The 125,764-nt window shown below is 39.6% G+C and overlaps 17 protein-coding genes and 2 non-coding genes across 36 annotated transcripts; 10 read left to right on the top strand and 9 right to left on the bottom strand.

The window, feature by feature from the left end:
• The first annotated feature begins 12,718 nt into the window (after positions 1–12,718).
• Positions 12,719–17,010, top strand: LOC117209821 (M-phase inducer phosphatase 1-like). Of its 2 annotated transcripts, none has more exons than XM_033452230.1 (3): positions 12,719–12,860; positions 13,742–13,913; positions 14,421–17,010. In XM_033452230.1, exons 1-3 carry the CDS (start codon positions 12,811–12,813, stop codon positions 16,059–16,061), a joined length of 1,863 nt encoding a protein of 620 aa, XP_033308121.1. In that variant the 5' UTR covers positions 12,719–12,810; the 3' UTR covers positions 16,062–17,010. The 2 variants fall into 2 exon arrangements, with proteins under 2 accessions (XP_033308121.1, XP_033308122.1); XM_033452231.1 differs by lacking the exon at positions 12,719–12,860 and adding an exon at positions 13,133–13,554.
• Positions 17,011–17,312: 302 nt separating this feature from the next.
• LOC117209829 (protein D2-like) lies at positions 17,313–18,869 on the top strand. 3 transcript variants are annotated; one of them, XM_033452250.1, is made up of 3 exons: positions 17,313–17,421; positions 17,866–18,117; positions 18,370–18,869. In XM_033452250.1, the coding sequence occupies exons 2-3, from the start codon at positions 17,922–17,924 to the stop codon at positions 18,720–18,722; spliced, it is 549 nt and encodes a 182-aa protein (XP_033308141.1). In that variant the 5' UTR covers positions 17,313–17,421; positions 17,866–17,921; the 3' UTR covers positions 18,723–18,869. The 3 variants fall into 3 exon arrangements, with proteins under 3 accessions (XP_033308141.1, XP_033308142.1, XP_033308140.1); XM_033452251.1 differs by having other exon boundaries at positions 17,350–17,410; XM_033452249.1 differs by having other exon boundaries at positions 17,354–17,521.
• A 155-nt stretch (positions 18,870–19,024) lies between these two features.
• Positions 19,025–21,673, top strand: LOC117209831 (protein D2-like). Its single transcript, XM_033452252.1, has 5 exons — positions 19,025–19,308; positions 19,417–19,529; positions 19,758–19,878; positions 20,171–20,384; positions 21,046–21,673. Exons 1-5 carry the CDS (start codon positions 19,287–19,289, stop codon positions 21,182–21,184), a joined length of 609 nt encoding a protein of 202 aa, XP_033308143.1. The 5' UTR covers positions 19,025–19,286; the 3' UTR covers positions 21,185–21,673.
• On the bottom strand, positions 21,375–32,544 carry LOC117209822 (alpha-1,6-mannosyl-glycoprotein 2-beta-N-acetylglucosaminyltransferase). Of its 8 annotated transcripts, none has more exons than XM_033452237.1 (10): positions 30,135–30,657; positions 29,286–29,498; positions 27,709–27,821; positions 27,436–27,465; positions 26,544–26,727; positions 25,928–26,353; positions 24,563–24,872; positions 23,181–23,540; positions 22,477–22,727; positions 21,375–22,268 (listed from the first exon to the last, which is right to left on the bottom strand). In XM_033452237.1, the coding sequence occupies exons 4-10, from the start codon at positions 27,440–27,442 to the stop codon at positions 22,040–22,042; spliced, it is 1,767 nt and encodes a 588-aa protein (XP_033308128.1). In that variant the 5' UTR covers positions 27,443–27,465; positions 27,709–27,821; positions 29,286–29,498; positions 30,135–30,657; the 3' UTR covers positions 21,375–22,039. The 8 variants fall into 8 exon arrangements, with proteins under 8 accessions (XP_033308128.1, XP_033308123.1, XP_033308129.1 ...); XM_033452232.1 differs by having other exon boundaries at positions 27,773–27,821; XM_033452239.1 differs by having other exon boundaries at positions 22,262–22,367; positions 27,773–27,821; positions 30,135–30,660.
• A 6,282-nt stretch (positions 32,545–38,826) lies between these two features.
• Positions 38,827–46,798, top strand: LOC117209836 (odorant receptor 13a-like). Its single transcript, XM_033452258.1, has 5 exons — positions 38,827–40,456; positions 41,984–42,083; positions 42,199–42,294; positions 46,349–46,504; positions 46,579–46,798. Exons 1-5 carry the CDS (start codon positions 39,543–39,545, stop codon positions 46,627–46,629), a joined length of 1,317 nt encoding a protein of 438 aa, XP_033308149.1. The 5' UTR covers positions 38,827–39,542; the 3' UTR covers positions 46,630–46,798.
• A 7,896-nt stretch (positions 46,799–54,694) lies between these two features.
• Positions 54,695–80,236, top strand: LOC117209824 (synaptic vesicular amine transporter). Of its 4 annotated transcripts, none has more exons than XM_033452243.1 (12): positions 54,695–54,986; positions 68,935–69,089; positions 72,100–72,351; positions 72,603–72,768; positions 73,177–73,319; positions 74,132–74,314; positions 74,411–74,512; positions 74,891–75,065; positions 75,597–75,648; positions 75,778–75,961; positions 76,657–76,790; positions 76,880–80,236. In XM_033452243.1, exons 2-12 carry the CDS (start codon positions 68,975–68,977, stop codon positions 76,946–76,948), a joined length of 1,575 nt encoding a protein of 524 aa, XP_033308134.1. In that variant the 5' UTR covers positions 54,695–54,986; positions 68,935–68,974; the 3' UTR covers positions 76,949–80,236. The 4 variants fall into 4 exon arrangements, with proteins under 4 accessions (XP_033308134.1, XP_033308133.1, XP_033308132.1 ...); XM_033452242.1 differs by lacking the exon at positions 54,695–54,986 and adding an exon at positions 59,188–59,311; XM_033452241.1 differs by lacking the exon at positions 54,695–54,986 and adding an exon at positions 60,348–60,588.
• Trnaa-cgc lies at positions 71,838–71,909 on the bottom strand. The gene has a single exon. It is a non-coding gene; the product is annotated as a tRNA-Ala (tRNA).
• Trnak-uuu lies at positions 75,209–75,281 on the top strand. The gene has a single exon. It is a non-coding gene; the product is annotated as a tRNA-Lys (tRNA).
• Positions 80,237–81,090: 854 nt separating the features above from the next.
• Positions 81,091–83,236, bottom strand: LOC117209826 (E3 ubiquitin-protein ligase RMND5A). The gene is made up of 7 exons (XM_033452244.1): positions 83,044–83,236; positions 82,364–82,647; positions 82,143–82,280; positions 81,762–82,060; positions 81,572–81,674; positions 81,351–81,505; positions 81,091–81,231 (listed from the first exon to the last, which is right to left on the bottom strand). The coding sequence occupies exons 1-7, from the start codon at positions 83,177–83,179 to the stop codon at positions 81,168–81,170; spliced, it is 1,179 nt and encodes a 392-aa protein (XP_033308135.1). The 5' UTR covers positions 83,180–83,236; the 3' UTR covers positions 81,091–81,167.
• Positions 83,237–83,641: 405 nt separating this feature from the next.
• Positions 83,642–84,581, bottom strand: LOC117209834 (V-type proton ATPase subunit e-like). Its single transcript, XM_033452256.1, has 4 exons — positions 84,315–84,581; positions 84,144–84,191; positions 83,976–84,063; positions 83,642–83,868 (listed from the first exon to the last, which is right to left on the bottom strand). The coding sequence occupies exons 1-4, from the start codon at positions 84,410–84,412 to the stop codon at positions 83,845–83,847; spliced, it is 258 nt and encodes an 85-aa protein (XP_033308147.1). The 5' UTR covers positions 84,413–84,581; the 3' UTR covers positions 83,642–83,844.
• Positions 84,582–84,668: 87 nt separating this feature from the next.
• On the bottom strand, positions 84,669–88,772 carry LOC117209817. Its single transcript, XM_033452223.1, has 12 exons — positions 88,335–88,772; positions 88,038–88,247; positions 87,789–87,974; positions 87,534–87,707; positions 87,325–87,449; positions 86,743–87,245; positions 86,457–86,659; positions 86,175–86,376; positions 85,888–86,094; positions 85,723–85,815; positions 85,362–85,649; positions 84,669–85,267 (listed from the first exon to the last, which is right to left on the bottom strand). Exons 1-12 carry the CDS (start codon positions 88,386–88,388, stop codon positions 84,957–84,959), a joined length of 2,556 nt encoding a protein of 851 aa, XP_033308114.1. The 5' UTR covers positions 88,389–88,772; the 3' UTR covers positions 84,669–84,956.
• Positions 88,773–88,859: 87 nt separating this feature from the next.
• On the top strand, positions 88,860–91,517 carry LOC117209827 (PRELI domain-containing protein 1, mitochondrial). Of its 3 annotated transcripts, XM_033452246.1 has the most exons (5): positions 88,860–88,947; positions 89,782–89,897; positions 90,001–90,214; positions 90,300–90,548; positions 90,624–90,839. In XM_033452246.1, exons 2-5 carry the CDS (start codon positions 89,809–89,811, stop codon positions 90,783–90,785), a joined length of 714 nt encoding a protein of 237 aa, XP_033308137.1. In that variant the 5' UTR covers positions 88,860–88,947; positions 89,782–89,808; the 3' UTR covers positions 90,786–90,839. The 3 variants fall into 3 exon arrangements, with proteins under 3 accessions (XP_033308137.1, XP_033308136.1, XP_033308138.1); XM_033452245.1 differs by having other exon boundaries at positions 90,300–91,517; XM_033452247.1 differs by lacking the exon at positions 88,860–88,947 and adding an exon at positions 88,998–89,085 and having other exon boundaries at positions 90,300–91,517.
• A 599-nt stretch (positions 91,518–92,116) lies between these two features.
• LOC117209832 lies at positions 92,117–94,471 on the top strand. The gene is made up of 5 exons (XM_033452253.1): positions 92,117–92,502; positions 92,593–92,630; positions 92,723–92,923; positions 93,630–93,720; positions 94,281–94,471. The coding sequence occupies exons 1-5, from the start codon at positions 92,478–92,480 to the stop codon at positions 94,331–94,333; spliced, it is 408 nt and encodes a 135-aa protein (XP_033308144.1). The 5' UTR covers positions 92,117–92,477; the 3' UTR covers positions 94,334–94,471.
• Positions 93,664–100,108, bottom strand: LOC117209818. The gene is made up of 13 exons (XM_033452225.1): positions 99,272–100,108; positions 99,080–99,203; positions 98,482–98,612; positions 98,282–98,416; positions 98,054–98,221; positions 97,856–97,944; positions 97,361–97,538; positions 97,047–97,269; positions 96,547–96,708; positions 96,319–96,473; positions 95,717–95,952; positions 94,991–95,222; positions 93,664–94,885 (listed from the first exon to the last, which is right to left on the bottom strand). Exons 1-13 carry the CDS (start codon positions 99,330–99,332, stop codon positions 94,629–94,631), a joined length of 2,151 nt encoding a protein of 716 aa, XP_033308116.1. The 5' UTR covers positions 99,333–100,108; the 3' UTR covers positions 93,664–94,628.
• Positions 100,109–101,768: 1,660 nt separating this feature from the next.
• On the bottom strand, positions 101,769–104,646 carry LOC117209828. Its single transcript, XM_033452248.1, has 2 exons — positions 104,346–104,646; positions 101,769–103,112 (listed from the first exon to the last, which is right to left on the bottom strand). The coding sequence occupies exons 1-2, from the start codon at positions 104,431–104,433 to the stop codon at positions 102,529–102,531; spliced, it is 672 nt and encodes a 223-aa protein (XP_033308139.1). The 5' UTR covers positions 104,434–104,646; the 3' UTR covers positions 101,769–102,528.
• An 823-nt stretch (positions 104,647–105,469) lies between these two features.
• LOC117209820 (glutamate receptor U1-like) lies at positions 105,470–114,328 on the top strand. Of its 3 annotated transcripts, none has more exons than XM_033452227.1 (12): positions 105,470–105,530; positions 106,863–107,098; positions 107,169–107,269; positions 107,662–107,745; positions 107,830–108,135; positions 108,539–108,645; positions 110,206–110,376; positions 110,628–110,869; positions 111,205–111,419; positions 111,942–112,198; positions 112,263–112,335; positions 114,151–114,328. In XM_033452227.1, the coding sequence occupies exons 2-12, from the start codon at positions 106,888–106,890 to the stop codon at positions 114,313–114,315; spliced, it is 1,932 nt and encodes a 643-aa protein (XP_033308118.1). In that variant the 5' UTR covers positions 105,470–105,530; positions 106,863–106,887; the 3' UTR covers positions 114,316–114,328. The 3 variants fall into 3 exon arrangements, with proteins under 3 accessions (XP_033308118.1, XP_033308120.1, XP_033308119.1); XM_033452229.1 differs by lacking the exon at positions 105,470–105,530 and adding an exon at positions 106,364–106,465; XM_033452228.1 differs by lacking the exons at positions 105,470–105,530; positions 112,263–112,335 and having other exon boundaries at positions 106,810–107,098; positions 114,151–114,323.
• LOC117209833 lies at positions 108,932–109,493 on the bottom strand. The gene has a single exon (XM_033452255.1). It carries the CDS (start codon positions 109,370–109,372, stop codon positions 109,067–109,069), a length of 306 nt encoding a protein of 101 aa, XP_033308146.1. The 5' UTR covers positions 109,373–109,493; the 3' UTR covers positions 108,932–109,066.
• A 138-nt stretch (positions 114,329–114,466) lies between the features above and the next one.
• On the top strand, positions 114,467–120,159 carry LOC117209835. The gene is made up of 9 exons (XM_033452257.1): positions 114,467–114,863; positions 114,972–115,430; positions 115,515–115,635; positions 116,778–117,029; positions 118,158–118,319; positions 118,386–118,598; positions 118,760–118,932; positions 119,049–119,253; positions 119,940–120,159. Exons 1-8 carry the CDS (start codon positions 114,499–114,501, stop codon positions 119,236–119,238), a joined length of 1,935 nt encoding a protein of 644 aa, XP_033308148.1. The 5' UTR covers positions 114,467–114,498; the 3' UTR covers positions 119,239–119,253; positions 119,940–120,159.
• LOC117209819 (transferrin) lies at positions 119,526–125,456 on the bottom strand. The gene is made up of 9 exons (XM_033452226.1): positions 125,192–125,456; positions 124,422–124,651; positions 123,660–123,963; positions 122,639–122,979; positions 121,703–121,953; positions 121,310–121,545; positions 120,631–120,910; positions 119,998–120,301; positions 119,526–119,705 (listed from the first exon to the last, which is right to left on the bottom strand). Exons 1-9 carry the CDS (start codon positions 125,277–125,279, stop codon positions 119,616–119,618), a joined length of 2,124 nt encoding a protein of 707 aa, XP_033308117.1. The 5' UTR covers positions 125,280–125,456; the 3' UTR covers positions 119,526–119,615.
• Positions 125,457–125,764: the final 308 nt, after the last annotated feature.

Here is a 125,764-nt window from a genome sequence, read left to right as displayed (position 1 = left end):
CCACTCGGTGCCTGTTTGTCTGCATGCCTGCATGTCTACCCATACTCGTTTCCCCATCATCCCGTCACCTCATCCGCCTCATCTTCTACGCTTCTCGCGCCCCTCTCTCAAACACTCCTTTCGCCTCTCTCTTTCCGTATCTCTTTGCTTTCTTTCCTCCTTTTCTTCCTTCTATCATATCTTCCCCACCCACCAATCTTCACTTCGTTCTTTCGTCTTTCTTCTCCCTCCCACCCTTTCTCCCCTCTTTCTTCTTTTCTCGCGCGCCTTTTTTCTCCCACTCCTTTTTCGTTTGTTCTCTTACTATTCTTCTGCCATCTCGGTTCTCCGTTTATCCGTTACTTTTTCGAACCGTTTTTACTCCACTCGTAACGGTGGAGTTCGCCCCCAGCAACAGCGCCCTTCCAACCAATTTTTTCTCTCCCTTCCATTTCCTACATTAAGCCTCCTACCACCCACTCCATTTCTCTCTGTCTGCCCCCACTCTCGTGCTTTCTATCGCGCTCTGTCGTTCGTTCACGCGCCAATCGATCGCGTGCTTACATAAGCACGAGCATTTAAAAAACTAGCTTCGCGCAATATTTCGAACGGTCCGTAACGTCGAACGTTGGAGCCTCGCTGTATGTAATCGGTTATAAAGTGTATTCGTGTACCGAGATCTTAACGTCGTGGTAGAGGTGGCTTTGTGCGATGCGCAAAACGAGCAATTTGAACGAACGACCTTCGAACGCCGTGGTCTTTCACATCCTCACTTAGTAACCGAGCTAGCGTGAGAAAGTCGCCTCGGGGATGAACGACGTTGGTCGCAGATTTTCATCTTTTAAAGAGATTCGTTTGTTCGAGTCGTGGAAAGCTGGTTGGAAAAACAGATCGTGTAGCTCCACAGACTTCTCTGAGCTGAATCCCGAAATTACGCCCGAAATTTCACTCGTAAATTTCTTCCAGATATATTTTTATTTTTCCCGACAAATTTTCCAAACGTTTCACTCAAGAACCAATCGTCTAATGTGAATTTTTTGAGATTTTTTTTAGGAGCCTAGAATGGAAAAAATTAGGTAGTCTAACGAATAATAAAAGGTGATTTTACATCGAAAGGGCTGTTCTTAGACATTTTTTATTCCTCTCGATCAGTACTATAAGTTGTTTAAGCATCCAAGCGCTCTTTTCAACGGCCTGTATTTAAGCGATTAAGAATCGGAACGGCGAGTTAATTCGTCCTTCCCAGGTTAACAGGTTAAGACCGAGACTGAGGAATATCGATTGATGCTTATTGTTTCGTTACTTGATGCAGACGAAACCTGTTGCAACTAGTTTCATCGTGAGTGAAATACTCGAGACTGTACGATACGCGACGAGTATAGAGAAATAGAAAAGAACTGCTTTCTGGGAAGGTCGTTTTATGAGAACGGTACGGAACAGGTCTGAAGGAACGTCGTTGTCGTCTTGAAAGAAACTAAGATTTCACTGTGAAGCGACAAGAGAGACCAGCAAACTCAAAAATAGGAAACTGTGGGAGGTATCAAAGCAAGGTTTTGAGCTTCCGTAGTGCTTGGCTAGCACGGTGCATGGGTGGTAGATCGCTTTGTCTGGGAAGCGAAAAAGAGAAGAAGAGAGAAGTTGAGCCACATTAGAAGCATACCAAAGCGATCGTACTCTTTTCCTCTTCGTCGTTGTTATTGTTGAAAATCAATCAAGCAGATGAGAAAATGAATCGAGTATGACTAGACGACAATTGAGCTGCGTATTTGCCAAATCGTGGCTAATTCCACGAACCGAGAAGTAGAGGAAATTGACGAAATTATATATCGATTATGTGTATCGACGCTAACATTTTTTAAATCTCCAACTTTGATCTGCGAATGGTCCAATTGGACTGGAAGTTTTATGCGTAAATGATACGTGTGTATATATCCGATAGAAAATAGGGCTGTAAAAGATCGAATATTACCATCGACGATATCAATGGTATCGTTTAGACTGGCACAAAATACCAGAGGCGTTCCGCAAGATAAGAGTAACCGGAGCATTTAAACGGGAAGCGGTTGCGTAGGGACTGTAAATACGCTAATTGGGACATGGTCACAGCGACGTGCTTTAACGTCGGTTTAATATCCTCTAGAGCCGAGGGTTTGGATCAAGTGGATATTACTCTTTTTCTGTTTTAAACGAAACACGGGCTAGAATATATCGTGTCAGAGCCAGACCAAAACCACGTTAGCGTCGCTTCCTTCTTTCCCTATGTACTGTCGCTATTATTCAGATTTAAATAATACAAAACAAACGAATATAGAAATTATACGAATAATAAAAATACTTATCTCCAAATACGTTATACAACCGAATGATTTTCAATCGTAGCTCTTCCCGTTTGCTATAGAGGAAGGAAGCATAGAAAGATGCAAGGCATGTATATGCATCGATATACAAGTTACGGCGGGAGTTAGCGGGAGTTGGCGGGAATAGGTAGGCGGGAATTAATACCCGTTACGTGTCGAATAAATCGAAGCTAGTATGCAATTTGTTTTTATTCGAAATGTTCGCCTACATACTGCTATCGGTATTCTTCTTGAAAACAGGAATCTTTTCCTTTTTCCTATTGTACCTTCTCTGTATCTCTATCCCTTATCGTCGTTCCTACCATGTTTACATCGTCGCTTCTTTCCAACACTCTGTTTTCCTTATCCCCTTGTCAGTAGTCTTTCGCTCTTTTAACCGGAATCTTCTCGCCCCTATTCCCTATTCCCGTTTCCAGATCCGTTGATTTCTGTGCCCTCTTCATCGCGGCCTGTTCATGTCTACTTTGTACTGGTTGTTTGGTTCAATGTTGAGTCCCTTTTCCCCAGGGTTGGAACCGAAGTCGTGTCGGGGTCGTCGAAGCCCGAGACCGAGAACGAGACCGAATCCAGAGCCGAGTTCGAGACACGGCAAAACAGTGTGTTCCATGGGTGGTTGCTCTCTTCTCTCTCTCTCTCTCTCTCTCGCTCTCTTTTCCCCTTCTCTTCTCTCCTCTTCGGCCTGCGCTCTCGCTCTTTCTCTCTCCAGCATGTACACACACTTGTACAGGCGAGAACGCTCGCCTTCCCTACCTCCTGGTCTCGGTCTATCTTTTTCTCTTTTCTTCGTTCCCGTCGCACCGTCGCGAACCTCAGCGGTGTCGCCTCTCCCCACTATAAAAGACCACGACCGACCGTTGAGATTTAAATTCCTCTCTGGGTGGACGGAGAAGAGTCTCCAGCCTGGGAACGGCGGCAACCTTCCTGCGCGGGACGAGGAGAAACTCATCGTCTCGCCGCTTTGACCGTCTACGCCGTTCGGTCATCGTCGTTTTTCCCTCCATTCCTTCTTTCGCGTGTTTTTGGGAACCGGCCCGTTTTGCGAATCGTACTTTTATATATAAACGTACTTTCTCGATTGAAAATCCTGTAGAACAGGAACAATCGGATCTTTTTAACTGTCGCACGATACAGGAAATTCGTTACTCCTTCCGTTGTTTCTTTCGCGTGTTTTTGGCAACCGGCCGCCGTTCTGCGAATCGTACGTCAGACGCATTTGTACGAACGTATTTCTTCGATTGAAAATCGAGTAGAACAGGAATGACAGTGCTCTTTAACATGTCGTTGATATATCACAAGTAAACATGCATATTCATGGAGAAATGCTGTTAGTTTCTGTATAGGATAGTCGGTTGCGCAAGTTGATTTTTGCATTAAATAGCCAGTCGACAATGTGTTAACTATCGCATGATACGTAGATGAAATTTGGCTTTTTTTTTTTTTTAATTTACGAGTATCGTCATTCGTGCGTCTTCGAACGGAGTGATTTACGATCTGATTGCGATTGGATCGAATTGGATGAACGGAATTTTCAATACACGAAACGCCTCGACATTTTCAGCGGTTGTGACGTAATAATAATTACAAATTCGATCGTCATTGACGATCTTTACACGTTCCTGCGAAAAGGGTTTGTTACACGTATATTTGCAGCGAGTTTTAATTTCACCGTGGAAATTCTCCTCCAAATTTGTACGCTGCTAGCCTGCCTCTTGTTCCAACAAGAGGAAGTTCCTTAAACGATTAAAATGGAAAAACGTAGTACGAAGCTGAATTGAAAGTTCTTACGTACATCAACAACGACTGTTGGTCTCCTTGAACTTAGTATATTTTCTCGACAACGAAACGCACGATTGGTTCCACGCCACAAGGGGTCCAAGGGACACAAAAAATTAAGAACGTCCTATCTTCTTGTCACATTTTCTCCCGTTATACGTTTCGAAGATATATGGTTTACTGAAAACAGTCGGCGAGAAAGTTTGATCTCAATTGAGCAACCGCTTAAGGTATATCTCCTTGCAGGAAGTAATTTCTGTTAAAGTTATGTGTTAACGTTCGTTCGGTTCGAGCGACCAAGTTCAGTTGGCGCTTACCGAGAGCCACGTGGAACGTACGAAGAGGGAAACGTTACCGAGAAATAAATGCGAGATGCGTACGTACGACGATTTGATCGTTTGGAAGTTCGTTAGATCGTTCGTGTACTGGCTAGTTGGGGAGGTGTACGGTTTACGTGATCGAGTATAGTCGACTTTCGCTTGGGTAGTAGGAAGCGTTACACGCCCCCATATAACACTTTCGGCCTCCCCCATCAGGGCACTGTGTACCGTATTGTCTAACGCTTGGCTCTTGCGATATGCTATACGGGTGCAGCTGTTACACGAGCTTTACTCGCACGTGAATAATCGATGAACGCGAAACGACTTTCTCGCTGGGATAAATCGGCTCGTATCGAACGTCCACCAACGTTCTTATTAGGATATTCCATAAGTCGTATTCGCGGGTAGATCACGGCAGAGAAACGTAATCAGTCATATACTACCGCTCATAAGTCATCCGGATGCTTGATTGACCGGTGGTAACAATATCTTATACACGCAATAATAAATTAAAACAGTGGTGTACAAATACTTTTTGCAGCCACTGCGTAACAATTACGAACGCGAAACATACAACGATATTTATAAACAAATTGTATCCTGCATCTTGGACTTTTTACGCGGAGAATCGCGTGTTTTTCTGGTCGTATGGAAACTTTAAGATCGTTCTGTATATTCCTTTTTCTAATTTTCCAATTGTTATTTTGTCATTTTTTCCCTACTTTATCTCTTCCGTATCATCTGCACTTTCTCTCTCTCCGTTTCTCTCTGTTTCCCCGACACACATACGTGCATATGCGTGTCGGCATCGGTTCAGCATTGGCGAGATTGTTGATAATGCTAAAAAAGATAAACGAGAGAGGAAAGATGTAGCGAATAAACGAGTAATAGAGAAAGGCGAGAAAAGTGCGAAGAAGCGAAAGAGAGATCGCGCGCTGGAGAAGGGGGCGGAAGAGAAGAAGGACGAGGGGAGAGAAAAAGAGATCGAATGATAAAGTTCGGATGAGCGAAACGAGGAAGAAGGAAGGAAGATATCGTCGCGATATTTCGGTTGCGGTTAAGCGTCGATAAGAGTCGGTGGTAATCCCAAGGTCTGGGTTTGCGGGCACCGTTGCATGGCTATTCTCAGAAACCTAGCTGTTTGAAGCGCGCCAAGCCCCCAAGCTGTTCATGTGTTCCTCCGTTTAGCTCGTATGACAAATTCTCTTCGTATGTTAGTTCCATACATTATACTTATTTCCATATATTAGATTGTAGTATACCGTTAATTCTTTAAGCAAGTTATATCTTAAACGGAAATTTCTACAATCACGAGAATAAAAGTTGACAAGAATCGCGATAAAATCGAAATAAAGGAACAAATTCCAGTATAGCCATTTCTACACGGAATTTGATACTGTCGTCTCTTTATATGGAACGTACAATTGCTTCCGAACTCGATACCGGGGTTAACTCATTTTTGCAAAAGTATGACATTGTCGGGTCTTGCACGAGGCCATAAAATATAACATTGATGATAAATTCGTGGACTTTTCATTAGATTGTCTTTGGACATTTGTTATAAATGTTCAGGTTCTATCTAGCGAGAAATACAATCACATTAGCAATTTTTCGATGGAGCAACTCTTCCACGGAGTTGTGAAGCATTCAAGTTGTAATTACTCTGTATCCGTGCAATGATCATCGAGCGCGTTTAGACAAGCTGTTTCTCAACTTTCCGGGAAATTTTTGGAATTTGTACAGGTCGGCAGAAGGTGGGAAGATGATAGTAGATCACAGGTAAAAAATAGCATATGAAGAATAGATAGGTAGTGGTTGAACAGGGGGTTGGAATTTTGTGCTATTTAGCAGGTCGGCGGCGCCGAAAACCGAGTGACCCTCCTTCCTTTGATCGATTCGCTGGGAAATTTAGGTTTACCTTCTTCTATTGTGTAAATAGAAGTAGGAGGCCGAACACGGTAGACAAAATGTAAAGTAAGTGGCAGTGAATTATCAATGTTTTCAAGAAATATTTAAAAACTATTATACATAAAAATATATTTTTTTATTTATTCACTTAATTCTTGCCTTTCGGCTTTCGATGATTTCCAGTTTCCCCCCCTACATCATTTCTACGCCGTATATCAGTATGTACTATTTTTTTTATACTATAATTTATTTTTCTATTTTTTATCCCTAGTTTAATCTATCTTATGCTATATAAAAGAATATAGAATTTTTTTTTAGAAAGATACCGATATTTTCCATCTTTTCGCTATAATCTGTCCTCTACAATAACTTTACAGCTTGTTTTGACAAGTTTTACGACGAATTTAGGATAAGTACCTGAGGTAATTAAACGACCACAGAGATTATTTGCTCCCCGATATTACCTGAGATAAAGCCAATATTTCTTGAAGAATTGTAAACGATAGATATCACAACGATGAGAAATAGTAGCTCCACGCAATTCTAGGATCTTTAAAACCGTCTATGATCGACAAATTTGCCCCAAATGTCGATGAATTGGAACAAAATCTGTGGATTTTCAAATTTTACCTCTCGGTTTACAGCCTCAATGTATTTTTTTTTACCTTTCTTGCTTATTATTATATCGCTTTGTACCTTTGCATACCGTGCAATACCAGTCGACCATAATGTCGAGGTACTGTTTGTTTTTCGACAATATATCTTAAGGCACTTATTTTAATATTTTGTTGTCAAAGCTGTATTTCTTTAAACCGTACTTTTCCATTGTTTCACTATAACCTGTCCTCTACAATAACTTGACAGCTTCTTTTGACAAGTTTTACGACGAATTGAGGATAAGTACCTGAGGCAATTATACGACCCCTAGATTAACAGTACATCACAGAGATTATTTGCTCCCTAATGGACCTGAAATAAAGCTAATATTTCTTGACGGATTGTAAACGATAGATTTCATAACTTATTGTTTTTCGACAATATATCTTAAGGCATCTATTTTAATATCTTGTGGTAAAAGTTGTATTTATTAGAACCATACGCGCCTTATAAAGGATTCAAAATCTTCACAACCGATTTTACAATTAACATCAATTTAATTATCGATGATTAATCAATTATACATAATTAGTATATATCGATAAGTTATTCAATTAGTAGTTAAATTGGTAACTGGAAATTCCTTAACAGTTTCCATTGTTAGAGTTTTCCAATAAATGTAAAGAGTAGATGTGCCGATACTTATGGCCGGAGTGTACCTCTTTCTCCATTTCGTCTTCCATGCTTCTCCTCTTTTCACCTTATCAGTCCTCCTCATTCCTTTTGCTCTTTACGCGTCGCGTTTCTTGTTGTCTATCCCGTTCCTGCTGCTTCTTCATTTCCCAGGGTGATTATTTTTTCTGACTTCCCTTCGTCTTCATCTATCCATCTAAAAGAGGGGACTTTTGATAGCTGTTAGCGAGGGGTTCGAGCAATTTTTATTCTCCTCTCCTCCTCTATATGTCTTCCTTTCTTTCTTTCGACTGCTTCTCGGCATATTGCGAATTTCGATCTCCTGTACAGTGCATCTGCGACGGCTGCATGTATCGGAAGAATAGCAAGAACGACCAGACTGTCTTCTACACCCTTCGGGATACCGAAGGAACAGATGATGATCTCGTTTAGGAAGCTGTAAAGCCGTCTTGTTCTCTAGAATGCTTTACGGTTACGAGGTCGTTATCATCGACACTCTTCTAATACATTCAGCTGTCTAATTTCTCATCAAAATCAGCATAGTCTTTCAACGATCTTTCGCCTTTTTCGTATTTTTACGATTACATTACGATTATATCGGGTTATGAAATCAGTTCGAATCTCTTTACAAGAGTGTCAAAGATCGTTATTTCGAAACCAGGTCTATTTAAGCCTACTACGATTCCCGAACTATATTCGTTTTAAGTTTGTTTTTTTTTAACAAAGAAAGAAGTTTTAATATTTCGAGAAAATCTTCAGGATAAAATTAAAACGAGAAATAACGCATATCGATCATTTTATCATTTTACTAAAGTCAGGAAAATGCTTTAAGAAAATACGACCCACGGATAAAATCGATTAACAGAACGCAGGAAATTCCGAATTCTTCATATGCTTTGAACTGGAGGTTTTCATCTCCCTTATGAGAAATTTTATCTGTAACGTAATAAATCTTTAATTTAATAATCCTTAATTTTTTGCAGTAAGTGAAATCAATAGTTCCACAAATCCTTCGAATTGAAATTAGACTAACGAAACATCTGGTATTAAATTTCAGGTATATTTCGTTGCTTATTACCTTTATATTAACCCTAGAACCTTCTGATATTTGAAACTTTGTATCCTACGATTCATGTACCGTTACACTTTCCTTCCCATAGTAAATTGCTATAAACTATATATTATTCTTATAAGATTTTATACGTCATTTTATACAAATGTAAAAATATTTCTGTTACGTTCTTCAATAATGTTACGTTTATCCAATGTTTATATGTCTATCGATCATGTGCAATCTTCACGAAACATTTCGTGTCTTCTCCTCGTGAAAGGTTCGCGGAATGAACATAAGGTGCATATACGTCGTATACCTGCGTCGGTAGAGTAATGAGGTATCGCTCAAACGCAACTTACGACAGAGTAACTTTTATATCTCCGTACTTATCAAATTATTTTACTTCCTATGTTACGCCTTCATTCGCAAAATCGAATTGATCGATGTATAGTATACCGTACGATGTATAATAATATGTCAACGAATTTGATTAAAAATAAACAATCACAGCGTATACTCGAAAATAGAGAGAATCTTGAAAGTGTAATGTCCTCCCGTCAGGTATTACGTAAATGGCTCCCCACGTTTTCGTGCCGATGTGTGTCGTTAATGGAACATCAATGGGACATCGTCACGATTATACGTTTGTGTAGAAATATACGTTTCACCCACCGTACACGTATCTTCGTGTATCTACACGTACACGATCGTATCTTGTACACGCATGCGTGCATACAGCACACGCTCGTTTGGAAAGTGTCTGTTACATGTACACACGTATATGCACTTAGCGGTGCACCATCAGGGTACCCATGGTTGGCACGTGCCAACCATCACAATGGATACGACCATCTGCACTCTTTCTTATAGAAAAATCAAAGTCGTAGGGAGCCAGGCGTTTGCCCGATTCCAAGTTCCCAGTTCCCTTCCAGTCCGTTATACGTTCGAACCGTTCGTTTCCCGCGGAAGACGGTTTCTGGACCAGTGCCGAGTGTGTACTTACACGCGCACACAGCAAAGGAAAAACGTGATAAGTCTGGTTTTTTGATTTCGATGTTACGTTCAGAAACCATGTTAATCAACTGCATAAATGGAGAGGCGAAGAAAAATGACGATGTCGAAGACGATGCTGCTTTTTTGTAAATTTACCTTGAGGTTACATCGTTATCTAGCTGCGTCATCTTCTCGCGACAAATGAACTTACAGAAGTAGGTCGTTCGTTTGCTTCTTGAGAGCTGGGTGTTAATCGTGTATCTAATGAAACGAAGAAATTAATAAAAAGCGGCGGGTATAGTATGATACAGTGTATGATACGAGCTCGTTCACGGGCCAATGCGGTTAACACCACTTGTTGAAATTTCGGAAACTCTTACGACGAAGCATTTGATCGACGCTTATCTCATATGTAATTTTATCAATCTCTCTCTACTTCTTCATTTGTGGAGTTAGCTGAAAAGCAAATAACTGACTCGTATATAGCACTGGTATATTGATAAGAATTCAGGTTTTCATATCAGGTATGTATACTTTTTAACGATTTTCCGCAAGTAAGCTATCTAAGTTGGATTAGAGATTGTCTCTAAAGCCGGTGTACGGGTATAACGTGTCGCGAGGATGGAGAAGGTGCACAATCAGCCAGCTGTACGCGAGGGGTGCCTTTGCAACCCCCGATATATGGCAAAGTAAGCAGCTGAGCTACCCCCATGGTCGCACTGTGCGTTACGCGCGTTCGATGCCCTATAGCGAATAATCTTCGCATTTATGACTGCTGGGAACAGACCGATGGATCGTTCGTTATATTCCTTCGGTCCCTTATTTGTTCACCCTCTTTTCGACTTCTCTCCTCCGCTTCATTTTTTTTTTCACTTCGTCTGTCTTCTAACTAACCTTCGTTTATTGCTTCAATACGTGATTACCATACCAAAGCGAGAAGTGTAAAGCGGTAACCACAACTTTGCAACCCAGACTTAAAGAAGTTAAAAGATTTATATTTTAGATTTTAAACGATTTTGATAATAAACGAGCAGATAAATAAATACGTAGTAAAAGATAACATAAATAAGTTACCAGGAAATCTTTGTTATTAAAGATATACGTATATCTATATTAAATAGAAAAAAAGACAGCATTGTTAAAAAATGTGCAATAAAATGTGAAGCAGGAAGCACGAGATGGGTAGCAATGGAATTTTATTAACGACAACGAGAGCAATGCATAAATTAGCGTGGCGAAGTTACTACCTGCTGTCCCTATTTATCCCTTTTCCCTATTTATCCCTATGGTTAAACAAGATAAGACATGCATATGTACGCGCAAACATACGTTTCGAACTTATTTGCGCGATTGAATCTTACGAACGCATACCTGGCGTGTCCGTGTGAAAATCTTTAAAGAATGCGAGGGTGGTATCGGAGATCAGGTGAAGCATTGTGATCGGCAGAATGAAAAAACGGACCGAGCTGTACCTGCTGAGAGCTGCATCCTTCGGAATGGTCGGTGCATCAGTCGACGGAAAGAGGAGCGTAGTAACAGACAGAGAGGAGAACAGGCCCTTTCAGTGCGAGCAGCAACTCCTACGGTCGGCAACCTTTTCCGGCCTGGTATCGAAAGTGAGCTAGCCAGTGAATGACCGAGTATACACATAGGCACGAGCGCGAGAAAGAAGGGAACATAAGCAGCGTAGATTTAAATGTTCCTTTTTTTCTTCTCCTTCTTCTTCTTCTTTATTCGTCTTCTCCTCCGTCTTATCCTTTTCCTTCCTCTTTCAATATAATATATATGTCGGTTTGATAACTCTAGATATGTTAAATAATTCCTTCGAGAACGCGGTCTCTTCTATATTAATTAACTTTGATAATCAGTGCCTTAGATACGGTCTTTAAAAGCTTTCGAACTGGAAACAAATATACAATGGATAGGAGAATTTTTACGTACATATTGCACGCGTTATATAAAACATTTTATAATTTCTAACACCGTAACGAGGCACGACCGTCATGGTCATATTGGTTAAATTAAAAATTTAAGATCAATCCGATAATATATATATATATATAGATGTATGTATAGACTTTGCAAATATGTAATTTACTGCAATCATAAGCTTACAATCATTAAAATATTAGGGTGGAACATGAATAATAATTTTAAACATATAATTGTGCTAAAAATAGAATATCATGTATTATTAATATAACGAGCAATTAACTGTTCACGTACGAGATACTCCGATAATCTTTATGGAGCGTATGCCTCTGATGAATATCTTGTAATTTCTATATACATTAACAGACTCGTACCAGATGTTACGAACGTAATCACGATACTCAAGTATCGTATGTATGAGATACAATTGTACCTCATTACAATATTAATGAAATTTCGAAATGTTTTCTGTAACACGCGCGATGTATTCATGGAAGCTTCCTATAAATATTCAGATACTTTCGTCAGCTACCGAAGACATAACATTTTTCAAAGCCAACGAGTAAGCGAACGTACGTGTGCGAAGAAACCTGAAGTTGCTAAGGTTTAAATAGTTAAAGAATTTTCTCAATAGACTTTTATTTCGAAACTAGATCGAAGTTTACAAAGTCGTAAGGGAACATATGCAGACGCAAGTGTGCTTCTATATATATGTACATTTTATATAGATTTAGCGACTGGTAAATATCGGCGAACGATCGAGTAAACGAACAAACGGATGTAACGAAACACGGCGGCAAAGAGGCAGAAAAGGGCCCCCCATAGCGGTTACCCTAAAGAGTGGATTCCGCGTTCCGTTCTCCCTGTACGCCCTGAGAAGATTTAGGCGGGCCCTTTCCCAGTTACCGATTGGTCGGCCCTTTCCCCCCACCACACCAGGCTGCCACATATAAAGACAGACTTCCCGCCAGGCCACTCAGATAGTACGCGACTTTGCGGGTTGCCGTGCGTTGATCCGAGTCGGCAGTCGGTGTAACGAGCGGCGGGTTACCGTTCGAGCTTTTACATACCGTCGTTTCATTCTTTAATTCGATAAATACGGCCATTCTATACTGTGATTTCCTGGCTCGCGCAGTTCCTTTTCTTGTCGTTTGTTATCATCGACTGGTTTTAACTGTGACTTCGTGTTTCGTCATTGATCGCTATGTTCTGGCAAGATGTTAATAATTCGTGTGAAGTGTGGCAATATACAAGGTATATATCGTAATAACGCTAATTTTCTGCTTCCGAGCTATGTCGATTTTTCGTCTCTTTCGTTTCGTACTTTTCGTGTGAACGCGCGTGTGAATATGTGTCTGGAAATTCAGTGCAAATTCAGTGAAGTATATGTACATGGGAGAAATTTGTTTACATTGTATCTACGTGTTTTTGGAATCCAACATGTTCGTAAAGAATTCTTAGTAACATGTCCACAATTTCATCTATTAAAAGTATATTAGGTCTTATCCTATGTCTTTTACGTATTATACGCTCTTATTGTACATGGATCAGTGATTTCTAAACTGCGAGAATAGATATACCGGTGAAATCAGTTTTGCGCGCTGCTAAGTGCATGTGGTGCTCGCGCGCAAGCGCATTCAGTTGGCGCGCTCTCGCTCTACCATATTTCCTCGTGTTATACATATGTAAAGTATTCTGGCAGTAAGTTTTGTTAATGAAACGGCAATGTGCGAACGACAGCGTGTTCTTTTGTATCGCTCAGCCTTGTAAATCGCGTAGAATTCTATTTTGACATTGTGTAACTGTGTTTAGGAAAGAAGAAACGCGATTAATTTCTAGGCAATTTATAGAAGTTAATCATTCATTCACAGTAGAATATTATTGCGTGTAAAACATGTCGATAATATCTGTGGCAATATTCCTAAAGATGTGTTCAATGAAATTCAAGGTGCGTGATTTTCTTCAGTTCGAGAAATCTTTTGTTCTTAATTATAACTTCCAAAATACGTATCTTTATCGGGACCTAATTATAGAGGTTAGGTTTATCATTGAACTGATATTGTATTTTCGTAATTGTATATACAATCGTGTCTGTGTGTAGAAACGTATGTAATAATTATTTCTTTTCTTTACAGCCTCTTCAAGGATGTATTTAACATTAGAGACACTTCGAACGGCTCAGTGAAACCTAAACCAAAAGTCCGCCGGCTAATTGGCATGGCTACGCGACGTCTTTCCAGTCCAGAGCCAGTCTCGCCATCTATAGACAAAGAAAATAACAGTCCGCATGGCACTAGCCCGCAAAAGGTATAGTTATCAATACATATGTTCTTGCATATTTCGACTTCTTTTTTCTTCAATTTTTTTTTTTTTTTATTACCCTTATTAATTCTAACTAGTGCTCTTTCATTAAATTACAAGCGTAAAACATCACCTTTTATATCGTCGCGTTAAGAAAAATATGCACCTGTTCCTACATTATTCGTGGCTATTTATCGCTCACTTTCAACATCTTGAATATATTTAAAATAGTTATCACATACGGGGGCGCGCGTCAAAATGACACTTCCGTTTCTGTTGTATTTTGAATCGAATTAAATCGAATCTAATCTGTCGATTAATCTAGACCCGGACTGAATTAGTTTTCGTTATCTGTATTTTGAACAAGCGGCGTGTCACATTCCGAAGCGCCACACCGGGTCGGTCTTTAAAATTTTTTTACATGGTCAAACGATAAGCGTCAAAAGACAAAATTAATTCGACGAGAGTGTGATAAATACTCGAGTCTAATTAATGTATTTTAATGTGTAATAGATCGTCGGTACAAAAAGGACCCGTCATCCTCTAGAAGATTGCGATCCGAATAGCCAAGACAGCGGATATGGAGCAAGCTTCATTGAGAAAGAGGAAAAATCGAGGCGAGATAGATTTCGATTCGCGGAGCCCCTGGCCGTTGCTCCACGTCGAATGTCTATCGAATCTCGGAGTCCGATGGAGTCGCCGGTACGATCATCGCCACACCGAGCGCGAATCGCACGATGTTCCCTCTTTCGAAGCATCTCATCCGGTTACGAGAGTATGGATGATGGGTTCAACGATCTGGTAGATACCGAGAATTTGGACGATGCGACGCAATTACCGAATGGTATCACCACTTTACTCTGCGGCAATATCGTCGGTGCCGAGATCGCGAATACATCAACGAATCCTGACTTAAGTAATCAGAGCACGCCCGAGTATTCACGTACCTACGGCGCCACAAGCGGAAGCTTCAGACGCTCATTGTCATTGCAATATGAAAAGGAAAGTCAAAAGATCTCGTCGCTTTCGAAAGTACGTTCCTGTTTGTTTCGTTCTCCGAATGCGAACTCATCGACTAAGACTCTAGATTTCGACGATGGTAGCCCACTAGCGACGACTATACCCGTTGCACGACGTCGGCGAATCGATGAAATTACCGACGAAAACACCGACGCAGATACTTTCAATTTGCCGTTTGCTCGAGCTTCGAAGCGGCATGAACCACTGACGAACGAGAGCCCGAGACTAGTCAAGAGATCACGAAGATCCAACAACTTCTTTGAAGCCGTCAAAGATTGTAGCAGTGGTGAAGCCATGATGTTCGAGATGCCAAAGTGTAGGTCGTTACAGAAGAGCTTTTCTACGTCAGGAATAGAGACGGCAGCTGTAATAGAAACGATATCGACGAAAATGGAAATAGAGATGAAAATGGAAACGGACATAGAAATGGAGACAGAAACGGAAACTGGGACAGAGACAGAAGTGTCCTCGGAATTGGAAGCACACGCGCACATCAAATCTGCCATTCATCGCAGCGTCACCGATACCGATCTCACAGGAGATTTCAGCAAACCATGCGTCCTGCCATTAGCTGTTGGTCATCACGAAGATTTAAAATCGATTTCAGTCGATACCTTAGCCGCTTTAATACGCGGAGAATTTAACGATAGAATTAATTCGTTCGAAATCGTAGATTGCCGTTATCCGTACGAGTTCGATGCAGGTCACATTCAAGGTGCTCTAAATCTTTACAGTAAAGATCTCATCGAGCAATTCCTATTAGATCCACTGAAAAATACGCCTGAAATTGAACCAGATACGAGTAAAAGAAATATTCTAGTGTTTCATTGTGAATTTTCGTGGGAACGAGGTCCAAATCTCTCACGATTTCTACGAAGTTTGGATCGTCAACGTAACAAGGAATATTATCCCGCTCTCTATTATCCGGAAGTTTATTTGCTGCATGGCGGATATGAGCAATTCTACAGGGAACAGAAGGAATTGTGTTCGCCACAGGGTTATCGACCGATGAGCCATCCTGATCACCAAGCCGATCTCAGACAATTCCGAAGCAAAAGTAAAAGCTGGCAAGGTGAAAGATTAAGATTTAATGGTTGTGCAACGCGTAGTAATCTGAAACGTCTAGGTTTTTAGATAAATCTCCATTTTCCTCATTATCGTTTCTGTCATTTACCTGACCTCCTCTGTTATCTCTCTCCTCTTTTCACTTTCCTTCTTATCTTTCTTTTACCATCTCTTTTCTTTTCTTTCCTCGTTCCTCTCGTCTCTATTCTGTTTTCCTATAATTAGCAATCGATACGCTCGAGATAGAGAATTTGCAGAAAATTGTATAAAGGTGCAAATTTAAAAGTTAAAATAATGACAAAGTGGAATAGGAAAAAGGAAAAGGTTTTCCTTTTTGTGCGTGAAATTTGTACGATCGTTCCTACATATTACTGTAAATAATAGTAATTCCTTTAATTTGCGAATACGCTTAATTTTTTTTAGTTAATCAGTTATAAAGAGATGATATAAAGAGCACGCGTACGATAAAGGACAACGACAGCAAAAATATCAAGTTAATGCGAAGAAGGTCACATTACCAAAACAGTATTAATACGAAAATTGAAGTAAAACAGTCGTAGAATAAAATTGTATCATAATACTCTCGGATAGGATTCTCATTCATACCCATTCGATATCGTATTTTCATCAGATTTGCACGATCTTGAAATGTTTTCGCATAAAAACTGATTGCAAACATCGTCGTTGTTTCCTGATATTCTTGTTCGCCAAAGTTTAGCGCTTATGTGTACACCAGTGTAAAGAAATTATGTTTAAGTGGGTTACATTGACTAAAGAAGGGTGTAGAGCAATTGTTTATGAAGAAATGAATATATCTTTAAATGTGCAAGCTTGTACGAATGTTGTATATGGATAGTTTATGTTGTATGACGTACGTATGATGTGTATACATGTACATAACGCATGTGCGCGTATGCGTATATGTAGGAAGATATGTAGAAAAATCAAATGTCTCCATTTAGTCTGTGTATAGTGCATTATTTCATTATAATATAGCATTAAAATAATTTTGTTTCTGCATTTATGTTTCTTTATTTGAAATTCGTATTTTATAATGCAAATATCCGAACACCTGATGCAATTCGATCAAAAGGTCGATTCTTTGTTATATTTTTAAAATTATTAAAGATTTTCATTTGAAATATAATGTACATGTTTGCAATAATTCATCAGATACGTTAATATTCTAATAAATATTCAATAATTAAAAAAATGTGTTGTCAATACCTGAATTCCGATAGATGGCGTGTATTACAGCGATGTTTACCAAAATGATTTCGTGCGCGTGATTGGTTAGCGCTACAGGCTTCTGCAATGTACTACATATATAACGCGTATGCCGATCTATATAGAGCAAACGTTGGCAAAAGGAGGGGACGATAAGGACAAGAATCGACTACAGTGTGCCGGTTTCTAAGATTGTTACAAAGTCAGTTGTATTTGTAGCTTCCTTAATATTCTTTCTTTAAAGTTTTTTATCTATGAGTTAAAGTCCGTGTTGGGTGTCATGCTGCTTTCAATTAACGCAAGTAATATCTATTAGAAAAATTGATCAAAGCGTGTCGCATTACTCTCCTCCCAATGTAGCACGTAATAATTAGTGTCGTAGAATACGCGATCCTTTCTTTTTTTCACCTTACTTCGTTTGTGTTTTTCTTTTTTTATTGTATGTTTTGTTTTCTTTGCGAGTTAATAAGAGATTATCGATTATATGCAAAAACGGTTGCTCAGTATCGGTCAAATTGTTTGTACGAATTGCCTATTGACCATTTGCGATAACCTTGCTGTATTTTTGGTTTGGTTACGATTGCGAAGAATGGATTATTTGTTAGTTTCGTAGTCTGTCGTCTGTTATTACTTGGTGTACTTTCAGCTTCATTAATTGCAAGGAAACCTCTCGTTGAAATTGGAACTCGTCTTTTGTCTTCCATGGCTCAAGCGTTGCAAACTCATGGTGTCGTACCCGACGTTATAGACAAGGTCCCACAAAATGTACTACAGGTCACCTATTCAAATAACCTTGCCATTGAAATTGGCAAAGTGTTGACTCCGACACAGGTGAAAGATCCACCTTCTGTTAAGTGGGATGGCGATGCAAGTGTTTTCTATACCCTTTGTATGACTGGTACGTATTGAAAGAATATTGAAATTTTTATAGTAATTACACTGCAGGTTTTAATGTAATGTCATATTTTTGTTAACACAACTAAAGAAATGGTATCTATGTAAAAATTTCTTCCTGCCATTAAATGTTATAATTAGACTGCAGATTTTTATCCAGTCATAGGACATTTGACAACGTAAAATTGCATAGGTTGCACATATAATAGTAGTTTTTAATTAACAGTTAGATTAACTTATTATATTTTCCTTCCAGATCCAGATGCACCAAGCCGCAAAGAACCAAAGTTTCGTGAATGGCACCACTGGTTGGTAGGAAACATTCCTGGTTCTGACGTTTCCAAAGGTGAAGTACTCTCTCAGTACATCGGTTCAGGTCCACCAGAAGGCACCGGACTTCATCGCTATGTGTTCCTTTTGTATAAGCAGCCTCAAAAGCTTACATTCGACGAACCTCGTCTGACTAATCGCAGTGGGGATAATCGAGCAAATTTTTCTATTAAAAAATTTGCTGCAAAATACAAACTGGGAGACCCTATTGCTGGAAACATGTACCAGGCAGAATTTGACGATTATGTTCCACTTTTATATAAACAATTGGGAGGTTAAGTACATAGCATGGATAGAATATGAGGGATATGAAACCTGGTATATAGATATTGGAGATTGGTGCGCAGATATTTTGTATGAAATTTGATATTAAACGCTCATTCATGTAGTACAAGCCCTTTTACATTGTGTAATGTAACACCTGTACACAATGAACAAAAATAAATAAAGTTATAACGTATCGTCGTAATATTCGATCCACCAGCACATTTGTTCCATCAACTATGTAACATATATATATTATATTATCTAATACTTAAGATCATTGATTTAATAGAATGATTAGCGTTTTTCTACTTTCCTCTTTAGAGGATTTTGAAAAGGAAAGAAGTTGTGAGGAAAGGAGCGCCAAGTAGCAAATAAGAGGACGCGAACATTCGCGAAAAGAGGGGGAGAATCATGGTCGTTCGACGCCAAATGAAAAGAAAAGTTAAATGCAATAGGAATTCTTGTCAGGTTATAAGCTAGGAAAGGGGTGGGGGACGTAGTCGGTAGGATAAAACGTTTCTACAGAGTCGAGCGTGTGTAGTCTGTCGAGGCTAAGTGCAACAGAACGAGATAAAGATGAAGTATTCCATGATAATAGGTACGTGTATATCTTTAATTAAAATCGAATCGCAAATACAACTATGTACCTAATTTCACTATTTTCGGATCGTTGTGTGTTAAATATGAGATACAAAATAAATTGCAGGAATTCTTGTCTGCGGTATCCATATTATCACCGGTACAGATACTCGTACAAAATTTGAGGAAGCACAAATCGTACCCGATATACTAGACACGGCACCGACAGAGAAGATCGAGGTGTAGTTTTTTTTGAATAATTGCACTTAACGTTAGTGTGAGTCTGGGAGTGCAAATGCAAGCGTATCGTAAGGAGAAAGCTGAATCTAGTTGGCATAGATGCGTGTGTTTGAATAGTTTAAAAGATGAAAAGTATCAAATAAATTATTTGATATAACTAAATGATATTATTTAGTTATTTCATTTAATATTTATCTTATGGCAATAACGTGTATGGATCTGAGTTAGGTCAAGTACGGAGACAAAGCGATCGATTTTGGAAATGAATTAACTCCCACGGAGACGCAAACGATTCCAGAGATTCATTACAAGCACGAAGGGGGAGTACTTTACACGCTTGTAATGACAGGTAAGTCAGCAGAGTGTAAACTCGTACAGTGCAAATTTGTTTGGAGGCTAGAGACGATTCAAGTTAATTATGGAGAAGAACGCGACCTTATATACATTACCTTATCCTTGTGAAACTTTCGAGGCGTGCAACTCGCGACAACTTTCACCGAGTCGACGCGAACAAACCTGTTTCTTTCGTTCACTGTTTCTTCTTTGCCATGGCTCTTGATCGATCGATGATTCGATGCCTCATAATTTGGTGCTCGTTAAAGCCATTACTAATGAAGATTCCGACGTTCTTTCATGTGCAGATCCTGACGTACCGACTAGGAAGGGATACAATCGAGAATTTCGACATTGGTTGGTCGGAAATATTCCAGAAGAAAATGTCGCGAAAGGAGAGGTACTAGCGGAATATGTTGGTCCAGCGCCGCCAAAAGGTAGCGGTAAACATCGATATGTCTTTCTCGTTTACAAGCAGAATCAAGGATCCATTACATTCGACGAGAGAAGGCTGAGCAACAGGTAAAGTCGAGCGTGCATAGTAAATATGTAATAGCTTGCGTGCTTTTTAATCCTTTGTGGTCGTATTGAGCATCAATATAGACACCATGGTGATCAGAATTAATTTTCGTAGAACGGACGCTAATAGTACGATCAAAGGAATGTCCGAAGACTGAAGTTCGTAATCACCAGTTTCGATTTCACGGTGCACTGACTTAAATTGTGAGATCTTGTTATCTCATTAAGGATCAAAGTTGCGTTAACGTAACGTCCTTATTTTAATCAATTTACGTTATCGAATCTTGTCTTTTTAATTGTATAACTACGAAAGAAAATATCAAGGATTGTAGCAAAATATCGCTTATTATCTTTCTCGGTGCTATTTTTTTGCACTTAAATTCTACAATCTTACATAATTTCAAGAAGTTATAGTACGTATAATAAATTATGTACAATAAAGTACGTGTTATGATAAACTATTGCTTGATCCTGAATGGGTTAAAAATCTTGTATATTTCCAAAGTATGTGGCAGTATAACGTACAGTCTGACTGGTTCTTCGTTTTGATGGCTGAGAGCAGATATACGACCCCAAAGAACTAATTGCTTTCTATTAATTACCAGCTAATAACGCGTTATTGGCAAGCGATAAATCGCGAATTACCGGTTGATACGAATTTCAGGGATGGTCCTCAACGAAGGCGATTCAACATAAAGAAGTTCGCAGAGAAATACAACTTGGAAGGACCAATAGCAGGAAACTTTATGTGGGTGGAGTACGACGATAACGTGCCGACATACGCGAAACTTTTAGGATTATAAGACAGACGATTTTGAGTCGTGCACCCGGCTTACGAAGGATACTCTTTTCATTGATATTTATAGGTGATGGTACAAAACAATTAATTGCCTGTACAAATACGACTGCCGACCAACCGAGGTACGATATACTCGATTTACAATGAGCGAAATAAGATAATAAACGTTTGAAGAAGATAATAGATACGAGAAAATCGGTCGATTCGTTTATTTTCGTTGATTCTCGTTACAAATATAAAACGTATCCTATGTAAATTTCGCGACTCGTGGATGGCTTTGGTTCGCTCTCGGAGTCACTCCAAGTTCAAAAGTCTGGGTCGTCTCGAGCGGGGAGTATCGTCAGTCTAACGTTGTTCGCTACCTTACTGGAAGCAATTTATAGACAGACAAGGACCATTTGTTTTTGTTACCCATTTATCGTTAATCATCATTGGGTACGATGACTAGAATACGTGATAAGCGTGTTTCTCTGGGACTTCGGCGACCGGTCGAGACGCAAATTCGTTAAGGAGCTGAGTCGCTAAGCGCGAAATGTGCTTCCGCCGACTGAATCGGTTGCTAGGTTTAGCACGAATATAAAGATAAGTACGCCGCTAGGGATGCCGCGCGATCTGATAGCAGACCGTGGGATCGATACAATAATTCGTCGACGCGAAGGAACTTGTTAAACGAGCATCTTCCACGAGAGACGAAACTGGATGAGTCAGGACGAGGCGGGAACGAAACGGGCTGAGCGGGATGCGACTTTTTGGACAACGGGACGAAGAACGAGGCAGGTAGAGAAATAGAGAAGGGTTTGCGAAGAAAAAAGAAGAAATTGAAAGGATATTTCGATGTCGTTCGTTCGAGAGTTTGGTCTCAAGGTAAAACGAGATCCGGATAAACGGTAATGTTCCAACAAAGCCGATGATCCCGTGTGTCGCCCCATCCGCCGTTGCCCTTCCTGAGCTTCGTCTTTTTCGCAGTGCCAGCTACAGTAAGCGTCAGTTGAGTAGGAAAAAGATGGTCTCGGGCAGCCTTTAGGACGTTTTGAACCTTTGCTATCACAGCGGTCGATTCGCAATTGGTTTTCTTGTGATGGACTCCGCTGGTATTGGTAACATTCATAGATCATCGATTTAACGATCATAAAAGTATTTCGCTACAGGGAGATACGACGTGTGGAAAGACAGAGGTGGTATATTTCCTATAATCGTTAGGTATCCGTTGGAATACGATAGGAGGCATAAAGGAGGCATAAGTTTAAAGGAGGAGGCAAAAAGGAGAGTAGGAAAGAAAGAATTATTCCGACTCACCATTCTCCGATGTGAAAAACTCTGGGCGCCCGCATCATCATCGTGATTAAACCGGATTCTGTACGAGGCGCGATTCCGGGTCCTTTGCTCGGTGGCATACAGGTTTGCGCGATATGTTGAAGACTCCAGTCCCAATTGTAATCGTCGTACGAGCAGAACTGGGCGGCGCACTTTCTCAATTTGTTCCAAGTGACGCGATTAAACGCCATGCCCATGTTGTGTTTGCTCGAGATCCAAGGAATCACTTCAGCCTGAATGAAATATCACGAGCGCGGTTCTTAAGATGCAACTACAGTATCGTAGCGAGGATAAAACGAAATAGGAAGATCGCGGGACGATCGGTGCGCGTGAGCGCGTGCGCGCACGCGCGTGCATGCTACTGTGTATTACATATACAACAGAAATCTCGTACAACGCCACTTATTGTATACATAGAGCTCGTTAATCGCTGTCCAACAACGTCCAGCATTCTTTTCTCAGATTTACGAGTGTACCCTGAACGATTACTCGAAGCTTGCGTTAGCATCATGCGCAATGGGCGTGTTAAATCGTCGATCGCGAATCTATCGCAGGACGATCAAATTTCGGGAAAATCGGAGAAAATAACGCGTGCGTGCGCACGTGCGCGCCCGACTTCGTAGAGATAGGGGGAAGGATGGAGAGAATTGCACGCATAACGAGGGTCGTCGAAAGATGTCGGCAACCTTTTGATAATGATTGTAGAGTTCGGGTAGGAGTTGGAAAGCCCATGCGGAGGCAGATTGCACGATCTGTGCGTTGCGTGCGATTGGTAGGATGGCGGCAGCGCCAGTGTTGTTAACGCTGCTGTTTTTGCTGTTGCTCGCCCCAGTAGGAGTACTATTGCTGCTACTGCCGGTGCTGCCGCTCCCACTGCCGCTGTTGCTGCTGCTGCTGCTGCTGCTGCTTGGGATTCCGTTGATTCTTCCGTTGTCACTGGTACCGATGACGTCTTCGGCTTTAGCCGACTGTTGCCTCGCCGATGCTTCCCATCTTTTTAATCCACGCAGTAGCTCCTTTTGCAGGGCGCTGTTGACGCCAAGGAACTAACGGACGAGGCGTGCGTGAAACATCGACACACAGATATTCATACTGAAATCGAGCTGATGATTCGATACGACGATAATTCGGTATGCACCCATCGTCCAACGATTCTTACGCGGTCTCGCGACACATTCTTTATTTATTCGGATCGACTCGAATTTGCCTACCTCTCGCGCCCTAACTTTTCGTTCCTTCGTTCCTTTTATCTATCCCTACTCTTAGCTAACTCTCCTTCCCTTCTTTGTCTCTTAATAATAAGCACGACTTGTCGCAAACGCGGCGGTAAGAAGAGGAGAGCGGAGGAAAGAGGAGAGCGAAGAGAGGGAGAGACAGAGAGAGAGAGAGAGAGAGAGAGAGAGAGAGAGTGCAGCTGTTAAGTCAAACAACCAACACAATAGAATGAAACAGAGGCCACACGGGAAAATATTGTACGTTTAATGTTTGTTGATTTTCTGCTTCGTATGTCATCTTGATGACCGAACAAAACTATTTTAAATATGAAACTGTTAAAGAAGGGAATAACCTGATGGATTCGAAGATACGTAAGCGTTCCGAAAGTGGATGATAAGCTCACAATGCCTCGCGAGAAATCTTTCAAATTCTCGAGATAATAGCAGCAACGCGTATCCATCTGATCCTATGATCAAATGCAGAGCTAACTTGCACGTGATATTAGTCGACTGTGAGTTGAATTTTGAAATGATTGCACGAAAAGCAGACAGTGTCGCTTATATGCGTTCATTCACCTGTGGCCTTCGAATCGAGCGAGAAATCAGTTGAAACGAGAGATCACAGCGATCGAGTAGCGAGGAATATGGATGGTCGAAGCAAGTAAGAGATCGCGCAAGCTAACGGTTCGCGAAGCACGATTTTTCGATCGCATGTCTGGTTAGGGAAGGAGGTGTCGAGTTCGCGCACCGAACGAGTAAAGCGATTAGAGTGGTTAGAACGATTTGAGCAATTAGAGCGATCAGAGCGGTTAGAGCGATCGGAGCGATTAGTGCGACGCGTGTGAATCTCTCACCTTTCGACTGAAATCGGCAAAATAATTGTAGGTTTTGAGATAGGTGCCCAGGGACAGGACGTTGCATCTTTTGCAGCTATGTTTACAGGTACGTTCCATCAGTCGGAGAACGTGTAGGAAATCTTCGGCGACGTAGTGATCTTCCTCGAGGAAAAGAACTATGCCGGTGTGATTTCTCGTGATCGATAATTGATCGAACACGCGGTTCGCTTTCCACCACCAGTGATGCTTCGTCTGCGTGAATTTGGCTTCTCTGTAGTGTCCGTAGAGGTCCGGATGCTTTGCGTTGATGCAGCCGAGATTCAGAGCTCTGTGGAGTTGCGAGTTATAGCGGCGAACATGTGCGGAAGAAAACGTACACCATCGCTCAAAGGTCTTGGGACAGTTCCTATTATATTGGCTCAAAATTGGAAAAGATTAAAAATTCATTATGAATAATAATAAATTACGCGTTACTAATATATTAACGATTTTATCAGCAATTTGAAATTCATAATCTGCACCGATTAACGCAAAATTTTGTCAAAAGAAGGAGACGTCCTAACGTCTTTGAGCGAGAGCGTGTAGGTTCGTCGAAGATCGTGTTCGAGGTAGACAAAGACAGGATTTTCTATAAGTGCCAGACCGCGAAATTTTTATTTTAATTCTAATTTTAAATTCTACCCTTTGTATCTATAGTATTACATACTCGAAATATTCGCGAAAACTGGACTTTCGTAATTTTTATTCCCTCGTTGTCTTTGTTCTCCCTCGTTCAGTTTCAAATGATCAGCGATTGTTACAATATAGACAAACTATTACGCTACGTTAAAAAAACTATCTGTAATTATAGAACGAAATTTAATGGATAAGTGAAGTAATCATTTCCTTGTAAAGGAAGATAGAAACTGATCTAAAGAGGCTGACGCACCTGACCTACAAGAACCTGACGCAGGTGCGTGCATAGAGAATGTAGCGACGACAGTTAGTGACTCTTAGCGCTTTATTTTACGACCTCATTGCATTGTTTCCATTTACAATTCTCTCCTTTATTCTAACAGGCGCACGAGCGTTCGAAAATTACTACTAAGAAAACAGAAGCACGTTTCTTCGTTGCATCGGTACAAACGCGTCTACCGCATGCAGCAATAATATGTAAAAGTTTGCAATCAGGTAAACATTTTGCTATACTCTTCAAACTGCTCTAAGTTCTTTTGCAACTCTCTTGGAATATAAAGCGAACGATTTATCCGATCGAAAACTGTTTCAGTCCGTTATATACCAGATAGCGATCGCACAATGGCCCCCCATAATCCAACGCTCGTTAAAAATCCCGCCTTAAGAACACTACGGTCGACGCGTTCGATAAAGAAGAGGATTACTCACTGTTCTTTGCGAATGTTTCGAGGGCAATCGTTCGGATCTTCGCCGGGAAACGTTCGAGGATGAGTCTGTATGCTGTGAGGGTAAAATATTTGCACGACACGACAGAAGTCGACACTTTGCACGAGATAGTTGATGTCCGGATGCCAAACGTCGTGGCTAAAGACCAGAAGGGTTTGCTCGATCCCTTTCGCTTGAGCCAACGACACGATCAGGTGTCTGAGGTAGGTGAGCCGTGTGTGCACTTGAATCACTATTATGGGAGCGTCGTTAGCCAAAGGACCGAAAGACTCTTCGTTGTACACTCTTTGCTCGGCGTTCGCCCTTTCTATGTTTCGACGAATCTCCGCTATTTCGAACTCGGTTAACGTTTCCGTGCTCGCGTTCGTTAACGTCGAGGAAGAACCATTTCGACGATCTTTCAGAAACCTGGAAGAACAACTCTTTTTCTTTCTTTCTTTATCCCTCTTTGCCAAACAACGTCTTACTTATCTTTGTTTTTCTCTCGTTTGTCTTTTTGTTTTTTTTTTTATTATTTTCGCACGTATTATCGTACGTACTGGCGACGAGGATTTTTCTTGAAAATGGTGAAAAGGCGTATTTGCACGGCCTGATTTACCTATGTAATTCTTGCGGTACGAGGGAGAACAGCGTCTCGTTCGACGAGGCCTGTCCAGAGGAATCTCGGCCGGTCAGGCTGATCACGTGAAATTGAAGCCAGAGGAACGTCGCCAGGAAGACGAAGACGAGCATCCTCAGGAAAGTTCCGCGTGCCGATCTCACCGTCCCCAGAAACGCCACTCCTGCAAGTACCGTGTTATTCCGCAGTCTCGCTAATCAACGGCGTTAACGAAGCAGCATGCGTGTACTATCGTTTAAAAATATGTGAAAATTCGCTTATCCTTGACAACACGTTTAATCGCAAAGTTACGAATATACGTTAAATTGCAAAGGTTTTACTCGTTGGAATCATCGTGGCTACGTGCAATGGCATATAACGTTTTCTTCTTATTTTTATCATTAAAAATGTAAAACGGATATTAGATTGATTTTTAAATGTCAGATTTCCGAGTTCGTTGCAAAGGTATGCGATGATAAATTTGACATTTGCGATCGTTAAATCTCGTGCAATTACACTTTGTGTAATAAGCTCTTCGGCTTCCATATCCTTAGTATCCGAATGATAAATCACGGTAAACAAGATCCAGTGCAAGCAGTTTAATGTAAATCGTATGCAAATAGTAATTGTAAGATCGATGTAATAAGCGACAAATGTAGTAAATAGCAGTTTATATCGATAAATATTATTATTAGACGTCCAACGAACCGTCGATCTGTTGATCGCATAAAAAGCTAATAAATTCTAATTCGAATCATTAATACGACGTTACTTCGAACAAATTTAAATGCTCTTATCACTAATCGATCAGAGCGGCAGGATAATCTTCGAACCGGCGATGGTACTCATATTTTTTCTCGTATTCGACGAAGAATAGGATAGTCTCTCTTACCTCTCATTCTGGCATTTCTACGCGTCCGTTCTGCAACAGTATAACACAGTTAATAGACTAAATCGTCGTTTCTCACGTTTGTTGTATCGTTTAACGAGCGAAATAAATTTGTATGCGAGTTTCATTTCTTTAGTTACTCTAACAGAGAATAAGAGAAATTGCATAAAAATCGGCGACAATCGTGCAAGAACATCGTTAAACGATACGACGAATGTAAGAATTTCGACCTAATTAATTAGCATTGAAAATAAAGTAAAGTTAATCAGTGCGTACATAAATAGGGTTCGAATACTTTTCGTAGCCACTGTATTTGATAGGAGGTAAATCACCGTCTTACCTCGTATCAGAGAAAAGGCGCGACGGATGGTCCCTCATTTCGACGAAATCTGCGAAAAAAGAAACGAATACGAGCGCTGATAAAAACGAGTAGCATCTCTTGCATATATTTATACTTGTATCTCTTCTCGTATTTCGCCGAGATCGCGATTTCGACCGCGGCTACGACCGCGACAACAATCACGACTACGATCGCGAGAACCACGATACGAAGGGATGAATTTGTCCGTTTGTCCGTTCGAGCTGTCGGTAGGCGTATGTCGGCCCGCCCAAAAGAAAAAAAAAGAAATCGTGTCAGGGGGCGTGAACGATTAGCATTGGAATCTCAGTTGCTATCGGTCACTGGAAATTACGGTTTAACAGATCTTCTTTCACACGGAGATACGTGTATCGCGATACACGAGGAGATACGCGTCCGAGATTAAAACGTAGAACACGCGATGCGCACTTATTTGGTATAATAGCTGGATGTCGATCGTTCGTTTCTTCGTTAAAAATATCTTCTCGCGTGAAATACGCGTTCTCGAACGAAGATCCTCTTTGGAGAATCGAACGAGATCGAGGCTTCGCTTTCTTCTTCGTACGCCGAGTCCCTCGCAAGCCGAACCGTTCGACTTTGTTTCTCATCGATATTCGGTATTCGACGCTGAGAACAGGAAAAGATTTACTTGGGCCAGCTCGTTTATCGAAAAATGACGGAAACGATAGGAAAGTAAACTTAAAAAACAGCGTGCGTTTGCAACATCATCGACTTCTCTCCGACGTTTTCGAATTCACGTGAGTCGATCGATACAGCTTCTGAATAGTTCATACGCCTATCGTGGTATGACGCGTATAATGGATATTTAATGACGCATAGAAACCTTTATGCAGCGACTCCCGTGAGATAAGGTATCGTGATACTAATTTTGTGCATCCAGTCGTCGGACTGGCGACTCTTCCTACGAAGACAAAACATAGGAAAGAGTGGTTTTATTCGCGCCACAGTTGTAACATCGCTCAGTCCGTACGGTTCTCTCTTATCGTTCTGTCAGCCGCTGTCTTGATATATCGTTACGCGTATTTCTATCACTCTTCAATATTATATCGTGCGCTGTATCGGCCAGAAATTCTTGGAACGAGAGGCAATAAGGTGGAAACAACCGAAGAATTTCCCGAAGTCGTTCGCGATTTCCTTAAATAATACGGGGAAGGCATCGCTCTCTCCTCGCGCGTTCGGTATTGTTCTTCTATTCTCGTATCATATACCGTCGTGTACGAGCCCAAAACTTTCCTCGTCCCTCTTTCAGCTCCTTTATCCGATAACGAAAGAAGAGGAGGCTTCGATCTCATCCGCTTTTCCAAAGAGGGTGTTGGTCCGAAAATGTGTATTTGCCGCAGCGACCTCGCTCAGTTTCCATTCGTTCGTTTCACGGTCGAGAATATCTATTCAAACGTCTATTAGAATGCTAACTCTAATACCTATTAGAATGGAATATCTATTTTTGACGAAGAAACAAATAACATCCACCTACCCTATTACATATTTATAGGAGCGTGCCGTGTCGCGTATCTTCCTGTCTTTCTTCCTGCATTTTAATCCTGTTCGCTTATTTCATACACCACGTATTCCCGATACACGCGTCTCTGCGTGGAAAAGCTATAATTCGCAGAGATATCGAGCACACTTGGACCAATCTGGCGGTATCGTATCGTCAACTTGGTTGTTCGTCGCTTGACAGCTATACCTGTTGTCAATTCCAATTATTATCAATTGCTATGTAATAATAACAATAATAATAATAATAATAATAATAATAAGAGTAATAATAGCAATAACAGTAATAACAAGAGGAAAAAAAACTAATGGCGTTTCGAACGCACGAATCTCTTAATCGAGTTACTCGAGTATCCCTATTCGACCTTCTGTCTTTTTTCTCTTCCTTCGCTTCTCTTCCCTCTTCTTCTTCTTCTTCCTTCGCTTCGAATGTTCGCGTATCGGTTGCTTCCGGCGATCGACACCGGTTCGCGATCCGTTTCACCGAACGTCATGGAAGTAACAGAGGAGAACGCGTTTTCTCGTGTTCGACCGACCCGTCGACAATTTCTTTCTGCCGCTTTTTCTTCTTTTCGTGGCGGCGCATACGAAAGACGATGCTTCGGCATTAACTTTATTTTTAGTACGGCACGCGGACTTATAGAAAGTTGGAAGGGGAGTGCGAAGGAGGAAGTGGAGAAGGAGAAGGAACACAGAGAAGGAAGGAGGCTCGATGGAGAAGGAGATGGAAAACGAGGAAGAGAAGAAAGAGAAGTGGAAGGTGCGAGAGGGGCAGGGGCAGCGAGTTAGTTGCATTAACAGTGAATGATGCCAATCAAAAACGTACCGAATGTCTGGGCAGCTTATGCGATCGGCCTTGATCGACGATTACCATAGATTATCGTCTAATCGGCGTGCCTTGTGATTTAGTTACGCGACTGAAACGATTCCAACTATTAAAGCGCAACGTTATAACGCGACGTAAAGCAACAACACGCACTTTCCATTGTATTTGGCTGCGCTCTTCTATGCCCTCGGACACTGTCGTCGTGTTATTCCGATAACTTTGATCGTGCTCGGCGTCAGATCGAATATATTTAACGCGATCGAAGGAGGAGAAAGAGGAGGTGCACCCAAGTGCCTTCGTAAATGCAATGACGAATCGCATTGCTCGACTGTTAATCAGTTGCATGGATCGTCGATCGTAGATCGAAGTTCTCTAGAGCTGCGCGCGTCTCTAGCGATACATAAATATCAAGTTCGTCCTCGAATATGCCGCTACGGCAGGCGAGACACGAGCTCGGCCGAGTCAATTTTCTCTTTTTGAATCCGAGTTCGATCCACGTGTGCCAACAAGAAATATAGGAAAACGAGCGAGAAGTTCCGTCGTAGCGTGGACGTTGGCGTCGAATATCGAACCGTGTTAGGACGAAAGAGTACTTTCAAGCACGACTACGACCACGACAGTGACGACGAGCGAACACGAATACGACGCTAGGCACCTGGGTCTCCCTGTAGGGAAAGCGAGTAGTTTTCCGTAGATGAGCATCGAGTGGCTCGATATCCCATTTTGCCTGGTGCCTGGCCAATGTAGGTCAGCTGAGTTGGCTGGTTGACGCGAAACAATGCGGATATCCGTGAGGTAAGTTAACAGCGATATCCTCTTCTTGCGAAGCAGCGAAATGACGCAAAGGGGGAAAGAGGAAAGCGGTAGGACACTCGACACAGAAGCAGCGCAGCGATAAAACGCTCGAACCTTGCCGTTTTCTTTTCGCCCCTTCGCGTTTGCTTCCATCGCGTCTCTGTTTTCGTCCCTGCCTATCGTCTCGGACGTCTCACCTCTGCACCGCGGTCTCTCCCCTTTGCTGCCGCGTTTCGCCTCTCCATCCCATTCCGTCTCTCGCGCTTCTCTTTCTCCCTTTCGCGTTCCTCCTGTATTCGTCTTTTCAGATTGGAATCTCGAAACGAAGGTCGAAGCCTCGTGCACGTCCGACAGCTCGACGCTCCAGCCACCGTCGAGATTCTGCCACTTTCCGCCACTTTTTACCCTCGGCGAGATCGAGAGTTCCCGTGGTCGCTGGCTCATCCGCCAGACGACTATCGTCGTCTCGTTCACTGTCGCGTGGTTGGCAGAAAAATCACGATACGCGAACGCTCGCGTGCAGGGTATATACGCGCGCGAGAGAACGAAGATACGCGAGCCGCTAACGAACACGCCCGCAACGCTCCGTTACGTTTCCTGCTACGGTTAATTCGCTCGACGCGCAAATGCAAACGACTGAACTCGAGACGGTCACGCGTCGCTTTCAAGGTAAACCGGAAAACTCTGTTTCTCGCGCTGCCGTGCAGTTTCTTAACTGCCGTCGTTTTTCTTGTTACACGGACGGGGGGAGGCGCACATGCGGAGAAGAAGAATACAGGTAATGGTAGGAAAGGAGGATGAAAAGGCGCGAAGTATGGAAAAGCGTGAAACGGAACGGCGAAAACGACATAGCGGCTCGTGAAACGACGGTGTTACAGGGCGGATAGGGAGTAAGTAGAGTAGGCAATTGGCCGGATAGAAGGTCGGCAAAGCCAGAAAGGGTGGCGAATGACGCGAAACCTCGTGCAGAAACAAAGAGAATGGAAGGGGTTTTATGCGCGCTTACGCGCATATACACGTAGAAAAGGAAAGCGAGAAGGAGAGAGAGGGGTGGAGGAGAAACCAAGGGAGAGAGAGAAAAGCAGCGGGGTTGGCGAAATATCGATCAGAGTGGCAGGTCCGGGACAAAAGCTCGGGCTCGGGCACGAGCTTGAGGTCGGCAGCCATCGTCCGCAAAGGGGAATGTCGCTTTCTTGCGCGTATTAGCACGTTTGCCGGCATCCTACGTTGCCTCCTATTTTCTTCTACTTACGTAGGTCCACCGTCTGGAGAAGTTGCCCCAGGATCGGCGTATAAATCTCACGACCGCACGAGACTCGCGTGCCAACCGATCACGTATCGACGAGCCTGTCAGGATAGATCGCGAGAAAAGCGAGGCGGGAGAACCAGCGGCGAGTCATCGCGATCTGTCGCAGTATTCGGTTTGTTTCCACGCACCACTCTAATTTCCCTTTTCCTCGCCTCTTCCTTCCTTCCTTTCGTCCTTCCTTTCTTTCCTTCGCGTAGATTCCCGTCACCGTTCGCGCGACTTTCGCTCGAAACTGCGATCGCATCGACTTCCTAGAAGAGGAGAGCGAGCGCGCGGCCGCGCGATCGCGACCCCACCCACCCTACGCTTTGCCTTTCCTTCCCGTCTGCACCACCGCTTTACACCGTCGCCCTCGTTCCACGCGGCCACGTCCACACGGGGTTGCGATTTCTAGCCACAGCCGATCGATCTTTTCCGTCCTGCCATCCCTCGACGACAACGGACGTCGTCGCTCCGGCGCCACTGCTCTCTTGCGCATAGACGCCTACGTCGATAAACTACGACCCACGTTTATCCTTTCTCCACGGGTAAAACGCTCTTGCTCGCTTTTCTCGCCGCGGAGCCACTCGCATCTACGATCTCTGCTTTCTCTTCCTTCCGATTTCCACGAGCTTCTTGGTATTCCTTCCTGGCCACGTCGCTACCTGTTACCGTGTCCTTCCATCCTCGATCGTCGAGTCGCACGACTTACTCCAGGCTCTGTACGACAAATATTTGGCGGATTCGATAAATTACGTTAACAGCGATTGGATCGTTTAGTCGAAGATAGCGTCGCGAGTATCTGATGGACACAGCGTAGAGCGTCAAAGTCGACGCGCGTCGTGACGGAATATCAAGAAGGCGATCGATCCTCGACGATATCCGGAATGTCGATTAAGTAGAGAATCGTCCGAGGAATTTGCGAATGCGCGTGTGCCTGAATCGCGCCTCTATGTCGCGCATTCTAAATAAATAATAATTATGGAAGATCGGCAGAGCTTGCGTAACAGTAGCCTCGACTTTCGTCATTCCTATAAACTGTTTTGTATTACACGATAGCAGCTGGTTTATCCGAGCAGGCTGAGGGACGATCGACTAGTTTTAGTAACAAAGATTCGTTGGATGGATATTCTCTTCGGTTCTTTTTATTAGTTTAAACATTAGGACTGAAGCGTCACGATTTTAATTGCTCTTCTTCTTGAACACGTAGAATTTCTTTTGAATCAATATAAATATTGTATAAATAAATAAATATCGTAACATTGTATAAAGATTTTTTAGATAGATATTCTCTTCAGTGCTTTTCATTAGTTCGAACATTAGGATCCAAACGTGACGATTTTAATTGTTCTCTTTTTGAACACGTAGAATTTCTTTTGAATCAATACAAATATTGTATAAATAAATAAATATCGTAATATTGTATAAAGATTTTTTAGATAGATATTCTCTTCAGTGCTTTTTATTAGTTTAAACATTAGGACTGAAGCGTCACGATTTTAATTGCTCTTCTTCTTGAACACGTAGAATTTCCTTTGAATCAATATAAATATTGTATAAATAAATAAATATCGTAACATTGTATAAAGATTTTTTAGATAGATATTCTCTTCAGTGCTTTTTATTAGTTTAAACATTAGGACTGAAGCGTCACGATTTTAATTGCTCTTCTTCTTGAACACGTAGAATTTCCTTTGAATCAAAATAAATATTGCGTAAATAAATAAATATCGTAATATTGTATAAAGATTTTTTAGATAGATATTCTCTTCAGTGCTTTTTATTAGTTCGAACATTAGGATCCAAACGTGACGATTTTAATTGTTCTCTTTTTGAACACGTAGAATTTCTTTTGAACTAATATAAATATTGTATAAATAAATAAATATCGTAACATTGTATAAAGATTTTTTAGATAGATATTCTCTTCAGTGCTTTTTATTAGTTTAAACATTAGGACTGTAGCGTCACGATTTTAATTGCTCTTCTTCTTGAACACGTAGAATTTCCTTTGAATCAAAATAAATATTGTATAAATAAATAAATATCGTAATATTGTATAAAGATTTTTTAGATAGATATTCTCTTCAGTGCTTTTTATTAGTTCGAACATTAGGATCCAAACGTGACGATTTTAATTGTTCTCTTTTTGAACACGTAGAATTTCTTTTGAATCAATACAAATATTGTATAAATAAATAAATATCGTAATATTGTATAAAGATTTTTTAGATAGATATTCTCTTCAGTGCTTTTTATTAGTTTAAACATTAGGACTGAAGCGTCACGATTTTAATTGCTCTTCTTCTTGAACACGTAGAATTTCCTTTGAATCAAAATAAATATTGCGTAAATAAATAAATATCGTAATATTGTATAAAGATTTTTTAGATAGATATTCTCTTCAGTGCTTTTTATTAGTTCGAACATTAGGATCCAAACGTGACGATTTTAATTGTTCTCTTTTTGAACACGTAGAATTTCTTTTGAACTAATATAAATATTGTATAAATAAATAAATATCGTAACATTGTATAAAGATTTTTTAGATAGATATTCTCTTCAGTGCTTTTTATTAGTTTAAACATTAGGACTGTAGCGTCACGATTTTAATTGCTCTTCTTCTTGAACACGTAGAATTTCCTTTGAATCAAAATAAATATTGTATAAATAAATAAATATCGTAATATTGTATAAAGATTTTTTAGATAGATATTCTCTTCAGTGCTTTTTATTAGTTCGAACATTAGGATCCAAACGTGACGATTTTAATTGTTCTCTTTTTGAACACGTAGAATTTCTTTTGAATCAATATAAATATTGTATAAATAAATAAATATCGTAACACTGTATAAAGATTCGTTAGATGGATATTCTCTTCGGTTCTTTTTATTAGTTTAAACATTAGGACTGAAGCGTCACGATTTTAATTGCTCTCTTTTTGAACACGTAGAATTTCCTTTGAATCAAAATAAATATTGTATAAATAAATAAATATCGTAATATTGTATAAAGATTTTTTAGATAGATATTCTCTTCAGTGCTTTTTATTAGTTTAAACATTAGGACTGAAGCGTCACGATTTTAATTGCTCTTCTTCTTGAACACGTAGAATTTCCTTTGAATCAAAATAAATATTGCGTAAATAAATAAATATCGTAACACTGTATAAAGATTCGTTAGATGGATATTCTCTTCGGTTCTTTTTATTAGTTTAAACATTAGGACTGAAGCGTCACGATTTTAATTGCTCTTCTTCTTGAACACGTAGAATTTCCTTTGAATCAATATAAATATTGTATAAATAAATAAATATCGTAACATTGTATAAAGATTTTTTAGATAGATATTCTCTTCAGTGCTTTTTATTAGTTTAAACATTAGGACTGAAGCGTCACGATTTTAATTGCTCTTCTTCTTGAACACGTAGAATTTCCTTTGAATCAAAATAAATATTGCGTAAATAAATAAATATCGTAATATTGTATAAAGATTTTTTAGATAGATATTCTCTTCAGTGCTTTTTATTAGTTCGAACATTAGGATCCAAACGTGACGATTTTAATTGTTCTCTTTTTGAACACGTAGAATTTCTTTTGAACTAATATAAATATTGTATAAATAAATAAATATCGTAACATTGTATAAAGATTTTTTAGATAGATATTCTCTTCAGTGCTTTTTATTAGTTTAAACATTAGGACTGTAGCGTCACGATTTTAATTGCTCTTCTTCTTGAACACGTAGAATTTCCTTTGAATCAAAATAAATATTGTATAAATAAATAAATATCGTAATATTGTATAAAGATTTTTTAGATAGATATTCTCTTCAGTGCTTTTTATTAGTTCGAACATTAGGATCCAAACGTGACGATTTTAATTGTTCTCTTTTTGAACACGTAGAATTTCTTTTGAACCAATATAAATATTGTATAAATAAATAAATATCGTAACATTGTATAAAGATTTTTTAGATAGATATTCTCTTCAGTGCTTTTTATTAGTTTAAACATTAGGACTGAAGCGTCACGATTTTAATTGCTCTTCTTCTTGAACACGTAGAATTTCCTTTGAATCAAAATAAATATTGAGTAAATAAATAAATATCGTAATATTGTATAAAGATTTTTAGATAGATATTCTTCAGTGCTTTTTATTAGTTCGAACATTAGATCCAAACGTGACGATTTTAATTGTTCTTTGAACACGTAGACTTCTTTTGAATCAATACAAATATTGTATAAATAAATAAATATCGTAATATTGTATAAAGATTTTTTAGATAGATATTCTCTTCAGTGCTTTTATTAGTTTAAACATTAGGACTGAAGCGTCACGATTTTAATTGCTCTTCTTCTTGAACACGTAGAATTTCCTTTTGAATCAAAATAAATATTGCGTAAATAAATAAATATCGTAATATTGTATAAAGATTTTTTAGATAGATATTCTCTTCAGTGCTTTTTATTAGTTCGAACATTAGACACGTGACGATTTTAATTGTTCTCTTTTTGAACACGTAGAATTTCTTTGAACAAAATAAATATTGTATAAATAAATAAATATCGTAATATTGTATAAAGATTTTTTAGATAGATATTCTCTTCAGTGCTTTTTATTAGTTCGAACATTAGGATCCAAACGTGACGATTTTAATTGTTCTCTTTTTGAACACGTAGAATTTCTTTTGAACCAATATAAATATTGTATAAATAAATAAATATCGTAACATTGTATAAAGATTTTTTAGATAGATATTCTCTTCAGTGCTTTTTATTAGTTCGAACATTAGGATCCAAACGTGACGATTTTAATTGTTCTCTTTTTGGACACGTAGAATTTCTTTTGAATCAATATAAATATTGTATAAATAAATAAATATCGTAACACTGTATAAAGATTCGTTGGATGGATATTCTCTTCGGTTCTTTTTATTAGGTCGAACATTAGGATCCAAACGTGACGATTTTAATTGTTCTCTTTTTGAACACGTAGAATTTCCTTTGAATCAAAATAAATATTGTATAAATAAATAAATATCGTAATATTGTATAAAGATTTTTTAGATAGATATTCTCTTCAGTGCTTTTTATTAGTTTAAACATTAGGACTGAAGCGTCACGATTTTAATTGCTCTTCTTCTTGAACACGTAGAATTTCCTTTGAATCAAAATAAATATTGCGTAAATAAATAAATATCGTAACATTGTATAAAGATTCGTTAGATGGATATTCTCTTCGGTTCCTTTTATTAGTTTAAACATTAGGACCGAAGCGTCACGATTTTAATTGCTCTTCTTCTTGAACACGTAGAATTTCCTTTGAATCAAAATAAATATTGCGTAAATAAATAAATATCGTAACACTGTATAAAGATTCGTTAGATGGATATTCTCTTCGGTTCTTTTTATTAGTTTAAACATTAGGACTGAAGCGTCACGATTTTAATTGCTCTTCTTCTTGAACACGTAGAATTTCCTTTGAATCAAAATAAATATTGCGTAAATAAATAAATATCGTAACATTGTATAAAGATTCGTTAGATGGATATTCTCTTCGGTTCCTTTTATTAGTTTAAACATTAGGACCGAAGCGTCACGATTTTAATTGCTCTTCTTCTTGAACACGTAGAATTTCCTTTGAATCAAAATAAATATTGCGTAAATAAATAAATATCGTAACACTGTATAAAGATTCGTTAGATGGATATTCTCTTCGGTTCTTTTTATTAGTTTAAACATTAGGACTGAAGCGTCACGATTTTAATTGCTCTTCTTCTTGAACACGTAGAATTTCCTTTGAATCAAAATAAATATTGCGTAAATAAATAAATATCGTAACATTGTATAAAGATTCGTTAGATGGATATTCTCTTCGGTTCCTTTTATTAGTTTAAACATTAGGACCGAAGCGTCACGATTTTAATTGCTCTTCTTCTTGAACACGTAGAATTTCCTTTGAATCAAAATAAATATTGCGTAAATAAATAAATATCGTAACACTGTATAAAGATTCGTTAGATGGATATTCTCTTCGGTTCTTTTTATTAGTTTAAACATTAGGACTGAAGCGTCACGATTTTAATTGCTCTTCTTCTTGAACACGTAGAATTTCTTTTGAAACAAAATAAATGTTGTACGTATTACATATTGGGAAATTACGCTGAATCGCAGTTGGAATAATAGAGGCACGGCGTTAATTTGTATGTATAAACGGAGTGCGGGTAAATGAGGTTCTATTGTATTCGCACTACACAGTTGAATCTCGTTTATCGATGAACGACTGATGGACAAGACAGCTCGGACAACCGAGCAGTTCCGATAATCGAGGTTTATTGGCTATCAACTCTAGCGCTTCTTATTAGTTCGGCTAATAAGATTTAACTGCTAAGATTTCAACCGCTCCTTCGTTGAAATTTATTTTGGACGCGAATAAACGATTCTATGTATATGTTGATACGTATGTATATTCGTTATATAACTAGACTGCGGATATTTATGCAAACTTGTATTTTTATGAACGCAATTAAAAGAGCAGAATCTTATCGGTAGACACACGTACACAATAAGATATGCAAGAAGACAAAATCTTTTTGCGATTTCACGATCTCGAATTAATTAATGCTCATCTGGCAAACGTATTAATCTTTTTCCTTGGTTCTACCAATGCATTCGGGATGTTCGTTTGCGAACGTTTGCAAGACTTACGTAAAACTAACAAGTACGTACCATATTCTTCTATAAAATGATACAAATCTTGCTTTATGTTCGTTCGGTTTGGAATCGATGCCATTTTCTGCTCACAGCGGGAGAACACAAGTTCCGCGATCTTCCTATATCCACGAAATCCCGCAATGTCACGATTCTCAGTGAACGTTATTTTTCTCTTGTAAGGATGAAAAAACATAAATCGTCCGTCATGTTCACGCGATGTCGCGTGTTTTACGTGAAATTTCGCGCAGTCGGAAAACTTCGACTTTAACTTTCCTCTCTCGCCGATAATGATAGGTGTCCGAGGAGAGATACTTCTGCACGCGTTGAAACATTGATCATCGAGCTTGCGGACACAACGCGCGGATTCTCACGCGTTGCATTAACTTTAATAAAAGCAAAGACGGGAAAAAAGAGGGTGGGGAAGAAAGACGGAAAAACGAATCGCCAAATATAGACAGACCGAGCCGACACGACGAAAACTCGCGAGACTCGCGGTAAAGCGAACCATTCTTCGGGGAGTTTACATCTCTACCAATAAGAAATTCGAGCTGAACTTCGGTTAAGTCGAACGTTCATATTTAAAAGCCGGGACAAACGAAGCTATATAGACATGAGCGACGACAAGACGAAACGTGAATTCGAAAAAACGATCGATCTAAATTTGGCTCTGCTGAGATTGGCCGGTGTAGTTTCGAGCGAAAGAGCGAGCAGAGATACGTTGGCGAGCTTGGCGTTCGTTTGCATGACGATTAACACCGTTTCATACGTGTACGAATTTGCAACGAGTTCGTACACTCTGGCCACCGTTTTGGAATCATTCGCGATGATCATCTCACTCGTAGCAGGACAAACGCGACTCGTGATTCTTTTGTGGTTGCGCGATTCTTGTCAAACGATGTTGAACATTTGCGAGTCTTTCTGGTCGACTTTAAGTTTACGCGAAAAGAAGATCGTTCAAAGTTACACGAACAAAGCGAAACTATTGAGTCGCTGCTACTTGTTTAGCTGCGTTTCAACTATATTCTTCTACGTGCTGTTGATACAATTTGGCTCTTTGATATTTAGCGAACCGAAGCATTTTGCGAATGTTACGCTTTATGGAAACAATAGCAGCTTTGTTCCGTCGGAAGCTGCGAAATCTCTGCAAGCGACGGACGATAAGCGACGACGTTTACCGTACGCGTTTTTTATCGACGTACAAGAAACACCGTGGTACGAGATCGCGTACGTTGTTCAACTTGGGTCCATGATCAGCGTCGGTTTGACCTGTGTCGGCGTGGACACGACTGGTCCTTTGCTTATTCTGATCGCGTGTGGGTATTTCGACACGGTACGATCTAGAATTGAAAATTCCTATTCGTTCGAATCACCGTCATCGCTACCGGTTTTGGCGTCGTTATCAATTCCAACAAAGACGAAGATCGCAACGGAAACCACGTCGGTTACCAGAACAGAATCGTCGTCAAGGAACGTAGGCATGAAAAATTTGCGAACATGCCTGAACCATCATCAACTGTTACTAAAGTGAGTGCGATTCGTATAACTAGGTGCTTTGACATTTTTTTTTTTTAATCGTATCCGTTATCCTAAATGGATACAACGTTTCACATTTCCGTCGCATACTTTGTATTTCCTACTCCTAAGCTCAAACGCTATATTCCCTAACTATTACCTTAATCCATATCTTTCACCTTACTTCCCACGTTTAATTTCTCCGTTCCATATTCCATATTTCATATTCCATTTCTCGTATTCTGTATCCATCACATACAGCATCGTTAATCCCACGTTTACCGTTTCACGCACACCATTTCCCCTCGTGTATCCCACATTCGGTATCCCTAGCCCATATCTGTATTCCATCTGTTATATCGAATATTCCCATGTCCTTCACCCACAAAATGAAATTAGTTTCCTAGAAATTTCCCACAAAAGCCACGGAAAATCGACGCCTCCGAGAAACAAAAATTGCCATCCCACGAAACAAAATTCGTTGCCTGCGAATTTCCCATAAAACCCACAAGAAATCAACGCTTCCCACAAACCAAAGACACTAACCCACAAAATGAAATTCGTTTCTTACAATTTTCCCACAAGACCCGCAAGAAATCGACACTACCCACGAGAGAAATTCGCTATCCCACAAAATGTACTTTGTTTCTTATAATCTCTCCACAAGACCCACAAGAAATCGACGCTTCCCACGAGAGAAATTCGCTATCCCACAAAATGTACTTTGTTTCTTATAATCTCTCCACAAGACCCACAAGAAATCGACACTTCCCACGAGAGAAATTCGCTATCCCACAAAATGTACCTCGTTTCTTACAATTTTCCCACAAGACCCGCAAGAAATCGACGCTTCCCACGAGAGAAATTCGCTAGCCCACAAAATGTACTTCGTTTCCCACAGAATTCCCAGAAGATCGACAAAAACGACAGTTTTATGAGCGACGAAGTTCGTTTTGTGGGATACTGGTTTTTGTTTGTGGGAAGCGTCGAACTCTTCCGAGTTTTGTGGAAAACGAATTTCATTTTGCGCGATTCCGATTTTGGTCCGTGAGATACGTCGATTTCTTGTGGATTTTGTGCGCGACGAATTTTGTTTCGTCCTACTTTGTGGGATAAATAAAAGCAACGAAATATCTAGCTATATTGGCTATACCAAACAGATTACGGCTACTTGAGTGCATGCGTACTCAACGAGTGTTGAAACTCAACATGAAAAAATTGTATTCTATAGTTTTGGCTTACCTTTGTACGAGGAATATCCATCTTCCTGGTTGTGCCACGATTTCTGAAACACCTTGTATATTAGACGATTTCACTCTATACTATTCTTTCGCTATAAAATTCACCGAATTCGCTCGAATTGTATAATTATTACTTCGACCACCAGTTTATCCCTGTGCGACCATGACGATGTAGTTGCATTAAAATAAGTGCCAAGTCTTTAATTAAAAATAACTATGCCGCTCCCCAAATGGTATACGTATACGTATAATTCTTTCTCGACATTACGTCTTTAACTGCCGTTTTTTATGCTGCCAGATTGTGCGAGGATATCGAAAACTTGACAAATATAATGTTTCTGATACAACTGATCACCAGCACGTACAATATCTCATTGATTGGCTTCAAAATAGTCGAGGCAAGTATTCAGCTAGTTAGCCAAAGATTCTTTCCCCTTTTCTTTCTTCTCCTCCTCTCTTTCGATAGCGTGATAACCTTGCATGACATACACTTGGCTGATACTTGACGAACAGGACAATCCCGGCAAGGTCAAGTTCGTCACGCAACTTGGGATCTTTATTATTCAGCTCTTTCTCTGCAATTGGCCACCGGATCTTCTTCGATCGAAGGTAAATTATTCAGGATAATTGTGCATAATCTGCTACAGCCGCACGAATCGTCGTATCGTCGATATTTCAAAGATAAAGAAGAGAAACGATCGTTTTTCTACTTGCAAGTAGTAGAAGCAAATATGTAAATACGTTTGCTGTCGTTTCTTTGCGTCGATCGCGTTATTCTCGAGGATTTTCTAATTTTTCCAGGTAGCCTGCGATCGATCAAACGAGTCTACGTACGTACGTTTACAAAATTTTAAACGTTACGACAGGGATATCGAGCCGCACAATTATCTTGCCACGATTTTACCGTTACATGGAATATATTATCTTCGATATAGCACATAGAAATAGGAATACGCAGCTCATGGACATTTGACCGCAATAAATGCAGCCGCACACTCTTAATCGCGATAGACGTAACGTACGAGTTACTTCGACAATATCCGATTCGTCTGGAACGGTGTTCTTAACGTTGCATGAAACGCAGACAGGATATTTAAGAATTTGGCGAGGCAATACGGTGTTCCTCTCTGAAACATATATACCTTTTCTCATTCACGTAGAACGCGGACGATTTTAACAGAAAATTATTCGCGAACGAACGTAGGTGGAGCAGGTGACGAGTGTCTCGTGCCGCGACCCGCACGATCCGTAGCGCGAAAGTAAAATTGATAATTTCTTCAGATCAAGGTAGTCTAAAACGTTTATTCGAAACCACGTTTGCGGTATTTGAAGCGAAAGGCAGTTAAAGCCGCTGTATCTTGCGAACACTTATCCGACCCATGTCTTTATATTTACCTAATTATGTTTCTATAACGATATTAAGACAATTTAAATTGTAAACAAAGTCGGCAGTTGAACAAACGTTGAGGAAACGGCGAAACATTTTCGAAAGGAAGACCCCGACGTTTTTTCATCTTCGTCGGATATAAATGTAGCGACTCGAATCGAATGAGAATATTTTTCCGCTCGTTTATCGAGCATATTAATTAATCACCGTTCGTCAACCGAATAATTACCATTGTCCATCGAAGAGTTAGTTACCGTTTTGTCCATCGAAGAGTTAGTGATCATTTAGTCAACGGAAGAATTTTATATCCTTCAGTCTGTCAGTCAATTGTCAATATCGAGATCGAGTAAGATTCGAATAAATCATTACGTATTATTATTATTTATACTTGGTCCATACCTTTCTTCTTTGGACGACTTTCGGTTTACATCTCTTAGCTCTTCTATAACTATATACAACTGTTTATACTTAACTATTGCACCTTACTTGATCTATCTCTATATACTAACTTATAACCAACACTCATAACTAAGTGCTCTTTCCGTCTTTGGCTTTTATTTCCTTGCTGTGCTCCCTTCCTGTCGTTCTTCCCCCTCATCTGCTACTTTTCTCTTCTCTATTATCGCTTTCAATTCTGCCAGTCCTTCTCCAGTCTCATTCAGTGTTTCTACCATGTTCCTTGCTCCTCCTGTTATCTCGCATTCCTCTAATACGCGTTTCAGGTCCTCCTCTCCTTTTTTGCATAATCTGCATCCTCTTTCTCCCTCCTCTTTCCAGTGTTCCCTTCTAGATACTTTGGTAGCCCTTCTTTCGCTATGTTTCTGTAATATCTATTGTACTTAGATTCCCTCATCCTTTTCTCCCCTCTCCTCTAAATCATTACATATCGTAAATTTACTTTCCAACAACTTTAATCCTCTCCTTGTACCAGTATTCCCGCATATAGCAGATTAGCCGAAAGTGGAGCTTATTGCCAGTTGCATTAAACGTCAGTTAACGTTTCTATCTTCTCGTCGGCAACTAAATAGAACGTAACAACGAGCAGCTTGGACGAAGAACGCATCCGAGAGCAAGAACTCGACAGTGAACAGGACGAATTCGGAGAACGACGTTTACAGGCTGAGACGCGTTTGAGAGGAAAGTTGGACGATGCGTAGAGGTTGCGAGGCATCGAGTCGCTACGGCAGAAAGTAGGAGAACTGCGGGAACAGCTGCTGAAAACTGTCGTTCAGCGGTGTAAAAACGAGCTGCTCGAGAAGGAAAGGCTCAAATGAGGAAAAACGCAGAACTGGAACAGAAGCGTTGGGCATACAGAGGTCGGAACGCCGTTTCAGAGAAAATGAAGAAGCAAGTCGATGAGTTAAAGGGATGTCTGTACAGACCAAGGACGAATAATAATGATCACTCTCTCAGGTGATTATCAGATTTTTTGTTTTTTTTTATTTAAAATTTCACATTCACAATTTGTCCAATTTGGACATTTGGTAGAATTTTTTAGCTGTTTGATTATCATGTGGGTGGCAACCCCCAATGGGGTACCATCTTCGTGTTTGTTAGGATATATCCTTTGTGAGATCTGCTGGGTGTTTCCTTTTTAGTCTTCTCTCTATGGTTGTGTCGATCGTTTCCGCATTATCAGATTTGAATTTCATTTATATTTATTGGAAATTTAGCGCGACAGAGTATTTATACTTTGCGTTTAGCGAGAGACGCGGTTACTAATTCTTGTCATTTACGTGTTAGGAAAATACATCACATCCTTGTGTCACAAAAGTGACATAATTTGGAAGACACATTGCAAGAAATTTCCAACTTGTTTTCGAAAAAAAATTGGACGATTCATCCCTTAGAATTTTTTCTGATTAAGAACCGAGGATAAGAGAAACAATCTTTTTATCATTCTCATAATAAGGATATATCGCACGTACTAAAGTGTCGAGTTTTTAAGGCGGATGCGTTCCTCATCCAAGCTACTCGACACCTGATCCACCTACGTTCGGTTGCGAATAATTTCACCTTAAAGTAACTCGTGTTCTACACGTGAAACACGGTATAACTGAACAGAAAAGTATCTTTGCTGTATGTACACGTACACGGAAAATCTAATTTATTTACTATTAAAAAATAGTGGCAGACGACGAAATTTTTAGAAATTTTTTAGAAAATCTTTAGCGGCGATCTTAGGAAAATTTTTCTTTATTTCGTACAGTTTCGACGCAGTATCGTCTCGCTCGCGATTACTCTAATTTCCTATAAATCTCAGACGCGTATAACTTCGATGTATCGATACATATTTGCCTCATAATAAATCTCAGACAATCAATAATATTATCAAATGTTTTAAGATTCTCAACGAAAATCCAGTTTGCCGATAAATATTAACGATATTGTATTGACACTATATATATATGTAGTATCGGAGAAAAGAGCCTAAGAAACATCGAGTTAACTATAGACAATGTCGCGAGAACCGAGGCGCTGTCGGCTCCATCAATGCGTTATCGGTCTTTCAAATAAATAATTTCGCCGAAAAGGCCTACGCGACCTTGGCTACGAGCGTCCGCGGAACACGTGTGCGGTAGGCCTAGCAAAAGACAAAAGAGATGCTGCAACGGCCAGAGAGGCAGTTGAGAAGCAGAGTGTGAGTCGAGGGGACATAGAGTGTGAATCGACGCGCGACGATATTATAGTCGGTCCTTTTGTTATTGAATATCGCTTATTAAACTACACTAAACTTTAAATCTACCGTCATTACTTGTCCTTACTCTAAGAATCCATGCGTTACTACATATATATATATATATTGATCCTTTTAGTCGAGAACCTTAAATTATCGACGATGTACGTGCACTGATAATCCGAGGTCAACCTATCAGCGACGAGGAAATCTCTCCATGTAGCCGCTGTGTCCGACAAAAAAATCTAGATGCGTCTGACGCTTATAGTAATAACAGCATAGTAGTATATTTATTAACCTTAGCCGGTTGGCCTTGCAACGGACTTGCTTATGTTTGCTCTTTATCTCGCTCGTACCGCGTTCCTCCAACTTACGATCAGTTCTAGATTATTTGGTTTATTTGATTGCTCCTATTGCTAGTTACTTGCTATTCCCATCTCTTGCTTTTACTACGCTGTATCCGACATAATCTCGCGTATCTGGTGCCTCGTTGTCCTTGATTTTCAGCCGACGTCCGACTCTTATAGAAAATTCTACTTAGAGCCTGCGCGTCAATTTCTTCGGCGGTCTCTCAGTCTCGTTCTATGTCTTTCTTTCAGAGCGAAGCTATTGGTCACGCCGGGTATTCGATACCTTGGTATCGGTATCCCCGCAATTTACGAAATCCGGTGAACATGCTTCTGATCAGAGGTCAAAAACCGGTTCGCCTGACTGCTGGGAAGTTCATCGAGCTGTCGCTGGAAACATTTGCCTCTGTAACTTTCTTTCCTTCTCTGCCCTGAACTTTCTCTCTTCCTTCTCTTATTTTTCTGCCGTCCCTTTCTTTCAGATGATATCCACCGCTGCTTCGTTTTTCACCATGGTACGAAGCATGAACTGACTCTCGTTTCGCGAAACACTGACCATAAAAGCACGCCATCCGGGATACGAAGAAAACGTTACCTTCTTCAGGCTCGCCCAATAATCGTTGTATTAGATGTCATTCGAGTATTTCCAGCGAATACGAGTAGACGGCTGATCGAATAAACACGGTTGACTGAGAATACAAATCGATCGCAGAATTTCTTTTCCGATTGTTCATCGATCGAAAGAGCGGAGCGAGACGTAGGCGAAAAGAGGAAAGGGAGAGCACGAAACTGACGTTCGTTTCGCGAAACACCGACGATAGAATCCCATTAATCCCCCTCTTACCTTCTTTCGGTCATCCTCGACCCAACTGTATTTCTCTAACGCTGAGCGATATCCGAGAGTTGCACAAAATTTGCAAACATCGTTGTCGGTACGTATCGTCTTTTGCTTCAATTTCGTGTTAAATATTTTCTTACGATGTCAACATATGTTTTCGTTTGCTAAGATAAGTGCAAAATGTACAAATTCGAAGATCGCGACAGAGTGAAGAACGAGGAGGAACGTTGTTTTCTTCTTCTGTCCGTTCGTTCAATGATCATTAGACTGCGGGCTTTTATGCATTTGCAAAAGATGCGAATAAAAGCGCAAAATAACACGGAGAAATACACAAAATACTCAAAGTATATTCAAATATTCAAAGTTTTCTATGCTACTTGACAAGTGAAGCAATTTCTACCCAGCTTCTCCGCTCCTTCGATGATATTTCAGAAATACGGATGCACAATCGTAATACGTTTTGTCATCGAACTACAGCATCATTGAACTAATTGCCTGTACGAGCGTGTAGACGATCGAGCAGTTCTGGCTGAAAGTAGAAACCGATCTCGAAATTTCATTTCTAATTGTACACCGGTCGAAAGAAAAGAACCAGGCGATGCTGCGGATGAAAGGAGGAAAGGACGACGATAATCGACGCAAAGTCAACTCGTGCGAGGAATAAGAGGAAAGTGCAGAGTAGACGGGAGAAAGGGTTTCGATGTAATCGATCGTTCGAGTTAAAACGTTTCGCGCGTTCCGTTCTCGTTTTGATTCGTGGCAAGACGAATCTCTATAGGCGAGCAGAGAGATGTTTCGTTCCGTTGCTCAGGATGTACTTCCTTGTAATGTAACGTGGTACAGTAGTGTCCGGATATCTGGCCACGAATTTGCTCGTGTCTTATTGCTAACTATTGGCTCGGACAAAGTCTCCTCTTTGACGATGATTTAACTGCTATTGAATTCCCGGAGCAAGAAATATGTTGTATCTTTTACTCGAAACTGACAGTTTCTTATATTTCTTTTTATTAGTTATAACTATTTATTTTTATTATTTAAATCAATATACGCAGGGTTGGTCACGGTAGAAATTGCTACACGAAATGATTCTTTATCTAGTGATTTTGTAAAAAGATATTTCAAATGAAACTTTAGTATACCCGAGGAGCCTGATGCGACGAGTAGATTTTCATTTTTCAATATCTCATATCTTCTGAAATATCCACGTGACCTTGAGTCTTTTAAACAGCACCGTATATTTTTTACAACGTTAGTCGATCCAGCTGAACGTTCTAACAGAGGTATCTTAACTTTAATTTGTCAAATTTAATGCATGAAAAACACTTCTCTCGAGTTTACGTCGTTCTTGTCGTTTGAGAGACTCAAGGTAGTATCCAAAAGAATATGAAGCATTAACAAAATTTCACTTCAAACATTTCCCGATGGTACGTCAATAGATTTCCGAGTTTTTACTGATACATAATAATAATAACATAATTAATAATTAATATTATCAACCCTTAAATCAGATAAGGATATTGGGCTATAGCGATTTACGCTATAAATTATGTTTATTATTATGTTCGTTATAATGTAATTACACAGGTAATTTAATTTAGGTACATACTGGTAATAAAATTAAAGTAAATGAAAAATTCCAAATTAAGTAATTTAAACCTAAATCGTTATGCTTCCCAACGAGTTTACGCTAGCCAAACCGGCTGACGGAATATCCTTGTTCGTTCGGTGTAAACGCACCTTTAGCGGTCAGGTACGCGCGAACGAACGCGCTGCTTCTTATATTGGCCAGAAGAAAGAAAACCACGTTCCTGTTCGTCGACGATACTCGAAGCTGCGTTAGAGAAACCCTATTGGCCTCCCTATCGATGATCACGTCTATCTTATCGTTCGCTATTTTGCTTCTTTTTTTTTTTCTTTTTGTTACTCTTTTCTTCGATCTGGACTACTACGTTTTTGGCTACGGGCGAATCGTTACTCGCGACGTCTTCGAAAGGTCGTTAAGCCGAGTTCTGCTTTGCTTTCGACGCAAGGATGGACAGAGGCAAAGGCGAGGAAACAACGAGAAAATTGCTTGACAATTTCCACGATGCGTCGCCTCTGAAACGAATAAATCGGCAGTCGGAACATTTCGTAATTATAAAAATATTCTTAACGCTGTGAACAGTCCTCGGTTCGCCAGCTTTGTCGGTACGTGCGTCTAAATTTTACGTTCACTTTTTCTTCCATTTTATACTTTTATATTGTATGTTTCGTCTATGTCTCCCATTTCTCTGCATTGTACACACCAAAGGAATTTTATCCACGCGAATAAATAAATAAATAAATAACCATGATAATTTGTTCGCCTTGAACAGCGTAGAACCATAGCGGACCTGACCCTGCTTTTTCAAATCCTCGATCCATTCGTCGACCGTCTTACCATTCTAATAAACAATCCACCGGTCCAGCAACTGCACCGAAAGTCTACTTTTCAATCCTGCGTTTATCCCCGACGCTACCGTGAATGCAACGTTCCAGCGTTACTGGAATTCAGATGTGGCTCAGTATCCAATGCTGGTTGAGGCGTACGTCTGCTGTTTTATCCGATTTTTACGCGAATCCACTGCCACCGTAGTCCACCACATTCGACGGTTCAAAGAAATCTGGAACAAAGTAGACATCGACGAATTCCAGTCGAACCATTGTGGAACGTAATCGCTGGAACCAGCGACTGGACTAACGTAAAGCCAGCTTTTCGATCCCGTCGCTGGATTGGATTGCTTACTGGAACGAAAGCGCTGTATCGGATCGCTAGACTGCGATGCTATTGGATCAATGTAAACGCAACTTAAGGGGGTATTCTGGCCTAGAGGCATGAATTTCGGGCGATCTTTGAAGAAGCTCTGTACAAGCGAAACAAAAAATATTTTTGCTATCCTTCCTTTTAGCATTTGTTTATCGATATTTCGAGATTACGTAAAAAATTCACTGAAAAAAAAGCTCAATATTTAAAAAGCTACGAGCTGGCAAAGTGGGTGCTGCGAAAAAAATGGGGTGTCGTGCATGATATCAACCCTTCTGGTCATTTGAAACGAAAAAAGCGAGTAGATTCTTAATTAGTATGGATGCCGCTATCGTCTGAATCTTGGAAAAGTCAATGCAACATTTTTTCACAAAATGACGGCCGTTTGGAAAAAAATTTCTTATTTCGCACGTTTTTTTGACAATTTCGAACGTTTAAAAAATAGTAATATCAAAGATTTTGAGCTGAGCGTGTTCCGGACGATAGAGGAATATATAAGGAATATTCAGACAAAATTTCAAATAAATCGGTTCATTAGAACTTGAGATATCGCGCACGCCAACTCGAAAAAAGTAGTTTCGAGAAAAACGCGTTTAAAGTTTTGAGACAAGTTTACTCGGACAACGTGAACACGCGTCGCAAAAATGGCTGTAACTCATAAAATAATTGAAATTTTGAAAAATCCTTTTAAGGGCATATTCTCGAATGTCTAAACTTTGGAAATATGAAAAAAATTGTCGATTTTTTCAAATTTCTAGACCAGAATATTCCCTTAAAGCATCCACGCTGACAACTCGTGTGAAATTTGAAAAATCGTAACTTGAAATTAGCTCTCGCTCTTTCACGCTTCACTTACACTTTCGTGTTCTCGTGTATACGATGATCCGTGCTGGTTAAATAAATGAATAAATAAATAAATAAATGAACAAAATAGACGAGACGGAAAAGAGAGAAGAGATAAATAAATGGGTGAATTCATCGTCAATTACCAGTTAAGTGAATTTTTCTGTAATCCCACGATATCTAGGATTTCGACGAGATTGTTATCCGGAGGCATCATTCTTACGATTACTGTCAACGTGATGCCCTGACTTGGGTCGCTTGAATCGCATCGAGACCTTCTCTTACCGACGACAGATCGCGAAGACGAACGAGAGAGCGTTTGAAAAAGAAGAAACGAGCAAGGACGAGACGACTGTACGGTTGGTCTGATGCAGACTCGCCAACTTCCTCACGCTAGACGCTTTGTTAAACGTTTCGTGCAACCTTATACAAGAAAGTAAGATCATCTTCCATGTAGCGTATTTTATTCTTCCTTAATTTTGGAAAATAAGAAAATGACGGCTTGTTGGAAACGATATTTTACTTCCCGCTGAAGAAAACCACCTTCGAAACATTTATACAAACTGCACGGATTAAGATATCAAAAGAATATCACGCCACGTTCTACGTAACGTTAAGCGGAATAGTGTGTGAAAATTTCAAGTTAATCGAATGCATCTAAATGTTCGAGTTTCGAACATTTAGTGGGTGCAACGTCGAACAACATAGTTTCTAAAGAAGCGCGTAATGTCTTCGGTTAATTTTTCTCTAAAACAAAAGTACGCATTCGTATTCAGCGTTATAAAACATCGAAGTTTACAAGTTAATCGAATGCAGAGTTTCGAACGTTTAGTAGGCGCAACGTCGAACAACGTAGTTTCTGGAGAAGCGCGTAATGTCTTCGGTTAATTTTCCCCTAAAACAAAAGTACGCATTCGTATTCAGCGTTATAAAACATCGAAGTTTACAAGTTAATCGAATGCAGAGTTTCGAACGTTTAGTAGACGCAACGTCGAACAACGTAGTTTCTGGAGAAGCGCGTAATGTCTTCGGTTAATTTTCCCCTAAAACAAAAGTACGCATTCGTATTCAGCGTTATAAAACATTGCCACTTTTCGGGATTTCAAAATACCATTTCTATCACACCTTTTTACGAGTTTTAAAAAAGCGCAAAAAGGAATTTCGAATGCTTCGAAGTCGACACAATCGCGTGCCCTCTTCACGAGAATACTCCGGCGGTAAAGAAAATGTCAGAAAAACGATCGACGAACAGGCTAAAGGGAAAAACGAGGAATCCGTGTAAAAGACGATCGTCGGTATCGCTGCCTTCTATTGGTGTCGTCGCTATCCGTTCTTCTTGAATTAATTACGCACAGTAGATAGAAATAGGGAGATAGAGGGGCGTCTGTCGCGGACAGGCTTTCTATCTCGTTCTATCTGTGCGAAATGTCTTTGGCCGTTGTCGACGCTCCAATCGAGCAACCGTGCAAACCAGTCGAGACGAATAGGAATTGACCGAGAAGCAGCGACAGCAGCAGCAGCAGCAGCAGCAGAAGATCGAACGAGTTGCTGGTGCAAGCGTGCCGGTTTAGCAACAAGTTGCAGCTGGTGCGCGTTTTCCCTAGAGTTTCCTAAAATCAACAAGTGAACTCGCTTTCCTGCTTGGAATTTCTATATCGCTTTCTCGTTCGGCTCCACAGGTGGTAACACGGGAGGCGCGATTCGCACGGTAGCTACGCCACTTTAATCGGTGTCGTTCACCGTTGCTATCAGACGACCGAGTCTCGTCACCTTTCGTAAGCTGCGACCTGGCTGAAGCAACAACGAGCAACTTTCTGACGACGTTGCTGTTCCTTCTCCAACGTTCCTCCTCTGTGTTCGTTCGCTTTTCCATTGCCAGTTCAACACGGAAGGTGTTGCTCGTTGCCTGTTCCCGTTCGAGGTGGTAAAGATCGAAGAACAGTGGAAATCACGCGCCACAACACACCGCGACGGAAACAAATGTTCGGTGTATCGCTGGTCGCTGGCAGCACACGATGCTTCCAAGTTGAAACAAAGTGCAAACATCTGTCTGCTAATCGCGTTGCTTCAACAAAATTTCTCTACAAATTGACGTTTCTTATTTCGGACGAAACGCGTTCCTCGTTCTTTCTTCGTTCTTCCTTCGACGAAGACGTAGCTCCACGAAAGTTCGAGTTGTAAAAGTTCGATCGTTGTAAACGAGTTTACGAACCGATTACTCGATTATCGTTTGTACCAAAGTTTGTTATAAATTTATACTAAACGAGCACGAGTTTCATCTTCTTCTTTATCTCGCTTCGCACATTTACGAGTGTCACGAGCGCCACCGAGCAAGAAAACGATCGATCGCGTTTTCTGGAGCCTCGCGTGGCTGAAAAAAGACTGGAGACTCGGTTTCTGGAACGTGATAAAAGCCGGTTTAATAAAGCGACGCTTCTACGCGTTCGCGTATCGAGAATTCTACGAAGGCTTGGCGTTCCTTTCGACCTCGGCCCGCATTCCCGTCGTCCACTATCCGCTTTTCCATTCCTCTATCACACCCCTTGCATCTTAATCTTAATAGCGTTCTCTCGGCGAATACCTCGTCTTTCCCCCTCGATGCCTTCGATTCTTCTCATTACGAGTTTCTCGCCGTCTGCCTTTATTTTCAGTCACCACCGTTAATACGCTAATATCGCAGCTTTTCTCTCTTCTTTTTCCGATGTCCAGCTTTTTCTTCTTTCTCTTCGTTAGTCGTCGAAACCGAGCGTAACAATTACGCGAATTACGGCCTGACAAATCATCGTTCGGACGGACCAAGCATCTGAAAACTGAGATGCACAAGCTCGTTAGTAGACTGCGGATTTTTGTGCAAACTTGAGCACACGATATGCGTACTATCGCCAAAGTATATAAAATACACGAGGTAGATTCGACGGCAGAGACAAGCTCATCTTGTGGTGTTTCGTTTCTTTAGATATGCGTATTCGTGGAAACGTGGAATTGCGCGAACGTTCGCAGCCTGCTTATAAGAATACGCGTTCTGACAAACTCGATAGGGCGAAATAGTCAAATTATAATGCGCGTTTGGTGTATACACATTGCACATACGTATGATATTGGATTGGCAACTAAATGATCGCGCATTTTGTCGATACCATCTAATGTCAAAATCCGCAATCACTTAGTTGCCGGCCCAATAGATTCTCACGAGAGTGTGAATCTTGGTCTTTGGACGTTTTATTCTTCGGAAGGACGTTTCATCGAAACGCGCATTTGCTTGGAACGATGGCTTAGCGGCTTACCGATTTAATACGTTGAGGGTGCTGATGGCAGATGACTGTACAGTGACTCCCAGAGGCGGATGACGCGAGCGCGTAACGCGTTAAGAAAGAGGAAAAACCTCTCGGTGGCTACGCGATTTCGGTTCTCCTTCGGATCGACGCGTTAAGGCGATCTTTTAGCGAACGACATACGTACACACGCATATACATATACTTGGTGCGTAGGTTTAGAAACGGCGCGAGGGTGTGCGTACGTAGAATCGGATCGCGATCGTTGAGAACGAAAAGAAACATAGATCACCAAGATACTCGGAAGAATAAGAACACCTAAGAAACGCTATACGATAACTGGCGTAATTAAAAAGCGAAGCAAAATAATGCAATCGGTAAAATACACACAAAAGAAGGAAGAAAAAGGACGATGGAGAGGAAAGGAAAAAAGCAAAGGTAACGAAATAGCAGCCAGTAGGATTAGAGAACGAAGGAGGATACGATCGAAGGTAAGATACTGAAAAAAGAAAAGAAAGATGAAATGAAAAGAAAAAGACTAAACTGCTGCAAATGAATAGTAGGATAACTAGTATTAAAAAGTGGATGAAGAAAGAATGGAATGGCAAGTCGGAGAAGCGACGGTGGCGAGGAGAACCGTGGGTTTCGAAGGAGGGATGAATGAGGTGTGTGGGTAGGGACAGGGTTAACGCGGAAGCGTTCGAAACAGGGCGAAGAGGAGCGTTAAAGGGGCGGGAGCGAAGGAGAACAGTGGGGGCTTCCGGAGGCACCGTGGACCATGCGCTTTCGCGTCCGACCGAAAGGACTTTGGATCTTCGAGGATCGGGAAGAGAGGTGACGGGTAAAGAAGTGGCAGAGGCGCGAACGTGGACGTGGCCGCGATCGCGAACGCGAACGCGAAAGCGAATGCGGACGACGGTGGGCAGAGAGTGCGACCGAGCCCCGAGCCGGAAAAATCGGGGTGAGATGCACCCTCGCCACCATCGTCACTCTCAATCGGCCGCGACGCTTCCACCTGAAAGCACGGCTGCTGCACGCTAACCGGCTCGACGTCTCGTTCACCAGCGATTCATCGATTCCGAGGGGCCGACTTCTCTATCGTCTGCTCGCACCTTCCATCCACTTTGCCCTACCGATCCGTCTTCAACGCCATAGGTAAGAAATTTCACTCGTCGTTTTCCATAATATCGATGGCTTGCGGCGTGACTATCGTGCGTCCATCTCTCGCATTTCCGAGAAAAATAAGTCAAACGGATGCTCCGCGCGTTGTTGCGTTTGTTCTCGTCGATGATATTGTAAAATTGGTTGCAAATTGTACGATGTCGCGATTTCTTTGCTGAATAGAAAATGACGAAGACGGAACACGATGACGAGAGTAAGCGCAGTAAACAGAGATATTTACCAAGTGGATGTAAATGCGATTTTTGTACAGCGTAAAGAAACCGGCGAGGAAGCTATTTTCCCGCATGTGAAAGCTCAAATTTGACAAGAAGCGGGCGTACGATATTTTTGCAGCGAGGCATCGATATTTTCTTCCATTTAGTCCATCTCGCGTTTCCCTTCTCAGTTTCGTTTTCGTTTTTGTTTCTCCGTGCATGCGGTGGAGGAGAAGAAAAAGCTCGAACAACAGTTTGAAAAGGAAGCTTCATTTTAGAAAATGGAGTTAATATCAACGAGAACGATTAAACGATTAATAGATATAATACAGAGGCTGTCATCAACATGGTGAAAAACGTTCAGTACCACGAATATGTCATTGACGTAACGTAGTTGTTATACACAAGCATGAACGTCAAACTTTCTTTTGTACGCCACTGTACAACGTTTTACGATATCGACGAAGGCAACTATCGACGCGTTGTTCCTTTTACAGTACAAACGCTTAGATTTCCGAAGATTTCGATAAAAACAGAGTGGCAACTGACAGCGGATGAGAACGACGATCGACACGTTCGTTGCGCGAGAGCTCAGATTCGCGAAAGTTTAGATAAAAGCGGAGTGACGATCGCGAACCAGTGGATCGATGAACGAACAGGAAAGGAGGAGAAGGAGGAGAAGGAGGAGAAGGAGGAGCAAGAATTTTGATCGTCGACGCCCTGCTTCTGTTCCGAACGACGATCAATGACAAGAGAAAAGATCAGATTCGTGTTCGATTCGTGTTCGTCCTTTCTCTACTCTTTCGATAAAAGAAGGCAAGTGCGCGGCTTTTCCTTTTTCTGGTTAAATTTCCGTTTGTCTCGCCTGTTTCTCGCGATTGCTCGGGGTCGCGTACCATTCTAATCGAGGCTCTGGTCGAGTTTAAAGCTCGGTTTCGATTCACACTCCAGGCTGTACCCTCATTTCCGTGTGTCTCACGCAGGTTTGGCTTTAGATTCGACCGCACGGTTGCGAAATCTTCCTCCTCCGCTTTGACGTTTTACTTCGTCGGCTGCGACGACAACGATTAAAATTAGAACGTAAGGAAGAAATCTTGATCGCGCTGCCTGAGAATCTAGCCGATATTCATTCGGATCGGAGCGTCGTATTTCCGAATGTTTGACAGGAACGAGACGTTTTTGATAACGGTTCGGAAGAAAAACAGTTTCCGGTATCAAGCTCGCGAGGTTAATAGATCGGTAACAAGGTTATAAAGCAATCTGCATAACCCTGCTCGGTACTTTGCTCGAGCTACAGGCTTGTCTCGTAGCACTGCGAGCGGTCTTGTAATTACCAGGTATAATGCGATTACTCGATCGCCAGACTCGCCGTAACCGAGAAGGCAGTTTCTCCTTCGAACTCACTCTCCGCTCTTCCTTTTCCTCGCCTTTTCTGTCCTTCGCCTCTCGCTCGATCTCTTCCTTTCCTCCCCGTTTCGTTCTTCTTCCATTTCTCTTTTTTTTTCTTCTTCCTAATTATTTCATTTCTCTTTCTTTTTAATAATTCTTATTTTTGCAATTTTCCTGTCTACCGAGATGTCTCGCCGTAGCGTAAAAGGCAGTTTCTCTGTTCTTTCTTCTCCTCGCCTTTTCTCTCTCTCTCTCTCTCTATCTCACAGTTCTCTCTTTTCCTCCCCTTTTACCTTCTTTCATTTCTCCTTTTCTTTTTTTTACCGTTCCCAGTGATTTCATTTCTCTTTCCGTTAATAATTCTTATTTTTGCAATTTGTCTGTCTACGAAGGCGTCTCGCCGTAACGGGGAAAGCAGTTTCCCCGCTCTACCTTCTTTTTGTCTTCTCTACCTTTCATTTCCTTCTCGGTTTCTTTTCTTTCCTCTACTTTTCTTTCTTTCTTCCTCCGCTTGCCTTTCTCACGCACCCTCTGCTCCGTTGATAATTTCACGTCTTCGCAATCTGCCTATTTATGACGGTTTGTTAGAGTTTGTATCGATTGAAAAAGCAAGCCGGTCGCTGCGCCCTTTCGTACGATGCAAAGATAGCGAGACGGCCGATGAGTTTCGTAATACGTATCCGAGGATATCGTAAATTCGTTTAAACGACGTCACAGCCGTAATTTTATTTCGCGTTCCTGCTTCCCTTCAATCGTATTCCTTCGTTCGAGTCTCGCCACTTCCACGTCTTCCTTTTTTCACTGCCCCTATCGCTGATTCACGATGTCGCACCCTATAACATCCCCACGAGATCAAAACTCTCCGGGATATAAACGCGTATTCGCGATTTGATTGTTTCGACGAGTCGTGTGCCGATAGTGCGCTCTACGTGCGTTACGACGAGTACTGAACCCGTGGATTGCAAATTATTCTCCAAGCGATCGTCACGGTTATTTTCTCTTGGCAATTTTTAAACATTTATTCATCGTATTTTAACGTGGCCACGTTGTAGACGCGTTACATATACGCTTTAAATAAACATAAATCTTAATGGAAGATTTTTAACATTTATCTATTTTAATATTGCTACATCGTACGTTACATATGTTAAGTATAGAAATAAATTACTGCAATTTGTTTCGATTAAGCATTGCTAGTATTTGTTTATTTTAATACTATTTAATATTCCATCCTATATTGAATATGTTAAACGAAAATAAATCGCCGCTTGTTTAGCGTTCAGCCGTTTTAATTGCATCGTACGTTACGTGTATTATCTAAAAATAAATTCTAGCAATTTCATATTTTTTCAAATACGCGTAAGGAATTCCCATTGAATGGCCGTGCTTCACTTTCGATATTTTCATATTTGGCATTCGCGTACGATCTCATTATGCATTTTTGCATATTTGCGCTTCATATAAACGCACGAATACCGCAGTTTACGTGTTACGTAAAGAAATTCAAAAGATAGCTGTTTATTTTTGTCAAGCTGTATTTTAATCACGAGGTTGCGGCTAAATGGCGAATTGCAAGGATTTCATCTTTTATAATTATTATACCTAGGCGCGATAGAATATGCCAGCGTTCAATAATAAAATTAGCATTTTCGATTGCCGATCCTTGTGCAACTACTTTACTAATCGATAAGCGGTTTATCGTTAGAGCCGACAATTTATGGATTATGAGTCAATGTTAAAGCAGTCGCTGATATTAAATAGATAGTAAAATATATCAGTAATATGCTGATTTCAATTTATAATCTACTAATTTCATAGAAAGACTGAAAGTGTCTCTTTGCCATTATACTAATGCCTCGTTGGCACATTTATCTCTATACAATTTCAGATAACGTTACTACAAACTGACTGAAGTGGCCGAGTACGTGTTTATGAAGAGCAATATGCATCAAAGAAAGATCAATTATATTCCATTAAACGATATCTTCCTACATAGAGAATCAATTAGTCATAACTTTACTTGTCGTAACAGCAATAAGTCGCGAAAATAAATGTCAAAAAAGATCGGTGCATGCACGCACTATCCTAGACTGTAGACAACAGAATCATTTTTCCTCCTCACACTTACTGTTTCTCTTTTCTCTCCTCTGTCGTACTACGTTCTTCCTGCGTATGGAAACGACGTGAAAGTGTATTGTACAGCTATTGTTATCGAAGAAGCCATATTTCCAATCGGAAAATTCCCCATCACCGGTCATTGTCTATCAACAGGGTGCAATGATTTTCGAAACTCGCAGTAGATGCAGCTGTGGCGGCGAACGTTCCACGTAGATCGTCTCGACACTCGGTCTAAGCTCGTTATTCCGGCTTAACGATCGTCTTTCTCGTCTCTCGCTCTCCTCTATCTTTCACTTTGTATGCATAAACATCCGCTATACGCGAGGTTTCGTTCACTTTGAACGTAAGCGGTGTAAACGGTCAACCATTTGTGTACATGTAATCTCAGTATAGCGTGCGACTTCCTCCGGGAACATTGGCGAAGACAAGAAGACGAACACATTAGGTACAAAAGAAGAGTAAAGTAATTTGTGAAACGTAGTAGGCGGATATTCATGTTGCGTCTTGCGATTCAATGGAAATCTCGGATATCGGTGTAAAGTGCATTTAGCACATTTTGCTATGAAAGAATGGTTTCTAAATGACACACGGTATTTGGTAAGTTCTGATAATTCTGTTGCGCCGCAGGCTGTTGTTCCGTCGAGACAACCAGCGGAATAATTACCCAGGACACAGTGATATATTCCGTTCTTATTTCAGTATTCTTTTTTTTTATGCAAACTGTGCTTTAGACCTTTGTCGAGTAAATTCCAAACACCTGTGCCTCTTGTGTTCAACATTACATCGTCTTCTGTTTACGAATTGTCAACCTGTGTGTACCGAAACGATCGACAGGAGCCGTAGAACTATACTTTGCAGTTCACCTTTCGAGCGTTCGCTGAGATAAATAAATATAGCGAAAAGAAGCAACTTTCTTGCGACTTGTAATTTCTGCAAGTAACGTAGAAATATACGTGACAATTTCAAACAGACATTTATCCTACCTAATTCAAGTCCACGTGTAATACCACAACCTGACTCGATTCTAGTGATCACAGCATTTTTCACGTTGTGTATACTATATACGGACTAGACTTTCAAAGAATCGATTCAACTTTGGCCAAAATGTGCTACGGACAAATGTGCTTCAAGCTTTCTCAATTAGCCGAAAATTACGTATTCTCGATTACGGTTCGTAAAGAAACGTAAAGTACGAAGCCTAACAACCTAACGGCAGATGATGAAGCTCGACGAAACGTGAGTGTAAGAAGGGAGAGAAAAAAAGGAAAAGAAAGGTGTGACAGGATTACTGCAGAGTTTCTATCCGTGTGTCGAAGACGGAGCCGTGAATCGATCTGTCGGCTAATCGCTTCCTCGGTCGGCCAACTTGTTGAGGCGCGAAGCAACAGTTTGCCTTTTAAACGCGTCTCCTCGCGCCCCCGTCTTTCGTCCTCCTCGATTTCCATCTACTCTTCTTTTTTTTTTTTTTCATCCAGAAAATTTCTTTTCCCAGTTGTGCCAGATCTGACTCGGCAAGGTTTGAAAAGATAGTTAACGTAATACGGTTCGAGGAAAGTCGATTACATTCGTCGCGATTAATCGCGTCCTACTCAAGTAATTCTCTCTGTTGGCTGCGAGAGTCGCGTTATTAAGTTGTCTGGAAGATACGATCGAGCTATTCATTCGACGGAACTGTGCTATTCCGGTTGTTCGGTCTGCAGCAGCACCAGCAGCAGCAGCACCAGCAGCAGCAGCAGTACTAATTGCTTCTCAAAGTGGAAACTAAGTTTACGAGAGAGGAGGAGTTACCGCGGCGCGTGCAAAGGGTTCGCCTGTCGGAAATCCGATCTGACTGGGTCTCTTGGAAAGGAAACGATTTTCGTTAGCCGGTTACCGTGCGTATCCTCTATACTCTATTACGTTATACGTCTTTCGCTAGTCAGTTCTACCATGACTCGTGGTTCGTGAAAAAGAATCGGGAATCGAAGGAGCAGTCTGTAGAGGCGAATAAAACGTACGAGCCTGGAATGAACGTAAGATAAATCGAGCTGGTTGACGGTCGACACGATTTTTCTATTAACTCGCCTTTCTCGCCGTAGGAATGACTCGTGAAAGTACATATTCCAACAGTTAGCCTAGGACATTTTTATGAATACGTTACTACGTTGTAGGAAATTTTGAAAATTAATTAACGCTACGACTAACACGACTATGTATATTGGTATAATTCGTACAACCTTATATTGGTAAAATTTGTACTGTTTTATATTGGTAAAATCTGCACTGTTTTATATTGGCCAAATTTGTAAATTTTTATACCGCTAATCAGAGTATAACATTTATTACAAGCATATATTTGCTAGAAAATTAGGGCACAGCAAGAACAGTGATACATTAACGATATAACGAGATGTACGTTGGTACAATTTGCACAATTTTATATTACTACAATTTGTACAATTTTGTATTGGTAAAATCTGCACTGTTTTATATTGGCCAAATTTGTAAATTTTTATACCGCTAACCAGAGTATAACGTTTACTACAAACATATATTTGCTAGAAAATTAGGGCACAGCAAGAACAGTGATACATTAACGATATAACGAGATGTACGTTGGTACAATTTGCACAATTTTATATTACTACAACTTGTACAATTTTGTATTGGTAGAATCTGCACTGTTTTATATTGGTCAAATTTGTAAATTTTTATATCGCTAACCAGAGAATAACATTTATTACAAACATATATTTGCTAGAAAATTAGAGCACAGCAAGAACAGTGATACTTTGAAGTTTCATTAACGATATATCAAGATGTATGTTGGTACAATTTGCACAATTTTATATTACTAAAATTTGTACAATTTTATATTGGTAAAATCAATCCGAATATAAATATAACAGTGACAAGACCATTTAATGCAAGCACAGCATGAACAGTGGTGTTAAAATAGTTTTGTTAAATATTGTAGCTAATTAATACGACGAATAATTGACTGTCTAAATACTTTGGCGATCTCTACGAGCTATATGTTCACAATAAATAGCATAGAACTCCTACAGATATACAGGGTGGTTCATAACTGGTGGTACAAGCGGAAAGTGGATGATTCTACGCGAAAAAAGAAGTCGAAAATATAGAATAAAATTTTTTTTTAATTTATTAAATTTTTTTTAAAAATCTACAGTGAGTGATTATAACGAGATGCGATAAAGTGCAGGCGTACCGAGCGAAAATTCAAAGTCGATTTTCTCGGAAACAAAGCCTCGAACGAAAAATTTTTATTCCATATTTTCGACTTCTTTTTTCGCGTAGAATTACGCCCTTTCCGCTTGTACCACCAATTATCAACCACCCTGTACATTTTAAAAAGAGATTCATCCAATAAAATCGTGATAATCGTGTTTCGTTACAGTTCTAAGGGAATTCGAAGGAGTTTCAAGCAACGCACATGAGATATATCCGTAAAACGTTTCCGCATATGCGTTCAAATATTTTCGCCAGCCACTGTATATTCATTCGCAATGCGCGTCGAGTCGATGCACGAGCACGAGCGAAAAGAGAAAATGAGTGTAAGAATAGGTGGGACGAGACGAGAGGCAGAATGGGGGTGAAAGTGGGGATGGGGAAAGGTCCGGTGTCGATTAAGTTCAGGTCGGGAACAGGGGTGTGAAAAAAAGGGTGGTCGAGTGGCGCGGATGTTGATGGTGGTGAAGGAGCAGCGTGGAAGCGCGTACGCGTTCATCGAAACGGGATAACGAGGTCGGACGAGTTGCTGGTTCCACAGTCACTTCATCAACGCGAAGCCAACTAAACTGTCAATCGCAAAGCCACTACCATGTCAAACCCTTTCGACAGCATCTAGATTCTCGTCGATAACGCGTTGTACTTCAGGCATCGATTCCAGGCGTCCGCGGTTGCACGCGCTACGACTTCTCGAAAATTCAATTCGAGCTCGATTAACCATTGCAACGAACCGTCTTTCCATCTATATAACACAGAGATGCATATACATCTATCGGGGAAACAGGTGTCGTTAACTGTGTTCGATACCTTCTTCATACGATGAAGCGAAATTGGATGAAACGAAGTGAAAACAATAGCCAGTAATACAACAGGCTACGGCTATTTGTACACCGTTGTATTTATCCTGGTATTTCCAATGTGCTAATTAATTAGGTTTGGGCAATATCAAATTTCCTGGTATTTAGTAGCCTCTTCGTACGATTACAGAGATACAAAATAGAAAGAAGATATAATAAGAAAATGTAAAAAAGAAATACGATATAGGAATATAGTACGGAAGATCGATACTGTGAAAATGAAATGTAGGAAAAGAAAAAGTAAAAATAGACGCAATGTGTATGCACAAGTACCTTTCGTAGTCGCTGTATATATTGGCGAAAATAAAACAAAGTTAACAAAGTCGACGTGAAAAAAAAGTGAAAGGAAGATCTTTGAAGCGCAGAGTGCCCAAACAGATATAAAGGATAGTGGAATTACGCAGGTATTATTTATCGAGAAAACGAGTTTCGTGAACTCCTCTTGTTACCTCGTCGACGTAACATGTTCGCCAAGATGAAACGAAATTAAATGAAACGAAATGGACAGAGCAGTAGCTACCAAATACAGAGTGTCCAAATATTTATGGAGGTAGCGGAGACATGCATATATGTATGTCTTTCTAAGCGAATAGATATGCTGGTGCCTTAGTTAGGGATGACCGTGTACAGGGTCGAGCGAAATATTGATAAGACAAGGGTGTGCGCGCCTGTGTTCTGGCAAATGAAGGAAGAAACCAAGTGGTAAACAGATATCTAAGGCAAGGAGCAGTAGATAGAGAAGCGAGGATATCGGAGGGAAGAAAAGAATTGGCAAGGAGAAATCGCGAAGAGTTAACAGGGGAGGGATGACAGCCGGGCGTGGCGGGTGGTGAACGGGGATGGAGAGAAGAAGCAATCAGCATTTTCCTGAAAGCCGGGTCCCCTGGGTGCGTGCATTATTCTCGGAAAAGACCGAAGAAGATTTTTCTCTTACCACTTTGGTTGGCTCCCATACTTTGCTTTCCTCTCTTTCCGTCGTGTTTCATTCTCTTATCTGTTCGGTAATTACGACGAAGAATGACCGCCAGCAGTTCCGTCTCTGCCTGCGAGAAGTCTTTACCGGCTTTTCGTTCTTACGATATTCCGTCTTTTCTCGTGTACGATCTATTCTCTTCATTTCGTTTCATCCACTTTCGTTTCGTTCTCGCGAATTTGCATATCCACGCGAAGAAAGTAGCGAAGAGAACTAACCGTTTTCCCAGTATATGTATGTCGATGCACGCGCTATTGTTCGCTGGTATTGGGTTTCTTTTATTTATTTATTTACTTAATTTGTACGTTACAATTTGTCCAGTTGGACGTTTGATAAATTTTTCTAACTTTATTGCTAAATGACGTGTGGATAGCTACCCCCAACTGGATACCATCTTTGAGTTTGTCTATTTTATTTCTTTAGCGAGGTCAGTGAGGAGCTATCCTTTTAGTCTTCTTTTTATATGGGTTTTTCTGCAACCAGCTGGTTCGGATGTGTTGACATTCTTTCCTTGTATTTTGTTGCGTATCTGCCGATTTCTTCTTCGACCGTTCATAAGGTATTGGATTGAGTTTGTCCAGTCCGTAGGTGTTACATTTTCGGGACTATTATAGCGTGACTATGTCACTGTCACCATGTCCCTTGCCAATAGACAGAAAATCCTTCTGTGCACCCGCGCTACGCAGGAAGTTCGTATCGACGTAAAACGCGATTTCTCTGTACGCGTCCTCGTCAATTTGTTATGGATGTTGTTTCATCATTGTTAAGAAATCGGGTGTGCACCCGAGCAAACTTTATTGGGCTCACGCTCATCGTCCGATGGAAATGTCATATGTACGTCCTCGTTCATAAATATTAGGATGCTTAACTACGGGAAATTAACTTAACGCTAGCTTAACTACAGGAATTAATTATTTAAGAATTATTATCTTAGACAAATAAGAGAGGACATTGCCTATAGAATAATTTTGAAGAAAATTTTTCAAATATTACACCAACGTGAAGTATACATGCCTCATATAGTTTCTTTTTTTTTTTTTTTATTATTTAATTTGTACTTTACAATTTGTCCAGCTGGACATTCGGAAATTTTTCCAACTTTCTTTATACGGTGACTACAAAAAGCATATGCGCGTATTTTAATCATCTACCAAATATCCAGCTGGACAAATAGTAAAGTACAAATGAAATAAATAAAAAGAAGCCGCATCTTAATTTTTCAACAAAGTGTTCTTTACCTTTCCTCGCGTAAAGGTATATTCTACTTAAAGAAATAATACGAAACTTACGAAATACTCTAACGAATGCACCGGTATACAATAATTCTTTACAGCGACGGTAAATTTTCAATAATTTGGAAATATCCAAATACATTTTTCAGCCACGGTAAAGTTACGATAATTTGGAAATATCTAAATATTTATGGAGAACAGCGTACGACGAAACTCCGAATTATCTATTATACGAAATTATCGGAAGGGACAACCAGGTGGACTAGACGGATAAACGATCGAACATCGAATGATGGAGAGGTGTGTACATTACGCTGAAAGAAGCGAACGAAAGCCAAAGGAGGCTTATCTCGCGCCAGCAACCCTCTCGAAGACGACGGGTTCTATATCCGAATAGAGTTCTTCTTTCCTTTTCTCTTTTTTCTACCTTTTCGGTTGGTCGGTGATCTATCGACTGCACGAGTTTCTGCAGATTGCTTCGCGGATTCTTCTTTGTGCCCTTTGGTGGAAAAAAGAGAAATCGAGAAAGCGCCTTTTAATGAGGTGACAAGGAGGCAAGTGGTAGGAATCGTTGCCAGGTACCGCTTTAGACGGCCTTAATGGTTTCCTATTCACGGGGAGCGTGCGAAAATTAGCCGAGCTAAAAGCATCGAGTAATCGAGTTATTACGAATAAAAGAGGAGCGGCGAGGGCATCGCCTGTGGAATGGTTGCGCGACAGTTCATGGGAGATACCGTTAAAAGCGACCAATTAATGCCGTTAATTCTATAGCCCAAGCATCGAACGATTTTGATCGTGTTTCAGAGAGAAATTATTCCAGATTTTCGAAATAGACGTATAGCTATCGAGAGCCTTGCACGTAGGTCGAAGAGTACGTAAATTACTATCTTTCCCTAAAAACGATATACATATTTTTTTTTCTTTTTTATTTAATTTGTACTTTGCAATTTGTCCAGCTGGACATTCGGTAAATCGAACGATATAAATGAACCGAAAAATATTTTCTTTCCGTTGCTAACGCGAACCTACGTTCGATTATTAGTCGCCAATGTACAGAGACGTGGAAAAGTGTTTGGTCAGATAGATTTTTTACTTTGGATCGAAAAGACGATATTTCCGAGTCTTTTATAAATTTTATAAAGTATTTTAAATCTTCTGCAGCATAAAATTAATACATTGCTTATGCTACACCCTCTATACCATACTTGTATATTATACGTTCATTCGCTCCACATTGAGAAATACGAAGCGTGAATGAAACAAAGAGGAAGGTTCATCTCGGCTGATTTATCGGACTACGCGATTGTCGGTGTATTTTTAAATGTAAAAATAAGTTGGAAAATACGCGGCAAACGACATTTCTCCGCAGGAACTTTCTTCGTTGTTTTAATGTCTGATATCGCCCACAGCCTAAAGTACACGTTGATTAACGTCAATTTTCTGATACGTCGTAAAATCTATAAAAGACACGAGTTGAAACTGTGGAAATTCCATTCGATCGTCGAACGCGTGAAATTTTGTCGGAAGAATTTGTACTCGACAAAGAGTACGTCGAGTGCCGGAAGTTCGAATCACGAGCCAGCAAATGCCCTTTCTCAAAGATTTTCCTATTTCTACCACTTTCTACTGTCCCATTTTCGATAGGAAGTTCCTTTCGCCGCGTAAATCGACGAATCTCCGAACGGAGTGAAACGAAACTTGATTTTAGCGTTTTCGACGCTCGATGACGCTCGAAGATCTTTCGAGAAAACGTGCTGAACAACGGAATGGAACGAATAAACGTAGCTAAAAGGACTTGCCATCGATTGCACACACATATACACACACACAACGACACCTTTGATCCACTAATTAGTTTACTCGGTCGGCATCTCTCTTCGACATGACTTTGCTGTAACTTAAACACAACTTCGACGCGATTTCTTTATGTACGGCTTTCTCGAAAACTTCGCAAACCTTCTTTTGCCTATATTTTTTTTTTTATTTAGTTGTTTACATTCACAATTTGTCCGATTTGGACATTTGGTAGAATCCCTATATTTTAGTAAATAGCTAGAAAAATGTACCGAAAGTCCAGCTGGACAAGTTGTAAAGTACAAATTAAAGAATAATAAAAAAAGAAATTTTAGTAAATCCTTTTAGTTTTGTATTAAATGGAATGGGGGTTTTCATGTAAATTTATATCTTTATGGGCACAACTGAAGAGATAAAACTCGAGCAGAGATTCGAAGAGTGAAAGAAGTAGAAGAGGCCGTAAGTGCCATTTTTAAAAAAAAGAATTTCTTTTTCCTTGAAAAGGTTGTTTATACGAAAGCCACGATCAGTGAATATGGAGAGAAGTATTATGGCAATAATTCATACAGTTGTTAGTAGTATTTCGTATGTGATATAGGATGTACACGTTGCACGATCAGTGTACTGCGGATTTCCGTATTATCGTATTTTGGATTTTTTGGAAATTTGAAAGTACGAAATTGCACAGAATGTAGGTACATAATATACGTACACATATAGAGGAAAATGTATAAGATATTCAAGATACAGTGGTTTTTATAACACTTGGTAGGTAACGCGATTGTGCAAGTCCTATTTTTTAAAATTATATTCAGAAGAACACGAACTCGCATAAAGATCCGCTGTCTAATGATCAGTTTTCTAGATTAAACTCTAAGTGGCATGCGCCAGCGAGCCCCTTTCCTCGTACTTGAACATGTACGTAGATAAATCTGCTTCAATTATCCCATTAAATAAGAAAATCTGTACTGGCACTTACAGCGTTTTTAAGAAAACTACATAATGGGCATCTACATCCTTTCTTAAAATATAAAATCGTTCGTTCCTAAACTATAAAATGCAAAATCTTATCTTTAGTTAACAGGTGTGTGAAACATTGAAATAAAAATATCGTAAAGCGATATATAGTACGTGTAACAAATAAGTTCTCTTATATTTTATCACCAAATAACATTTTGTGTAAATAACGTAGACGTTGTTTTCTACAAAACTTTACTTTCAGCATTTGCAGTTTTATTTACTTTCGTTCTTCGCCTCTTTTGCCCATTAAACATTATAACGAGTAATATACTTGGCATATTGTATACGTCTCTACATATTTTACGTATTCTATGCATTTCTGCAATTTTCAATTCCTGATAAATGCATAAATAGCCGCGTTACATTCGTAGCTATGAACGCCACAAATCTCGATTTTTCTACGTTACGGTTAATTCGACAGAAACGAAACATATTCGAAGGGAGCTGGATGGCAGGTCGTATATTCGGTCCAATGGTTAAAGGTTTACAGCTTTTAATAATGGCGACAATTGGATATATTACGGGCCTGATGACCGTAACGAGCCTCGTTCGAAACTGTTTGTAAATTCAGGATTAGTTCTTCCTTTGTAGTTTAGAAGAAATTGTCTTGTCGTAAAGCGAGGACAATTATAATTCCAACTTCTGGAAGTTTCGATTTTATTACTCGCCGTTGAACTGCTCAAGCAAAAGAAGTCGATTTGGAAAAACTAGAGTGCGGAATACGGCCCTAAGCGTAGGGTCATAATTAGCGGCTAGATCAATCGGTGACCCTACTCAACGCTTTTGTCGAAAGTTGGAAACTTTAACCACTGACCGATTTTACGCCCCCGCCATATTCCTTCCACCTACGTAATAGGTAATAATGGACAGCAGAAAATTATCTATGATGAAGTTAACAACATAATTTATAGACGTTTAAATGTATTCGTGTAAGCGGAGATGAATTTCCATTGAGGTTTCAAGCGTTTAGTAAAAGTAAAGATAGAACTGTAATGATAACTTGTAATTGGTTTTAGCGCGTATCTCACAGCGTACAAATAACTTCTTTTTTCATTTTCCAACTGCTGAAGTAGCTTTATTTTTTATCTATTTTCTTTCTTTTTTTTTTTGCAGATTATCCAACGAACCAAGACGAGTGACTCATAGAACAAGGATGGGCGGTGGAGAATGGAGCGGCTGGTTGCAACGATGTCGAGAATCGCGAAAGCTGGTTCTCATAATCGTTGCCATCGCTCTGCTCTTAGACAATATGCTTCTGACCACGGTTGGTGAGTAGCGTCGATTTCCAACAGACGATTCGATTCCTTTCGTCAATTGATTAATCGATTTCTTCGACTGCTTTAAAATTCTATTATCTATTACTATCTTCTTATTATCAATAACAATTTTTCGTTCGACGCTTTGTTTTCGAGAAAATCGACTTTGAATTTTCGCTGGGTACGCCTGCGCACTTTATCGCGTCTCGTTATAACGGATCTCACTGTAGATTTTTAAAAAAATTTTAAAAATTAAAAAAAAAATTTTATTCTATATTTTCGACTCCTTTTTTCGCGTAGAATCACCCCCTTTCCGCTTGTACCACCAGTTACCAACCACCCTGTATAATTACGTATATAATTTTTAACTATTATTAATCACTTACTGTGACCGTTTCGGTTAATTCCTCTTTATATGAATTCGTCGGTATCCTTTGGGTGATTCATTCCATGTCAATCGAACGTCGATTTGAAAAAAAAAAAAACTATCGATCAGCACTGTTCGGTAGACAAACGATATGTACCGATGCTTAAAGACGAACTAATTACATTCTAGCTTAAAGTCAAAACGATAATCTCACGTTTAAAATTAGACTAATAATCTTATCTCTCGTATTAACATTTCAACAATATGCCAAAGATCGTAAGTCATAGATACATTTTAATTGAAATATAGTTTATGCTAGCTATTCGTATTTATGGATTTCTGACGAGACAAACTTTAATAACTCACAAATTCTAACGTTCTTGAAACTGTACGGGTTTGTAGGCGATCTCGAGACAAGTGTCGTCAAACTACCCCTTCGGTCTTTTGGTTACTCAGCGAATATTGTAGCTTCTTGTTACAGTATTATTTCATAGAGCTTGTACGTGCTACGGTTCACTCGTTTATGCTTACGGTGTTACAGATATAATTACGCGTTAATTATATAGGAGAACTTGATATAAAGAACTTACTTCTAATATTTAAACAAAGATTTGCCTCACCTGCCAAATACTATGAACGCGTTTCTACCTCTTCGAATTCGCAGTCTAGCGATAAGTTTGCTTTACGTATACTTTGTCAGAAGTTCTAGCTTCGCGGGCAAATTCATGAATTCATATGATTCCTAAGATGCACATTCGTTCATCGAAAACTAGCAGCAAACTGTGATCGAACTAATGTCATTAGTAAACTGCGGATTTTCATATATCTATGACAAATTTAAAGATTCGGAAACCCACAGAACGTATGCGACACGCAAAGATATATAAAATATTCAAAGTGATGTACTCTCGTCATAATCTTCGGTAGACGAAACAAATTACTATGTAAATTTCATTTCCTTAGTTCTCCCCGTAAAAGTACGAAAAAAAAAGGAATCCCTAATCTACGATTCGTAACTCGTCGTTTGACTAACAATGCTAATCGATAAATTATCTGATAAAAGCAAAAGAGCGCCGAAAATGCGGGAAAATATTTTTGAACGGTGAGGTAGATTCGCGCGAATGTTGCTCGTTTTATCCGCTCTTGAATCATTTATTCTTAACTCTTCCAGCTTGCTGGATTCTCAGACTCGCGATCATGTTCGAGTCTTCGTTCGACCAAAATGTCCACGATCAAGTTCTTAAACCATAGGGAGAGCGCGTTATATATATGTGGTTTTAGCTGTGAAAGAAAGTACGGGATATTAAATATAGGAAATAAAATACAGGGAATAAAATATAGGAAATAAAATGTGGGGAAATAAAATCGATGGAAATGGTTAAAAAAATGGATAGGACGTTAGCGAATGGTTACTCGGGTTTTCCAGTTGTTTAGCTTTTTTACTCTTGACCGATAGTGGTCAAGTAGAGGTGGAGAGCTGGCTTTCTTTTATCGTGCCCTCGAAACATGTTTAATTCACGAGGCACGCGTCTATATGACCCCCATACGATTCTTCGCTCGGAAAGCTAGAAGCTGGCAGGAAATATACGCGAGGGGACGGCTGACGACGTTCCGGCAATCCAGATAAGTGGTCATACATTTATGTAGCGTATACGAAACAGCTTCCCAGCGTTCTCACGCGCGCTAACAAATTATGGAAACGCGCTTCCGATGGATAAAACGATCGTGAACCTTCGTCGCCCTTTTAACACCGTACCTTCGTTTCTGATTTCTTATTACCATTTCCTTTTCCCCTTAGAAAGTAACGGTTTATCAGTTTACATCACTGATTCCTTCTTTCGTCGCATCGCTAACGATCGCAAGCGTTTCTACATGGTCTCGCTTCGAACAGTTTTACGTACTCGTTAAATTCATCGAGCAATGGGTCTCTGAATTTCCTGCAAACAATTTTTAGAACCATTCGACGTGTTTTTACAAGTCTCCAGCGATTCGATAATTACCTTGTGCAAATACTAAACTTCGATGAATTAATTATGTCTCTAACAATGTGTGTCGATTATCGCGCTCCACACCAGAGCAGCAGGTGTTCTGATACTTACGAAGGGAACACATACACACGCGCGGGCGCGTATTCATACATGGAGACCTCTGTACGTTGGATAGATTCACCAACAAGTAATTTCATTTTCTGAAAACGAATTTGTTAAGATCTGGTTTCCTGACAAAGGTACCATTTAATTAGAAAAAAAAGAAAGACGTTCCGACTTACGAGAGTTTCCAGACGTCACGAAGTTTGGGATTGGAATTTACAAGTTCGAGTCTCGGCGTATTTCTACTTACGACTCGCGCGAACAGAAATTAAAAAAAAAAAATTGATAACGCTCTGTTGTTGTTGGAGGTGCTGGGATTTGAACCCAGGACTTTCAGCATGCGAAGCAGACACTCTACCACTGAGTTACACCCCCGAGCTGTTACATGCTACAACGGAACACCTCGTCACCGAAGCCAGAACATACACGCGTTCTGAATTTTAATTTAGTATTATACCGTAGAATTACTTTGTCGAATAGATTCTTTGCTGCTACTAAATAGATTTTGTCTTCTCCATTCTATCTTTGTCTTATGCTCTGCACGTTTCCAATGATTGTGCCGCAGTGCCCATTATACCGGAGTTTCTATACGACATCAAGCATCCTAACGCAACCTTGAGTCAGCATCTGAACGAGGGTGGTTCCCGTCGAACGTTCACCGGTGTTCAAACAACAAGCGGTAACATCGTCACATCTACGAGTTCCAGTGTAACAACTACGCCAAAATGTCCTTGTGCTGTGACCAAGTCGAACGATTCTCAATTGGAGTTTCTTTACGTGAGCACGCCTTCTAGCATCGAGTCAAGCGGTTTGCTTGGTAAGAGTAAATAATTTCGTGATATCGTGACCCTCTTGCACTTGCTTTAGAGCGTGCCAATGTTTCGTTGTGTTCGAGAAAATATTTGTCTACAACCATCGAATTTTTATAATATAATATAATTTACTCGAACGTTCTGTTTGTTTGCGAAAAATTATCTTCGATGGGAAATCTCCGTGCGATGAATGCAGAAAATTTGTAATACGATTAGTATACCATGATTAATCGCTATTGGCTCGCGTTTTTCCCAGAGAGTACGAATAGCGGCGAAATAAATTCGGCAACGGAAGATCCGGATGAAAAGGCGCAACGACATCGCGAGTTGCTGCAAGAAACGACTGCTGTTGGTTTAATGTTCGCCTCCAAGGCTTTCGTTCAATTGCTGGCAAATCCAATCGTCGGTCCGCTTACCCACAAGTAAGCGAGTGCATACATAATGTACGCTGTATATGTATGTATATTAAGTTGTATAATATGTTCGTTTGTTCCTTTTATATAAGATTATTATTGTTTTTGTTTATTATTTTGTTCCGTTATCATTTGCAATGGGATTAAGTTTCTTTTCAGTGATCTAAAAATTTCAAAAAATTGCATACCATTATATTCTTCTCTAATGATTTTCCTAATTTTCTAAATATCGAGACAAACAACATTAATTTTACATGACTTAAGTTGCATCTGTATATCGTTCTTCCACTTAATTATTCGATTATTACTCGAAATAAACATGTGAAAGCCGTTTCACGCGTATTTGTAGCGCGTCAAAGTACAGAAACCAGCTCGTTATTTGTCTGATTTGACCAACACCATTGCGTTTCTTTCCAGAATCGGTTATAGCATACCCATGTTCACTGGCTTCATCATTATGTTTCTTTCAACACTGATATTTGCGTTTGGACGAAGCTACGGAATTCTTTTCTTAGCGAGGGCGCTTCAGGGAATCGGCTCTTCGTGTTCCAGCGTTTCAGGTAAACCCTGGATAAGTACGAAGCACGTGTCTAACGTTTCGCTCGTGAGTAGCAACCCATGTGTGAATATTGAATACGTATCAATGGGGTCGAGAATGATGAAGAAGATCGCTTAACACATCCCAGACAGATGTATCTCGCCGCAATGACCGACGTCCACATATGCATGTCATCAGTCTCTTTGGTCAATTGTCGGACAGTTACAAGTCTAGATAATGTTTCTGTCTATTATATACGTATTATATAGTTTTCCAATGCTTGAACTAAATATTATTATCTTCTGCGTATTTCTTTCCTTTTTTTTGAGACGCTATTTTTAAAACGCTATTTTATTCGGATGACGCACATAGCATATCACATAGTCATCCATCAAAATTATTACGGATGATCGATAACGTACCGTGTATGTCATGACATACTTTTAAATAAAAATTGTCTAACATGTGTTTTTTTAATCCTACATTGATTAGCTTTACTTGCTTTTTATTACAAATGTAAAAAATATTTCCATCATTGGGAATTTTCATTCAAAATCACCGGTCTCGAATGTATTAAGCCAGCAGAGCGAATGTATTAAATGTCCTTTTATGAGTATCATTAATCCTGTTACAATCCCCTATAGATACTTTAACCTTGCTCTCATTCTAGCAAATAAAGAAATTTATAGCGTTTTAAAGAGATGTTTGACAAGACAACAAGAAACAAGATCTCTTTCGTGTTTTGTCCAAACCGAAGATATTTTTTAACGTTAAAGAAATATAGTTGGACTTCATTCTGTTCGAATTTCGATCGATCGTTCGATTCATTCACAGGTATGGGAATGTTGGCCGAAAGATACCAAGACGACAAGGAACGTGGTAACGCGATGGGTATTGCACTCGGTGGATTGGCTCTTGGTGTTCTCATCGGGCCTCCATTTGGCGGCGCGATGTACGAATATGTCGGAAAATCTGCTCCGTTCTTAGTACTTTCGGCATTGGCCCTTGGCGACGGAAGTGAGTATTTCTCCATGTTCATCTTTTTCTTACGCGCCATTTACTTCCATTCTATCTTACATTTATCGATTGTACTTTGTATAATACCATTCCCAGTTTTGCAACTTCTGGTGCTTCAACCGTCTGTCGTGTACACCGAAGCGGAACCACCGTCTCTCAAATCTCTGGTCACCGATCCTTACATCGGTTTAGCTGCTGGTAACTATTATTTTTCCATCCACTAACCTGAAAAAATGAAATCTTCAATAAGGGCGAGAAACCTAGCCAATATACGGGATATTAAGTATCAAAGGTTTACGCCAAACGTATTATATCGATCTGTTTATTCGTTGATCTATATACAGTACCTGGAAAAAGAAAGTTTAAAGTTAGCAAGTAATTTAGTTGTATATGCGCATGTTAGTAACTTTTGTACCAGATATTTTTCACCATATTGTCGTGTATGTTGCATTTATTCATTACTCTTGTCAAGTACGATTTTATAGAATTCTTTCATCCGCTAAACTGCATTTCTTCCACCTTAGATTAACACGTATTATCACCATTTCAATTGCCAATGACCAGTCTATTTTTCAGGTGCTATTACGTTCGCCAATATGGGTATCGCAATGCTAGAACCCAGTCTTCCTATCTGGATGATGGACACGATGGATGCGAGTAGATGGGAGCAAGGTGCCGCCTTTCTACCGGCAAGCATTAGTTATCTGATCGGTACTAATCTTTTCGGACCACTCGGACATAGAATGGGCAGGTTAGTAGATGTTATTACAAATATCTTCTCCTCTAAGCCCTCCTTCTAATATTCACCAGTAAATGTCAGACATTTTGAATATTTTATATCTTGTAAAAATTTAATTCTGCTAGCAGTGGATAAGCAAACACGTGATTACCATCGCCTGGATAGCTCAGTCGGTAGAGCATCAGACTTTTAATCTGAGGGTCCAGGGTTCGAGTCCCTGTTCGGGCGGCTTAATTTTTGTATTTTTTTCTCTTTTCTCTTTTCCTAATAACTTTCTCCCGTATTTGTAAACCACAAATATTTATGCAAATTTAGCTTTTTACGAACATAATTAAAGAAATGAAACCCAATTAGAGATTCGTTTTACACACGAAAATAAAAATAAATTTACATACTTCTGTATAATATATACATTCTGTTTTTTTTTTATATTTTAAATTTATACAATAAATGTATAAATATCCGCAATTTACTTATTTTCAATTCGTTCTATTCGAACTATTTTCTCGTATATCTACCAATATCTCTTTCTTTTTATTATAGATGGTTAGCTGCATTGATCGGGTTGGTCGTGATCGGCATTTGCTTGATGTGCGTAAGTATTTCATTTTTTCTTATTTTATTTGTACGGACCAACATGAATCATCGTCAAACTATAGAGCACGACATTTTTTTATTATTATTTTCTTAAACAATGATACGAATAGTTTTCTCACATTCACAGATACCGCTGGCTAAAAGTATTCATCATCTGATCGTACCTAACGCAGGCTTGGGATTTGCTATCGGAATGGTGGACAGTTCGATGATGCCGGAATTGGGATACTTAGTCGACATACGACACACCGCTGTCTATGGAAGTGTATATGCTATCGGAGATGTTGCGTTTTGTTTAGGTTTTGCCGTTGGTACGTGTATATGTGAAAAATCCGCTTGATAATTGAACGTAATCAATAATATTGTCAATATTGTAAGATTCTCAACAAAGATACTATCTGTCTATAAATATTGACAATATTGTATTGACAATACATATTGATCCTTCTAGTTGAAAATCTTGAAATAATGACAACATATACTGATAGTCTGGGGGCATCGAATGCCAAATGCTAGGTTTATAACTAGATTAACTTCACATTTTACATTTTTTTATTTCATAACCTAGATACGTGATTAACAGGTTGACAGCGGAACGAAGTCACGTATTGTTCTGCTACGACTGATTTCTTTTAAACTTATCAATCTTTTCGATAATTTTTAATAATAATAATAATAATAATTTGTGCGTGACGCCAATGTGGTGTCATTGTCAGGAATCAAATCGGACCATTTGTATAGCACATTAATATTCTCTATTACTTCTTTCTTGTTATTCATTTCTTATTTTTTTTTTTTAAATCTGATAGAACACCAATTTGCGGGTTCTTCAAATATTTTAATTCACGCGGATTTCCATTCCAATCATCGTTTAAACATTCGTTCGCATTCAAATTTTAAACATGCGACGAACTTTTTACTCTTTCAGTGAAATTTTAATTTTTAATTAAATTCCAAAAAAGCTGTGATACTTGTAATATTCTGATTATTAATCGTTCATTATCAGGACCTGCTTTGAGTGGTACGTTAGTCAACAGTATTGGCTTTGAATGGATGTTATTTGGCATTGCCATTTTGAACTTTATTTATGCCCCACTGATGTACTTTTTGCGGGCGCCGCCAACGAAAGAGGAACAGAAGGTAAGACGAAAGTTCTTGCTTCTATTTGTTCAAAAATTCGTAATTGAAAGCTTGTTCGATCGTCGTATTGATGATGTATTACCTTCTAGTCGTTGATAATTGGCGAAAAGTCGTCTGTGCGCTACGTAACGTACCAGAATGAGGAAGAAGAACAGTAAATGGACGGATATTTCTGAACACAGGATAGCGGCGTGCATTTCGTTCTCTACATTCTTGAAGATGGAACAACGAGTTAAATGTAATACGGAAAATCTCTATGTTAATAACGTTCCGAGAAATCTAGATAGGTAAAACATAATTATGTATCCCTTTGTCTAGCGCAATCTGTATATACACGTAACATTAGATCGTAAGAATAAGTGTGTGCGTTCAAGAGAATCGTATACGTCGATGACACGTAGCTAACGTCGATAAATTACACTTATGTCGAATTGATCGAGGCACCGAGGCAAAAATACATCGATATAACGAACACGTGTGTAGCTTAAACGCACGATGCCCAAGATTGGGATGTGTCCTGTCGTGAAACGCAAACTGTGTGAAATTTCAACCGCTCGAGTCATTGTCGATGTTTCAAAGAGTATCAATTTCCTAAAGAAAGAAGAAAATTATTTACTCGGAGAACCGCCTGCTTTGGATTCCCTGAATGGCTGCAGGGAAACCATGCGATAATGGCGAGCAGGCAGGATGAAGAGTTCTCGAAATTACATTGGATCGAATTGTGAATTAGCATTGAATCGACCATGAGAAGTGGTTTGATTACCCTTTACGTAAGCATACTTACGAAGCATGTAATGCCTTAAGGATTGGAGATTCGCGAGTTTGTGTTTAACGAGTTAGGATAAAGACCGAATTTCGACACGTTCTTTCGCACGATGCATGATACTCGTCAGATCGATCCGCTGACGAGTATTTTCGTTGTGCTCTACGATAGATTATTCGCCAATAACCAAAGAGAAATATTCCTCTGACGTGGAGGAAATATATTCAAACCAAAACGAAACTATAATTATCGAAGGATGAGTCAACAGCGTTCAACGAATTTGCAAATTACACGATAAACTTTATGTGAGTTCGCGGCGGAAAACTCTAACAAGAAAATGTTTGTGCTTCCTTTTTCTGTGCGTGTAATGCTTTCCGACGATCAAGTCGATTCCTTTTTGTCCGTTGTGCGTGTTTGTGATAGGTATCGAACGAATTAAAATATAGAAACGTAGGAACTAAACTCGTATATAACACGTTCTTTCTTCTAATAATTCTATGTAGACAATACACAATCCATACATACACGCGCGCGTATAATATATTAGCTATAGGTAGGACATATCTATAGAAAAATATCATAGAACGTATATATCGTTTACTTATATCGCTACAAAATATGCTAGAGTTGATCATTGTATAATTGTTGTTTGCTCGTGGAAAATGCATAATGTCGTTACGAACAAAAGTTATATGATTATAAATACGTTTGGATTCTAAGCTACTGCGAATGCGTATGGAAATTAACAAAAATACGGATCGTGTCGTTGCATGTTAGATGAATCTCGAGTGCGAGGTTATCACGATTGAATTTCGTGATACATATTTTCCGATAAGAAAAATATTATATATCTCTGTAGTAGTGTTGTAGAACGTTCGAATTCATGATGTTGCCGAACCTGTACAAAAGTATGTATTATGTTAATATACATATAATAATATATATATAGCAGAAGGGTTGCAACGAGATGAAATATAATATGGAATACATATGCATATATAGAATAGAATTCTATTCAAGAGAGAGAGAGACAGTTTTCCACCGCGAATTCCGTGAATTCTCGAGGTTGCGTTACGTTGTCACGCGAACGCCGACCTACTCCCGATATGAAACGCGAGTCAATTCGATTTGCAAATTCATCGCGAACGTTTGCCACGACCGAGCGTACTCGAGAGGAAAAGGTAACAGAGTAGGGGCATCGTGTTCACAAAAGTGGATCGAGATCTCGAACGATTTCCAGAACCGAGTGTAACGAGCCAAAGAGGTTAAAGAAACGTACGAATTGTCATCCTTGCATTGATATATCGTTATAAATTATCTGTATTAATGTTACAATGCAACATATATTCTCGTTAAGGATTCTTTACATTTCTGTAAATATAGAGAACGTACGTATGTATTTAAGGAGCAATTATAACAGAATGTAGTTAACATTTACGGGTCAACTTCATTATTAATCAACAACGATTTACCAGCTTCTTCATTTCCATATTCTTCTTTTTCTAGACTATGATTTAACCAACATGAAAGATCTGTCGCGTACGATAGAACTTCGACCATGATGTATAATTATTAGATTGCGGATATTTATGCAAATTCATATTTTTATGAATATGTACATGTTAGAAAATCGAGCTTAAATGGTTCTATTGTCTAAATATCATAGCAAATGCCCTACTTTCGATGTTTTATATATCTTCATATGCTATATGTACTGTGTCCATTATTGTACCTTTAAATTTGGCGTAAGTACATAAAAATCCACAGTCTAGTAATTATGGTCTATTATTGCACTCATCTGATGTTATCTCGCTTTTGCAACATTTTGTCTTAGCGTTCCATGTCGGATGAATTGAAAGTGATTGCTGCTATTGCAAACAGACAATAAGCGATATCATGAAACGTGAAAGTTTCTTGGCACACGAAATCGCGGAAACAAACGGTCGTTTTAATCGTTGTTTGATGAAACCTTCTCTTTGATAAATAATGCGTCCTTGATCCATTTGGGCTTGACAGGTTGTTAAATGTCGTTGAAAGTGGGTTTCATTGAATTTAGACGAAGCCAGAACGAACAACAGATGTCTCACATATATCTAAGTGTGCATAATTCTATCTCCAACGGGCATTGCGTGCAGGCATAAGCCAATAAATTACCAATACATTTTCCTTCCTCCTGTCCTCTGTCATTGTAACGTATATACATATATGCATATAATATTTAACCAGCTGGTGTATGGGTCCGATTTAATCTGTCTGTGTAGTCGTCGAAAAACAGCGAGACTCAAGAAGGAGAAAGGTATTTTTATTCTTGATAAGCGATGCAATTGTATTGTGTGTGCGTACGTGTGTGTGTACTTATGTAAAGTTGTACCGAACTTTTGAAGTACGTAAAAATGCATGTATTTGCGAAGGGAATATTATATGGCAAGGGAATTAGAACGCGCACGCAAATCGACTCTGAAAATCGTCAGTTTTTCGCTCAACGATATCGATGTCCGAACGCGATGCTCCAAAACATTTCGAATTTTTATCTCATAAGATCGCTACAAACACGAGGCAACCTTATTTCAAATGAATCGAGTGTTATTCGACGTTATTTGTCGTTGAAACGCATGATATGTTTATGTGTATGTTGTTCAATAATATGTATTTAAATAAACATTTACGTGTTTAACGTGAAAAATCATTGCATATATATATGTTCATGTCTGGGAAAATTAAAAATAGAATATTAGTACTTCATGAATATTCTATGAGTGTTAGATTAGGTAATATCTTTTTTCTGGTCACGGTGCATTGTACATTTCAATACATTATGATAGAGATATATATATCTATATGTGTGCATATAATATAATATACATACACATATATACACAATATTAAATTTATTTATTCTCTAGATATCCAGGGTAGAAAAATATTTTGTTAGAGAACACGTATCGATGACTGACTATGTAATAATTTTCGACGGATGAATCAGATCCTACATTACAAACGAAAAGACTATAATATGGTTGCGTTAATACACATCGACTTTTTATGTAACTCACATATCATCTCTCATTGATAGCTATCATTACAAACAACTTTAATTGATAATTAACATTCAACAGCAGTATATACAAAAACATATTACTTAATACTACTATAGTCATATTATCGTATTCGCGTATACGTGAAGATGTGCAACATAATATGTTAATTGAATTGTAATTGTTTGAGAATGAAATATAAATATATATATATGTTTGCATATTTACTTATATTTATATTTCATTCTCAAACAATTACAATTCAATTAACATACTTCAACTTATACGTAATTACGTTGAGATATTTACTTCTCAAAAGACACTAAAATAATAAAACAGCGTCGATTGTCGTCACCAAAGTATTTACCAAATATTCAATATTCAGCACTTTTCCATAGTAAAATGTGCTCATATATTATTTTCACGTTTTGACGACAAGATCGGAAATAAGTGTACTAAGCCAAATAAAAAATAACGATTACCAAATTCGCGGCATACAATGATTTGATCTAAGTATATGTATGTCCTTCCCGTTGACTTAAGCGTTATAGATCGTTCACATTATTGTATCACAGTAACCTAAAAGTAAATAAGTCTAGCGTCTTCTGGATTTTGTTCTACTGGACAATATGGACATTTCAATCTGGAAAATAAAATTCAATTTTTATTTATATTCTATTAATGCCTCTTGCCTTTTATTATGTTTTTCCTAAGTGGTTTCAATTTTTAATTTAACATTCGCCTTATTATTAAAATACATACTTGTTTGCGTTAGTAAGTTTATTTAACGCATCTCTTGAAATAACGTGTCCACAGACTAATTTCATTGGCGGATTATTCTCTGTACTTTGTTGTCTCAGAATTGGACACGCGAAAACAGAATGATAACGACCGTCTTTGCCGAGGTCTATTTCAATCTGCGGAGGAAAGTATCGGTTAAATAATGCAATATTTGTTTTCCATTTATTTATCCAGTTACTTACAGGTAATTCATCTTTTCCATTCCAAACGGTATTTACTTGCCTTTGTTGCATAACTTGCTTAATATTCAAAAGCGTTGGTAACGCAGTACAACCAGCATTAATGCTAGAACATAACGTTGCCAGATTTTCCTATCATTTATGCATTTATCTTTACGCGTTTTACGATATCAGAAACTATGAAGAAACATACCACACAGAAAGAGGACTATCTACGCTTAAACCAAATAATGTGCAAGCCTCTCTCGTGAATACATCGTGAATATCTAGCCATAAAGTAGGATCCAACAAATGACTGTAAGGAGAGGACTGTATTCCATTTGGTAAATACAATAACGTGCCCATTAATGCCTGCACCTCTTTTCCATGTCGACCGACGTATTGCGTAAGATTTTGACGAGCATAATTTATTGCTTCAGTTTGTTTGCTAGGTCCTTGTTGAATCAGTCTTATAAAATGTAACCTATGAAGCTTAAACTCAAGAGACGAATTCTACAAATAATGTTTAATGTCAGATATATTTGCACCAAAATAGTGTTATCTGAGCAGTGGCAATGGATGATGTTGTGCGTACTTGTGCTAGAAGTGCTTCTCTATGTCTTTTAGCCCATTCAAGCGCAGGTTCCAAATTTCTTTGCTTTAAGCAATCCAATATATAATTTAATTCTGTGAATGGCTCCTTTGTACCTTCTTCTGTTTTAATTCCAGCTTCCTGTAACAACAGATCCATTGTGTATATAGTTAAAAATTTATATGGTGTACACATGTGTATATATGATATTTATATAGACTTACCGCTGCTAATTCTGCTGCAATATCCAACATGCCATGACGGTAAAAATGCTGACAAATAACTTGATTTAAAAGATGTGATTTTTCTGGACCTGAGAAAACATCTTCTCTGCTAGTACTTGCAAAGTCTGCAGTGAAATTTCTATCGATTGCTTTTCCTACTTTTGAAACAGAACCATGTAACTCTCTGTGTTCTGTGGTTAAACGATGTACAGTTTCACAAACTTTTTTCATTGCCTCTTTTAATATTTGCACTTGTCCTGGGGTTAATTCATGATTGTCTGGTGCTGGTGAACAAAAAATCCAATCCTTTTAAGTGGGATATCATATACGTTTAATGATAAATACGAGATTAGAGTGCAATACTTCGTAAATTCAAACTATGTAGAAATATTATCCAAAAATGTAAACGAACGAGTGATATCTTGAACAAAGGAAAGTTCTAAATAACCGTTACGATAAAAGAGGTTAGAACTAGATAGAACAATATAAGAGGAAAATGGATAATATAAATATCTTTCAGGTTACATTTTTTGAGATCTACATATTCACATAGGAAAATTAAAATCCTCTTGTCCTATTTTCACTTTCTACTACCACAATTTTTAGAAAATGTTATTTTTTTGTTCATAGATTGTCAACGAACGATGACATTGTAAGTAGCGAGAGAGTTTTCAGTTTACCTTGAGTAAATTCTCTTTTTAAAGATTCGATATGATTTATTAGATCCTGCAGTACTGTCTCTGCATGTTCGTTTACCACTCCAAATTTTAATAAAATCTTGTCAACTTCACGTTCAACGACATTACACGCCTCCATTATTGTTTTTCTTAGTGATATCACGTCACTGCTTGTCACTTTTGCTTTAACACGACTCACATGTATGTAGATGTATATCTCGCTTACACACATACGAGCATATACAAGTAATATAGTTACATACCTTTCGTATTCACAAACGTGACATTGTTACGTGCGCGCGCGCGGTTTTTATCTATAGACACATGCAAATTTATTTTTATGTAGGATATCGATTCTCTTATTTATTAGTACAAAATTTGATGAGACAAGGGTCGTGTTAAAAAAATAAAATGAAACAATCACATATAATGAACAAGTAATATGTAACGAATTTCATTCGAACATGAATTATTTTATTATTGTTGTTGCGCTGTTATTATTATTATTATCTCTGTTACATAATATACATCGTCCTTTTCACAGTATGAGATTATACTAAAACAATGTTTTACACTAAATGAAAATATACAATTGTCATAAAATATATATATATATATATTAATTTAATTTATCAGAATGTTTCCTTTAATACTTGATTTACATTTTTAAAACTTCTGATATACACAAAAGCCTAATTTGTTTCACTTTCATTGTAGTAATTATACAATTCACTAATTATACAAACTTTTAGAAACAGTTTGATATACCCATAATAAATGCATTTTCCTCCTATGATTATTCTACTATTGATTAAATTGGACGTGGCTCTGTAACAAATACATTTGATGCAAGAAAAAATTATGGTTATTAGTCCTGTGTAATTTATAGCAAGTACATGTATAATGATATTATTGTAATAGGAAAACATGTTTACCCATTCTCGTGCCATCATAAGAATCGTATTTTTAGGTAATTTTGGTCCGATTAAAGGATTCATTTGAGCCATATAGCAACATAACCAGCTATAAGAACAAATAATAATTTGCATGGTATTTAATAAAAAAATTCAGTTAAATACTTCATTTGACATTTGTTAACTTACAATAACCAACATGTAAATGCTGTCAACATAAGCATAACCTGAAGGATCCTGCAAGGAAAGAAGACTTAGGTTATTATTAAACAATCTAGTACTTCACTTTTGTTTTTAACAAAAACAATTTTTAAACATCTAGAATTTTTATAATAATACAACATATAATAAAACACGTACCCACGATTAGCACCTCTTGGAACAAAGATTGGTAAGACAATTCCTACTACAGCCCATAATGCCGTAAAAAGTAACAGTGGTATTATTGACGCTCCCATTTTCTTTGTAATAAATAAATTTTCTATGTCTTTTTAAAAATGGGCTGAACCCACCGAGCAACCAATTTACTGATGTAAATGGGAGTCACGTGAATATCTCGATTTGCTTTCAACAAATACACACACTAGTTTCACAAACGAGAATAGCGAGATACGATATATCGCATACACTTATTCGATACGATACACGCAGTTCGCGATTGATTGACAATCGAAAAGTTGATTAATATAATCGAAGTTAAAGTGGAGGGGAGGCTAATTCAAAAACATTCCTTTATTAATGAAAATTTTACAAATCTTAAAATTCATGAAAAAATTGAAATAGAACATAGATATAAGTAAAATCTCTATTCTTTATCTCCCCCCTTTCTCATTCTTTTTTATTTCCTCGCTCTGAAGGTATTGTTGTTGTGTTTAATAGAAACCACTTTAAGGTATTATATTTCAACAGCGAACGTTTATATTTTCTAATCGATGTACTGAAACTCCAAATTCAATGAAGATCAATGTTCTCCTTCACCAACATAAATCATAACGGCAACATTTAATCTCCAAATAGTCGTTCTTGTGTTATTTCTGTACTTTTATTCGGATGTTGAGTATCATCGTAACTTTCCGATATATCCACAATTGATGGCCCGTCGCCTCCGCCGATCGTAGAACATTGATCCATTTTACCAGTTGTAATCTCAGATTGCGTTTCGATGCATTCAACCAACGATTCTGTTAAACGTCTAACAGACTTTTTATCTGATTTTTCAGCGATCGTATCATGTTGCGTTTTTTCTACGTGATGAAATTTCGACGAGGTTGTGCACAGATTTGTACAGGAAAATACAAATCTTTCTAATATACCTGAAAGTTTTATTATGTCAACAATTAGTGGTCAATTAAAATTATAACACGCAATAATTCAAAACTGAAATATTTTTGTGCTCACTAACGTTACCTGTTAGATTCATAGTTTCCTCAGACAAACAGATATCATCATGAAAACTAACACTGTCCCTGCTAAACAGATGCTGTCTGATACTAGTCAAACTACGTGGTTTTAACCTAATGTCGGTCAAGGATTGATCAACAGAGTCATTTTTGCGTGGTGTTTTATACATGACCGAACGTTCGGTGCGCATCTCGCGCCCTTTCTTGATATAAGGAATCAAACATGATAAATTCAATTGTGTTTTAGAAATACTATTCGCAGTTTGTATAGATAAGGGTGTTTTGCAACTGCTCACTAGAAAGATGTACCGAATAAAGAATAACGAAGCATATAGAAGAATTAATGATACACAATATACTATTCTTACCTGTATAAGGAGTTCTTATATAGGCTAAAGGTTTTTGATGATGATGATCATTAGATAATCCATAAATTGTAGATGCCAATTTGTTACTCACGTCTAAGAAAGGAAAGATTCGTATATCGAAATATTATGTGCAATTAATTGGTAATTAAAAATAGAATAACCTACCGTGAATAGTATCGCCTTGCCCCTTACTGCTTTTTCCATAACTTGTATTCATCAATGTTGTATTATTCATAATAGCAACTAAAGCGGGATGTAATCGTTTTACTACGTTTAAAATTAATTCGCATCTTTTTATTACTCGCAATTGCTGTGGTTCCGTAGCGTTATCCACTAACAGACTTTTCGAGGCAGCATCAGCTTCGAATATTGCTTTAAAATAAAAAAAAAAAATCGATTACGGGTTTACATATAACAAAATATAAATTAACGATTTCATAATAAATACTTACCAGCTTTTAATTCTCTAATCATCATTATTGTTTGCCTTTCAATAATGTCGCTTCCAATATCGTTTATGGTGATACTTATTTGGCGGGAGAGCGACAAGGATCGAAGTACAATACTTTGTACTTGCGCTTGAGTAACAGGCTTCCTATTGTCGAGACAATTTGTCATTACGGAAATACGATCCTGAAGATCGTCTAATACTACCTAAAAATAATGATAATGGCGTGGAAATTTTGTATAGATGTATCTTTGATGTGCATAGAATAGACATTGTCATAAAATACCTGACAGTAAGCACCCGAATCTATAATTAGATTAATCGCATCGTGCAACTTATTGACTTCCAATTGCCACTGTCCAGTTAACAGTTTTACATTTTCTCGCATTTCTTTACTCTCTGGATGCAAATAAAAAGTAGTAATGGCAGAAATCAACTCTGTTTCCAAAGATTCGAGACTTGCCAAACAGTTTCGTATTTGATTAATCCCTAGATAATACAGCGTAAAGAATGGTGAATAACTAACAAGACACAGATGCGAATTTTGTATTAATTAATAGAGTTTGACTTACGATTTTTATCTTTGCAAGAGGCAATAGCAAACAATCCAATTTGCATGGATTTGTCTATAATTTGATCGAAATCCTCTATAGCATTGGATAAATCGTTCTTAGATCGTTTTTTAGCGCTTAATGAATTGCCACAGATTGTAACGAGCTTTCTCAGAGCGTGAAAGGGATCACTGAAAACTTCCATAACAAGATTCAATACCGACACATTAATTTTACGTTCTAATCGATAAAGCGCGTCGCTTAAACTGTTCATGAACAAATTATTCAATGCTGTATCAGATGATTCGGACGTTAATTGGAACTTCAAATTTTCATATTCAGATATAATCGACTGACACGTTCCGGTTATCGCTTTAAAATTGCAAGGTTTGCAGACCTGTGCAATTGCCATCGCACACGAGAATACATCTTCTATTCGAAGCCATAAGTCTTTGCATTCCAATATTTGATCTTTTTGTGATTTATTTGGAATCTCTGACAAGATATCCAATACCAAATCCATCCTAAATATAAAATAAATTGATGAAAGAGATATAAAGCGCTGTTTCCTTAAAAACAATTGAAATTATTTAGTTAGATTACCTATAAACAAAATGATTTTTTTGTTCAAATGCTTCATCCTCAGGTAATGAATCTGATGTATCCAATATTTCTATTATCATCTTCAAGCAAAAGCAGAGTCTTTCACAGACATATTTCTTGCAATTCTATGCGAATAAAAGCATAAGTATCCTATTAGAGTAAGCTTGTGTGTGCTTTTAAAATGTAGAGATCATAAAACATTTTATTACATAGATTGGTGCATTTAGCCGGTGTTGTTCTTGTACTAATTGTACTAACAGTTTAAATGCTGCACACAACTGACACAAATATAGTTTGATCTTATCAGCTAACAACTGACACACTAAGCTTTTTTTATATATTTGTAATGGTCCAAGCAATTCCAGAATGGAAGTGCCTAATTCCTGATAATATAATTTAATATAATATAATTAGGATAATTGCAGAAAACAGTACAGAATGTCTTGTGTCCGTATCTTTTATACCTTGATGTTTTGAAAATGTTCAATTTCATTGGCTTGACCCATTTCCTTGATGTAGTCTAGGCATTCTGTCAATCTTTGTTTCAGTGGCAAACATTCTAATTTTTCTAGACCTTCAAGAGTTAATTTAAATTTATCTAACACAGTGGACAAAATTTGAACTGCCATTTCTTTGTCTATGTTTTCAATCTAAAAGGAATTCTTTTATAATGGTTGACAATAAACTAACATGTATAATGTTCTTTGACATACAGACTCATCCATATATTTTAGCGAACAAAATTCTTCTACAATACTAATAATCTTTGATTCCATTTCTTCATAATCACTAATTTCTCCTTTTACCAAGGTATCAAATTTTTCTCCCAAACATTCCAAGTGTTCGAAGAGAGACGAGCTTTCTGATATAGAACCATTTGGAGTAACAGGGTTGGCATTTATTAGTTCTTTCAATTTATTTACCTAAGATATGGAACACATTAAAACTTTGTTACTCTTTACAAAATTGAATAATATAGGAATGTTAGAAAACTGCTATATTTTTCTTACTTGTTCCTCCATGGGTATTAATATCCCTTTTATTTGCTTTGTCTTTATAGGCATTTTTAAACTTTTTATTTTTTAAACTATCAACGATGATCGGCCTAATCTCGTAACTCTTGGTTGTTTGTAAACAACATGAAAATAGTAATTAATTGATTTTTAATTTACCAGCACAACAAAACAAAAACATAATCCGTTGATGTTTTGAATTGTTACGGTCTTACCACATTTCATACTGAAAAATGGTATATAACCAATCGCTTAACATTTTCTTTGAAATTTTTTTACGTACAATGAGTGTTTAAATGGAATAATTTATCTTTAAATACGTGTGTTTTCATAGAAATTCCAGTGGACCAAGTTTTCTGGAATTAAACAAACAGTTTATCTTTGTTCGTTTGTCTATTTTAAGTTGTCCATACTGACTCCTGGTGTATATGCAAGCATGCATTTGCACGTGTGTGAATTTGAACAAACATGTTGGAACACGGTAAGGCACAGTTCAATAATATCGACGGCGGAACAAGTCGTTTACCAGTTACTGAGTTACTCAGTATGACACAACGTTTAACTGACAATTGGATATGAAAAAAGTGTAATTTATTAACAAAATAACTATGTAAGTAACATAAATATGTTATGAATTTTGCGTTAGCTTAGACTTTACCAATATAGTCTTCGAGAAAAAAGCGCTGTACGTTCACAACAAATCAAGTTTCAAATCAAAATATTCTTTCGGAGTGGATTAATTTTTCTGGTATAGGCACTCTTGTAATTCTTTAGACAAATTTTAATTATCGTGCATATTTGTAATTTCGTGATATTTTGGAATTATTACAAATGTCAATAAATCCAAGTGATAATTTAATAATTTTATTTAGTAAGCTTTCAAATATCAGAAAGGGTTATGTAATTTCATTCTCGCTCGATCGGATAATTAATGAAAGTTAATTCGTTTTCGTGTTAAGTTGATAAAATTATATTAATGCATGTGTATAAAAGATTTATCTTCTTTTGTTTTTAAATACTTTTACAAATTTTATGCTCTTCATATGTAATATAGTATATACAACACATGCATGTGTCCTTAATAATGGCTTAATACTATTGCGTAAACCTCGAATTTCTTATTCATCTACAAGAAATATTATTTCTATTACTGTGATATTATATTTTTTTCGCGTTATGTTAATGTTGTGATATTAATTTGTGGAACTACAAAAGTTTATTTCTAAACAAATTGATTTTTTGTATACTTTTGTATACTTCTTTTCTCCTCTTTGAAAGAGAGAGAATTCCCTATATACATATATGCTTTCATATGTGTATTCATATATGTATTCATTTGGTTCAGTTTCGGATTAAAAGAAACAAGTTAAAATTAAGAATTGTTGACATATGAATAAGTTTGCAATTTGCAATGAAATTGTTTGAATGTTGTAATTCTGTTTAGACAGTACAAATTATACTGGTCAACAAAATGAAGTATTATGAAAGTAATACAATTTTCCAATTTAATTGGGATCAAGTAGCACGTGGATTTTGGCAAAGATATCCAAATCCTAATAGGTAGGTATCAAACTCCAAATGCATTTGTGAAATACGTAAAACTATATTATTATTTACTGATAAATATTTAGAAGAAATAGTACAATTCAAATTATTTTTTCAGCGCCCATGTACTTACAGAAGATACTGTATCAAGGAAGGTTGAAGATGGCATATTACATACCAGACGACTTCTGACAAAAACTAACAGAGTACCAAAATGGGGAGAGAGATTTATTAGTAAAAATGTTGTAAAAATTGTCGAAGAGGTCACAGTGGACCCCAAAACGAAAACTTTAACAACATATACAAGAAATTTAGGTTACACTAAAGTCATGGTAATTTGGTATAGCAAGTTTGTGGGAGCTGTTGTATTGCGATTACTTGGAAATTAACTTTTATTACGCTTTTCTTGTTTCACAGGTTGTTGTGGAGAAAGTTGTTTATAAGGTGTGCGAAGAAAATCCTAATTGGACAGTTGCAAAAAGATCAGCTTGGATCGACAGCCAAGTATTTGGATTTGGTAGAGCTATTCAAGCATTTGGATTGGATAGATTTAAAAAGAATTGTACTCTGATGTATAACGGGTTTAATTATGTCCTAGCACATATGTTTCCACAAACAGCACAGTATATGAATCCGACACTTTCCCAAATGGGTTTTGCTCATCTAGTAAGAACAACGTACATAATCCAAGCTTCGAAAGGAAAAAATTTATATTTACGTGTTTCTTTCTTTTTATTTCAGGTCGATGAAGGAGCTGGGGCAAGGACTAGTCTCGCGGAAGATTTTCAACATTCGTTACAGGGTAGAGCGGAAAAAGTAAAGGACGCTGCTAAAAAGGCAAAAGATTTGGCAAAGAAAAAAGCTGGAACGATTTATGCTGCGTACCAATCTGAACAGTCGTAAATAAAGCGATATTATTGATGTGAACAACGATTTAAAGTATTTGGGGAACAGAAACAGTGAAAATTAAAACAGTTTCGAAATGGAACCGAAATATAATTCTTGCAAATCGACCGAGCGAATAGTATGAAATTGTTGGTAATTGTTTAGCATTGTCAATATTCATGTTTATAGTTGATTAAATAGGATTCGTCCGTCGATGAAGCAAGGGAGGTGAAAAGAAGTTTTCGTTTGAACCACTCTACTGCAGTGGCTCTGTATAATATTTCCACGTTGTCATTCCTATTAACTGCCAACACATATTTAATTTTTAAGATTCATTTAAAATATTTTTGTGATAGACGGAACAACATTTTTAAAGATCGCAATTACTGACGATGCTAAATTGCGCGAACGTGGCAATATCGCTATGCGTGTATATTTCCGAAAAAATTTCTAAATTTGTTATTCCTTCAAATACACATGCTTTACTTTGATAACGTGTAAACATTATTAAACACGATAACAAGAGAAAAATGTGGGAGGAAAAGTGTAGATTGTTTTGTAAAATATTAAAATAGTATAAAGAAAATTAGAGAAAAGAAAATCTCTTTAAACGAGATGGATGGTTTCTAAAGAAACCATGAGTAATAGCGAGTGCATATTGATTCTAAGTATTAAGCATTTTTTACCGGTACGATCCAAACTTCGTCGGTATCTATATAATATTTTATATCGGTGTTGATGGTTTTCGTACGTAATTGTAAAATTGCAATTGCACTTAGAACGTATTTGTGGCAATTCTGTATTCTATGCACGCTTTTGCGTACACACCGTAAAATTAAGATATCCGGATGTATACATATTATATAAATATATAATAGAAGAATTTGTATAAATTTTAGTTAGAGATTATATTATGTTTACGCTGAAAGAAATCCTAATCTGATATTTAGACGTCATTGTAACTTATGCAAATATCATGTAAACAGATAAATTGTATATTGTTAAAATGTGTGAATAAATTATCTTATTGAAAACTAAGAAACACAATTTTATACCTTCTTATTTTTGTAATTAATGATTATTAAACGTGATTCGAGATTTTGTCTCGATTTAATTGATTCATACCGAAAGAGTATCTTTAATACGAAATACTCGTCACTAGCCTTGAATAAATCTCACGGAAAGTGAGATTTCCAAACTAGGCAATTCATTATGTATTTATAATGTGTAACATGTATAATATATACGAAACACGTAACGAAGACGTATTATTTCTGCAATATCTTTGTTCTGCATAATAAGATAACAAAGAAGGGGATAAGAGAGAAGCATAAATTAGCAATTCTAGAAATGGTCTTTTATTACTTCCTGTGTTGTTATTTTCGAAGGCGTTAAAAAAAGAAGAAGAAACTGAACAGTGCACAGAATAGTGACCGAACAGGAAAACCCAGTATTTGCATGTATTAAGTAGTTCGCGCGAGGACTTTTAAGATTAATCGACAATTCTCTCTGGTTGGCTCGTTCGACTCGGCTATAAAAGTACGCGGACGACTTCTTTCCGTTCAGTAAACTCTCGATCTTGGTGTGTCAACCGAACGTGTATCGAGAATATAAAGATTGGAAAAGAAAGGAGAAGAATCTGTAAAGGGCGTTTATCCGTGTATTCGCGTAAATTTACGATAGAGAAAAGGAGGTGCACGATTAACCAAAATGTGGCAATTTTGTCTAGCGTTAGGTGAGTATGTCTCGCGAAATAAGTGGATCGTAGAGATTTGTATAAAGGATCGATTTACGTTCTAACGATGGAAATGCATGTTGTGTGTAGCTATCGCCTCGAGCAGAAGCGTGATCGCATTTCCACAGGTAAGGATAATTGAAATCGCCTAATCGTCGAAACGTTTTATACGTTTTATCAATTGGATCCTGAATTAATTAACCGTTGCTGTCGTACAAAGAACGATGGTCTGGCTGGTGGCAAAGTCGAGATTCAAACGATACCCAGTACGTTCTCGGTGGACGGATTCGTTTTCGACGGACCTGCAGACGGTAGAAACGTCGCAACCACGGCAACTACCACTAGTTCTGCAACACCTTCGACGACCACGGAGGATGCCTCCTTCGACTCTCGATACAACCGGTGTATAGCTACGTGTCTGGTGAGTCGTGAAAGCCCTTGAAATTTTCGATCTTTTTCTTCCTTTCCTCTAACTTATCGCGCAGGTTTGTTAAAACGTGTCGAAGGTCATGGCTATTTATTCGTTATACCGGTCATACTGGTTTATAACTTGGTCTATAACTTGCCGAACTTGCAAATGACGCATCCACTCGTGACGCTGTGTAAAGGCGAGATTTCCTATAAGCATCGAGTCAGATACTCACGTTTCGATGGGAAGAATCCAGAGCCACGCTGTTCTTCTTAGTTGAAACGTTTTGTATAGTATTTTTTCATTTTTCAAAATATATCCAGATGTTTACAGTTCTCGTATCTTTTATCTTTCGTTGACTTTGATTGCGGAACTGACGTCGCGGGGTTGCTCAGCGTGACTGAAATCTTTGTTTCCTTAACACGTGCTGACGATCGTGACGTGGTATTTTCCGCTTTTAAGAGCTACCAGACCATGACATCGACGCAGTGTCATCCGCAGTCAATGTGTTATAAATTGTATCGTACACAAGTAGGATATAAATATTTGAAATTGAACGAAGAAGAATAGCACTTGAATTAAGGAGAACATCGTACGTCTGGGCACACGCGACTAACGCTTATAGAAAATCCTGTCCTCTATTCTCATGGGGGTTCAGAAGCTGAAAAGTGAAACGCGATTCGTCGCACTAAATGAGAAGGAGCGATAAAATTTTCAGACGACGAGCGAATACAATCCGGTATGCGGCTCGGACGATGTCGAGTACTCCAATCCAGGACAATTAAGCTGCGCATCGGCATGTGGAAAAGGTAAGGAATGATCGATGTTAGTCCATACGTCACGGAATATTTATGACTAAATTGCGGAAGTTTAGACAACTACGATATGCAGATGAATACGAAAAATATGTTCAAGATGTACGCGAAGTACATGCAGGACAGATAAGTTAAATACGGAATGTGACAGCAAAATAGAAAACAATTTTTCAGATGCTTTAATTCGACGAAAGATATTGATACTCCTATCGAAGTTTCGCTTTACTTTGCTTATCGCTTCGCGAAAGTATGCACTTTGTATAAACTTCCGCAATCTACTTGTTACGTTTGGAACGAGAATTTCATTTTCCTCGTAATACACGCGGTTAATGAGCGTTACGGTCATTTTGTAATTACAAAATGGCATTGATACCGACGCGTTATAACGCGTATTACAAGGAAAACAGAATTATACTATGTAGCGACGATCTTATTCGTTAAGATTACGTTCAAGATCGATAAGTATCGTATAATCTACGGACGCGTTTAAGTCTCCATCTCGTTCCCTGTCTATCTAAAACTTATCAATGAAACGCGTTTGTTCTTTGTTGCAGATGTTACGTTAACACACTACGGAAAATGCAGGACTACGAAGATAAGAGGATAGATGACTTAATGACTGCGTATTACCGATCAACAATATCGACACGCGAATGCTACTCACATAAAACTAGTTTACCGCATAGTTACGTAATTGTCTATTCATCGTTGTTCCTTCTTTAATACAAGTTTTGGTTGAAAATAATCCGCGGCCTTGCCGCGCGTCTCACGCGAGGATCTCCTACCATCTCCTTTCCTACCATCCGTTCAATCATCGTAAAAAGAAACCGATTGGAAACGTGTCAATGACAAAGAGAGGGGGGGAAGAAATGTAGCTATGCGGGCAACGCAATCAGATTGAGTCAGTCGCGAGACAAGGAGGATAGATTGTGATCAGCCCATCTGACTCTCCGCGCTACGTCCAAGTTCCCTCCGTGAATGCCGTAGAGATGCCTGGCTAAGATATTGGCTCTGTCTTCTTCCGCTCGTATGGCCGTCCTTCTGTATTGTGCCACGGTCAATAGACAGCCAACGATAAGCGTTATTTGGACGATCAACAAGAAGATCAGTAGACTCAAAGCGAGACTAGCGTCGACGCAGAGCAGTCCGTCCACAGAATCTAAGGGCAAGATAGAACAGAAATAATAAGCGAGGAAAGTCGGTCGCGAAATAAAAAGAAAAGTTTTCAGTTGGTTTGGAGATTACAAAAGTTTGCGAAACTCACTTCCTCCGGCGATTAGCACGGTATCAGGGGACGAGTTCTCCCTCGAAGATAAACGATCAGCCGAAGACGCGACGGAGTTTTGAACGATTATGGAGAGTTCCAGCGATAACTCGTCCGGAGTTTCGTCCTTGGACGTTGGCGTTGTTTCGGCGTGGTAGGTTGCCTGCGTACTCCAAGACTCGCTAGCTCGTTTCTTTTTTCCGTAAGAAGGTTTATCGCCGTTGCAGTTGGTCTGTAACGCGTATCACACGGTGAATCGACCATCGTGGGACGATCGCGAACGTATTCTTGGCGGGAAGGACGTACGCAACGACGTTAAATTAATATTAAATCGAATAGGCTTGCAAGAACGCGAAAACCTTCTGAAACTTTCGAAACCGTAGTTTGCCAATTCATAAGAACAGTTTCAGAAGCATAACACGTAGATTTAGAACTAATGCTACTTTTACAGCTTGATCTTAAGTAACAGTTTATTGAGTAAGCTTGCAACTAGAAATTTGAAACATCAATTTGTAAGAATTTTAGTAATTCAATTTTTTTTTAAATCAAGCTATTTTCACTGTACAGCGCCTTCGAACTAATAAAGATGCAGACGTACGATCTTAGTTGCGATTAAATCGATTGATGTTCTCTTGTCCCTTAATGTATTCATTTACACGTTCGCCATATTCCTACCGTCGAGGGAAAAGGATCGTAGCGATAAATGCGACTGTGCATTTCACTAACCGGTATGCACTTGTCCAAGCAGAATCGGACGAGTACGTTGAAACGGACTCGTTGACTATTGGGGAACTTGAAGGCTGTAAAAGTTGCGATTAATGAACGACCATCGACTGGATCCTTGGAGAGAGCGGGGAAGGTGGTTGGATCGGTGGGACATCCGAGTTCGTCCAGTAGCAGATACGAGGCATCGCCGGAAGCGCTGCTCGCTACTAAGTGTCCGGCGGTAATGTCATAAGGACCTACGAGCCATAAATTGTAGGAAATTACATGTACAGAATAATCGTTGCCATTGGAACAGGTTGTATCTGTTTTCCGGTTAGGGTTAGAGCGACTGTTAAATGAAAAAGACGTAAGATCTGCTCTAAAATTCTACAAGTACAGTTCTTTCGTATGTTTTCAACGACGTATGGAAAAGATTTACATAAACTTTTAGGAGGAGCGTATCTATATCTTTTAAACGTACATCGATCACTTGGAATATTTTGCGTCAAAAAACGATAAAGAGAATTGCGACTGATTAGTTTAAAAGCTATTTTAAGTTTAATTATATTTGGAGCGTGTAGAAAGATAAGGAAACGAAGATTACTGTAAAAGCATTCCATTACCATCTGGTGGACTCAGTTGAATCTTCAGAGTGAGCTTCTGACCTAAATGCGTGACCATAGCGACTGCCGAGTTCTCGTCTAATATCCTCATGGTGACTATCGGCGCTTGCGAGGACGCGTTGACGATCGTTGAAGAGATCGGCGGCACTCCTGCGCTAAATGATATAGGAAATGGAAAATGGAAAATGGCGTATCGCGGGTATAAAAGACGAAGACATGGATACTCACTTTGGATCGAGAAAGCTGAAACTAGATTGAACGGTGACGTTTTTTGGTTGCGGAGGTGCTCGATCGTTTAACGAGCATCCAACCCTGACTGCTTGATCGCCGAGTCGTTGAACGATCGGATTGAATTGTACGACGATCGTTGCCCAAACCAACGGTCGCGTTCTACGAACGACAATATCGTTTTTTCTTTCATTTTTGTTACAATGCTTTTGGTTCTTTGGCGGACGATCCGGTTACGAGTTACCTTTTTGCGCTAATGTTTTGTCACGTCTTCAGGGTAGACGTTAAAAGGCAAACTGTAAAGTTCGCGACGCGATAGTTTCCCGAGAAATCAGAAACACGAGAAACAGAAAGGAAGCTTGAAATTTGTAAAAGATGCTCCAACTATTTACTCCTTCAAGATTTTCTCCAATTAATCTTTCGATGTTCGAACCGTGTAAACTCTAATCGCTCGCTGACTTAACGATTGTGCTATATTGCTTTCGTCTATGATATCTTACCGATTTTGATCGTCGACGGAAAAGGCAGGGTGCAATCCGCAACGAAGGGTACCCTCGCGAATCTGGTCAACGGGTGGAATAGGTAACGTCAATATTGTTCGATTACTGCCTGTACCCTGAGCGTCGCAGGTATCCGCGTATCCGTTCGAGTAGAGCCGGCCAAAGAAGGGGTCGCTCGTTTTCAACTCGACCGTCATCGTCGAATCGTTGCACCGCACCTTCACTGACCACGAGAAACATCGAGCGTGAAATCTATCGTTTTTTCGTTCGAAATCTATCGATTCGTTTTTAAATCTAAAGACAAGATCACTTACGATCTAAACAAGGTTCTCGCTCTCTGTAGACCACGTTCGTCGCGTCGATCAACGAGCTAACTCCTAGACTGGTGGTGTCTTCCGAGTGCAGTAGGCAAAGTGGTTGACCCGACGAATTGGCAAACGTGTATCCTCGACAGATAAAACCATCCACGCTCGAGTCGCATCTTTTCTCGCACTGCGTCGATTCGATCGTCGAACGAAATTACAAGGAAACAACAGGAACACATACGAGACATACAAAGCGGAATTAGAGGATTAACGCTATCGGCGACTCTGTTGCATGAGCTAAATGAACAGGAGCGAAGAGAAGTCTTATAGGTTTGATAGATTGACCTGTCGTTCCTATGGTTAGAGACGTTTATTTCGAAGATTTCAATGTGACAAGATATGCATGAAAATAAATTGATAAGTCGGTTATGACTATGATTAAATATTTATGCATGCTATAAAATCGTCGTTTTCAATAGCCAATATAAAGTACCAAAAATTTACCTGCTTCTCGTCAAGGTCCATCAAAGCGACGTCAGAGTACGGTAACGAGACATTTTGGAATTCCGCGTACGAGCAATACTCGTCTCTGGCTGTAACACAGAGTTTCTTCGTTATCGACCATTGTGTCCGATTCGGTTACGACCGGTCGACTGATCGGTTTTCCAAGTTTCTGCAAGTTACTAGAAAGTTGCTACTCACACAGATTTCGACATTGATCTCTGAGGTACTCGTCTCTGTACATGGACGCCCTGTACGCTCTTGGTCTGGTTCCTCGTTCGTACAACGAGAGAGAGCATCGTCCGAACGCTGTTTTGTCGATCGAAAGGGGTTTCGAAGTCCGAAATTGAGCGGACTCGCAGCTTCTTCCTGCAAGGAAATCGCCAACGAGTCAACTCGATCGATCTCGACCCGATCTAGCGCGCTTACCTGTCTCTATGCATTTCTCGTAACATTGGTTCCTCGTGATCGGATCGGATAGATGGAACGCGCTGGAATCGATGAACACCGCTCCTGGACTCCTCTCCACCTGCCAAAGTTTTCGTCTCGCGCAGCTTACCGGCACTGACGACGAACGAGAATAATTTAATAGTTTAAAAAATGATATAAACAGTTCGGTTTCAACTTACCTTTCACGCAAACTCGGTGGTAAAAGATGGAATTCGGTTCGGGTACCAGTTCGTCGTCCTCTATTCGCACGCTGTAGCAGACGCTTCTACCAAAGTCTATGACGAACGCGGTGCAGTTTACGCGTTTGCATCTGAAGTTCGAAGGAAGACGTTGGTCAAAGAAACGTATTTCGTTTACCTTTTCACTGGTTGTCACTGCTACTTGATTTTTACAGGAAGATAGGATCATTCGAATCAACGGACGTTTGTTTGACGGACTGAGCGATTTATCTTGCGATCGGACAAAATATTGCCAAAGTCGTTGGCAACGTATGATACACAGAATAGGAACATGTAAAATGTAGTATTTAAAAATAAACATTTACTAGAGTAAAATAAAACCGACGATTTTATTTTATCATATCATATTCGACGTTCTATGAGAAGCGAATATACACCGTAAGCTGTATATATTTTTTATTATCTACCACGATATATCAATTCGTATTACATATAGCAAAAAAACCTAAGAGATTCGTAAGAAATTATTGTCTAAACAGTTCATCTTGAATTTCTCCTCGTTTTACTGCACAGCGAAAGGGGTAAGATTCGCGCCTACCTTTCGAAGCAACTTTTCGTTATTCCGTTTGAGTTGACCGCGCTAAAGAGAACTGTTTGCGCGTCGATGGTTTCCGGTTTAACGCCAGCGATTTTCTCCCAACTGTTGTGCGAACAGCGGCCCTCTGCAACCAGAGGCAGACCAGTCGACTCGGTGAAACGGTCTGCATACGAAATTTTAGATGATTTTTACCTGTTCTCGTGATAAAGCCGAGTATCACGATCCCCGCGAGAAGACGAGCGATCGTCGTCATGTTTATCGCTCGTCTATCGATCGCATGGCGCAAGCAGCGCAGGCGCGCGATCGGTCCGCGAGCTTCGATATCGTGCCAAGGATTTTCGCGAACGTTGCCTCGCACGCGGTCGTGTACACGACGATGTATCAGCTTCGCTTACGTAACTACCCTGAGTCGAGTCGGATAAAAAATAATTGGCACGAAAGTTCAAACGTTTGCCCGGGAAAATCCGATCGCTTACGAGTCGTAGTAAGTCATGGTTCTTGTTAAGTCTCGTTCAAATTCGTCAAGTTACTTGAATCTAAGTTGCTCGAGTGCAAGTAATCCGATTTCAAGCGGATATTTAACCCTTTGCTCTCGGTTTGCTAACCGCGCTGGTAAAATCTTTTCGACGACATAATCCTAATACGGTAGAGTTGCATTTATTTTATTCGAACGACGAATTCCACTTATCGCAACGAAATTTTAGTCGAAGCTCGTTTAAACGAATGATTTGCCGGCTGATTCATTCGCGTATCGGAACGTTGCTGAGCTGCTGCTACTACGTCACCAAAAATAATAAGTAACGAGGAACATTTGCGAGCACCTATTACGCCAACTCCAATTATTACATATAAATTGTTTGTTTCTCGACGAGGTCAGATAACCATCGCTAATGACCGTGTTTGTCGCTAAACGACGGAAGAAGTTCAGATAAATGAAGTTTTAATGGAGCATGAGTCATGTAAATTACGAATATTTATACGAGAGAAATTTGACAGAATATTTGAAGCCGACCGAACGATAGCGACATTGACGAAGGAGTCGCGAGTTACTCGAATCGATCCTGAACGAGGATAATGGTCGAAAGAAGCTGCAAAGTAGCGGAATCGCAATCGATTAACGCGGTAAACGATCCATTGCCGCGACGATCGTCATCGAACGAGTATCTGCGAACGACTGGTCGGTTTAGGGATTCGGTTTGGAAAAGACGCGACCCAACTGCAATTTCGCGAGCAACTGATGCACGCTGGTAGAGGCGCGTACGCGTTCACCTGCATTGTGGCGAGAAACGAATAGGAACGAGCTCGTGCACGTCCGCCCGCGCGCTCGCGATGGTCCACAAACGAATAATCGCGGTATGTTGTAACGCGATAACATGTAAACTCGTAAACGGATGTTCGATGGATTGTAAGACACGCGAATCGAGTGTCGTTGAAACGAGCTTCGACCAATACGATTCAATACGATATTGTATAAACTACGAAATACCATACTTTTATTTTTCATCGTGCTGACTAAACACGCAGTCCATCTATACGTAGATTCCTAATCGTGTACAATTGTCGTGTGCCCTGCGTGGATTTGACGCGCGATTCGCCGAACCAGACGTGCGAATTAACGGCCGTGGTTGGCGTTGAAACGTGACTTCGGATGGGCGGGCGCGTTCACGGACGCTTACGGTCATCAACGACAAAGGCTTGGTCGCGACGCGGCGCATCCCGGTGCATCGGTGCTTATCGCTCCACCACATACCGTGGGCAATTCGCGTGTAATTAGCGGTATACGCGAGGTTATGGAAATTCTATGACTCAAAAGCTTACGACTTGGCGAATTTTATAAATAGAATACGCGAAACCGACTATGCGACAGCGAGCTATCGGCGGACGGTTATCGTACGCCGAATAAAATTTGCTCATTTCCGGTGAATGGAGAACGCTGTGACGTTGAAGAGCTGGAAGATGAAGCTGACGTTAGATCGTGTGCATTTCACTGACGATTTCATGGTTTTCGCGCTTCGTGTACGAGCAGCAAAGAGCTGCGGGAAAGAGGCGAGTCGCGGCGAATAGTACGATGACGCGATGCACGATTAGACGCGTCCTTCGACTTACGTAACAGTGATTTTACACGCGCTCGGTTTCGTTGTTTACTCGCGTCATTCTGCTTTTCCTGGAATACGCGGTTTAATCCCTAACCGAGTCTCGTGACAAACGATCAATGAACCGATACGTCGCGAAAAGAGACTCGCATCTACTGTTAGCACGTTGCGTTTTGTCTCGACGTTACAGATCAGCTCCATGGAAAAGACGATTTAGAACGTTCACGAAATATCCGGACGAATGTGTCATCTAATCATCGTGTAAGTTTAAAGCCTAGGTAACTGATATCTGTTTCCAAGAAAATAGCAAACAAGAAAAAAAAAAAAAAAAGAAAAAGAATGGCGAAAGAATCGATTGCATGCCAAATGTCCCGCATTGCATTTGTAGAACCGATTTTGCTGGTAATCGTATAGGCACGTAATTGGCGAACGTATCTTGCACCCGCACTCCTTAACAATGGAGAAGATTTCTCCTGTTATTCTTTACACTTGTTGCTGTTCTGGTTGCAAGCGTTTTCGCAAGACGATCGTAAAACAAGAAAGATAAAGATGGCGAAAGAAGCGCAATGACTGATAAGAGGAAAAACAAGGATATATAAATTATGCTGTGTAGAAGATTAAATATATATTTCACAACGTGGAATGTAACATTTATAAGAAGTTTTAGGAATTTTTATCTTTTTTCCATCCTTCCGAACCAAGTGTAATGACAGCGGTTAAAAATTTGTTGTCGCTCACTTTATTATACATATAAACTCTGTTATAACAATTAATAAATCGATCCTATCCGCATCGATTATCGAGAAACAGTTCTCGAACGTACGTCTGTTATTCGGGTCGTCACTGTCTTTTTCCCTGTTTGATATACCACGTTAGAAAAATTGACGGAAGAATCTTGTTTCCCTCGCACGCATATCAACACGCAAATTAAAGATTCCCATACAAAAACATTACGATGAAATAAATAATAATAATAATAAATTGTTTTCGAAGCTTCTCCTCTTACGCGTCTTGCGCCCGGAATTTTGTATTTTCCTCTCTTCACACTAGAGCGTATTATCAACATATAATATGTATCTAAACATATTAGGCAACAGTTAACTAAGATTAAATGAACGTGACAAACGAAATAAGTACACTTGCTCGTACAGTTTCATATCTTTGTCTCGATAAAGTTAAACACCATTAGATACAAACGTTTAACAAACAAAAAGAAAAAAGGAAGAGATAAAAGTAGAAAGAGAAAGTCTTAAATACCAAACGTTACGACTTCTTTGACGACTCTAGCGTTAAAATCAAGAAGATAATGTCGACCAGCCTCTCGAGCCAAAATTATATCACGATGCCACGCGAGACTCATGAACTGTTCGAGGTGATTTCGGTGAACAGGCGCAAAAGGGAATAAATAGAATCGACATTTCCGATCGCTTCGTTCAAAAAGGATGGCAAAATATTTGACTGCTGGACTTTGCTGAGCACTTCGTGAAGCCAGGGTAATAGTCGCGTCCTTATAAAGTCCCATACCAATTTTATTATAGCTTTTGCGATATGTTTGATTTTCTCACCAACAGAATCTCCGATCGAGCTTGTCGTTTCTTGCAAATAGCTTACCGGTAAATGTAGCAAGTTCGGCAAATCACTTATTAATTCTGATAGGCCGTTCGACACGTTTGATCTTCGTCGTCTCTGATTAGAATTCTGACTGTTATTGGGCAGCGTTAAAGGGTTTTCGAGGAACGATTCGATGTTTTCGATCCACGAGAGAAACGTTGATCTGATCCTGGAGATGATCGAAAGGATAAACTTTATGATGTTGGTCGTCAGGTTGGCCGGAATATTAACAAGTCTCGATACGGTTTCTTCGATGAAGTCGGATGTAGAAGACTGCCGCGCGATGCGCTGCAACTTTGTATCAACCTCGTTGATCGGGATAAGTCCAACTGGAACGTGATCCCGTTAATAAAATTGCACTACCCTTGAACACGTGCCTCTTGCGCAATCGAAGATTCACGTTAACGTCATTGGCAAAATTTCACGAGTCACGACAGTTGCAAGTTACCGGTATTAGTAAACCATGAATAAAAGTGATAAGTGTGCTATGAGTAAAAAAGAGGAAAGTTTACGAGTAAAGTTAACGACAGTTACAAGCTATGTGATAAAAAGTTGGGAAATTGTAAAAGAGAAGTCTATAAATTATAGACGTAACGTAACACACATCTGTGACGCGATATGGAGCCTTGTAACTTGGCAATTTATCAACGTACCTAGTATCAGTAAATAGACAAAGTATATGCCGGATTACGAAATTCTCTTTCACAATTTTACGATTTCACACCGGTATTTATACAGGGTGGTTGGTAACTGGTGGTACAAGCGGAAAGGGGGTGATTCTACGCGAAAAAAGAAGTCGAAAATATAGAATAAAATTTTTTGTTCAATTTAAAAAATTTTTTAAAAATCTACAGTGAGATCCGTTATAACGAGACGCGATAAAGTGCAGGCGTACCGAGCGAAAATTCAAAGTCGATTTTCTCGAAAACAAAGCCTCGAACGAAAAATTGTTATTCTATATTTTCGTCTTCTTTTTTCGCGTAGAATCACCCCCTTTCTGCTTGTACCGTTGGTTCCGCGGTTACCAACTACCCTGTATAAAGAATTGCATCGAAAATGAATTACTCTCGAAGCAGGTTATCCGCGATTGTCAATGGGAGTGGAAAACAAGTCAAGACGATCGGTGGATAAATTCATTTACAAGAGCACGTATTCCAGCGATAGAATCAGAAAATTGAAAGTCAGCTTTAAAAGCGTCAACGTTGAAAAGCCGGGTGCCGCGTAACAAGCGTGAATACGAACTAAGATTGATAAGACAGAATAAATAAACGAACGAATAAAGAAGTCTATCAATGTAAAAGTATGTAGTTGTTAATGGCCTTAAACAGAGTTAAATAGTTGTATTTAATTCGTAGTCCGATAGATGACACAAGATAACTCGTAACTCGTAAACTTTGCCTTTAATATTTCATTGTCAGACTTACTATTACAATAGTAAGAGGGAATTTATTAATACTAATGTCTTGTAGCTACCGACTTATAAAGTTTCGGTAATGATAAGATATTATTCAATGGCGCAAGATTGTGTAGCAGCGGATCGATCGATCGCAGCCGTTTTTTACCTTGATCGAGAGAAGAAACAGCAGGAGTAGCCCCGCACAGTGCGCAAAGGCACATCGACAACAGTAAGACGATCGTAACGGTGTTCATAGCGCAAGTTCGATGTGGATCACGGTTGTTGGAAACTTGGTCTCTGACTTTTGGTCGACCATCGGAATCGCGATCGGCTTATACCCTTTATCGACTTCCCAACACGGTCAAACTGTCATTTGACTCGTTATCGATGCTAATTTACAACCTTGCATGCTTTTTACGTGTCACGCGATGAAATCGCCTAACGGAAAATTGCGTCAGTCGAATATTTTTCAGTATTATTTATTGCTGTTTATCGCGTGCAAATCGACGCTTATCGCCAAATGCCAACCCTCTTGCTTGACTCACCTCGAACTACACAACGAAATGTAGGAGGAGCGGGTGGGGTGATTGCGAGCCGTGGCAATTATATTCGACATTATCGCATCATTTCGAATTTTCACAAAGAAAAATTCTTGCAATTTGTTATTTATTTTTACGCGAATAGTTTCTATCACGAGTTGTCATTTCCTGCTCGTGTTCGGCACCGCACCGGATTCGGCAACGTCATTTAGAGTCGTACTCCGCATTCTTCGTCGTCTACCTCTTATCAATGATTAAGGATGCAGGTAAAAAGTTTCCCGATTTCATTGTTATAGATTCAACGATCGATTATCGTGCCCAATAATCGTGTATCGTGACTGAATTTTTTGAGAAGAAATTTTTCGTCAAGTCCAGTTTTTAGAATGCAGAGAAATAGTTTATCACAGTGTTATAAAATACTCGACATTTCTTCATAAACTTGTAGGATCTAGATATCATACGTACGTGCGTGGTTGAGTATATTTAGATACGTAGAGAATATTTCTCCTCTCATTTTTACGCTCCCACTGTGCCAACGTTTTTGTCTCTCGCGTTAGACATCTTTTTCGATGCTGCACGATCTTGAAATTTACCTTCGCTATAATTCATGCCTGCCCCGGTCGGAACGAAACGTAAAGGAATGAAAAGAGTCATGGACAAAGTCGATCGATCTTTTTTCTCTTCTTTCTACGAGATGTATCATTCACGTGGGAATATTCACGTGGGACCCGTTTGAATTTCTTTCTCCTGAACGAGAATCACGAAAACGCTGGTTATGGGAAAGTCAGCGTTTGCGAAGCTGGTCAAACATCGTAAGTAAATGAGAACCAACTTGAACAGAATAAAATATGCTATAAGAGTATCCAGACAGTCGCTCTTCTTCGACGTGATTAGTTTATAAGTTTGCAAGGAAAGAGGAAAGTGATCGTCGCAACTATATATAGAACTTAACCGATATTTATTAACAATTTCGTGCCAGTTTTCTTCAGTATTATTACACACGCTTCCCAAGTCTGACTTTTTCGTCTTTTCTAACGGAATTTAAATGTATAATTTCCGTAAGAAGATAGCATGTGCTACCCGTAATCGTTGATTAATCGGCAGTTTAAAAACTTGGTAGATATTATCGTATTATTATCGCAAATTTGCCAAATACTCCGAGTACCGGATTTGATAAAATTTTACCAAACACTACAAATCTCCGGATACTCGTGTGCGACAGTGTACAGTAAGCGACACTTAAACTTTGATCGCGCGAAGATGCTACAGAGCGGAGTATCAGAATTGGAAGAGTCACTGACTCTGACGTATCGTCAGAAACGACCGTTTCGATCCACGCCATCGCGATCGATTTCTATGTAACTTTGTTGTGCTTTGGTGGACGCAACGGTCTAGGCAACTATCGCATCGGAAGAAGAGGAGGACGCGGATTAATCGAGCGTATCTGATGCGATTCGATCGACCAACCGTCAATTTCCTGACAAGACGTGTAACGTGCTTCGCTATCTTCGACGTTCCGCTCTCGTATGATCGAGCAATTTCATACATCACTATCTAGTTTAATTTAGATGGACGTAGGTACGTTCAGACTTGGAAATCGGGAAGGTAGAATCAGTCGCGTGACAGCCGCGAACGAGTGAGTAATAGTCGTGATACTAATCGACCGTCGACGAACTTTGTCGTGTACGAGACAATTCTCTGGTGCGTGGGCAAAGGTGTATCAGCTAGATTTTGGCCAACAGGATAAGTACTAAGTAAGCTGCTATTTTTCTACGTCGTTGTCTTTTGCTTATGATTCTAACGGCACGAGTCAATTTCAATTTTGCTCCTATCCTGCTTTTTTACCCGTGGGATTCCAAAGCTAAGTGTTCATTCGATAGTAAAGCTATCGCGAGTTGCTCTCGAGGATAGTTCTTCATCCGTATCGCTAACTGATCGCATGCATAGTCAGTGTCAACGCAGCGAGAAATATTCCCGAGACCAATTCCAGATCGTTTTCCAGATTTTGTCATTAGGCGGTATTGACAAAGTCCGCAATCTCTTAGCTGTCAACCCAATATGTTGGAAATTTAATATAATGGCTTCGCGTTGGAAAGCTTCTCCGAAAAACTAACAATTTTCACTTACGCTCTTTCGGCCGCTAGAAAATTATTAACGAAGGAGGTGACCATGCTTCGGTTCAGACGGGAATTTTGTGCGACGTTGCTGCTACTGTGCGTCTCAAGAAGCACGCGCCTCTCCGTGTCTTTGGCAGACGCTGAACCTGTTTTGATACGACCGCTCAAAGTCTACGAGAGTTTGATCAAGGGTGTTCACGATCACTTCAACAACACCTGCATCATACTTTTTCACGGCACGATGAACGTGATAGAGAAGAAAGGTGAGCCGGTGATGTTTCAATGAATGTAAGAACGTAACGTTGAAGATGGAACCGTGGATGATCGTTTTAGGATTGGAAGATATGGAAGGACTGTTGGCGCTCCAAAGGTACTTAAGTGGATCTCTGAACATCCGGACTGTGATTATGGATTTTAGCATGTTCAAGGATCGAGTAGGTTTACCAAGAAATGTCGGATTCGACGGATTCCGTATTTAGAAATATTCCGGTATTCTGTGCTACGTATATCAGCGACGCGATGTTGCGATCAAGTTCTCAATTTGTTGACTATAGCCCAGTAAAAAGAAAATAAAAGGAGGACAAATTCGGAACGAACGATTTCTTGCATTTCTGTTACATCTGCTATCAAAACGTATATTTTCAATCATTTGCAGAAAAATATTAAAAAAAAAAGAAAAAGGAAGACACTCGTCTTGTATCTTTCAATGAATTCAAAAACACCGATCAGCTTTTTAGAGTCAATGTGTTCGCTCGTTCGTGAGCCTCGATATTCGCTATTTAATGTCTTGTGGCGTAATTCAATCGGCTATCGTATCTCGTTTCAGGTAGGAAAGACTTATCATCACATCAAAAGGCCGTTGTTCGTGTTATTGAACGACCTCGACGAGATCAGGGAGCAATTCATTTCGGTGAGTGAAAATAAAGACAGGTAAGAGGAAATACCAGAGAAAAGAAACGGAGATCGTCGACGAATCCAAACGAAACGATAACAGGTTTCCAAATGGATCACGATGTCTTATCCGACGTGGTTGCTGTTCCTGAGGGACGGCACTAGATTCGACGAATTTTTGTCGAACGTCTACGTACCATTTGACTGCATTCTGATGGTGACTCAGAGAGATTCGAAGGGAACAGGTGAGATTGTCCGGGACGTGTACCAAATCAGCAAGGAGGATAATCTGAGATCGATGAAGTTTGGCGAGTGGAATGCGAGAGAAGGATTCCAGGGACCTCAGCTTGGATTATATCAACGTAGAAACGATCTAAATGGACGCAACATACGAGTGGTTTCCGTTCACGTGAGTTACCGCGATCGTTCGTACATAGGTAAAAGAAAGTTTAAAACTGATACCGTATGGGTTTCAGTAATTATCGCGTTAAAAGCTTTTTATCGTATTGCTAATAGTCAGCTATTCCGTGGCATATACAAATTTTCTATATATATACAATCATGTATTATACATGAAGATATATACTACGTTATATTAATTTACCGCTCTTATCAAATAGAAATCCAGTTTGTAAAATTATGGTGTCTTTCTGTACTCACTTTGTAAACTTTCTTTCGCCAGCCATTCTACTTTGTTGACTTAATTTAATCTAACACCGCTACTTGCTTTCTGCAAGCGTCTCGATACTTACATAAGAACAGAAATATCCGAGGAGCTATCGATCGCTATTGACGAATCGTTTCACTGGCAGGATCCTCCAGTTTCGCGGATCATTCGCAATAAAGCTGGTCAGCCTTCTAGGATCGGCGGTTTCTTCGGTGAAGTGATTCAACTGCTGCAAGAAGGAATGAATTGCACGTTAGTATAGCGTTTACAGAAACTATACCGATTACGATATACAGTGAGATTCAATTCAATTATCGTAGAAAACTTTTACGAGTATAGGGTGATTATAGGAGAGCTGCTGTTACATATTTTGGGAAACTGGTATCACGTTCGAATTTTCTAATGGAAAATTATTTTAAGGATGGATATTGTTAATAGAATATCTTATACTACTATTACTTTCATCGAAACAAATTTAAATTACAATACACGTAATATCTAGAAAATTGGAACTAGGAATCTTCTTTTTCAGGGAGAGTCGCCTCCCTCCTAACGAGACGTTACGTTTCGTACGACACGCATCGTTAATACATTCAAAAAAGGTTTCTTAAGCGTTCGCGAACCATTGTACCATGTGATCATTGATCAAGCGTTCCCATCGGTTTGCTTTCGTTCATGTTTTCAAGTTCGTATCTTCGTCCTCGTCGCAAGAGCATGCTACGTCGTGCCTTCTAGTCTTTTTCTTTCTGACAGTCGTCGCGTCATCTTCTTGCTCGGCTTTCCTCTTGAGGGCACGTCGAAGTTCTCTCAGCTGCCTGGCCGTTTCCTTCCGAAAGTATTCGTCTTGATTAGCGGCCGATCTCTCTTCGAACCATTCTCTCTTCCGACCGTCACCGCTTCGTCGATATCTTTCGTAAAAATATCGCCGCGGAGTCGCGGCTGTGCTGCGTAACACCATCGCGCATCTATTATACGACATTTAGTGGGCAAAATAAATCTCTGTAGCTGAAATAAATTTAGGAACGAATAAAAGGAATGAAGAATAATTCTGACAGAAATATTACATAAACATTTGCAGTCCAGTAACAACGAGTAAGTAGTAAATATCAGATGTAAAGTTACTGTTATCTCTACTCAAGATTTTCTCGTGTTATGTTGTGAAAAATGGTTAAACCAATTTTTCTTTAATTTTAAGCGCATCTAACTACGTACGGTAAGGAACTTCTCCTTGGGCTAACGGGTTCTAGACATTTCGATGCGAAGCCTCGTAGCATGCTCTCCGCGTTGGACGATTCCGTAGCCCTTCTTCTTCTTCTTCTTCCTCTTCTTTCTCTTATCCTTTCTCGTTTGTCAAACAGACAGTCCATCGTGCACGAAGATCGCGATATCGGGCTCGATTTGTCGACAACTTCGCGAGGGAGGTGACTCTCGAAGATTTAAATTGAGCTTCGTCTGACGTTCAGAGCATGATCAAGCAAGCCACTCGAATTCAAGCGGCTTGACAACCCCACTTTACCGCTATGAATCTGTAATTTACTTCGGTCGTCGCTTGAATTTTAAGTCGCTCGAATTCAAATAATTCGACTAATCTCAATGAGGTCCTAGGTCCATTTGTACGCGACTGCTGTAATTTACGAAATCGTTCGCCGCATGTTCCAAAGCGTCGATCTACGGAGAGTTAATACACAAATAAAAAAGAGTATACTTCGATATAAGACTTAATACAATACGTACAAATGAGAAAGAGTAGTATTCATTTGCATAATTTTTTATGTCTCTTTCAAATGACTCGCGCGACACCGAGGGTCTCAGGTTTACCTATATGGAGGCTAGCTCATGGGGTACCCGATTACCAAACGGCACGTGGACAGGTTCGATCAGAATGTTGGTAGAAGACAAGGCAGATCTCGCGGCAACTGAGCTGATGATGTCGTCCGACAGACTGGAGGCCATTAAATTTACCACTCCCGTCTATTCGACCAAGTACGTTAAGAGTCAGCAGCTTTCTTCTATTATCGCTATTACTATCGTTTATTCGCTCGTCGCGACGTGGTACGCCGGGCGATGCGTAAGAGTCTGCAACCTGATGGTCATTAACAGTCATTTTTTACCTCCGCCTGCAAGCAACAGATCCAAGAAATCAATCCTGCAATTTCTCTAACAACTTACCGCATGCAACGTATCGGATCAGACGTATCTCTTGCTTGCCTTCTTCTTGCCTCCTTTTCATTCAGATGCCGCGCATACATCAGGAGACCGGACACAACAGCAGTGAAATGGAACACGTACTTGGCACCATTTGCATTCAACGTTTGGAACGCAATCGGTCTGACCGTCGTGGTAGTGGCGCTGACGATCACCGGGATCGATGTTCTCTCGAGAAAAGTGAATTGGTTTCCGGTTGATCTCAGGCCCAATTCCAGGTCCACCTTATCCGAGATCCTCTTCTACGTATTTGGTGCGTTCTGCGGACAGGGTGAGTGAGAGGCCAATCGAATTTGGCAAATTTGGCGCGCCAGTTACGAGCGAAGAAGCCACCTAAGGAAATCTACGAGTTAATTTTTATTAAACTAAGTTAAACTTGTTTTTATTGAACTATTTACTAAGTTCAAAAGTATTTGCTTCGTTGCACACGAATGTATATACGAAACCGTTTCCGCTACAAGCTAAATTAAACGGTGCCGGCTTATACTCTTCCAACTATATTCCCGAAAAAATGAATTTGCATAAGAATCGGTAGTCTAGCGGTCTAGTTTAAATACTTTGGTAATGTCGAAGGACAGGGAGACCTAATTTCGAATTTGCGAACAGGCATGGAACCGTCTCCTTTGGATCCCACGCGACTGGTGCATCTGAACGTTCACTTGACAGGCGTGGTAGTGCTTGCAGCTTATTCGGCAGCGCTAATCAGCTTCTTGGCCATAAAGACGTTCGTGATGCCATTTACCACGATGGAGGGTTTGCTGAAAGATGGTACCTATCGATTTGCCGTGGTTGGTGATTCGGCCGATTACAGTTTCTTCCAGGTAAGAGATCGTACTTCTACGTCCATCATCCGCCACCAATTACGACGCGTCCCAATTATTCAATTCGAACGATCAATAAATACTCTTTGCGACATAGATTTGCGACGATTTGCCATTCGTACTGCATATGATCTATTATAAATAAATTTTTCTAGAAAATTCACAATGTTATAAGCGTACCTAAAGAAACGCGATCTAATTGAGAGATTTGCTTCATCCTTCAAATATTACAATTAAAAGTTTCCCTGGGAAACTGCATATTTCATTTAGCACTCTATATGTTTTTGCGCGTTAAAATTTGTTTATAAGTGCGGAACAATCCGCAGCTTAATTACAACGAATCGATATATTTCAATAAACGATATATCGATCGAAAGCCAAACAATATTCCTGTTGATAAACCTTTAAATGTATATCGTCAAAGAATATTACGATCGTCGGATTTCAACAATTTACAAAGGTACGAGTAGTTTCGCAATTTACTCTGAAAATATTTCGCTGGTTTTTCTCGGGCACAAATAGAACACCAGTGACACCGTGCTCACGGTCATGTTCGAGGAGCTGTTGGCCAGGGAACTTGATCTGCCGGTAAACTATTTCGACGGCTTGAATCGTGTTTGTCAGGAGAAGAAATACGCTTTCATGACGCTGGATAATATGGCCACCGTGCTGCAAGGGAAAGTCGAGTGCGCGGTAGAACCTCTGGATGCGATAATGCAGACTACGATAGCCATGGCAGTCCCGAGTCACAGTCCTTATCGTGGCATTATCGACACCAAGTGAGTCAAATATAGCGTTGCGTCGTTCTTTCTTCTCTCTTTATCGGTGACTTATCCTTCGTAGCATTCTTCTGCTACGGGATAGCGGCATCCTTCAGCGGCTGCTGAAGCTCGAATGGTCTAGCCAAATGCGTTGGGTGAGTCGTTGTGAACTATCTTAAAATATGCATACTTGCATATATATCGCGTGGAGCGAAGCGGCAGCACACACTGCAAATTAATTACATTCGACGAAAACTCCGTAAAGGATTAAAGCGAATAAAAAAGCCACGCTTGCTTCAGAAATGTTTGAATTTTTGACGCATTAACGAAAAGGAACTTTGTGGCATGGCAAAGTTATTTCATTCGTTAGATACGGTGATTGACGAAGGTATTCGAACGCTTACCACGGAAATTTTTAACGAGTATTATATCACATGTCTTATATTTTTTCTATTATTATCATTATTCGTAATTCTAGTCGCTCTGCGATTTAACCACTTAAGTGCGATGCGCCACCATAGTGGCTTTCGCGAATGTAATCTTGTATTACGATGCGCCACTATAGCGGCTCACTGTAACGACTCATTCGCTCACCGTTTCAGATGATGTTGGCAAAGACGCTCGTACTAACCGATTCGCTAAGACAGTGTATAAGTGGTAAAATAGAATCGCTAACGACTCGTTAATTAGATCGCTGATAATTCGTTGATAACCGATCGACAACTGACTGTAACTCATTTCCTTGCGATCGCGTCCGTTTATTTATACTGGTCGTGGGAGAGTCGGAAGAGTCAAATTTGTTTTTGTCCGACGGTTGCACGTAGCGGCGACATTGTTTTGCTCGGAGTTTATTTGTTCTTACATTACGCGTATCCTAACGATCTTGAAACTCCGAGGCAAAACAACAACATGATTGTCCTCTAACTCACGCGCCGCTACATCACCTCCCTACCAGTGATAACGTTTTTATATTTGTTGAAATTGCTTTACGAAGACTTTCTTTCTTTTGTTGCACATACGGTTGTACGACTTCGCTCGTCGTTTTCGTGCGCGGTTGCGAAAGTTCGGCATCTGCGGGTTTGTCGTTTCGATGCGGGGTAAAGCGTCGGCCGCTTGTTGTCAAACTCGTGCAGATGTTGCGCGACATCCTCGATATGCGGCGGTGGATACCTGTCGATACGATGCAGGCGTTCGACACGCGGTCGCCGCGGTGTCGTAGGCCTCCGTTTTTCTTTGGTACGACGTGCAGAGGCGATGCCCATGGACTATTCACTGGCCGCGCCACTCCTTGCCCGATCGTCGTCTCAAATCTCGCCTTCGACTGCTCGCGTCGAGCGGAGGCGAGGCGTCGACGTTCGTTGAAGGCGAGGCGTCGACGTTCGTTGAAGACGGAAGGGCCTGGCGTGGTTTTCCATATGAAGTACCGCACTGTGGCGTATTTTGTCGCTACCGAACGATTGGACGAGTCGCGTCCGAAAATTCGACGAGCAGTCGGTGATACGTCGACTCACCGACGATTGGCCGGGCTGTCGCTATTCGGGTGCTACCGGCTTCCGGGTGCTACCGTGGATGTTATCGGCCACCTTGATCAGGGTCCGCTTATTTAAACTGGTCGGGGGAGAGTCGGAAAATTCAAATTCGTTTCTGTCCGACGGTTGCACGTAGCGGCGACATTGTTTTGCTCGGAGTTTATTTGTTCTTACATTACGCGTATCCTAACGATCCTTATACTCCGAGGCAAAACAACAACATGATTCGTATTGTCCTTTAACTCATGTGCCGCTACAAGTTAAACAGTATCGTGAAAACGGTGTTCTCCTTCTCGCACTCGATGCCACATAAGTAATTTCTAACAGTATTCGACTACTTTCGTGAACCACTGTGTGTTCACTTTGCCAAGGTATAAACCTTGTAGACAAGACATAAACGATCGTATCGAGTCGAGTATAACGATCTTCTTGGGATTTCAGGCAAAATCTGGTTGGTCTTCGGTAGAACTGGAAGACGCAGTGCCTCTACTTCTCTTTTTGATCTCGTCTTATCTAGTCACCTGTTTGGTGTTATTAGTCGAACGAATAGTGTCGCGCAATCGAGAGCAACGATCTCGCGGCGATCAACGGTTTACGGGAAATTAGTCAGGCGGATATTTGTCGGATCATGCGCGAATCGTCCTCTCGTGCCGACGCGTTATCAAATTAGTACGTAAATATAAACAAAGCCACAGTTGTGCGCGTTTCCCCGGAGCGGTCGGATAAGATCGAACAGAAGACAGTTTCTGAAAAGAAATTCTGAGAATATTTTGTAGAAAATCGGCATAGATGGCTCACGTGGGACAAAACGCGCGCTTCTTAAAAACGAAGATCCCGACTAAGGAAACTGTGCCATCGAGTGAAAAGGAAAATGTGGTAACCGGTAAAAAGAAACCATCGATCTCGCGCGATACGCGCCACGCTTTAGGCTCGAACGAAGAACGAAGAAAGGGAACACCTTTGAGAAACGAAGATAGCCGAGTGAGCCGCGAGCTTGAACGAAGCGCACGAGCGAAAAAGACACCGTTTCATATACATTTCGATGAGAAAAATATCGCTTCGAAGTCGAGCGTCGCTTCGAAGTTGAGCGTCGCTTCGAAGTCGAACGTCGCTTCGAAGTCGAGTGTCGCTTCGAAGTCGAATGTCGCTTCGAAGTCGAGTGTCGCTTCGAAGTCGAATGTCGCTTCGAAGTCGAGTGTCGCTTCGAAGTCGAATGTCGCTTCGAAGTCGAGTGTCGCTTCGAGGTCGAATATCGCTTCGAGGTCGAATGACGCTTCGAGGTCGAGTTGCCCTCCGAGGGTAAATCCCAATTCGAAACGAGTATTGTGTCACTTGAAAATCGAGTCGAAAGTCACGTCATCCTACGGAAGAAATGATCCTAAACAGGTAAACGAGACAACGAGCTCCCCTGTTCGTCGAATTAAATCAAAAAAGATTGAAATGTCGAACGAATTGTTTGGAAAAAGACACTCGGTAGAGGAGCTACGAATAGACAAACAGCTTCCGCCATCTAAGATACCCCGTCGCAGATCTCGTTCCGTTCAGCCGGTGCGAACCGTCACACATAATACGTCGCAACGTTCATCTTCGATAGATTGGCGCGGCAAAAGTTCTGGATTCGGGTTGGTTAATAAATACGCGATTCTAAATAAACCAGTATCGAGGCCAATAGAAAAAATAACTGTAACTCTAGGGTCGAGAAACAAGGTCAACGACAAAAGGTACGACTACGTGATTTTTCTATCTTTTTTGCTCGATACGTTACGCGTTCACGTTTTACGGACGCGGCCTTTAATTTCTGACAGAAAACAAATTTTGACCAACTCACCGAAGATCGCTCGAGAAAAGGAAACGTTGCTGACTATAAAAACTGCGACGCCTGCCGACGTATCATTCCTACCGCCACCGCCAAAGACTCCTATCAAGGTAGACAATCGTTAAATGTTTTTTTCAAATAACACCTGTCCCATCGGAATGGAACTTGCCGTCAATGATCGAACGTACGAAATCTCAGTTTTGGTCATGTTCGTATTCGCAAGATACAGACAGTTGCGCGCAACTCGAGACACAGTTAATTTAACCCTTTCGCTTCGGCAGTCCAATCCGCCAAAGTACTGTCACTGAATGGAAGCGCGCGCCAGAAATGCGCACAGTGTGCGTGGTTGCTGTATATAAATTTTCCTAAGTCTTAAATAACAATACGGTTCTTGTAAGAACCATATATGAAATATCGGTTCACTGTTAATGGATTTAACAGATTTTTTAATACGAAACAGTATACGATCGTTTGGATGTTTGAAATATATTGCGTAAGACGTTTTGATGAACAACACTGTTTCAACACTGAGTAACTTTTAAGAAGTGAAATCCAATATATCGATAAAATCAACAGAAAATGTTCTGTCGATAACGAAAACATATATTATTGACTACAGATGGCATTGGTGAATGCCCGATGTACGAGCTGCCGAATCTAGGATTCGTCGCGTAGTCGTCGCCTATATGCGGCGCTCCTACTCACAGATCATTTCGTAGGTGTCATCTATAAGTGTGACGCTCGTATTTACGGGTTATCTCGCAGGCGCCGCTTATAAACGGCATTCGAAGCGAAAGGGTTAAACGAAGAAAGACAAGTTAAGGATGCAAAGTGGCGCTCTTTTACGTGAACTTTTATTTTTGAATAAATTGTTCGAGTGTATATACGTTCGACCATATTCGTACATAATTCAAATCGTATAGATTCGTACATAATTTTTGTTGTCTAAATATCTATAATTTATACGTATACACATGAACGATATATTAAGAGGTCGAAATTTTGTTCTCAACACCTGCAGAATTTCTCCGCGTTTACTGGTGCGTCTTCATAATGGCACGCTATTTCTCACCCTTGATTTTTCCTGTCCATTTACATTTCGACCCTTCGTCTCTCCCTACCCCATTCATCGAGTTTCCCCTAATCGGTTATCGTTACTATTCAGATATATACTCACTTTCCAACTCTCACAACTACGCTCCATCTAAAAGACTCAATCTATTTGTCTACTATTTTTAATTTAAATGTTAAGGTGGTGATTCAACGGGCCAAGTATAACAGAAGCGCATCTAAGGGCGAGCTACTGGAATGTCGAAAAGATTTCAAAGAAGAAATCGATCTTTCCCCCCCCGAATTACTGTATCATGGAGAATATCACGATGAACTGCCGATGATCGAGCGTGAAAGGGAGCGAAAAGCACCGCAATTGTCGAGTAGTTTCTTAACGAGGCACATCAACGCGGAGCAGAGGAGGCTGGTCGTCATTTTTATAATACGTCTTGGAGTGAGTAGAGCGAAAAAAAAAAAATGGCGCAATCGTCGAATGCACGTGTACTCCTCTCGTTCGTCCTTTTCTAAACTACTTTAAGCACAGTGACAGTGTCGTTGTTCGTCTTCCGGCGAGTAATAATTTAATATCGAAATAATTTTAAAAACAACAAGAACAGAGAAGATGGTGCGCGTGTATTCGACGATTCTACCGATTTTTCCATAACCTATGAACGAACACGTGGTCTTCCTATCGCTACGTAGTACTTTTACCTGGAAACGTTGGCCGCCATTGTAGTCATCAGGGTGGTCGTTATTCGATTTTGTAGAATGAGAAATTTGAAAAACTAGGAGAGAATTTGGTTAGATGTAATTTATAAAATTATCGGAAAAAAGTATACAAAAAGCAAATATAATAACATTCGATAATATTTTGCAAAAATTAAATGTTATGGTACAGTACAGCGGCTCTTAACTTTTATCGCTTTAAATAATTTTCTGTCTCTGTTCTGTAATTCTTTTTATTATATTTATATCGAGTGAAATTATGAAAACCACTCAAAACCCGTGAAATATGCCAAATATGTATAATTAGAAGTTGCATTAATTCCCGCGTCCATTAACGTCCTTCCTGAAGAGAAAACATTCGTTACAAATAAATAAATACACATATTACACATTTTTTAGTGTAATAATATAATAATAGCTTGCATGTGTGAGAAGTTCGTATCCACGTAGCCGATGGTGTAATATGTTTTTCGATCTATCGCGGTTTCTAGAGCAAATAACATAAAATTTGAGTGGCAGTCAACGTCTTATCGAGCGTTACCCTCGTACTAGGATCTTCCTCGGCACGTCAGACGATCTTCCATGATCTCCCTCGAATATGACTGTTCCTATTATCTGCGTTCTTGTTCTTTCTTGAACGATAAAAACTCCTTACTTTCTCCCGGCTACGAATCAATATCGAAATTACAAAATCACCTAATCCAGACATATCATGCCGTTTCCATTTTATCTTCGCGTGTCTTCGTTAAAGCGTCTTGGTTTTGTTCTAATAGAAACAACTCTGTGCAGCATTGCTTCTGGCGATTGACGTCTTGCACGTTACGCATACAATGACAAATCTCGTTATTGTTGGTAGATACACTGCCGATATCCGTCGCGCATCGTGTATCAATCAGTGAAGCTGTTCGACGCCGTTATGGACAAGCTTTCCGTGGATACGATGATGATCCAATTGTACGCGTTGGCCAGTTTGTGGATCGTGCTCAAGAGACAAGAGAAATTTCATAAGATTCCGTCGGTAAGCGAATGGGACTATTCCTCGCAAACATTTTCTTTATTTTACGCTTTGCTTGTTTATACGCAGGCTACGAAGATGGTGTCCCTCGCCAATGATCTTTACATAGGAAGAGAGGACTTGTTGGTCGATTGCGAGAGGAAGATTTTGAAAATACTTAATTTTAACATCACGTTCGCCGATACGTTTAGCCTTTTTACGCATCATTTCATCAGCTGCGAGCATTACATCAACGTATCCGAGGAAACTGGAGCCTTTCTATACAATTGCGGCTGCTACATGGTGAAAATCTTTTTTTTTTTTATTACTATTTCGTTTCTTATTTATTCGATCCTTAAGTTGATTTTATTAGGCCCTTTATGGCTCTACGCAGCTTTAAATGGAATTTTACTTAACACGTAATAGCAAGTCATAACTTGTTGTTCTCTTCGTGAATGTTTCAGATCGACATCACGCTTCTGGACGAGCGATTTTGTAGAATATCCGCAAGATTGATCAGCATAACAGTATTAGAGTTGCTGCTCGGTATCGGTTTGGACGTCGCAAGGGACAATACTACACCCCGATGGTTGTTCTGGAGAGGTTTACTCTCCGCCGTTCTTAGTTCGCCCCAGAGGTTAACATTGCTTTCGCAACTCCATTTATCCGAACTTGTCGAGAGAGAGATAGAGAATAATTTACATAATTGGAGTTGTATGTACAACTAATATAATATCAGGCAATTATTTTCAGGTTAGAAGACAAGGCGATCGATTCACTTCGTGTTATAATATTGCGGCGCGTGTTAGATTCGCAAATGCAGCAGGATAGTTTCAATGTGGTATACAAAAAATACTGTCGCAGCAGATACGGTCGGATATCAAAACCTTTCCTGCATCAGGTTACCAGGATACCTGCCACAGAAACAATTTTCGATCCGTAGAATTGATTTTTATTGGTAAGACTGATCTTTATTTATTTTTTAATTGCCATTTTGATTATTCTTTTTAATCATTTTGATTATATTTCGAATTTAATTGTATATTTATTTACTTTATTTTACTCTTGTTATTATTTGTTATATGTGGTCCTCGCCTATTGGCGTAGGATTAACTTCCGGCTTTACATTGTTCTCGATTCTGATGATTTTGTGTCATGATTTCGTTTCATATTTGTAACTTTCTGGTACAAAGAGAAGAAATGCAGATTGTTGTTAAAACGAATAAAATCAATTATTTGCTATGCTATTTTATTGTATCGTTAAATATACAGCGTCACGTCCATCTGAAACCTGCGACGAGGAATAGTGTCTCTCAAGCTTCATGCCAAGCCGTAAGTTTGTTGGGTTTGTTGCCAATCGTTCCACTTGTTCCACGTTTTGTTCACTGATACGAGACCCTTTGCCTCGTCCTGAAATCGAGAAAGTTCAAAATCGATTGGATACTTGTCCTAGCGTAGAAGCACTACGTACAAAACTCTAGCGCTTGTTTCTTAGCTCTCGTATTTTCTTTCGCGCGCTACGTTTCACATGCTTTCATACGGATTTTATAAAAGCGTCGTTATCACGCTACCGAACAAGTCGTGGGAGAAATTACGCGAAGAAAAAATTACGAAATAAAACATTTAAGTTTAAAGAATTTTCAGTTCTACATAAAAAGATTATCGCCGATTTTTGGGAGAAAAGAGGAGGAAAGCTGATTACCCTGAACAGTATATTCGATCGGTCGGACCAAGTGCCGAACAGGTGCAGAAGATCGGGCCGCTTCGAGTACAGGCCACTGGCGGCTAATATACCATGAGTGAGCTCTTCCAAAGCGGTCGCGGTTTTAGCAGCCGAGCTGACGATCAGTCTTGGTGGCTCCAGTCCTAAGTTGCATGTCTGCCATTCGTTAACAGCAGCGCGTCCTCCATTCGGGCAAAGTAACTCTATCTTTGAGGAGTCGACGTCGCTCAACAAAGCTGGCGATGGCAGGAATGCGACATCTCCCTTGTCTTCTAACAAGCAACTAAATGTGACGAAAAAAAAGAAGAAAAAGTGAAAAACAAGAATTATAAAAGATCTTGCAGATCAACGCAACATATTCGCGACGTCGTATGTATTTTTGTTCATAACAGCGTGAAAAATTGTACATTTCTAGCGTTTTTACCGCGGTGAATTTTATTTACATGCCAAGACGACACTCTCGCTCGAAAACGTTAGAATATTTTCTTCTTTGAGGAAACATTTGATATTTGATATTTCGTGTAGATTATAAATTTCAAAATGAACACGTATTCTATGCACGTACGTTTATTCGCGATTGCGATCAATCAGTTTGGGAGTTTATCGACTTACGCGAGAGCACCCTTGCCGCCGATGTACGCTTCCTCGTTATTTGGCTTGCATTTGCTCGCTTCTCGGATTCGATCGTCCTTGCTCGCCGAGTTTCCAACGCATTGTTGACACAGTGTCGACTCGATTGGCGCTCCAGGGGCACACGATGCCGTGAAGAAATTGGCTAGATCGTCCTCCGAAGATATAAACTTTTTATGTTTCAATACATGCGACGGTGCTGTCCAACCGGCAAAGTCACCCTTGTATCCACTGTGGCAAGATTTCTTGCCCTTCAGATCATCTGAAATCAATTCAACAAACGACAATGAGTACAGCCGATTATCTTGTCACATAGATAAGCCGATACTATGTCACGTGTTATTATATCTTCCTATATTTTACTCCTGTATGCGTCTCATACGCGTATCATGATTCATGATACATTACTATGTTATTATCACAGCACTGTTATTCCTAATTCATTAAAAAATTTCTCATTCGATTCGGTGATGACAGTGAAGTATCAAAATTGAATAGACCTGTAACTTTTAACCTATCGTTCGATGAAAGGATGAAATCTTTTTCTATTATTATATAATATAATAATATTTTCCATTCATACTGCGTATATAAAATAGAGATTTTTGAGAAACGACGCTTTTTAAGATATTAGCCGGGAATAACGCTTCTTATTTCTTACCAATTTTGTTTATCGAAGAAGATTTCTTGATAACTGCCACTGCTGCTCTCTCGCCGAGGTCTGTGGAACCTGGGCCGTACGATTCCGCGATTATGGGGATCGCGTTAAAGTCCTTGATCGCATGAGAAGCCCAACCTCCTTCGACAACCAATAATTCCGCGTTACCTATCTTGATGGCTTTCAAGCAGTCGTCTTGACTCTTTTCGAGCAGACACTCGAACTTTGGCCTGACATCTCTGACGAAACACGAAAATGAACAACGATAAAACCTCCAATTATCCCATTTCAGATTAAAACGATAAAATTCGAAGATCAACATCGCAACCTATCAATTTACCGATATTATCAGTCGATAAATTATCGTGTAAGAGCAAAAGAGCGAACGTGATTTACCTCGAGTACGCTGCTTTTGCAAGAGCATTGCACTTGTCAAGAGCGTTTTTGGACCAGACGCACCATCGAGCACTTTTGTCTGTAGCTCCAGAGTTTCTTTCGATCACATCAAAATATTTTGCGTCTTTCAAGTGGTTCGCGGGCAATACCGGTGACGCGGGGACTGCTAAAGTCTTTTCGTCCAGTAGCATGATGTCTTTCCACCAAGCTGCCTTTTTTTCCTCTCCTAGTTTACCAAGATCAGTCAATTCCTGCACGATCAACAATGTGTTCAAATGTTAACCAACGAGATTTGCCGAGGAAGAAGAAAAATACGAAAAAGAAGAAGAAGGAAAGCTTCCCACGAAAGGAACCTCTACAGAGAAATATTTCTGGTTAGCCACTATCGTGTATTACGTGTATTACGATTACTATCGAAGGTTCTGGTAGCTTAAAACTGATCGCGGTAGATTTCATTGATCGGACCAAAGCATTACCGAGAAAGTACTCGGCACTTGCGAGTACTCTTGAATGCTTTTTCGATATTATACTTCTTAGTAGATCTCAGTAAGTTGTTTCTATAAGGAAAAAAGGTAAGAAAGAGCGGAGAAAAGCTACTGAAAACTACTAAAAGATATAATAATACCGAAGAGGTACCCGATATTACCGACTGTTAGTATTTTCCCGGTAATGATTTTGGTATCCCACTGCTAGGTTCCAGCTACGAGCTACAAGTTTTAATAACTTAGAAATATGACCCAGGGATACTATTATGCGCTACTGGTCATTACTGATCGCTACTAAACTCCCAGCAGTATTTACAATTATCAGAATCCAATGATACAACACTCAGAATCAGTATTGATCAGTTAGTACTATACATATTCTTCTGCAAGGAAAAGAAAGGAAAGAGAAAAAGAAAAAGGAAGAGGGAAATTAAAAAAAGTAAAAAGGAACCTTTTGAACCGCTTCTACGTCCTTCACTGCGTTGTTGGCCATGTATCCTTGCCAAGGTCTGGCGGCCCAGGTGCAAGGTTTCGTGTTTGCGTCTATCGGTACTTTGCTACCGTCCGGACAGAAGTATCGGTAGTCAGCAGGATTTTCTGAGGTCGGGACTGCAGGTGTCATGCCGACTGGCAAGCCGAAGAAGCGTTTCACGTAGATCACCTTCGTCCACGCTACCTCACCACCATTATGCGCGAGACATCGCAACGCGCCTTCGTATCCAGAGTAAATGTCCGGGTAGTCGCAAACTTCCGGTTTCTCGCAAAGAGCGCACATATTCGAATAGGTTTCCTCTGAAAAATCGAATATACAGTGACTGTAAAAAGTATACACAGTTGTATTTATTATAGGATTTATGTAATGCTTAATTAGATTCGAGTAGACTAAATTTCGTATCGTTTCGTAGTACTTTCATGTAAGTATACAGAATCGATATACGATGTAAGTATACAAAATAAAGAGCCTGCTAGAGAAAGAACACTTTAGGATAATAATAAGAATATGCACAGATATCTTTTGTAGCCACTTTAACAGTGCAATACGTGTGCGCAACATCGTTTTAATACCGTCGAAGTACAACGAGTGGCGAACGTATCTGAGTATTTATTACGAATATGTTACACAAAATCTTCTGAAATTTCATTAATGAGATACGACTGTCATGATCATATCGATAGAAAAATGTGAAATCAATCTAAAAATGTATACGCCACGATACTCGCCAGTTATTGTTCGAAACTAGTTGCAACAGCATGCGATGAAAAGCTTCTCATTTGTCGCTTTGTTAGAAAAATTTACCAAATGTCCAGCTGGATAAATGGTAAAGCACAAATTAAAAATAAAAAAAAATAAATTTGTCGCTTCAGCGAGGGCTCAGCTACGATTTTAGATAGACGGCGACTTTAAATAGAATTGGTTCTATGTTACTATGGGTATTACCGCTATCGTCGTCGCTGTAGTTAGAGAAACTTACTAAGTCTGCGGTTGATCGCTGGATCCGGAGACCAGGTGCCGACCAAACATCCCTTGGAGAAGAGAGAACTCAACGCTCGTAGCTCGTTCTCGCGCGCTGAATATTCTGGATCGTGTAGATTGTTCAGTACTCCCATGTCAGTGAGTTTGGTGATCGGAATTTTGTAACCAACGTTACGGCCCACACCGGTGTGGCAGGACTTTAATCCACGCAAGCCCTGCACGTTGTTGATGTTCAGGTCCTTGTGTATCACGGCCACAGCTTCGTAACGATACGGCGCGTGTGGCTCCTCCTTTGTTCTCACCTGATGCGGTGCACGCAAAATGTCAAATTCCAGGGTGAAATTGCGAAGAAACTATCTGCTGCCTGATTTCGATGATTTCGAAATACCTTTGTAAAAGCTCGACATTCTGAACAATTTTTTCCTCTCGCGAAAATGTTGGACTCTCTTACTTCCGAGATATTCGTAAAGAACTCTCGGATCGCTACCGATCCAATTTACCAATTCCAGTTCTATTTTTTCGATAGAAGATTAACAGACTGTGAATTTTTGTGCAAATTCTAAAATGTTTTTATGAATATAATTAAAAAAATAGACAATTTCTTTACATATTAAAAACTATAACGATTTGAAATGTACAATAAATGTTGTACAGAAATTGTTTACGAAACTAAGATACACTATCGTCGTAAAATAAATTAAAGAAATCCCCCATCGATTCTTCTTGTACGTTTGCAAATCACAAATTAAAATCGTCTCACCTGTTCGACAATGTTGTAGCCGGCTTTCTCCTGCAGGTGGTTGTTCTTCGCCACCAGGTACATATCTTCCGGATCGACAGCTACCACATCGGCCTCCTTTTTACCAACCCTTTCGATGCACTCGTATCGATCGCGACCAGAGATGCACGAGATTGGAATTCCCTTGACAGCTGAGTCTTTGATCATGTCCGCGCATTCTTTCCAATACACCTCGGGGACGCATATCGTAACTGCAATAATAAATAATCATAAGAAATTGCCACTTTGTACACGAAGACACAGCCGACGTCCAAGAAGATAAAATGCATGCTTGTTCTATTTCGTATTAAAAAAAAAACATTTCTTTATTTTTCTAATTCTTCTAACACGAAGTTCGCAAACACCCGTACGCACTTGCAACGCCATAGGAGATTCTACCGCACTTACGGAAATTCTTTTGGATACCGCGGACTTTTAAGTGCGGATAAGGCGCTCGAAAGTGTAAAATTGCACAGAACGCACATAATATGGAAAAGTAGAATATTTTTGGTATTTTAGAACGTTCAAAACGCTTTCCGTAAGATTTGGCAGGTAAAGCAACTTTCCACCGAGATTCTACTTTTTCAATACTATTCTCGAAGATACGAATACGCGTAAAAATCCGCGATCTACCTATGACCACCTATAGCTATACATTGCACGTATTTTGCTTTTCGGATGTTCGCGTTTCGTTGCTGGAAAAGACAATTGATCGGAACACGTAGCTCTTGTAACCGTATTCTTATACTTACAGATTCGTTCAGAAGAATGAGCGGTGGTAAGAAGTATCACGTTGGTGAGGAACGCGAGAGCCGCGAGGGCAGAACGACGGAAGATCATAGCCGTCAGCGTACACAAATTATCTCGAGTAAAACGTCAAGAGAAGAGAATATAATATCGAACGTAAGAAAGATGCGCAACCGGATAGAAAAACTGAAGACGCGATAAACTGTTGCGAGATCCTACGAGCTGCTTTCAGAGCCTGCTCAGCCCGTTTATATAGAGGAGCGCCTTTTTCCTCGTCTTGTGTTCTCGCGTAATACCTGCGATCTGGAGGGAGTAATCAGAGACGGAGATAGATCATCGCGGCGTTGCTATAATACTTTCTCTCTCTTTCTCCGTCTGTTTCTGTTCTTCCCTTTTTCTCCTCCCCTCACCGAGGCAAATATTCGCGGCCACATTTGCATAGCGCGAGTTCGCGCGCACAGGTAGCCACGGGATTTCGAACACCTCGAATCTGCATCTCAGAGCGAAGAGGAGCACGTCTGATCCAGTAACCGAAGATCTCGTATCGTCGTCAAGGCGGATAAAAAAATAAACGTAAA

Source organism: Bombus bifarius, unplaced genomic scaffold, assembly GCF_011952205.1.
Source record: "Bombus bifarius isolate JDL3187 unplaced genomic scaffold, Bbif_JDL3187 scf7180000008194, whole genome shotgun sequence".
Taxonomy (NCBI): Eukaryota; Metazoa; Arthropoda; class Insecta; order Hymenoptera; family Apidae; genus Bombus; species Bombus bifarius.
The sequence above is the reverse complement of the archived record's forward strand: the minus strand, read 5'-3'. Positions and strand labels throughout refer to the sequence as shown.

Bases quoted from the DNA above. Each gene is read 5' to 3' on its own strand.
- LOC117209821 (XM_033452230.1), top strand. From the start codon at position 12,811: ATGTTCTGGCAAGATGTTAATAATTCGTGTGAAGTGTGGCAATATACA. The intron at 12,861-13,741 runs GTATATATCGTA...TTTTCTTTACAG, and splicing joins GAAGTGTGGCAATATACAAG to CCTCTTCAAGGATGTATTTA. The intron at 13,914-14,420 runs GTATAGTTATCA...AATGTGTAATAG, and splicing joins ATGGCACTAGCCCGCAAAAG to ATCGTCGGTACAAAAAGGAC.
- LOC117209829 (XM_033452249.1), top strand. From the start codon at position 17,500: ATGCTGCTTTCAATTAACGCAA. The intron at 17,522-17,865 runs GTAATATCTATT...GTGTACTTTCAG, and splicing joins GCTGCTTTCAATTAACGCAA to CTTCATTAATTGCAAGGAAA. The intron at 18,118-18,369 runs GTACGTATTGAA...TTTTCCTTCCAG, and splicing joins CTATACCCTTTGTATGACTG to ATCCAGATGCACCAAGCCGC.
- LOC117209831 (XM_033452252.1), top strand. From the start codon at position 19,287: ATGAAGTATTCCATGATAATAG. The intron at 19,530-19,757 runs GTGTAGTTTTTT...GATCTGAGTTAG, and splicing joins CACCGACAGAGAAGATCGAG to GTCAAGTACGGAGACAAAGC. The intron at 20,385-21,045 runs GTAAAGTCGAGC...TACGAATTTCAG, and splicing joins GAGAGAAGGCTGAGCAACAG to GGATGGTCCTCAACGAAGGC.
- LOC117209822 (XM_033452238.1), bottom strand. The intron at 26,354-26,543 runs GTAAATCAGGCC...TTGTTCTTCCAG, and splicing joins GTACCGCAAGAATTACATAG to GTTTCTGAAAGATCGTCGAA. The intron at 22,728-23,180 runs GTTGCCGACATC...TATTTCATTCAG, and splicing joins TCTACAATCATTATCAAAAG to GCTGAAGTGATTCCTTGGAT.
- LOC117209836 (XM_033452258.1), top strand. From the start codon at position 39,543: ATGAGCGACGACAAGACGAAACGTGAATTCGAAAAAACGATCGATCTA. The intron at 40,457-41,983 runs GTGAGTGCGATT...TTATGCTGCCAG, and splicing joins CATCATCAACTGTTACTAAA to ATTGTGCGAGGATATCGAAA. The intron at 46,505-46,578 runs GTAACTTTCTTT...CCTTTCTTTCAG, and splicing joins CGCTGGAAACATTTGCCTCT to ATGATATCCACCGCTGCTTC.
- LOC117209824 (XM_033452240.1), top strand. The intron at 74,315-74,410 runs GTGAGTATTTCT...TACCATTCCCAG, and splicing joins ATTGGCCCTTGGCGACGGAA to TTTTGCAACTTCTGGTGCTT. The intron at 75,066-75,596 runs GTTAGTAGATGT...TTTTTATTATAG, and splicing joins CTCGGACATAGAATGGGCAG to ATGGTTAGCTGCATTGATCG.
- LOC117209826 (XM_033452244.1), bottom strand. From the start codon at position 83,179: ATGGAGGCGTGTAATGTCGTTGAACGTGAAGTTGACAAGATTTTATTA. The intron at 82,281-82,363 runs GTAAGTCTATAT...CTGTTGTTACAG, and splicing joins TTGCAGCAGAATTAGCAGCG to GAAGCTGGAATTAAAACAGA. The intron at 82,061-82,142 runs GTACGCACAACA...CATTATTTGTAG, and splicing joins GAGAAGCACTTCTAGCACAA to AATTCGTCTCTTGAGTTTAA.
- LOC117209834 (XM_033452256.1), bottom strand. From the start codon at position 84,412: ATGGGAGCGTCAATAATACCACTGTTACTTTTTACGGCATTATGGGCT. The intron at 84,064-84,143 runs GTAAGTTAACAA...TTGTTCTTATAG, and splicing joins GCATTTACATGTTGGTTATT to CTGGTTATGTTGCTATATGG. The intron at 83,869-83,975 runs GTAAACATGTTT...TATTTGTTACAG, and splicing joins TTATGATGGCACGAGAATGG to AGCCACGTCCAATTTAATCA.
- LOC117209817 (XM_033452223.1), bottom strand. From the start codon at position 88,388: ATGCCTATAAAGACAAAGCAAATAAAAGGGATATTAATACCCATGGAG. The intron at 88,248-88,334 runs GTAAGAAAAATA...TCCATATCTTAG, and splicing joins TAATACCCATGGAGGAACAA to GTAAATAAATTGAAAGAACT. The intron at 86,095-86,174 runs GTAAGTATTTAT...TTTATTTTAAAG, and splicing joins GATTAGAGAATTAAAAGCTG to CAATATTCGAAGCTGATGCT.
- LOC117209827 (XM_033452245.1), top strand. From the start codon at position 89,809: ATGAAGTATTATGAAAGTAATACAATTTTCCAATTTAATTGGGATCAA. The intron at 89,898-90,000 runs GTAGGTATCAAA...TTATTTTTTCAG, and splicing joins AGATATCCAAATCCTAATAG to CGCCCATGTACTTACAGAAG. The intron at 90,215-90,299 runs GTAATTTGGTAT...CTTGTTTCACAG, and splicing joins TAGGTTACACTAAAGTCATG to GTTGTTGTGGAGAAAGTTGT.
- LOC117209832 (XM_033452253.1), top strand. From the start codon at position 92,478: ATGTGGCAATTTTGTCTAGCGTTAG. The intron at 92,503-92,592 runs GTGAGTATGTCT...TGTTGTGTGTAG, and splicing joins GCAATTTTGTCTAGCGTTAG to CTATCGCCTCGAGCAGAAGC. The intron at 93,721-94,280 runs GTAAGGAATGAT...TCTTTGTTGCAG, and splicing joins CGCATCGGCATGTGGAAAAG to ATGTTACGTTAACACACTAC.
- LOC117209818 (XM_033452225.1), bottom strand. From the start codon at position 99,332: ATGACGACGATCGCTCGTCTTCTCGCGGGGATCGTGATACTCGGCTTT. The intron at 98,222-98,281 runs GTAAGCGCGCTA...ATTTCCTTGCAG, and splicing joins CGAGAAATGCATAGAGACAG to GAAGAAGCTGCGAGTCCGCT. The intron at 97,945-98,053 runs GTGAGTAGCAAC...TCTGTGTTACAG, and splicing joins AGATCAATGTCGAAATCTGT to CCAGAGACGAGTATTGCTCG.
- LOC117209828 (XM_033452248.1), bottom strand. From the start codon at position 104,433: ATGAACACCGTTACGATCGTCTTACTGTTGTCGATGTGCCTTTGCGCA. The intron at 103,113-104,345 runs GTAAAAAACGGC...ATCACGTTCCAG, and splicing joins TGTTTCTTCTCTCGATCAAG to TTGGACTTATCCCGATCAAC.
- LOC117209820 (XM_033452227.1), top strand. From the start codon at position 106,888: ATGCTTCGGTTCAGACGGGAATTTTGTGCGACGTTGCTGCTACTGTGC. The intron at 107,270-107,661 runs GTAGGTTTACCA...ATCTCGTTTCAG, and splicing joins TTAGCATGTTCAAGGATCGA to GTAGGAAAGACTTATCATCA. The intron at 108,646-110,205 runs GTTAGTATAGCG...CGAGGGTCTCAG, and splicing joins CAAGAAGGAATGAATTGCAC to GTTTACCTATATGGAGGCTA.
- LOC117209833 (XM_033452255.1), bottom strand. From the start codon at position 109,372: ATGTCGTATAATAGATGCGCGATGGTGTTACGCAGCACAGCCGCGACT.
- LOC117209835 (XM_033452257.1), top strand. From the start codon at position 114,499: ATGGCTCACGTGGGACAAAACGCGCGCTTCTTAAAAACGAAGATCCCG. The intron at 118,599-118,759 runs GTGAAAATCTTT...TGAATGTTTCAG, and splicing joins ACAATTGCGGCTGCTACATG to ATCGACATCACGCTTCTGGA. The intron at 118,933-119,048 runs GTTAACATTGCT...AATTATTTTCAG, and splicing joins GTTCTTAGTTCGCCCCAGAG to GTTAGAAGACAAGGCGATCG.
- LOC117209819 (XM_033452226.1), bottom strand. From the start codon at position 125,279: ATGATCTTCCGTCGTTCTGCCCTCGCGGCTCTCGCGTTCCTCACCAAC. The intron at 120,302-120,630 runs GTAAGTCGATAA...CGTCACATTTAG, and splicing joins GGCGGCAAGGGTGCTCTCGC to TTGCTTGTTAGAAGACAAGG. The intron at 119,706-119,997 runs GTAATCAGCTTT...TCTCGATTTCAG, and splicing joins GATCGAATATACTGTTCAGG to GACGAGGCAAAGGGTCTCGT.